This window comes from Zootoca vivipara, chromosome 11 (genome assembly GCF_965207765.1).
Source record: "Zootoca vivipara chromosome 11, rZooViv2.hap1.1, whole genome shotgun sequence".
NCBI lineage: Eukaryota > Metazoa > Chordata > Lepidosauria > Squamata > Lacertidae > Zootoca > Zootoca vivipara.
The window spans coordinates 14,617,640-14,750,307 of NC_142594.1; the positions used below are offsets into that span (position 1 = coordinate 14,617,640).

A 132,668-nucleotide genomic window follows, 5' to 3' on the forward strand; every position below is an offset into this window, starting at 1 on the left:
CTGAAACCTCTTCATAAGTTAATACCTTGGTTCTTTACCGTCTGTGCTCTGAAACACACCTTACCTTTACTTAACCTGCTCTATCCATTAAAAAAATACATTTGCTCTGGGTCAGTATGTGGTGGAAACTGTGAATTTCAAGCAATAAATGTACAGTACTGGAGTGGGGAATTCTGAAGCGTGGGGCTTCTTGAACACAAGCCCACACAAGCCACACCCCTTCTAAGCCTTTTTTTAAAACCAAAAGACCTATAATGGCCTCAATACAAAAAGCCAGCCTTTTTCTCTTTCCCCCCCACTTCTCCCTTTGCTTAACATCCAGTCTGATGAAGAATTCAGAGGGAATAAAAAAACAAACAAACCGTGCTCCCTATTTTGTGGCAGCGGGGCTTTGCAGTTTTATGTTAATAATGCAACTTAGTTGGCGGATTCGTCTCTTAAGAGGGGGCGGGGAGCCTATTTATTCGGCATGTAGGGAGGGCTAGCCAACGGCAAGAGGGCGGCGCTTGGAGCCTGCTCTCCAATGCTTCTGGGCAATAAATGAACAAGGTGAAACGGCGTGAGGTGAATTTGGCCGCCGCCGGGTCTGAGGCAAAAGCCCCATTTCTCCTGACAGGCGACTGATTCACCTCTTTCCGCGGGAGGAGAGAGGAAAAAAGGCGGGGAAATTTCGACGGCCCTCCTCCTCCTTCCTCGAGGCCTTGGCGCCCGGCCCTCTCTGGGGACAACTCCTCCTGAAGCTGTAGTGGTGGCCGCCTTTCCCTTTCGTTTTCCTCGCAGGGCCTACTCCCTTCGCGGCCATGGAGAACGGGGCGCCGGTCTACGCCGACACCACCGTCCCCGCCGAGCAGCCGCCGGGGAAGGGCCCCCGCTGCACTGGCTGCACCGCCGACAACTTGGGAGCGAGGCGGCTGGCGCTGAAGGCCTCGCAGCTGGTGAGTCGGCGTGAGGGAGGGCGGGATGGCGGCCCTCCTCCTCCTCATACCTTTCCCCTCAGCCAGGGCTTCTTTCCCGCCTAGCCGAGGCTGAGGGAGGGCGGGGATTAAACACACACACACAGAGCACTGGGGAAAGGGAGGGAGCCAAGCACGGCCAGGCCCACAGCAGCCTCCCTACGGGGCTTCGGGACTACGGTACTAGCCGGCCTCTCGGCCCGCCTCCCAAGCTCGGATCTTGTGGCGGAGCCGAGAGGAGAGTCCGCCCGGCCTCATGGCGGCGCTGCAGCAGCAGCAGGTGCCGCTTTCTTCGCCTCGGACGAGGAAGGGAGAGCGGCCCTGGCGCTTGGCGTCCTCCGAGCTCCGCCCTTGGCTCGCTCACTGCCGGAGTTTTAGGGTTATGGGGCGTGCTTGGAAAAGGGGGACCCGCAAACGCTCAGGCCATTGTTTCTCAGCGTTGGGGCGCCGGCTGTCGTTGGACTACAACTCCCATCTTCCATGGCCGCTGGGCCTGCTAGCTAGGGATGATGGAAGTTGTAGTGCAACAAGAAGTGTTTTTTCAAATGGGGGGGTGGTCTTCTGCCGTTGTTGGACTACAACTCCCATCATCCCTGGCCGCTGGATCAACTAGGTAGGGATGATGAGAGTTGTAGTGCAACAAGAAGGGTTTTTCAAATGGGGGTGTCTTCTGCCATTGTTGGACTACAACTCCCATCATCCCTGACCGCTGGGCGCTAGCTAGGGATGATGAGAGTTGTAGTCCAACAACAAGTTTGCCTGGTGTTTCTCAAATGGGGGGGGGGTCTCCCACCATCATTGGACTACATCTCTCATCATCTCGGGCTGCTGGACCTGCTAGCTAGGGATGATTGGAATTGTAGTCCAACAACATCCAGGTTTGAGAAACACTGGGCAAAGTCTCCTATTGGGGCTGGGGGCAGGATGCATGGGCACAGCCTGGATTTATGTTAGGGGGAGCAGAACGGAGCTATCTGTGATGCGATTGGTCAGTTAGTTAAGTATTTTTATTTACTGATTTGGGGAGGGGCAGTTGCCCCCTGGTTATGCCGGGGGGGGGGGGGAGTGTGGCACCTTTCATACAAACACACATCTATAGGGTCATAGAATAGTAGTGTTGGTAGGGACCCCAAGGGCCATCTCACCCAACCTCCTTCAATGCAGGAATCTTGCCCAACGTGGGGCTTGAACTCACATCTCTTAGGTTAAGAGTCTCATGCTCTACCAACTTCAGCAGCAGTAGAATCACAGAGTCATAGAATTGTAGGGTTGGAAGGAACCCTGAAGATTATCTAGTCCAATCGCCTGCAATGCAGGAATATGTAGCTGTTCCATACAGGAATCAAACCTGCAACCTTGGCTTTATCAGCACTATGGTCTAACCAACTGAACTAGCCTGGGCACCTGTCATATAGGGTTCCAGTGTACGTGTGTTGTTGATTTGATACTGAGGGAAACATGGCTGTACGAGCAGAAGTTATATTTGTCACCTAAACACAGGTGGCTTAATTTGGGGCTTCTTAAGAGCAGAAGAAACTGCCTTGGGCCCATTGCTCTGGCTTGGTATGTCTCTCATTGTTCTTTACTAATTGGTAGTGGCTCTGAAGGGATTCAGAAGTGTTTTGTCTAGCCCCACTTGGAAATACCAGGGATTGAACCAGGGTCGGCTCTAGGTAGAGCCCCGGTGGCGCAGTGTGCCAGGGGGCTGGTAGGTGGGGCGCTGCGCAGCAAAGCCGCGCGGAAACCATGCTGCGCCTTGCGAGGGTGGGGGCGCCAGAGCAATTTCCGCCCCTCAGCGCCAGGGCGCCCCGACCTGCTCGAGACTGCCCTGGATTGAACCTGGGGTCTTTCTGCGCGCAAAGCAGGTCTTCTAACATAGAGATACAGCATGTTCTTTCCTCACCAGAAGCCCTTAGTCCCCCCTCATGTTCCTTGGTGTGCAAATGTGAATATCTATAACACAGTTTAAAATGTGTGGGAACTGAGGCTTATATCCTTCTAGACAGATGGATTCAAAATTGCATTTTGACTTAACTTCCCTTTGTTTGCACTGCATTTGTGATTGAATGCACGTACAGTAGAATCACAGCAACACACACACACCCCCAAATATGGGAGTATTATGTCCAATGTGTGTGTGTGTGTTGTTTCTAGAAATAGCTTACATATAAAAAAACCAATACTATTACAGAGCACTACTCTAATTGGCTAACCAGAGGTAGGTCCCACTGAGCTGAGTTGGACATACTCTTACAGAAGCTTATGTGGGGTTGCAGCCTTGCAGAGGAATTGTAACCCCCATATATGGTGGCTGGAGAGGTTAGGATATGGTGCCTGTCCGTTTCCCCCTGCCCTGGCCGAGCTGACCTCAATAATAAATGACTTACCATAATAAATGACTTACTTATACTGGGTGAGAGGAAGTTAAACCAGTGGAAGTTATGTTGTGTGTAGAGAGCAATAAGGTGTGTGTCAAGAGCCAGGGAATTGGCATATTGTGGGCAGGGAGAGGGATAAGCAAAGTTCCGCTGCATCCTATCCCATTTCATTTACTGGTCCTCCACACAGAGCTCAGGAATGCAGGTATTCGCCCCAAAGGATTCAGTGGAAAGGCAGGAAATAAAGGTTTACACTGCCCCCTCTTCAATGAATACACCCTCACCAGAAGCAGTTAGGCTGCAGCTTAATTTACACAGGAGATACGGGGGGCAAAGCACCCCCCTGACATATTTGGCTGCTTAGGATTGCTTGCGCCATCCCTAGCTGAATCTCAAGAGAGTGGTATGCCGTTCAAAGCACAGCATGGAAAGCTGGGAGATTTTTACAGCCCTCCCCACTAGCATGCATTTTCCCACCTGAAATGTCTGGTAGACATATAGCGTGGTCTGTATGAAAGCCACAATGGAATTTGTTTTGTTCCCGCAGTAGTGCTTGACTTCTTAATTGCTACTCTTCCTATGTGCAGCATAGCCTTGTGGCATAGCCTTGAAGGCTCATTTATGATGGCATAAGCTTTTGTGGACTAGAGTGAGTCCATCCACTTCATCAGTTGCAGGAACTGTTTTCATCAGATGGCAAGTTTAACACACACATATACAGCCATGCCTTGGTTCTTGAACAGAATGCGTTTCGGGAGTGTTTGGATTCTGAAAATCGTTTGAAAAGCGGAACACTCACTTCCTGTTTTCGATCATTTGGGAGCCGAAATGTATGAGTTCTGGGGCGTTCGACAACCAAGGTACATTGTCTGTCTGTACCCAAAGCCATGTTGGTGCATATTATATATGCACACAAGCATGTCTAATGCACCTGCTAGTTGCCTCTTGCATCTAATGAAGTCCTCTCTATTCCACAGACTTTTATGCTATAATGAATCCATTAGCCTTTAAATTGCCACAAATCTCTACATTGTTTTCATGGCTACTGACTAATATGGCTACACCCTTTGGAAGTTGCTACTTAGTACAGTTTTAAGTTGATGTTTCTTTTCAAGGCAGCACTTCTGATACAAGCAAAACAGTTTTCCTCATCACTTGATACACTTTTTGTCACAGGGGAAATGCATTCTGCTTCAACTCCAGGCCAGCACAGTAATTTCTACTGTATACTGTACAGTATTTTACATAGATATAGCTCAGTCAGTAGAGCATGAGACTATTAATCACTGGGTCGTGGCTTCGAGCCCCATGTTGGGCAAAAGATTACTGCATTTCAGGACGTTGAACTAGATGACCCTTGAAATCTAGAATAAGAATAAGAATCTATTATTTATACCCCGCCCACCTGGCTGGGTTTTCCCCAGCCACTCTGGGCGGCTTCCAACACAATATTAAAATACAATAGTCCGTCAAACATTAAAAGCTTCCCTAAACAGGGCTGCCTTCAGATGTCTTCTAAAAGTCTGGTAGTTGTTTTTCTCTTTGACATCTGGTGGGAGGGTATTCCACAGGGCGGGTGCCACTACCGAGAAGGCCCTCTGCCTGGTTCCCTGTAACTTGGCTTCTCACAGCAAGGGAACCACCAGAAGGTTCTAAGATTCTACAAATTTAAAACATTTTGATATCAGCCTTAATTGAACCACTGCAATCTACAGCAGACCACCTAGATACTACACAACCCAATTATTAACATAGCCTGCAAATACCTGGGTGAACAGAAGGGTCTTTGGCAATCATCAAAAGCATATCAAAATGCTTTTCTTTTAGAGGGGAGGTGATCCAACAGGCTGGGTGCACCAAATTGGAACAGCTCCTCCCCAGGGTTTTCAATACAAATGCCAGCAGACTGAGACACAACCAAGAGGGCCTCATGCAGAGATCTTAGCATATTTGTGTGAAATGTCTTCTGCATTCATCTTTAAATATTTAATGAAAACTTTTTAATGCCACCATCAATTAAGGAAATAATAATAATTCTGTAATACCTGTAGCTCAGGCATGTCAAACATGCGGCCCTCCAGATGTTTTGGCCTACAACTCCCATGATCCCTAGCTAGCAGGACCAGTTGTTGGGGAAGATGGGAATTGTAGTCCAAAACATCTGGAGGGCCGCATGTTTGACATGCCTGCTGTAGCTGGTAATCTGCAACAATAGTTTTATGTGGTTTTTATTGTATATATAATTGTTGTAAACTGCTCTAATATTCTCCCCACCCCGAAATTGTGATATGTTAAGTATGTTTTGTAAATCAATAAGGACAGGTCTACTATATAGGAGAAGTTGTCCTTTCAAATATCCAGCTCCCAAATTGTTTACAGCTTTAAACAAAAGAACCTCATACTTTGGCTTGGTAATAAATTGGCAGCTGGTGCAGTTCTTTCAGAAGTGATAATGCATGCTTGCATTAAGATTGCCCTCCTCATCCACTGCGTTTTGCAGTTCCTGCTGCTTCCAAACCTACTTTTAAGGGCAGCCCCACACAGGGTATGTTACAGTAATCTAGTCTTCATAGAATTCTAGTGTTGGAAGGGAAAATGAGGGTAATCTGGTCCAGCCCCGTGCAATGCAGGATTAAGAGACGCATGCTCTACTGACTGAACAATCCCAACTGGTAACCAGTGCTTAGGCCACTGTTGCCAGGTTATCCTACCAGCTGAAGCTGATAGAAGACACTTTTAGTCACCATGGCCACTTGAGCCTCCAGTCACAGTGATAGATCTAGAACAGGCATAGGCAAACTCTGGCCCTCCAGATATTTGGGACTACAATGCCCATCATCCCTAGCTAACAGGACCAATGGTCAGGGACGATGGGAATTGTAGCCCCAAACATCTGGAGGGCCGGAGTTTGCCTATGCCTGATATAGAAGCTGGTTCAGTAAGATACCAGGGTCAATGGTATCAAAAGCCCCTGGAAGATAAAGAAGTGTTGCACTCCCCTCCCCACCAGCCACCTTCTAATAAGGGTAATCTGGCAGGTCAACCAAGACTGATCCAGTTCTGAAACCAGGCTAGATTAGAAGGCTTCCATAAGTGAATATCGGAAATAATAGGAAGGCTATTACTCTACCACATGATGATGTTCCTGTGCAGCAAGACCCCACCCTCGAGATCATAGCTGGGAGGGTAGGGATTGGATACCATCTGGGAAGTTCGCAGTTGTCGTGAAGCACTAGGCTACACAGTGCAGCACAAATGACAGTGTATCCAGCTCTGGGGATTTCAGATGTGTCTCAAAGGACACTTCTTTTAAACTTCAAAACAACAAGCTCCCATGCACCCCAAAGCCAGGGAAATCAAAAGGCAAATCCAACCCCACATATTCCAGGAATATTCCTCCAAGTGACTTGTTCCCCAGGCCAGACGTGTCTCCTGAGTTTGTAGCTCTCAAGTGATAAGTGGGCTTGTTTGACACAATAGTAGAGTTTTTGGTTGAGTCCTGGTTGCTTTTGTGATGAAGAAGCTAGTTGTTTTACCTGTGTGAAGCAACTTAATACCATATGTTAACATTTCAGGAGCTCTGAAGAAAGTTATGACCCTAAATATATTAACATAAACCCTTTTATGTACAGGGAAAATGCAGCCCATCCTTGTCCCCCAGTGTAGAAATATGCTAAGTGCCTGACCTACTTGCCTCCTAAAAATGTGGTTCTGGTGCCTAAAAGTTTGAACTGCTTCTTCAGCTCTGTGCAGCGTTCATAACTTGAATTTGGTTTGTTGGCTTCTGAACAATTTGTTGGTGGTGACTCTTTGCTGTCCTGTTTTGTCCACCAGCAATTGTTTGTAGATAAATAGCGTTGGCATGTGGTTCATTTTGCAATGTGGTTATTGGGCAATTTAAGAGACCAGTTCATTCTAGTGTTTTCTAACTAATCAGCTTACACAATGCACCTCTTTTCTCACACCCCACACCTCTGCTTCCTGGTCTTGCTTAGTGTATTTGCCACCACATTGTCTTGGTGTTTCTGCTTGCCCCTCTTTTTGTGGCTTAAATTTTAAATAAACTTGCATGGTCTCAATATAGCTGCCTTTTTGAGGAAATTGGTAGATGGAGGTCATTTCCCAAGTGTGAGGACAAGGTAAATAAATGAAAGCCAACAACCCACTTTGAAAGGGGGAACCCATCTGTCAGATTTTGTGTTTTTTAACAAAATCACATTTGAGAGAATGGAATGTTTCCCATTACAGTAAGATACTAGAATCAAAATGACTTAACAAACCAATAATCCTGCAATACTGTGGTGGTTTCAGATTTAAACTTTGTGTTCATTTTGATTTTTTTATTTAGTGCTAGAAGGAAAGCCACAGTCATTTAATACAAAATATTTGCTACCTTTAGACACAGACTGTAAGGAAAAGCCTTCTTTGTTTTTCATGACATATACACTGTATAAAGCAGTGACATTTCTTTTGAAATGTCTACCTTCCAGGGTACTTACAGCCTCTCTGGTCACCCTTACTTCCAAGCAACCAAACAACATAACTCCTCCCATGAGTGCACAATGCTCTGAGCAGACCATACTCCATCTAGCAGTAATAGAGCAAGCATTAAAAAATAAACAAGCACCTAACCAGCCTAATCTCCTGGCTCCTAAAGGTGTTAAGAACACCTTCCTAACTAGCAGCAACTCAGCCAATTAGTTGCACTGGGCAGTTTGTCACTCAAGGTCTCCTAGGTGCAAACTTCCTAAGTATGGAATATTGTCCCCAGATTTCTTTGTCCCTACAGGATGCTGCATCAAGATTTTTAAGCAGAGGTTGGATGGTTGTCCACCATGGATGCTTTAGCTGAGATTCCTGCATTGCAGGGGGGCTGGACAAGATGGGGTCCTTTCCAATTCTACGATTCTGTGATTCTATGTTGATTCTATATTGGGTGACACTACCGGTACCTGTCAACAGGACTATCTTCCAACAATCTTTGGTTGTTTATGACTTCTTGGGTTTTTGCTTTGCTTTTGCAAGCAGAAATTGTGTTCTAAATTGCAATATTGAATACTACCAGGGAAGAAAAGCCATTGACACTGTACAGTGGGACCTCGACTTACAAATTTTTAGATGCGGTTTCCTCGACTTACGAATTTTTCCGTTTCCAATGCATTCCTATGGGAAACCGCTTTTCCTATGGGAAACTCAACTTACGAAGTTTTCGACCTACGAGTGTGCATTCGGAACGGATTAAATTCGTAAGTCGAGGTCCCACTGCAATCACTTCTTATCTGGTGGTATGAAAGTGTTCTTGGTTTTGCACATGGTATCACTAACCATGGTACATGCAAATGCATTTCCGTAACCAATACTGTTTGCATATCACCAGGAAATAAATTTACTGCACCATACACATGGTGTATGATGATGTGTGACCGTATCAGTGCTTCCTAGCAGGAATTAGTAGGTATTGTACTTCTCACTAGCCCTTCCAAAGCCAAAACTTGACTACAGAGAACTGTACATCAAGCATGGGCTTGGCATACTGGAGAGGAATATAGGAAGCTGTGCCATATGAGGTCAAGCCACTGGTCTGTCTAGCATCATATTATTCACATGGACTGGCAACAGCTCACCAGGGTACGGCCAGCATCTCTCCCAGCCCTACATACCAGGGATTGAAGCTCTGACCTTTTGCATTTCAAGCTTGTACTTTACAACCGAGCCCTGACTCTTTGTGAGGCAGTGCTCAGCTGGTAGGTGGATAATATACATGACAGCTGAGTTTTTAGCTGGAAGAGCCTAGTAGGGAGCACCTGTGCTTTTCACAAGCTTAATTGAGCTTACAGTTGGCAGGTAGTTTTGGCAGCCTCCAAGTATACTGCTGGATGGAGGATCTGTATTGATGCATACTCAGACAGCTCTGATAACTTGTCAAGAGTTGGAACCAATAAAATTGGTCGTGTGCATGAGGCTTCTTCATCAGTTCCATTTCTATCTACATGGACAAAGGTGTAATAATTATGTCACTGCTGCTGCTAATTTTAAGCCACATTTATGAGCAAGGAATTGGAAGCTTGCATTCTAGGAAGAACAGTTGAGAGCAATCATCCATGTGCATTGATTTCTTGAGAATATCTGCTGTTGCTTCAGTCATAGCATCACTAATCAGGGCTGGGAAAATTTCAGTCCTATGCTTTAGTATCTTACTTTGATACTATAAGCTTGATGCTTAGTAGTAATTGGATATTTATGCCCTCTTCTGTGCCATTGAAATATGTGTCTAGTAGAAAGAATTGATCCATTCTAGAATTTAACCAGATTCCAGATTACTTTGCACATTTATTGTGCAAGGCCAATTGACGTTATTTCTATGTAGGCTTGGATTTAATCACCTACAGCAGTGGTTCCCAACAGGTGGTCCGTGGACCCCAAGGGGTCCGCGAGCTATGCCAGAGGGGTCTGCAAGATGCTATTAGAATAAAAAATATATTAAATATATTTCGTATGATAACAGATTTTTTGTTTTGGCCGCTTCCTGCATGAGCAGAGTCTAGCGCAAAACTAGAATTAGATAGAGGCAGTAGTTCTGCTGTATGCCGTTAGGTGGCGCTTTACAAACACTACTGTTTTGCAAAGAGGCAGTGCGCGCATTCTACTAACACCTCCCCAAGATGCTTTGCGCGTGTCTGCTTCATTTGTGCGCTACTGCGCAGGTACCCTGTCTTCTCCATTCCCCTCCCTCCTCCCTGGCGCGCGCTGCCTCTTTGCAAAACAGTAGTGTTTGTAAACAAAGCGTTGTTTTTCGCGGAAGCTACAGTTCGCGTAGTTAAAAATGGACCGTTGGTTAAAAAGTGGTTCGTTAAAACGACAAAGGCCTACAGATGAAGAGGAAGATAATGCATTTGATGTTCAAGCAAGTAAGTCAGTGACTCTCGAACCGATCTTGTCAGTGTCCATTGAACCTAAATCGTCGGCGTCCCTTGAACCTAACCCTTCCAAGATCAGTGTTAAGCTTACTGGAAAAAATAGATTAGGAATTAGGAATTAGATTTAGGATTAGGAATTAATGGGGGTCCTTGTCACAATAGCGGCTCGATGAGGGGTCCTCGAGAAAATTTTGTTGGGAACCCCTGACCTACAGTAAGTCTGTTTTGAGACAGAGCTGTTGGACAATTTATACCTGCTTCTTTTTGTTGTTGTGCAGCAGTGATTGCTAGCATTTAAACCAGGCGTGTCAAACCTGCGGCCCTCCAGATGTTTTGGACTACAATTCCCATCTTCCCCAACCACTGGTCCTGCTAGCTAGGGATCATGGGAGTTGTAGGCCAAAACATCTGGAGGGCCGCAGGTTTGACATGCCTGAACAGAGGGCAAAAACTGAAAGTAAAACAAAGCAGGAGTCATATTGTCCCCTGTTCCCTCTGCAATCGAGAGAGGAAGGCAAGAGGCAGTCAGGAAATGGGCTGCAGTGAGATAGACAGTAAGTGGAAGAATTCATATGTAGCTGACTTCTGGAAATGATGAGAATCTGGAGCAGTGTGGCAGTACCCAAATGTTCTTGGAAAGTCACGTGAACGTCATTTTGCTTTGTTTTCAGATAAAGCAAGGAATCTTAGAAACTCTCCTGTGACTTATAAATATTGTCAAAATAGTATTCAGACCAAGAATTGCCTGCAGTGGAGCTTCTTATTCCCAAGAACATGCATTGCAAAACTGGCCGGCAATCGCATGCCATCATATTTAGTTTTCTGCACCTTTGAGGTACTTTGCAGTTTGCCCCTACAGTTGCCGGGGAAATGGACGGCTTAATGCAGGGGTCAGCAACCTTTTTCAGCCATGGGCCGGTCCACCATCTCTCAGACCATGTGGTGGGCCGGACTATATTTTGAAAATAATAATAAATGAATGAATTCCTATGCCCCACAAATAACCCAGAGATGCATTTTAAATAAAAGGACACATTCTACTCGTGTAAAAACACGCTGATTCCCAGACCGTCCGCAGGCCGGATCTGGCCCCCGGGCCTTAGGTTGCCTACCCCTGGTTTAATGCAAACTAGTAGCATGTGTGGCTCAAATGTCTCTGGTTCAGCTAAAGTCCTGTGAAATGGGAACTTTTAAAGAACATTTCTCACAAGGTTGCAGGAGATAAGATTGTAAAGCATTCTATATCTTAAAAGTGCTTTCATAAACATAGTGCTTGAGTCGTGGTAACACCATGCAATCTGCTAAGTGTCCTCCTGCTGAAGGGATGTTCTAACAGCCTGTGGTTTTTCTTCTCCTCCTCCAACAGGCCCTGTCCTTCCTAGCCTTCTTGTGTGAAGAAATCGTGCAACATTGCAGCAGTTGCGGTGGCCTTTACTTCTTTGAATTTGTCAGCTGCAGTGCCTTCCTCTTGAACATCCCGATCCTGGTTACATATTGCACTTCTTTGTACGAGAGGACAGGGAAGGAGAAAGTAGCAACTGTGGTAAAGGGAGCTGCTTTTTATATTTCTTATGAATATCATAATTTTTAATAGCCATAGGCATGCTCAGGATTAGTCAACATGGCCTTGTTTCAGCGCTTGGAGGAGCCTGGAAAAGTTGCAGTTAGGAGAGTCCAAACTTGTATTGGCAACTTAAACATGTCATGCTAATTTGCTGAGAATGTCAGCTGGTGGGCAGGGCATAGACCCTGTCCGACAAGGAACAGTGATGGCAGCTTATGTTTACAGGGTCTATTGCCACCACCCCAGGCGGTTGCCTGTGGAACAATGACGCCGCTAGGACGACTAGGCGAGATGTGTAAAGGTAAAGGATCCCTGGCAGTTAAGTCCAGTTGCGGACGACTCTGGGGTTGTGGCGCTCATCTCACTTTACTGGCCGAGGGAGCCAACGTTTGTCCGCAGACAGTTTTTCTGGTTCATGTGACCAGCATGACTAAGCCGCATCTGGCAAAACCAGAGCAGCACACGGAAACGCTGTTTACCTTCCCACCGGGGCGGTACCTATTTATCTACTAGCACTTTGACATTCTTTCGAACTGCTAGGTGGGCAGGAGCTGGGACCGAGCAACGGGAGCTCACCCCGTCGTGGGGATTTGAACCGCTGACCTTTCGAATGGCAAGCCCTAGGCTCAGTGGTTTAGACTGCAGTGCCACCCGTGTCCCAGGCAAGATGTGTAGCAGTGCCTATATTAAGGGTGGGGATCCTTTTTCAACTCAAGGACCGCTTCGCTTTCTGGGTTAATCTTCCAGGAGCTACAAGTTAGCTGATGGCATGGCTAGAGGGAAATGTGGGTGGAGCAATAGATAGATGTGGCCTTTGCACAGTAGGCAACATTCCAGGGACTTCTGACGTACACATCACCACCCTTCATTCATTCAGGCAAGCAAGCAAGCAAGAAGCATTATCGTTACAGTTCAAAGACACATTCCAACCAGGCAAAAGCCCCGAAGGCAGGCAGGAAAACTAGAGAGGATGGGGAATATGGTCTGGAAAGTAGGCATTTCATTTCGCAACCCGTACCTAAGGTTCTCCAGTCTCTGCTTTACAAAGCCAAGCATGTGTCATGTTCCTGTGTTTGCATGGGTTTACAAAAGCCCTTTTTTATCTCCAGAGGTTACCAGTTAAGATGCATTTAAAGCATCTTGGTATGCTTTACTACCATGCATCACTAGTACAGTATATTCCTGCATATAAGACTACTTTTTAACCCAGGAAAATCTTCTCAAAAGTCGGGGGTCGTCTTATACACTGGGTCGTATCTCTTATATGTCGAGTATATCCCAAACTCTATATTTTAACTGGAAAAGTTGGGAGTCGTCTTATACACCCAGTCGTCTTATACGCCGGAATATACGGGTACACATTTTTCACATCCAAGCTTCCTTTTGACATTTTCCTAATGAATACCACCAGCACTGAAGTTTTTGCTTTCCAATTTTCTCCACTTGCTTTTGGTGTCTATATTTACCTTTGCAGTTGGTGGAAGAGATTCTGTTGAGCATTTACAGTTAAAATATTTGGAGGGCAAGAGGGGCTTTACTTTGAAAGCAAGCATGGCGAACTGATCACAGTGGCATACCTTGAGGAGGGTGAATGCAGTTTCAAATTCCACTCAGCCACAAATGTACTGAGTTGCCAAGAGTAAGTCATTAGCTCCCGACTTCACTTTCCATCTGTAAAATGGGAGTATTAGTGATCTCCCTTGGCAGGTTTATTTGAGGGACAACAAGGTAAAAGTTGAGGCATTCTGGGCATCAAAAGTGCAGTAGTACTAGATTATAGAAATATTTATATGCATAATTTTTATTGTGTGCTAGGAATGAGGAGCAAAATAAACAAAGAACAAATTATTGTTCTGAAGCTACCTTTCACTTTCCCCCCCTTTTGTAGGATTTCTTGATTGTTTCAATAGTGGCAGTCTTTTTCCTACTAGCTTCAATTGTGTTTGCTGCAACCAACGATAAAACACCCCCCGAAAGTGCTGCTATTGTAAGTACATGGCCCTTTTCTCCTCATTATTTGTGTTTGATATCTCATGGGTGGGATCAGTTTTGCATTTCCAGGCCTTCCCTTCTGCATGTACAGGAAGATGTGGCACAGGTGATGCAAAAAGAACGCAGTAGGATGCTGCTGCCACCTGGGCTGTTAAGACCTAGTGAAAAAGTTGCTGTGGAATAAGAGTCAATTGAAAATTGCTTCATTCCTTGCATGTGGCTTCCCCTCTGCCCAAAGCCTCCAATTATTGGCCCATTTGGGAAGAAAAACTCTTGTGCATCTTGTCCATATGGATAGTCTTGGTGTTACTTTTAAATTTGGTGTTCACTGCATACTTGTCTTTTGATAAAGACCAGTTATTCTTGCTCTCTGCACCCTTTCTTTCTACAGGGGATCTAGTAAGAAAAGAAAAATATCAGTGCCTCAGGTCATTTTATGAGTTATGCTATCCAGGACAATGATTTCTTCAGACATCCTAAAGTCTAGATTGGGGCTTGTTGATGCTAGGGGAAAATTCACCCCACCTTGATTTTGTGTGTGAAAGGAGGAATACCACTGGTTGTTTTGTACAGCCTGCACCACAACATCATGTCGGTTCCCAGTTGTTTTCTTGTGCTAAAATGAGGACCTCTGAGAATGGTTCTTACTATTGCCATGCTGTCCCTTCAGTGCTACTGATGGTTCCCATTTGAACAAAGGTTGTGCTAGTTATAAATTTTCTGCTAGGTCATTCCCTCCTAGTTCCTCTTGCCATTTAAATAAAATGTTTAGCCTTGATGTTCTTATGCACTTTCCTTTTAATGGCTGTTCCCCTTTCTTCTTCTTAATAATTTTCCACAACACACCCATCTGGATGTGTGCCAAACTGCTGCACCACGCTTTTAAATCTAAGCTTGCCCCCAAAGTGCATATCATTATCATAGCCAAGTATTCACGAGAAGATGATAATGCAGACAGTATGCATGGAGCTTTTGACAGGTGCTGCACTGTGAAAAACTAGGAAATAAACCAAATGAAATAATGTGTTGAAGGGAGGTGCACTGGCAGAAGCACAGAATGCACTTGAGGAAATGAATACAAGTGGAAATGCAGCACTGCAGTAGCAAAAAAAACCCGAAACCCCAATACTTTCAGACTAGCTCAACATATGCCAGATGCACTGTGCTGGTGAGTTGGAGGCTGCGATGTTGGTACCCTGCTTTAGGAAGTTAGTGTTTGCATTTGGAAAAGAGCTTCTAAATGGCACGATGTCATTACAGCAGCGTAGAGCCACACACTTTTCTGCAGCTCACACTTCATCAGACGGTGCAACATATGGCTGTGTAGGGATTTGCCAAAGCTGGGGCTGCCACAAAACTCTGACTTTAGTAGGCCTAATAAATTTCATTGAGCTCGGGCAAGCATGTAGTCTCTGAACCTAAGGGGAGAAACCTGTACTGTACTTGGGGCTCACTGTGTGGGAGATTTACCTTCATTGCAGGTGTCTTGCAAAAAAAAAAAATCCCGTTAAAATGTCACCAATCCTTTTATTAGGGATTGGAGATATATGGACTAGCCGGTTTCCTCTTGTTTTGTTCCTGGATGTCTTACCAGGCCTCCTACTCTCATCTCATCTATTAGTTTGCACTGCCTAAGTGCCTATTGACAGTAGTTCCAAACACTTTCGTTTTCCAAAACCCGCAAAGTGCCTTTCAGCATTCATCACCGGCAAATTTTATAGCAGGGATGGGGAAAGGGCTACAGCCTTTTCTGGGCGACGTTTTGGTGGCCCATGTGTCCGTGGTGTGTGGAGCTAGAGCCAAAGTGGGTGGAGCAATGAATGCTTTTATGTTTTGCACAGGGGACTGGTAGAAACTCGCACATCCCTCTCTATCCTTCATCTAGGCAAGCGTTATTAGAATTGAAGGACACAGTCCAGCCAGGCAAAAGCACTTAAGGACGGTGCAAAGGAGGGCCAGGGAGGGGTGTGGCTGAGCAGGGGAAGAGTAATCAGGGCCAGAATCCCACCCCTTTTTTATAGAGACCAACAGGAAAATGTACCTGGAGATAATCAGACTATTCTTGTATACTTTTGAATCTCAGTTGAAGTTATATATATATACTCTTCTCATACTTTGTTTAACAGGTATTTGGCTTTCTTGCAACGATAACGTTTTGTGTGGACGCTGTTCTGATGTATCTGAAGAGACGTAAGGCAGAAGAAGAGAGAAAGACAGAAAACCCAGCCAATACACTGAATCCAACAGAGAATCAGCCACTGAATAACTAGAAAGTCTGAGGTCTAAACCACCCCTTATTGTTATTATCCAATCCCGAGTGAAGCTGAAATGATTCTGCCTTTTAAAGAGTGCCCAGATAGTTAAATTTTGTTTCAGTTTTCAACTCGCTGTCCTAATCCTGCGTCTTTGCACAGTTCCCACACATAAACAGTTCAAGAATTGTGGGCTTCTTTTCCCCACACACACTCCCAATAAGCACTCGATTTTGTGCAATTGCACACTCATTTGTATGTGACTGTACATCACCAGTATGCAAAGGAAACTTGTGATAGGATCGTGAAATAATTGGGTTTTGCTTCTTCCAGAAGAAATTTTTTGACAAGTGAAAAATGGTTCAAGTTCAGAAGAAAATTAGTTTCATAAGGAAAAGGCCCCAATAATGAAGGGAATGGGATGAGCTAATAGCGGAAGAGAAAGGGACAGTGGGAAGTTTCCGCCCAGATTAATTGCAAAAGGGATACATGTCATGATTTTATATGGGGAAAACTAGAAAATGGAGAAATAAAAACAAAGACAGGAAAATAGATATTGTGTGGCCTGTGGAGTATCCTCATGTGAAAATCAGTAGGAAATCGATCAATAGCTCTCTCGCTCTCTCTCACACACAAAAACCAGGATGTGGTCCCAATTCTTTACCTAGGAGATTGTTTTCCCACTTAAATCATGTTCATCTCCCTGCCCATAAACTTGGGATTTTTACTGGCATTTTGAGAATAAGGTTTTTATAATGTAGCCAGGGGCCTGCAACGTAGTCTTGCAGCATAGTGTGTCCTCTATTCAGGATTACAGCTGTTTGATTTGACTCCCACCCCCCAATAGTTAATCAGCATTCTGACCCCATTGGGGAGTGGCATTCTCTACTGAAGGTTTTTCCCCTCTAAATATTTTTTAATACATGTGAAAATCTTGGGATTCCTTCATGTTTGCTGGTGCCCTGGCATGTGTGGGTGGTGTATATGATTTTTCATGATAGTAATAATTGATACTGTCCATATGGTCTTATACCATTTTGTAACATAGCAGTACATACAACTTATTTTATTTCTGTGTGTTTGTGTGTCTTCTAAGTCCAGGTTTAAATTATGTACAATGCAGTATGTAGACACCTGCATTTGCTGTATGTTCAGGACTCTGAAAGAGCTGTTACAATTTTAAGAAGTAGACAAAGGGAAGCACTCAGCCAAGAGGAAACAACTTTAAAACTGTAACAATCTGCCTGAAAGGAGATTGTATTAATATAAAAAGGGCTTGGCTGATGTGTTGAGGAAGTATAAAGAGCAACACTTGTCGCCTCCAATCTTATTCATAAAACATTTAATAGTGCGATGCTTTGGGGCTATTTATTTTGTGTAGTCAATTGCATGTGCAGCTTCTCCTGCTTATGAATGAAATGTTGTAGGCTGTGGAAGACTTTGGGGTGGGGCGGGTGTGCTGTGGGTGACAGGAAGTTAACCTCAGCCTGAAAGCGAGATGAGCGCTGCATCCCATAGTCACATGACAGGACTTAACCGTCCAGGGGTCCTTTACCTTTTTACCAATGAGAAGCCCACAAGCAGGATCTGTGCATAACAGAGCTCCTCTTCTGCTATTTCCAGCAACTGGTATACAGATGCATAATGCTTCTGACAGTGGAGGGAGAACATAACGGTCAGGGTTGGTAGCCATTGATAGCTCTATCCTCCACAATCTCTCATGTGTTAATTGGAATTGTCTTTGAGCAAACAGTTACAGGCAACTGACCTCAAGCTTCATTTGTCAAATATTCCCTTTCCCTTTCCCTTGAGGGGCTGGGATGCAATAATGCAGTTTCCCTTGTATAGTTCCCGGGTGCCCGAAACTATGGGGTTTTTTTTGGGAAGAATTGTGAAAGCTGTTATAGGCTGCTTGTTTCTACTAAGCATATAAAGGGAGGCCAGGGCTGCAATTCTGTACCCAGTTACCTGGGAGTAAACCCTACTGAACGCAGTGGAGCCTGCTTATGAGTAAATTTGCATAGGATTATGCTGTGAATTTCTGTTTGCTATCATGGTAGGTTTCTGCAAAACAGTGAAACATGAGATGCCCTAATTGGCACCACCTCAAGCAAGCCATACTGGTAATCTTTCCACATAGCTGGGCGATGCCAGAAAATGTGACAGCTTAGAGCCTCCTGCTTGTTCAGGCTGAATTCGCATAGAAGAAAAGGTACACAGCAGCGATTGCTTAACAATGTAGGTTTAGAAATACTCACTTGCCTGGTTTTCCATGGAGAGTAATGATCGCCTCAAAGTGATCTGGCAGGAAAGCTCTTGTAGATGGGAAGCTAGTTAGTGTCATCCCCACCCCGCCCCCCAGCTTCAAGTTGTGAGTGTTAGAACTTTAAAATATCTGTGGATAGATGAACTGCTTAAAGAATCCAGATACTATATCAGACTTGCTGAAATCTTGCTCATGTGAAGGGATCCAGTGGGTCTTAATTTCAAGTAAATCTGTTCAAGGTTGCACCGCCAGGCAACTTACTGTGGAGTCTCTGAAAATACACTAGCTTATTTCCAGTGTGTGTAAAGCTGTTTTGGGATTAAATAGGAATTGCCAGGGGTTTTTTATTACTGCACTTTCTGTTTCAAAATCTCATGCAGATTTTGATCGTACGGCCTCCTAAGTTTCCGTCCTTAATGTGCCATGTGCACACAAACACACTCCTTGGTGGCTCAAAGCAATCATACATAACCCCCCCCCTCAATTCAATAATCTCATTTTTATACCAATAGTTCAGCGCCATAAGACCAAAGCCTTTGAACATAGGTAGTGAGTAACTTGTTGCATAGATTTCTGTAGGACTAAAGCAGAGGTAGCTAACTCATGGGCTGTTTCCAGCCTCCCAAGCTGTCCTTTGTGATCCCCCAGGATCCACCAAATTAATCCTTTTAAATTAATTATTTAAAAATAATAAATAAAAATTGAATTCTCCTATGGACCCACGTCTATGACGCCATGATGTCAAAAGGTTTTTAAATGGCCTCTAGACCCCTCCAAAACATTTTCATTAAAAAAATTAATCTTGGATCAATGCAGCCACCAGCTCCCCCCAAATGTCAGCTGCCCCTCCCCTAAAGGAAGGCTGACTGTTTGGCTCCAACCCATTGTATTTGCAGTGTCCTACAGTAGAAGGGGCACAGGCTGAGATCCAAACAACTACTTGTGGCACCGCCAAGAGCTTGAGCACACTTGGTGGGATTTTTTTTTTTTACTTTCCCTGTTTCATACAGCAGATCCCCATCATTTCCCCAGGAGATAATGTCAGAAAGCCCCCTCAGTTTCAGAAGTGGTTTCCCACATGCCATGGAGATCCACTCTTTGGATAAGCTTAAAGGTGCCTAGGGCACCCAGAAAGGTGCTGTTCTTTGGATCTCAGCCCCTGTATAATCACATGCATTCCATCCATAATACAGGAAAGGTTTTGAAGAATGGCCCACTGTGAAGATGGGAAGATACTCAGCGGTTTTGAAAAATCATTTATAATGGGTGTGTTTTTTAAAAAAAATGTAGGCTAGGCGCAAACTTTTCTAATAGCATATGCTTCGTGAAAAAGGTTTGGGTGATTTTGAACTGTGAAATATAGCATTGTCTTAACTTTGGAAATGTGTAATGACAAACCACTGTTTGCCTAAACCAGGCATCCCCAAACTTCGGCCCTCCAGATGTTTTGGACTACAATTCCCATCTTCCCCGACCACCGGTCCTGTTAGCTAGGGATCATGGGAATTGTAGGCCAAAACATCTGGAGGGCCGGAGTTTGGGGATGCCTGGCCTAAACTGTTACGTACTGTATAAACTCCTATTGTAAACTGTATGCTATGTCAACTTTTTTACATTCTCTATTGTAGCCTGGCCTTTTTACTACCTATTTTTTATCTTCATTGGAATCACTTGATTACGAAATAATTATGTTTTTATTAAAAGTTGTAGAAAGCATGTTGCTTTGGAGTATTTCTCTTTTCTGCTGTTGGTAACTGGGCAGCAAGAACCCACTTATTCTTGAAGAAACAGTAATGTTCTTTCCCGCCCCGAGGGCTAAATCATTGACCTGTATTACAAGGGAGCCCTTTGGAGTACCTGCCTTCCTTTTCCGGTGTGTTTTTTCAGGGAAATCTCTCATGAAACCATCCTGAAAATATCCCATGGTGCACTACACTCTTCCTGATGCAACTCTTTCTACAGATCACAACTCAAGACTTGTTTCGCTATATACAGGTGAAACTCGGAAAATTAGAATATCGTCGAAAAGTGCATTTATTTCAGTAATGCAACTTATTATTTTTTATTTTTCTTATAATTTTTACAAATGCTTTCTTTTGGAAATTCCACAGTAATAAAACAAAGTTACAATAATACAAAAATGTTATTACATTTCATTAATTACATTCCATTTATAATTGACCCGCCTAACGGCAAATAATTACAATTACAACAAATAAAGGCTTGACATATCTTGCTTTGCATGTCATGCATCTATCTCATATATTGGTTTCACCTTTTAAGTTGCCTTACTGAAATAAATGCACTTTTCGATGATATTCTAATTTTCCAAGTTTCACCTGTATTATATTTTTTTCTTTAGGGCCACAAAAAGTGTTATCGAGCAGGACTGGAAGCTTCAAGGTTGTATTTCTGGTGGATCATATCCAAAGAAAAATGTGGGTGATTTCTAAGCGAGCAGAGCAAAAAAGTGTGCTTGACAGAAACAAGTCGTCATTAAAACTTCCAGGCACACATGATGTAATCTGTTTTCTAGGTATGCTCCACCAGCCGTCGTGCAGCCCACATTTTGATGAGATCCCTGCATAGTGCTTCGTACGCTGCTTGTTGTTCTTGCTCTATGCATTTCCCCCCCTTTCAACCAAGCATGTCCCAGATACATTCCTGCTGTTGATACATTTTATTTTTAATGAAAAAAATTGCTAATCACATTCTGTTTCTCCAAGGCTAATTACATTCTGTTTCTCCAGGGTTCTGCCACCCCTGTCTTATCCTCACAACTCCTCTGAGGTAGGTTAGATAGGAGGGTTGGCCCAAGTTCATCATGGTTGAACTTGGATTTCCACCTGGCTCTTCCTGGTCTTAAGTCAGACATTCTACTACATTGGCTCAATTTATTTTTCTAATGTATTCTGCTGCTGTTTAAAGTGGTTAGACAGTCTTCATGTGAATTGTTGTGTTACATTGGTATCTTTGTAAGCCACCTTAACTCGGGTAAAACAGGAAAGGTATAAAGTGCCGGTTTAATTTATAACCATTTGTGTTCTTCGTTCAGTATTAATTTGCTTAGGCACTGCACTTTTGTCCATTTCTAAGTTTGATGTAAGGTTTGGAAGCCTGTTGGGATTATTCCATCTTGGAAGCAAGACCACCTGTTCACACTGCTGTGAACCCAATGCCAATTTGGCTCATGATATTTTTGGGATGCTGCACAATTAGATAATTTGGGTGAGGTGTGGGAGCTAGGATTAATCTTGACTTCCCTACTGAACCAGTACTTTAAACTCTGGAATAGTAATCAATTCTTTGGCCATTCCCTAAATATGTCATATGGATTCAGAGCTGCTTTGGCAGCCATACTCAGAAGTCTCATGTTCCCCACCTTAGTAGAGCCCAGAGTTAGCTATATGCTGCGTCTTTGTGCTAAAGCAGGGACGCAATTATTTGCAGGATATTCCCGACACCTTTACTGGAATACAGCAAACGGGCGTAGCTAGGGGTGGTGAGGTGGGCCCCCGCCAGGGGCGCAGGCATTTGGGGGGGCGGCAAAATCTGCTAAAAAAACAAGTCTATAAATGTAAATATTGATTATTGCCTCATAAGAAATAAGTTTAAATAGAGGGTGAATTGAACTGGGGATGGGGGTGGAGGAGAGGCAAAAAGAACTAATTTGTCCATGGCTAGGGGGCGTAATCTGGATGGTTCTGCCAGGGGCGCAAGATCACCTAGCTATGGGTTTGACTGCAAGGCTCCCAGAGACTAGTGATTCCACGTATTCTCCAAGTTCAACAGCTGTTGAATTTCCCCTTTACTTTTCTCTGCCTTGTTTTGTTTTTTCTCCGTTAACCAGCTTTTTCTTGCCACATCCTATTATCTGGCTTGCATGCTCTGTTTCGCTTAGGCACCTGAGCAACTGCTTCTTTTAAAGTAATTTTTAATTTAAAAGATGGAGATAACGATGATAAGTTTAAACCCTTGCTTTGAGGGGAAACGGGGTTGTTTTTGCTTACAGTTTGTGTAGCCTGAGCCTGCCAAGGGCATAATTACTTTGATGTCATGCATGGTAAACTGCTGTGCATGCAGTATTAATGACGGTTTTCCGTGAGCCTGTAGCACTAATGGCCAGTCTTCTGCACCCTTGCTCTGGCCTCTGATCATGCAAAAGCAAGTCTCCAACAGAAAGCATATCACATGAACCATCTCTGGTTACCTAAGCCTTTTTTGAAAGGCGTACTTCTATTCATGCATTGTCCTTTTTTTTCTCACTAATAGTGCTAGTGTGTTATTGGCAACTTAAAAAGATAAATTACTTGACTGATCTTTAATTAAACATTACGGAATCCCCCCACCCACCCTGTTATCCTGAAACAGCAATGAGATATGCTGCCAGGCTGTGAAATGAAAGCACTGGATTAAATGCTTACTTACTTCCAAGTAAGCAGGCATAAGATTTTGCTGCAAGCCCCACTGAGTTATACAGGACTTGCTCTCAGCTAAGCAGTTTTAGATTATCTTGTGGAAAGGTTCCAATCCTTTTGCAGATTTGTTTATTCAAATGTTTCCACTCCGCTGTTTCCTGTAGATTTGCAAAGTGGCTAAAAACATTAAAAGCACAATGAAACAAAATAAAACCACACAATTTCACATAAACACACCAGAGACCTGCAGAACAGCCTGCAATGATAATGTTAAGACCATCTAGGACTCAAAAGTGCTCTGGAAGTGAATTTTCCTAAATTGGTACCTGAAGGTCATGAAGTTAATCCTCACTGAAGGCGTTCTATTAGCTTGCTGCTACCATAGAAAGAAGACACTGTCCAATGTATTGCAGTCAGACAACGGGAATACAAAACAAACCATCAGCAATAGAATCCCTATAAATCGAAATAGCATATTGAACACTGAAATAATGAAACAAGAAAACTTGCTTCTTCTTTTTTTTACATAGCTGCCGTAAGGAATCCCCATGAACTGCTCATTTGCAACACAAAATAAGATTTGATTGCATTCAACTGGGGCCTTCCAGCTAAAAGAGCTGATCTTCACAGACCAAAGGCTACTGTATTAATAATGCCAAGCAACATACTATCAAAACTGAAAACTTAGGGGAGTTGGTTTTGTCAATGGATATGGAAGTGAGTGATGTTTTTGAGGTATAAAATTTATTTAAAACTATTTTGTCGAGAATAAAAATACTTAAAAAAACAGAAGAAACACTAGGACACAAAGGAAACTCTTTCACTTCTGAAGAAATATTCACAGTAAGCCAGTCAAAACATAAATTATCAAATGCCTTTTCTCACACTGGGAGCCAAGCCAGGAAAGGCAGAGGTAAGCAACAGACTTTGCATGTATAACTTAATATAAAGCAGCTGCTGGTCCATGGTGAAATGTAGCATTTTCAAGCTGCAGAAGAAAGAGAAAACAGTACATTTCCCACCTTCAACCTTTATATGCAGGTCCCAGTTCGGATCACTCAGGTAGCTTGAGTTATATCAACGTGAAGAGAGGGAAGCTCACTCCTACCAAATTGTGGCATAGAATAATCATTTTTACATTTACACCCCACTTTTCCTTCAAGGAGCTCAAAGTGGAATATACGGTTACCCATCACCCTCCCCATTTTATCCTCACAACAATCCTGTGAGGTAGGTTAGGCTGAGGGAAAACATTTGGTCACCTAGTTAACTTCATGGCTAAGTAAGAATTTCAATCCTGGTTTCCCTTTGTTTGCAGAAAGAAAAAACAGATTCCCTAATACTTAAGCAATACAAGAATACTGGTATTAAGACAATGCAGTATAGAGGCTGCTGGTACATATTAACAATCTGGACAAATGAATACGAGGAGTGTAAGACCAGAGCCCTCTGGTGGTCAGTCAGCTCACTTAGTAAGAGGTTTCAGGAGTCATTACAAAAGCAAGCCCTCAAGAAGATCACCAGAACAAAATTCCATCTTACATACATTTGCTGTCTGTTAGCCCAGTGTTTCTCAACCTTTTTTGGGCCACGGCATACTTGTTCCGTGAAAAAAATCACGAGGCACACCACCATTAAAAAAGTTTAAAAAATTAACTCTGTGCCGCCCTATATTATAATTATGACTGTAAGAAACACTTGCCAAATATTGCTTTCCGGCGGGTCAGCGCTGCCGAGTTCTTAAAAGATCCGGGTTTCTGATCCACCCCACCCGACCCCGCCGTCCCGTATCTTACCCTGTGCGTGTTCTCGGACTTGTGAGAGGACGATTTGGTCTTCATGCCTCCGTGAATTAGCAACAAACTACCTTTTGAATGATGGAGATTGAATATTTTAAAAGTAGCTACTTGAGGTCCGCTCGATTTTCCAAAAAAGAGACACACGTGCGGCACTATTAGCTGGGGGCTGCCATCTTGGCTAAAGGATTCTGGGATGATCCTGTCACGTGAGGCATGGGGAAAATGGAAATAATGAAAGCTGATTGGTCTGTGGAAACTAGAAGGGGCAAAGAAATAGGACGCCCAGGGAGGTGGAGTTTGCAGCTGCAAAATCGCCCTTCTCGTCGCCGCACGTCGCGGCACACCAGCCAGCGTCTCGCGGCACACTAGTGTGCCGTGGAACAGCAGTTGAGAAACGCTGTGTTAGCCTATGAGATCCTCAGTTTGGTGTGTGCATCATGAGTGCCAAAAGACTCACACAGCAGCATCTGAAAAAGAAACAAAGAGAATGACTAGAATAAACTTGTCAAGCAAATTACAGACACAATTTATATAACTGCTCCATAACATGAATTTTCTAGGCAAGCTCACAAAACAATTTCATCTGATGAAAGAGGAGAGCTTTGTAAATGTTTGGGACATGAAGATGTAATGGTAGATTTGTCACATACTTAAAAGAGCAAGGGGCGACTTGGAACCACCCAATATCCATTCTGTCTGCATTGCCTCTACAGCAAGACCCCATCTCTCAATGTAGATGTGATATCATCCTATATACATAAAAATGTAAGGCTGTCATCACACTGCAGTTTGTGTAATCACTGGAAGGCAACTGCCAAGTCCAGGGTGGCAACAGAAGAGCAGGCAGGCAGATGAGTGCAGAAGCATCGCAAGTGGTGAGAGGACCAGTCAAGCTGTTTAAACAGAAGGTGGGAGATGCTTCAGAGAGCAGTTGGCCAAACCATACTCTGAAGTGCTTCTCCCCTCCTTTAAAAGAGGAAGGGTGTTTGGGCGACCTACAAGGAAATGGGTATGTTTGGGTGAGCTGTGAGGAAATAGGTGAAGGGGTACATTGATGTGGAAAGGGAGGTGGGGTTGGTCAGGGGTAAACTAAGGAGTTGATGCATAGATGGTATTGGTGTGGGGGGGAAAGAGGTTGGCAAAGGGATTTGCAGGTAGACAGGGTTGGTACATGGAGCAAGCAGGTGTAGGAGCTTCTAGTAAATATTTTTAAATGCTGAACTATATACAAACAGTACCAAACCAGAAGATTTTTGTCTTATTTTTTAAAAAATATAGACATGAACAGGAAGAGATTAATACAGAATGAGAATGCAAATGTTCAGGCATGAGTAAAAAATTTTTTTGAATGTAAACAAGTGTGTTCAAATGCTTTTAGCCCTGATAAAGGTCACCAGCTATAGTTAACTGTGAGTATTTGTTTAAAATATTTTATTCCATCTGCTCAAAGCAGCTAATGAGCAGGTACACTTTTTTTAAAATCCACTCCTTTATATAATGAGTCATTTATTGAAGGGATGGCATGAATAAAATCAGAGGTGTCTGCACATGAGATGGAATTTTATAGGTACCAAGCTTATGCTTAGCAGGCCAAGAATATCTTACAATGAAGGGAGCCAATAGAGGAAGCTCTAGTGGTGTCAGTCTGCAGTATAATTTAAATGTGAGCTGGCTTGGGTCAAACATATTGCTGAGTTATTTGTTGAACCTTGCCACTACAACAGGAATGGAGTATCTAGGTCCCTCCAGCTTTGTAACAGAGGTTACAATCTAGGTTGCAAGAGTCAGAGAACACAAGTGAACAAGACGATCCATGATGCCGCTGACAGGTTGGTGAAGGACAATGTCTTGGGTAGAATCACTTTATCTTTCTTGTCTAAGGGGCTCTTGCTTGTCATCCTCACCTACACTCAGACAGTTTTGCTGATGGACCACCAAATGGTCATTCCATGTTCAAATAAGGCATGTTAGCTATGGTTGGTGCAATTTAATTTGACAAGATGCTTACCTGTTGACTGAGTGACACAAGAGACTTTGTAGGATAGCCATATACTTAAGATACACAGAAATGAAGCCAAGAAGCCAAATACCTGTTGAAAAACAAAACAAAAAGAGACGTGTGATAACTAAACCTTCTAGTATAGAGAATCCAATATACCCACATTTAAGATTTATCCACTAAGGATTCTGTTCACCTGCATGCATCCAATTGACAGATCCTACTCAGGATAAATTAGGCTTCAACATGCTGTTTCATGAACACTGCTGGACTAACATACTCCATGTTGCCAGCTTATTATGCAGCCCAAAGAGTGGCCATTAGCAGCTACAACCCAGAAACTCTGAAATCTGCATGACCCCATGATGTAGCCATGGAATCTGGCTGGAGAGGCAGAGTTGTAGAGAACCTAATTATAATTTAAAATGGGCAAAGCTTACACAGCCCTTGTTATTGCATAGAAATGTCTAGTACAGTGGTACCTTGGTTGTTGAACTTAATCCATTCCGGGAGTCCATTTGACTCCCGGAACTGTTCAAAAACCAAGCCGTGGCTTCTGATTGGCTACAGGAGCTTCCTGCACTCAATCAAAAGCTGTGTCAGACGTTCGGCTTCTGAAAAACGTTTGTAAACCAGAACACTTGGGAGCCGATTTGTTCAGGAGCCAAGCCATTTGATTCCATTGACTTCTAGGAGAAGTCCATCTTTAGTTTTGATGGACGAGCCTAGCTTTTAATCACGGTCAATTTGTTTTCCCAGTGTACTCCAGTCACAGTGATTTAGAGAAGGGATGTTGCAGTAAACTTCTGAGCTGTATGTCTCTGAGTTTCGACTGTGATAGCAAGATGTAAGCAGCAGAATTAGACTGCTGAGGTGACCTGCTTCTTTCCTAGTTGCTCCTCCTAACAATTACAAATCCTAGTTCTTTTTTTTTTCCGGGGGAGGGGGGTACTTCCAGGAAGTGTGGGAAGGGAAAATATAATATGACTATGACTTAAATAATGGAAGGTAAAAGGGCCTAGCATGACAGCCCCTGAACCTAGTAGTCTGAAATTAGGGAGACCCCAGAAGGAGTGGCCATACCTGCAACTTGCAACCAATTTTGGCAGATAATAATAATAATAATAATAATAATAATAATAATAATAATAATTTATTATTTATACCCCGCCCATCTGGCTGGGTTTCCCCAGCCACTCTGGGCGGCTTCCAGAAGGATATTAAAATACAATAATCTATTAAACATTAAAAGCTTCCCTAAACAGGGCTGCCTTCAGATGTCTTCTAAAAGTCTTGTAGTTGTTTTTCTCTTTGATATCTGGTGAGAGGGCGTTCCACAGGGCGGGCGCCACTACCAAGAAGGCCCACTGCCTGGTTCCCTGTAACTTGGCTTCTCGCAGCGAGGGAACCGCCAGAAGGCCCTCAGCACTGGACCTCAGTGACCTCAGTGTCTGGGCAGTTAGAGTTAAAATAAAGTTAGAGGCTTCGTTAACAATCCCCCCCCTTTTTGTTAATGTGGCAGGCTCAATCCACTGGAGGAGCTCCTTTGTCTGCACATTTCATCCACTTTAGTGAAAATGAGGGGGGGAGATAGCCATTTTTAGATTTCCCATTGAAGTCAATGGGACTGAAACTGAGCTTCAAATTTAACAGTTCTGATTTGCATGTGAATAACAAAATTGTAACGGCACAGAGCGGATACAAAACAGATCGGGCTGCTTCCAAACGATACAGATACAGGGCAAATCTTGTGGTTGCCGCACACCGCTAGTAAAAAAGTGAAGTAATAAGAAGAGCCAGTAATGGATGAGAACAGGTAAAATAGGATAAGGCAGACTTCAAGACTTGCATTGGCCGACGGTACAAAAATATTGTAGCTTTGTACAGTCGTACGTTGGAAGTCGAATGCCTTGCGAGTCGAACATTTTGGCTCCCGAACGCAGCAAACCCGGAAGTGAATGTTCTGGTTTGCGGATGTTCTTTGGAACCCAAATGTCTGATGCGGGTTCCACGGGTTCCGATTTTTTTTTCCGGGGGGGGGGAGAAAGCACCTTGGTTTCCGAACGTTTTGGAAGTTGAACAGAATTCCGGAACGGATTCCGTTTGACTTCTGAGGTGCCACTGTATGTGTACAAGGTTTTGTCAAAGTACCTCCAATACTCAACCCAACCAGGATACAGAGCACAAACAAGGGACAGATCCTGACTTGTGGTATAGACTGCAGCTCTACTTTACATGCAGCTCTACCTTACATGCATACAAAGAGTAATTATGCAGAAAAAACTTGGAATCTGCACTAAAATCAGATCCCAGCAGTAACAATGTAAAAGCAATTCCTTGTCGATAGTAAAAATAAAATAAAATAAAAGTAGCCTCACCGCTCCAGCTGTAAGACTTGCTGACCCAGAGCTCCTTGCTACCACCACCACAGATCCAATGAGAAGAAGGGTGGTGCCTATTAGGTAATGAAGAAACTCCTGAAAAGAAACAAGCACAGAACAGTTAGACAACACAATAAAAGGAGCATGTCAATGTGGCACAACACTGCCAGCCAATGAGATTATTTTGCTTTAAATCACATGTGAAAAAGGAAACATGGGACTGCCGTCTCTGACCCAAATCACATTTCCTGAAGGAAAGACAATGTTCTGCTGAAACAGATAAGGTTACTATCCCTTGCTCTTCCCACTCCCTGCCAAAACAAACAAACAAACAAACAAACAAACAAACAAACAAGTTCTTTTCAAGATTGCACAATGGGTAAGAACATGGGTAGGCAAACTAAGGCCTGGGGGCAGGATCTGGCCCAATTGCCTTCTAAATCCGGCCCGTGGACGGTCCAGGAATGAGTGTGGGAATTAGTCCGGCCCCACCACAAGGTCTGAGGGACAGTGGACTGGCCCTCTGCTGGAAAAGTTTGCTGACCCCCCTGGGTAAGAGAGATGCTGTAGACTTGCTGGTGCATGTTATTGATGAGGAGAGCGTAACTCCCAAACAGAAAGGCAAAGCCCTATTGATCTCTGAGGGTTCTGCTTGCTTCCCTTCTTCACTTTTAGTGTGCATCTGTGGCCAAATTGTCATTCTCTCTTCAGGCTTTGGAACAGACGGGGATCCTTTTTGGTCTTTAAACCATGGCGTATGCAGCATGATTTGCTGCCTGTTTATATTTGCAACTTTGCTTTCTGAAGCAGCATTCATATCCGCTATCACTTCCATTTCAAGAAATGAACCAACTTTTCTTTATTCCTCTGGTGTGAGCTTCTTGGGGCATAAGGTTAAATATATTCACAACAGATCCATGTTCTAACTCTCAGCTGAATATCGGGGCTGTGCATAGGAATACACTTGCATGTGGATTCAAACACATCCCCCACCTTGTAACAATGCCACTTTGAGCTCCTGCGAGGAAAAGTGGCATATAAAACTGTAATAATACGTACACCTGATTTTAAAGCCTTTAACAGAGATGCTGCAGCTACATTTCCGAATGTTTCGACACCAGGGCTAGAAATGCCCTATGTTAAGAGGCAGCTCTCAAAGGATGGCAGCCACTAAAAAGCAGATTACAGAATCACATGTCTGAAGGCTACTGCGGAAAGTTAGCACATCACAGAGGTGGGTCTAGTCTCCACACACCCATGCTGCTTTTTGACCTGCAAAGAGGAAGCATTTCAAAACTGGCAAGCATTTCCAAAGTGGTATAGTGGTGGTCCCAGGAGGTTTTAACTACAGTGGTGCCTCGCTAGACGAATTTAATTCGTTCCACAGGTATTTTCTTATAACGAAAAATTCGTCTAGCGAATCCCATAGGAATGCATTGAAAAAATTTCGAATTTTTTTTTTGCCCATAGGAACGCATTAATTGAATTTCAAGGCATTCCTATGGGAAACCGCGATTCGCTAGACGAATTTTTCATAAAACGAATTCGTCTAGCGAGGCAACCTCCGCTTGAAAAATCCTTTCGTTAAGCGGAAATTTAGTTAAGCAGGGCATCCGTTAAGCGAGGCACCACTGTATGTGATATTTCTGAAACTGGGACTTTACAATAGGAAAGTGATAAAATGTCACCAATACACCTCTTTCTTTCTTTCCCAGAAAGACCCGAACTGCATGAGATGTTTTTATTCTCTTGGGTACTAACACAGAGTTTGCGCAGCTACCTCCAGAGGGCCTGCAGTGGTTGACTCTTGCCCCTGAATAGGAAGTGAGAGAGACAGAGCAGACTCATCTCTCCAGTGGGTGCTGTATGCAGCAATAGCAGCAGAGAAGGTTGGGTCAAATCAGGAGGGGGGGAAATGCCATCGTCATGCATGTACTCTACAGTATAGTCTTTGACCATCTGCACAAACTGAAATATCGTGGCAGATGAGCAGCACAGCCGACACACATGCATCCCCTTCTAACTTGCTTGTTGCAAATGCAGATTGCAGAGCTCATCACATTTTAGGACAGCTGGGAATCACGGGAATCCTGCCGTTTCAAAAGGGCCTGAAAGTGTGCTGGGGGGAAACCTGAGGTTCCTCTTCATGTTCTGATAATGTAAATTTTCTTACTGTGAAAATTGATGACTGGGAACAGATCACTTACGATTTAATTCTCTTTACGTTTGGACTTTACCTAGATCTCACCATCACATTTTATGGCTTTTTGGCCCCACTGTCTTACTAACTTTTTTTTGTGGGGACAGGGGAAGCTTTTGTTTGTCTTTACAAGTGCCATGGGTCAATTTAATAAAAGCAACTTGTAGCTCCCCCCCCCCTGAAATTAAAAACAAAAGCTGTTTTAACTATGAGCAGGAACTTACTGCAAGTGGCCAGTTGATGCAAGTCAGCATCCGGTAAATTCTGAAGATATAGACGATGTAGAAAATGAAGATCATAACTAAGTCAAACATGGAGACAATTTTGAAGTAGGTATATGCACTGTGACTGGCCACCGGAGAAGCAATGATGCAGATAAATCCGATCAGGAGCAATAGCTGAAAGGCAAGAGATGAAAGAGGGTGAGTGAATTGGAATGCAAAAGAAACAAACTTCCAGGTTCCAACTCACAATAAAATGCTCATAATGAAAAAAAGAAAAGAAAAACCACTTTTTGAAGAGTCAAACAGAGGAAAACAATTCCAACTAAAGCAACAATAATAAAACTTAAAAGTTTAGATTACAAAAATATATTGGGGGAGGGAATATCACTGGGGTACAATCCTAAACAAACTTACAGCATGCAACTCAAGTTTGAAGTCACGAGTAAATGTTTGTTGGGTTCAAACTGCCAAGAAGGACTGGCAACAGTTACTACTGTTTTGCAAACAGAGATCCCGAACACAATGGCTGTATGCTAACACTATGTTTCATTCTAGACTAAATGAGGAAAACCTTGCATTTAAGAATAATTTACAGCTGTTTTTAAATATGAAAAACACCGCATGTAGTCCAGTATCCTCTCCCCACAAGAGCCAACTAGATGCCTATAAGAAGCCTGCAATGTTGACCAGAACTCAGTAGCACCTTCCCCTCCTCTTGTGCTACCCAGCAAATTATATTCAAAAACCCACGACCTTCAGTACTTAAGGAAGTACACATAAGAATCCTTAAGCTTCAAAATTCCAAGATCCTCCACATTTAGAGATGTCCAGCCTTATTTACACACTTCAGAGTCTGCCAATCTTTCTGGGCCTGTGAGTACATTTGCAAACCAGAGAAACTGTTCTGGGCACCATGTACATAATCAGAACACAGATGCAACACACAAATACACTTACCGGTAATTCTTCCCCTGCCAGAAATTCCATTTAACAGCTACAAAAAACTATGTCTTTCAAAACTAATCTCAGCTTGGCAGGTGGGGGAGGACAGGACCCCATAGGTGCTGGGGAAGGCATTTGCATTAGATACTGGGAAGGTTAGCAAACTCTACAACCAATGAATGTGCTTCTGATTTAGGTCGGCGGTTCGAATCCCTGCGACGGGATGAGCTCCCGTTGCTTGGTCCCAGCTCCTGCCAACCTAGCAGTTAGAAAGTACATCAAAGTAGATAAATAGGTACTGCTGCAGCGGGAAGGTAAACGTCGTTTCCGTGCACTGCTCTGGTTCGCCAGAAGCGGCTTAGTCATGCTGGCCACATGACCTGGAAGCTGTACGCCGGCACCCTCGGCCAATAATGCGAGATGAGCGCCGCAACCCCAGAGTCGGTCAAGACTGGACCTAATGGTCAGGGGTCCCTTTACCCTTTACCTTGCATTATACAACCCAACATTACATAGAATATGCAAACAGGGACGAGCATGATACCTCTGCCTCCATCACTGTACAAGAGTTAGAAGGCAGAGTGAAGGCATTGTGCTCCTATAGATTCCCCACAAGATGCAGAATACTGGAGAAATCCAGGCTCTACACCAGCCCTCCAGATGTTTTGGACTACAATTCCCATCATCTCTGACCACTGGTCCTGTTAGCTAGGGATCATGGGAGTTGTAGGCCAAAACATCTGGAGTGCCACAGTTTGGGGATGCTTGCTCTACACTGCCATAGGAAGCTTCCATTAAGTACCAGAGGTTCCTCACTGCAGACGGTTGTCCTCCAATTCATACAAGCTGATAGGGACAGGTGGAACAGAAGTGGCACTTTCCCCCCCATCCACATAGTCTACTAACTCATCCATATAATGCCTGAATTGAACTGCTCTTTCACACCAATTCAACAACCCCTCGTGGAGATAAACGATTCCACTGCAGAGCTGGTCCTCGACCGTAATAATAAATAAATGAAAAAATGAAATGAAATGAAATGAAATGATTCCACTGCACAGATGGAGATTTCAGAACCTTCACTTCCATGAAGGGTAGCTCTTCATGCAAAAAAGGAAACCCCAGCAAATGCAGCTGTATTCACTGAGGTGCATACAGAACCTTGATCTTCCAGTACACACCAGTCCACTAGTTCTTAATCAATATGCATTTTTGAAATAATGATCTGTAAAAAAAAAAGTCCTCCTTCTAGAGAAAAGTTAAGAGACCATATTTAATCCCCTCTCTCTATGTTTGGGGGGGGGGGGTAATGCAATTCCACTTGAGAAATCCTCAAAAAAATAATAATGAAAGGGATAGGGAAGAGATCCTGGAAAACTCATGCACCTTCTCTAGTGAAAGATGGATTCCAGTCCCCACTGAGCAATGCAACAAGTGCAAGATAATAAATTTGATAAAATAAGCCATAACGCATTTGAGCAGAATTCCCTTTTTAAATCTCCAGGTGTCGGGGTCACCATGTGCAATGCTTTCTCTAGCTTTGTTGTTCTTTTTCAAGGTTAGAGAAAGTAGTTGACAGTAAAACACCTCAATTCCCAGTGTCTTCTTTGAACAGGAAACACATTTTTGTGCCTTCCTGTTTTCACTCAGCTGAATCTTCTATTACTAGTTCTTTACAATACCACTCAAATCACAGCAAATCTTTCAATATTTATAGAGCCCTCCTTTTTTAAAAAAAACAAGCAAACAATAAAGCCATACTGAATTTGTTTTACATTTTGAAACCTCGGAGGAAATTCAGCTGCAGCTGAAATCGAGAGAGCCCTCACATGGGGAAAAGATTACAGCAAAAATGTTTCTCTTTCTAGCAAGTGATGATTTTTAATTCAGTCTTTCCAGAGCTAGCCTCCAAGCTAAAAAAGGCAAGGGGTTTAACAATCTTGAGCTTTAATTCTGTCATGTCCTAAAGAAATCTTAAATTGACATGTTTTCAATTCATATGCAGATGTAAAGCTTCCCCTTATTATTTTTTCTTCAGCTCTAGAAGAGAACCATGCACAACAAACACAAAACAAAGGGAAAGGACTGGATCCAAATGTGTCCTTCTTTCACGAGGAGGCTGTTTCTGGGGAAAACCCTAACAAGTGTAGCTCCCCTACCTGTGCCCCAAAGTACTTACAGTAATTTATCAAACAGTCGCGGCAAGCTTGTAGGTCTCTGTCCTTTGTGGTTCTTCCAGGGCATCTAAGCGGTGCTATTAGAAGTGTGAGATGCAGAGAGAAGGCGAGAGTTGAAAGACGAGGAAAACGGTAAGGAAGGAAGGAGGCTGAAGGAAAAGCAGTAAGTGGAGGGAGGAAGGCAGACAGACAGCTGGGCCGTCGGAAAGGCTGAGCAGAGCAGACCCGACCTCATGGCCGCGGAGGAAGTCGCTGGCGGAGCGCGAAAGACGACGGAAAGCAAACTTTTTCTGAGTTTCTGGTCCATGGTCTCTCCCGCCTTCGGAGGCGCAGATACAGCTCCTCGCCACGGACGCACTAGGGAGCCTAGGTACGCCTCTGCGTAAATATAGTAAGTCACAGTTGCTAGGCCATCAACTTTGAAACAAGCAGCCAGCTCAGCTTTCCCTCCCCGCCAAACAGGGTTGACCAAAGGCAGAGTGGAGCGATAACAGCGCGAAGAGCCGCGCTTCTCCTTCGCGCGCTCGACGGCGCAATGTGGCGCCCGCTATTCTTGCAGAGAGAGACGCGCTGGCGGGAGCAACACGTGCAGCAAACCCTCCGCCTCTCATTGGAGCGAGCGAGCGGCGCCAGATTTAGGCCACGTCGTACTTTCTTGAAAGGGAAAAAAAGGCGCTCAGCAAAACAAGCCAGGCGCGGAAACTTTCGAGAAGGAACTCGGACCCCCAGAATCCCTGGACCTCCCGCCTCGCCCCCTTACCATCTGGGCCACTTTGAGCAAGGCGGAGCAAGAGCCCGCGTAGCCTCTGTCCAGCAGCCCGGAGTCCGGCCCCGAGGCCGAAGGCGCCGCCGAGGATGTCGACGCGCCGCCGCCGCCGCTGCTGGCGTCGGTGCGGACGACCTGCAGCCCGCGAGACATCTTGGCGGGCGAGGAGACGGCGCGGCCGGCCCTTCCCTCGCGCGCTCGTCTTCTTCCTCCTGCTAGGACAGCTATGGGGCTCCGGAGGCGGGACAGGGCGGGGTTGGCTGGCTGGCTGGCTGGCTGCAGCGTCTCTTTGCACAGCTGGAGCGGGGCGGAGAGGACGAGCACGGCCCCGGCGCCCCTGAGTCTCTTCCACCAGGCGGCCTGGTGGAAATCTGTGGCGCGCATCCTGAAGAGGGAAGGTGGGCCTCAGCGGCGACCGCCTCAAGCAGAAGCAGTTTCCTAAAAGGGACGACGGTGGGGGTGTCAAGCAAGCCAGAGCTTCAGTCGGGAGACAGCGGGGCTCGGTTGCATGGGACGAGGAGGGGAAAGCAGGAACGAGGAGGGAACCCCCACCCTTGTTAAAGAACAAGAACTCTTAAAACTTGAGTTTACACGGTGCGAGAGTTCACACGGCCGAGGTCTCTCTCGCGAACGCTTTTGTTTGCCTATCCTGCCTGAGGCGGCGGGACCGACTCTCCTGTTTTGTTACTGAGGGAAACTCTTCCTAGAAAACTTAAGTCCACCACAATACATACCGGTATTTCAGTCGTCGAGGTGTCACAAGACTGCTGGGCTGTTCATTTCTAGAAGCTTTAAAAACAATGGCGGTGTCTCTCTCTCCCCTCCTTCCCCCCCCCTAATATCCAAAAGACTTTAGCTTTTAGCTTTGCAACTTCCTTTCCGAAAGGTCTCTCAGGGTTCACTCTTCTGCTTAATAAAAGTAGGTGGTTAATTACATGGAGGTGCAAGTGATGGATTTTCCATTCTGTGCTACCAACTTCTTCTCCAAAGGTTAAGCTCTGGACTGTTTTTTTGTTTTAATTAGATCTTAATAGGCAGCAAATAAAACTAGATTGTGAACAAAATATGCTAACAGGAGGTTCTGGTGGAAAAAAATAAAAACCCTTCCCTATTTATCTCCTGCTGCTTGTGCAAAAATAATGGCAAGTTGAGCCTTTTAGTCAACTTCTCCTTTTATAAGGCACTATGTGTGTGTTTTTTAAGACCGCTCAATTGTTTCAATTGAAGTTTTTACTCATTATCGCCAACTTTCCCCAACAAGGAATATAATTGAGGTGAGTAATAATGTAGGAAACAGTTTGGGAATGTCAACTTCCCTTTATCATTTCTACAGAGGGAGAGCCATGTTAGTCTGTTACAGCAAAATCAGCAGGGAGCCTTGCAGCACCTTACAAAACCAGCGAATTTTATTATGGCATAAGCTTTCATCAACGAATACTTACCACACAATTAATTTAAGGAGTTTGCTGTCACAGCCTACTTAGATGGGCTCAACACGCCATTAGGAAACAGGCACTGCCCTAAAGCTAGTCAGAACATTGTGGCTTGGTACTCCTATAGAACCAGAATTGTAGAGTTGGAAGGGACACCCCAAGGGTCATCTAGTCCAACCCCCTCCAATGCAGGAATCTCAACTAGAACATACGTAACAGATGGCCATCCAACCTCTGCTCTGAGGAAGGAAGAGTCTACCACAGGCATCCCCAAACTGCGGCCTTCCAGATGTTTTGGCCTACAGCTCCCATGATCCCTAGTTAACAAGACCAGTGGTCAGGGATGATGGGGATTGTAGTCCAAAACATTTGGAGGGCCGAAGTTTGGGGGTGCCTGGTCTACCACCTCCTGAGGGAGTCTGTTCCACTGTCCAACAGCTCTTTACTGTTGGAAAGTTTTTCCTGATGCTTACTTGGAATCTCCTTTTTTCTAGCTTGTATCTATTGGTTATGGTCCTAGCCTCCCGAACAGGAGAAAACAAGCTTGCTCCACCCTCCATGTGGCAGCCCTTTAGATATTTGAAGATGGCTATCGTATCTCCTCTCAAGTCTCATCTTTTCCAGGCTAAACATACCCAGTTCCTTCAACCGTTCCTCAAAAGGCTTAGTTTCCAGACCTTTGATGATCTTGGCCACCCTCTGACAACAATGATGAGCAGTGCCTCTCCAGGATTTCAGGCAGAGATCTTTGCAGCCATAGCCTTATATATCAGGAATTGAACTTCTATCCTTATTTTGCCCATACCCTGTGGGCCAGTTATAACAGGTTGGAACAGTGCCCACCTGTCAAAGTTCAAAGGGGCTTGCTGAGATCAGCAGAAATTTCAGCTTCATCCCAAATACACAGGAGGAATACGTAATACTTCTCCCTGCTAGTGTGAATAAAGGACCTTACTATGCATTTCTTCCTCTCTTCGTGGTGGAGTTTGTCTAATTTCTGGGGTGCCTTTCAGTGTGCAGGGGTGTATTATATAAACAGAGATAGTGCACATGGTCTCCACAGAAATCTTACCTTCACAGTAACATTCCAAGGGACCACAACGAAGGTTCATTTATCTCTCATTCAAATGTATGGGGGTGGGTGGGTGGGAGCATTATCATATCACAGCGACCCCAGAGACCAGACTGAGAAAGAGCATTAGCCCACCAGACCAATATACCATTTCCCCCCTTTAAATCAGGAGAGGAGAAGTATTTTGGCTTCATGGGCCAGGTCCTTATTAGGTCCATCAATCAGCTTCCTCCACCACCCATCCAGAAGACGACTTGGTTCTCCTGTCCAGGAGGGGTGATTGAAACCCCTGCTGAAATGGAGGAAAGGATTTGCCTTTTCTTCCCCCAAAGGTATCACGCGAGGCAGAGGGTATGGATTTTTCCTTAGGGTTTACTCCTGAAGCCTCTTTCTCACGAATGAGTATAATGGCATGCTAGAAATGTAAGAATGTGGAAGGAACCTTTTACCATATGTGGTGGATTGGCCCCAAAGTAAAAGACTTCTGGGAAAAGATTTATAATGAAATGAAAAAAGTGTTGAAAAACACCTTTATTAAAAAAAAAACCAGGAGCCTTTTTTATTGGGTATAGTCAAAGAGGAAATCCCTAAAAAAGACATTACGTTTTTTCTGTATGCCACAACAGCAGCAAGAAAATTGATAGCTAAGAATTGGAAGATGAAAAATGTACGAACAGTGGACGAATGGCAAATGAAGATGATTGAATTTATGGAATTGGCTGAGCTGACCAGGAAACTGCATGATCAGGGAGAAGAGTCAGTGGAAGAAGATTGGAAGAAATTTATACTAAAGATGATTTACAAGGAATCACAGTGAGGGGGGGCACAAGGAAGTCATAAACGTTAAAATATAAGAATTATAAATATGAATTTCTTCTTTTTCTTTTTGTATTTTTGTGTTTTATGTTCTCTTTTGTGTATTTTTGTATCTTGTATTTTTATAAAATGAATAAATATTATTTGAAAAACACACACAAATGAGCATAATGGCAAGGCATCATCTTTCCCTTCTAGAAGGGCAACCTTCCCAGGCTGACGAGCCCCATCTGCCCCTCCCTCCCTTCTATAGCACGTGTAGAAATCACTGCCTTGACCATTGGATCCTCTATTGGTCTCTTCCACTCAACCCACCAGAGCCTACTGTAACAAGTGACCAAAGTGGAGCACTGCCAATGTACGTGCAGCTGTAAGAGGCCTTCCCTGATACCCCTACAGTCCATGGCACCTGCTGAAATTAGGCATGAAAGGTTTCTGCTATAGTTAACGTAATATGTTGTGGTGCATGCTTGGTTGTAGTGTGTGTGCACTGCAGGGGGTGGCTCTTGGGGTCGCTTCCAACTCTACAATTCTACTGCAGATAACAGGATCACTCATTTGCAAGTGTGCCCAGAGACCCAAAAAGGTTGGTGACCCCATGTCTCACAGCAAAAGAGAGGAGAAGGGGTGGCTCTGCCTTGTTTGGGGCTCTCAGACTTGCCCAGCATGCTGGTCCTTGACAGATTGGTCCTGAAGAAATGAGACCTTTGACAGGAAGAAGGCCTGCTCACCAAGTCAAAGATCAAGGTATATACAGTGGTGTCTCGCAAGACGAAAGTAATTCGTTCCGCGAGTCGCTTTGTCTTGCGATGATTTCGTCTTACAAAGCGTGGTCTGCTGCGGCAAAAAAACAAAAAAACGCCGAAAAACTTCGTCTTGCAAAACGCTTTTGTCTTGCAAGTTTTTCGTTGCGCAAGGCATTCATCTTGTGAGGTACCACTGTATAATGCTCCTTGGATTGACATTCCATAATTTTTGAATTAGTAAGTGAAATAAAGAACACTGCAACAATTAATTTTTTTTTAAAAAAGCATTCATTTTTATGTACATTGAAATGGTTCGAGGGAATACAAATCCAATACTTTACAAAATGTGCAAAGGAGGAGGAGGAGATAGCCCGGCACTACACAGGTTGGAAGTGGTTTGCCGTTTTATATATATATATAAAATAGCTTGGTAATCGTAATACGCAGATTTAAAGATAAAAAGGAAATAATCGAATCATCTCCCAGCATAGATTCTGCTGTAATATCATAGCACCGATGTTGCTACTGGACAAATCCATAATCAAGGAAGGACTTGTTTGTCAACAATCAAATGAAAAAGAACTTATGTCTGAGATAAGAATGTATAAAATGTGAACATCCAGAGGATGTTTTTCTGTTTCTTCCACATAGCCACCCAAAATGAGCCACTTACTTAGAAAGTAATTTCTTTAAGGCTGCAATCCTAGACACATCTTCCTTGGGAGTAAGTCGTATTGAACTCAGTTGGACTTATTTCTGAGTAGACACATATAAAATTGTGCTGTGAATTTACAGTGTTCCTACTGCTTCTAACCATCTACCATCAATGAAAGCTGATTGGCCTACCCATATTAATTTGAAAAAGGATCCACTCTACAGTCTTGAAGATTTTCCATTCTAGTCATATGTTTACACTGTAGCAGCTTCAGAATAGTGCTGTACATTTAACTTTGGCCTTTGGCACTATTAGGTGGTTCCCTCTCATAAGCAATTGCCGAATTGTGTAACCAGAGGCAGAATATTTTCTTCCAGGCCAATCTAGAAACACTAGCGCTCCAAGGAGAATCTCATTTAGGTCTCTAAATCTTCAAGACTGTGTACAGTAGCATTTAAGCAGGAAAGTTTTCCTAAACACAGAAAGTTAACGTGTATAAAAATATGATACATTATTCTAATATATATCTCATCACCCCTTCTAAAGGTGCAGTCCTATGCGTATCTGAGTCAATATACACAGAATGGGACTGTGACAGTTATATTTACAAAGTAAAAAAATAAAGGGAGGCACATTTTGTTACAACAGAATACATGCACTGCCTTCTGAAACATATTAATTGATGTAAAATATTCACAATACTTCTTAGGCAGAGGACACTATTGCTCCTTGCTAAAAACGAGACACACTCACAGCGGCATTGGTGTGGGGACAGGAAGATAGGTTTGGTGCAGAAATTGGGCCCAGATCACACCCACGACTGGCCAGCACAGGCTAAGATTCTGAGCTGATGAGAAATCTTCAGGACTGATGAGAAATCAGTGGGTGGAACACTTTCAATGGGCAGAAGGGGGAAGGTCTGTGCTGGCAGAGTGGCATTAGTCAGCAGGAGATGAGATGAACCGGCAGAATGGGGAAAGAAATGTCTTCCCTCCCTCCAAAGTACCCCAGTCCAGCATAAGGGGTGGTGGAGGAGGATTCCAGTCTTAATCCCTTATATTTTCCATCTAATTGAGGCTTCTTTCTAATAATAATAATTTTATTATTTATATGCTGCCCATCTGACTGTCCCATCCACTCTGGGCGGCGCTCAACAAAATAGTAAAAACACAAAATAGTAAAAACATCAACCATTAAGAACTTCCCTGAACAGGGATGCCTTCAGGTGTCTTCTAAAAGTCAAATAGTTGTTCATTTGTTTGACGTCTGATGGGAGGGCGTTCCACAGGATGGGTGCCACTACCGAGAAGGCCCTCTGCCCGGTTCCCCGTAGCTTCATGTCTCACAGTGAGGGAAGTGCTCAAAGGCCCTCAGAGCTGGACCTCAGGCCGGGTGATGGAGGTGGAGACTTCAACTATACAGGGCTAAGGCCATTTAGGGCTTTATGGATATTTACTTGGAAGTAGGCACCATCAAACTCATTAGTCTCTGGTTCACACTAGAATAATAGAATTGTAGAGTTGGAAGAGATACCAATAGTTATCTAATCCAACTCCCTATGATGCAGGAATCTCAACTAGCTCATGAATGACAGATAAGTCACCCAACCTCTGCTTCAAAACCTCCAAAGAAGGAGAGTCCACCACCTCCTGAGGGAGTCTGTTCCACTTTCAAAACAGGTCTTGCTGTCAGAAAGTTATTCCTGATGTTTAGTCGTAATCTCCTTTCTTGTAAATTGAAGCCATTGGTTAGGGGCCTAGCCTCCAGAGCACGAGAAAACAAGCTTGCTACATCTTCCCTGTGACAGTCCTTTATATATTCGAAGATAGCTATCATAACTCCTCTCGGTACTTTACCAGGCTAAACATGCCAAATTCCTTCAACTGTTCCTCATAAGGCTTGGTTTCCGGATCATAGACTCCCCTTGGCCTCACATATTCTCATCTCTTCCTGCACGGCCAGGATGACTTCGGAAACCTCTGCTTCAGTTTCCCCTCAAACACAGCTTGTCACATTACACTAAAATTGGGGTTTGTAATTTATACCAACTATGGTTAGTTTAAACAAGACAGCTTCCTAACCCATGGTTTGAAGTTTGCTTGTTCTGAAATTGGCCAGAATTACTGTTATAGCATAAACCCTAATCCAGATGTTACAAGCCTTGCTTAAAGAAAATTAAGTAAAACTTTCTGATGTCCTCCTCCAGCTCACACAGGAGAAAGGCAGAGTGCATTGTACTACTGAATCTTGGTTCAGTATTAGATGCTAACATGATCACTGGTTGAGTTTAGGTATCATAGCCATACCATGAGTTTGGCCATTGAGAACATGCTATGAGCTTCCATGCTTTCTTCTCACCATCCCTCATGCTAATCCATAATCAGTTTCTTCATTTATGGTATTCTACGATTTGGAAGCCACAGGAAACAATGGTTACCACAAATCAGGAAGTAAGAGGATGGAATTAGCTTGCATGGGGGAGAGATAGGAAGGGGCATGCAACTCCACAGCATGCTCCTGACAGTCAACTATGGTTTGGCCATAATGTGAGCCATTGAAATTCTCTTGAGTAAAAATGCTTTGCCTGAGCATTAAGAATAACCACTGCAGGAATTGATAATTTAAAAATGATGCATTATACCCAAATGTGTTTTTTTTCCTTAATTTAAAGAGGACATTTATTGCAAGTTCCGCGATCTCCAAGATACAAAACTAAAGTAGGCATTTCCACCGTAGCAGGAAGTCACAACGAATGCAAAGAACTGTGAGGAAAAAAGAAAACAGCTGTTAGAAAATAATAAAAACCATTTAGCAGATTTATTTGTATCCCCAGATCATTCATGGGGTACAATACAAGGGTTTTAAAATAACCACTCATTGTTTTATTGTCCTTCAGGACCTTGTCTTGAGCACCCCTGTTCTGTTCAGCTTCACATGTGGTTAAAATGTGCTGGTAGTTCAGCATCCTTCACTGCTTTAATGGTCTCAGTTTAATGAAACCTCTTTGTTTCATATCCTGGTTTGTAAGCAGAGCTTAAACCACAATTTCCCCCTTTCGATGTGGCAAGAAAATTGGCACCTGTCTGTCTTGGGAGACAATGTAGGGGATGTCTTAAGGGGTGAATAAAAGTGTGTTTTAATAAACCCATGAGGTTTTGAATTCTAGTGTAGAAGAAAAATTACCATGCAGACATAAGGCTGAGTTCTGGCCTAATAAAGCATGGTTTATTAGACAGTGATAGTTATGTCTGAACCAGCCACTTGCAGTTTCTGTGGCTCAGTAGATTAGAGAACAATCAGTAGTACCGTGTTTCCCACATTATAAGACACCGTCTTATATTTATTTCACTCAAGAAAATAAGCCTATGGCTTATTTTCGGGGGGTGTCTTTTTTTAAATTTATTGTTACTGTAAGTACGGTACCTCCTTACTGGGTCCTGCTGGCTCAGGGCTCGGGACGCGCAGCAAGCCACCTCCTGCTGCTGCCGGATCCCGGAGGCGGCCTGCTGGGTCTGGTTGGCCTGCATGGCCCAAAGCTGAGTGGCGGCAGGAGGTCCGCGGGTCCTTCCCTGCTGCCAGGGCGACGGCGGAAGCGCTGCTGGCCCCTTCCGCGCCGCCGGAGCGTCGGGGGCTGCATGGCCCGAAGCTGAGCCCCGTGCTGAGGCTGAGTGGCGGCGGGAGGCCCGTGGGTCCTTCTGCACCGCGGGGGCGATGGACGCCAGCGAGAGCACTGCTGGCTCCTTCCGCGCCACCGGAGTGTCGTGGGCTGCATGGCCCAAAGCTGAGCGGTGGTGGTATGTCCGCGGGTCCATTCGCGCCGCCGGGATGACGGGGGGCGGGAGCACTGCTGGCCCCTTCCGCCGGATCAAGGAAGCGGCCTGCCGGGTCGGTGCCCAGCAGCGCCGCGCAGAGCACCAGATCGAGTAAGCGGCCTGCAGAGTCAGCGCCCAGCAGCCCCGTGCTGAATTGAGGAGGCGGTGCTCCGCGCGGCCGCTTACTCGATCTGGTGCTCCGCGCGGCGCTGCTGGGCACCGACCCGGCAGGCCGCTTCCTTGATCCGGCGGAAGGGGCCAGCAGTGCTCCCGCCGCCCGTCATCCCGGTGGCGCGAAAGGACCCGCGGACCTCCCAACACCGCTCAGCTTTGGGCCATGTAGCCCACGACACTCCGGCGGCGCGGAAGGAGCCAGCAGTGCTCTCGCCGGCGTCCGTCGCCCCGGCGGTGCAGAAGAACCCACGGGCCTCCCGCCGCCACTCAGCCTCAGGCCATGGAAACTGGCAGGGATGGGGAAGGGGGGAGTGCCTTCCCTCCTCCGCATCCCTCCGTGTAACTCTACCCTGCTCGGCGAGCGCTTGCACAATGCAGCCGCTGCTTCACCCGGGCCAAGTGCTGCTCGGCTCACACACAATAGCGCTCTCCTTTTCCCGCCGTGCCGGCCTGTGCAGTTGCAACGCGGCACAAGTTGCTCCCAGCGCGGCTTGCCTGGTGACACGCTCAATTCATGCACCCCCTCCCACCTGGTCTCAAGCCTCTCCGAGGCTCTAAAGGAACGCAACAAGGTATGGCTTATTTTCAGGGGGTGTCTTGTATTTCACAACTGCTTAAAAATCCTGCCCTGGCTTACTTTATGACTACGTATTAAAAAAGGGGAAACACGGTAGATAACCATTTTGAAAGCTGGATGTTCTGTGTAAAGCAAAGCTCTCTTCTTATGCTGACAGTATCCACATTTGCCATGAACATTCAATCATTTATTTCCAGTCATGAGGACTAGAAACATACTTTCTTTTCAAAATGAAAAAACAAACACTTCAACATGACTTTCCAGCGTGATGACTTGCAAACCCAGTACCAAAATCCTGCTGTGACTGAATGGGTCCAAAGAATATGAACAGTGCTGGTAGTAATCCTTGAAGGTATCAAGGAAGAAATACCTCAAGGTCATATGTAAGAAGGTTGTTCTAACCGGAATGGAGGCACCAAGCACCGCACCATTCATCCGTGTGCCAAGAGTGTAATAATTACACACAAGTAAGACCCATCAAGAGAAATACAAACTTAAACAACCTACTTGCTTTGTCTAATTCCACTGTCAAAACAAGCTACCTTTGTGCATAGTCATAAAAAGGGGGAACAGGATCGCACCTGCTAACCACATCCCTGGGCCCCTGCACTCAGAACCAAAGCTCTGTAGAACAGCACCCACTTATAGATGCATGTGCATCGAGCACCTGTATCATCAGGAAGGCAGAACGCATAGGATTCCTGATCACACAGAGAACCAATGCACATGCACCCTTCTTCAAACTTTTGTTGCATATGCAGAGCCGAGACAACAAAGCAACACTGGGAGAGCAGGCAGAGTCTTCCACCCTCCTGATGAGCTTTCTTTGTGCATGGAGGCACTTGTGAAATGGGCCTGCGGAGAGCTTTTTTTTTTAACCACCTATATTCATTTATTTTGAAAATTCAGAGACCATTTATGTATTATATAATTTGTGAAATTTACGCAAAGCTGCCCATGAGCACTTTTACAGGTGGAAAGGGAGGACGAAAAGGTTACTTAAAGAAATAAATAAAAATAAGGAAGATGCTGCGCCAGTCTCTTTATTATGGTATCAACAATACTTATGTACAGTGGCACCTTGACTTATGAAGACAATCCGTTCCGTGGCCGTCTTCGTAAGTCGAGGTTTTTGGATGGCGAAGCGCAGCTTTGGCACATGTGCGAAGTGCGATTTCGCGCCTCTGCGCATGGGCCGACCGCGCACGCGCGGCGAAAAAACTTCTGGAGGTTGCCGACTTCAGAAGTCGAAACCTTCAGAAGTCGAAGCGTTCGAATGTCGAGGTATGACTGTATCTAGGTTACCCCACTTTCAACCTGCACCAATTTAATACCTCGTTCCTGAATATTTGTTGGAACGCATAAACAACTTCCTCCGCCCACTTCCATATTTTGAGAACTATTCATGATTCAACGATTTAAAAACTAACTTACTGAAGAAGCTGCCCAGCTGTTGTAGTTGTGGCTGTCCAATTCCTTGGTGACGGCACACGCGTCTACAATGGCAGCAATGAAGTACAAAAGAAAGGCACTCCCGTTAAAACACAGGCCCTGTAGGGAGGGGAAAGAAAGACAAGAGGGTAGGTTTTTTTCTCCATATACAGTGTTCTATAGATGCTTCCTATCCAACTGGAAGCAATGCGAATAACATTGAGAGACACCCCTGACCACCGGTCCTGTTAGCTAGGGATGATGGGAGTTGTAGTCCCAAAACATTTGGAGGGCTGAGTTTGCCTATGCCTGATCTAGTCCAACCCCTGCAATGCAGAAGGCCATCCAACCTCTGCTTAAAAACCTACCAATGAAGGTTTTAAACCTCCAGTGGAGGTCCGCAACGCCAAAGAGTAACAAAGAATGTTCTGCAAGGAGAATGGACAAGGAGGAAGAATGTCACATTCCTCCTTAAAGTAAGTGTGACGGGAACAACTTATTACTGTACCTTCCAGAAAAATCAAATGTTTACAATTCACACGGGCTTCCCTGTTCACTTAGGTGAGAGGGGCAGTTTTACACCTACATCACTACCACTGTGTGCTGGTTGGGTTTCTCGAGTGTGGCCAACAGAACACAACTGTATCCATTCTTTCAAGGATGTCAGATCTCCCACTCTCAAGCAGCCCCTCTCTGGTATGCTTTGTGTTTGATTTTGTACGTCAGCTGTTCATCACTTGAATTCATAGGCATGTCAAGACATGGAGTTGTCCAATTCCCCAAAGGGCTTATCCCGTCTACTGCACTCTTCCAAGAACTCAAGGAAGATTTTGCAGTTAGAACTGGCTGTCCATGGGGTAACCCTCCTGCCCCTTCTTCTTCTTCTTCTTCATGCTTCAATCAGAGATTAATATTCCATCCACACAAGGACAGCTCAGGCTTCTTCCCCTTTTAAGTGGCTTGAAATCAAGAGGGCTTTTGAGACACACAAGTTCTGGGAGCCCTCCCTGCCACCCCATTTCTGCCAGACAGTAAAGGAAGAAATGTCCTCCCCAAATTCCAAACACTTTATACCTGTCTTCTTTTAAGGTCTTTGAGCTTGATTATCTCTGCTTATGTACACGCTTGGCTTCTGATTTGTGGGGAATTATTATTCTTTGTCATTTTCTCTCCTGCTGGTAACGTTTTCTGTTTAAATTATTTTGTGTGTTGCTATTAAAGCTTCCTTTTTTATTATGCATTTTGAAACTTTATTCTTTTTAATTCCCCCTCCCCCTTTGAGTTATTTATAGAGGGATATTACCACCTCTGTTTTCATTTGAAATAAACCCAAGGCTTTCTTTTAAAGCCAGAACTCACAGGAACTCAGTTCCAGCACCTCTCAGCTGGGCTCCATTGCCATTATAAGAGAACAAGGGAGCTCTGGCACCTCTTTTTCGAGAAAAATAGCACTGAATAAACCCATGTCATTTTTTCAGTGCAGGACTGCTCCTTTGTCTCTATCCTTTGTCTGTCCTCACCAAACTTGCTATTGCCTCGGCCCAATATACCTGAAGGAGCGTCTCCAGCCCCATCGTTCTGTCCGGACACTGAGGTCCAGCTGTGAGGGCCTTCTGGCAGTTCCCTCCCTGCGAGAAGTGAGGTTACAGGGAACCAGGCAGAGGGCCTTCTCGGCTGTAGTGCCCGCCCTGTGGAATGCCCTCCCATCAGATGTCAAGGAAATAAACAACTATCTGACTTTTAGAAGACATCTGAAAGCAGCCCTGTTTAGGAAAGTTTTTAATGTTTGATGTTTTACTGTATCCTGTTTTTAATATTCTGTTGGGAGCCACCTAGAGTGTCTGGGGAAACCCAGCCAGATGGGTGAGGTATACATATATTATTATTATTATTATTATTATTATTATTATTATTATTATTATTATTATTGTCCAATACTGAAAAATTGAGGGGATATTTGTTAAAAGAGAACTTCGCCGTGTGTATAGGGGCTCAAGCACCTATGTTGACTCTTTCTGGTTTTTGGACTTTTTAAAAGAAAGAGGTAGCGGTCAAGGTTGAGAAGCTGAGGAGAAAACCCTGCTTGGTCCTCAGTCTTGTGTAACAATAACCCCTCCAATGAAGTGAATGGAAGGTTTTCTTGAGGGTGGGGAGCTTGGTGCACCCACAGGAATTTCCTATATGCATAATGATATGCTGTTATCATGACATACCCGTGCTCCCTTTTCCAACATAGATGAAAGCTGATACTCACAACAGTGGTCCATGGCACTTGGGGGATCCGAGTGTACGTCATTGTCATGTAGATGATTAGGAAGAACAACGTAAGGACCCAGTAAAACACAGCCACAAACATTACCCAGCCGAAGACAGGATACAGGAAATATTCTGTTCCAGCAATCAGCGTCCATACCAACAACCCCAACACCTGCAAATATGCAAAGAAAACAGGATAGTGTTACCCAGATGGAAGGCATGACATGTACAAAATATTGTTCTGCTTCATGAAAATGGGTTACTGGAATAGAAGGCCAACTCTAAGCAATTATTTGCTGGCACAGAAATCACAGAACATGACCACAAGGACGGGATAGAGCTCCTATCCTGTTAATGGGAATTAGGTTTGACTTTGCGTAGTTAGGATTTTACCCCATTTAGGTCTATCGTAAGAGGCATTTCTATACAAAAAGGGTTCGTACAAATGTTAGCGTAGCAGATTTGTTTCCAAAGCAATTTAAATAATATTTCACAGCAAAAAAACCACATCCATAGTTAAACAAGAGGCAATTTCAGTAGACAGACTGCTTGTATCGTCTAAAATAATGAAAGCTAGACAAAACATCAGGTAAACAGCTCTATAGTAAGGTAGGATAACAAAAAAAAAAGTTTGGAATCCTTTAGTGAGAGCTTCGTTTTGTCAACTCAGCAGAGACTCTACATTCAAAGTAATGTATGGAATCGTCTACTCTCTTCCTGGCTATGACCTTGAGGAAAATGTAAGTCTGAATAGCTTTAATCTATCTTTCCGAATCAGTAGGATTATATCAGTTCCAAATGCCCATATTTAACAGGCCTTAAAACCAAAAATTACATACATTTTCATATTGTAGAAAGAGGGGAAGCTGTTTTACTTTGGCTTAATTAAGGACCTACTATTATATTATTATTTGAGCGTTGCTCTGGATATATCCAAATGCAATGCTAACTTACACTGCAATAATAGAATTTTAGGAATATTTCACATCCTACATACATGTTCATTTTTCTTAATTCTAATTAACGCTTAAGAGGAACAACAGAAAGGGGCTACTATACTTTCAGGCACGCTTATCCACACTCTTAAATCTTAGATTTGTTCATTTATATGTAGGAGTATTTTATGCAAATGAAAAGCCTTTTAAATAACTGACGGGTGATTCCTTTAATTTGATAACAGTCCATATTAATATTCATTGTTGTATTTTTATATAGGTTGCCATCAGTTGCCAACTATCATTTCTAGAACCATTCAGCTTCTTCTGCCACTGGAGGTCACCATTGTTCTACACAGAAATGTGTCTTCTGCAGTACAGTATTAAAGCAGTTTCTAAAAACAGATGATAGAATTTTTGGTTGTGATTTTTGCCTGGATCAAACTTCCAGTGGTAAACATTGAGTTATCCAATTCTTCACATCTTCCTTAATGATCCATAACTATAATTTCTAATTAATCTAGAATAGTACCTAGTTAAAGTAGTTCTAACTGCCACAGCCACATAAGGGTGCAACAGCTTTTCTTTTCTCTTGCATTAAAAACAGTTGTGAGCTTGACTGTAGCTTTTTCTTTCCCAAGATGCTAGCTTTGCTTTCACTGGTCTAGTTTTCTCATTGGTCCAGTTGCAGATTTTAACATTGGCTCCTGTCACAGAGGAGGCGTTGTGACTACTCTAGAGTAACGACTCTCCACGCCGTTGCCTTTTCATGCTTTTATTATGTGCAGGCTTTTTTTAGTGCTAGACCTGTACAGGATACATGTTTTCAGTCTGACCCAGAACCCTGGAATGGAGGTTCCCGCGTTTTCTTCCAACATAAGAGCCGGGGCACTCCAAATCTCCTCCCCCGTTTCCTCCGGCGTAATTCCGGAACCGGAGGGAAGAAGGCTCTCCTTTCCATGTTTTCCTTCTCCCCCTCTTCCCCCTCTCTCTCTTCCTGTCTCACGTGCAGCAGAGGCCCTGTCCCCTTCTTCCTCCTCCCTCGCTGGACTCTTCCCCCTCGCCGCTGACGCTGGTTCTGGTGGAGGAACTACTCCTCAGGATGGAAGGGGGGGTGTCTGTGTACCTTTTGTCCCTTACAGCTCCCTAAATGGAAAAAAATTAAAAATGATGCTTTGCCGGGACGCGGGTGGCGCTGTGGGTTAAACCACAGAGCCTAGGGCTTGCCGATCAGAAGGTCGGCGGTTCGAATTCCCGCCATGGGGTGAGCTCCCGTTGCTCGGTCCCAGCTCCTGCCAACCTAGCAGTTTGAAAGCACGTCAAAGTGCAAGTAGATAAATAGGTACCACTACAGCGGGAAGGTAAACGGTGTTTCCGTGTGCTGCTCTGGTTTGCCAGAAGCAGCTTTGTCATGCTGGCCACATGACCTGGAAGCTGTACATCGGCTGTCTTGGCCAATAACGTGAGATGAGCACCGCAACCCCAGAGTCGGTCACGACTGGACCTAATGGTCAGGGGTCCCTTTACCTTTACCTTTAAGTTGGCAGCCAGACTCCTATCTTGGTACACGTTTTGCTTTCCCTTCCTCTTTTAACTTAACCATTGCTTAGAGGTAACCTGTCTACATAGGTTAATAACTGCTCATTATTTATTTTTGGCTTGAGAATCCAGCAAGCAAGGCGACAAGAAGAAATCACAACATATTCTACAAACCACGAAAGGGGCAAAGGGCTTGTAACACAGAGGACAAGCAGGATATTATGAGGCAGGCTTGCCTAATAGTGGTAGTCAACTTTTTTGACATACCAAACTAGTAAATAATGAATGGGTTGTTCTGGTAAGTCCCCTAGATGTCTCTTGATCAGTGTGTGTGTGGTGTGTGTGTGTGTGTGTGTGTGTGTGTGTGTGTGTGTGTGTGTTACAGCCTCATATATTTTCTTAGCTGGCTGGGCCTGTGAATATTTAAATCAATTTGCCGGAGACATTTTTAACACTGTGGAAATGCTGTATTTCACACAAGTATACAGATATGGATTGAGCATAAGTCATCAGTCAACAGCCAGCCTGACCTTTTCGAAATTCTAATCAAGAAGTGTAATGTTGTTTTGGAGTTTTGTCAGGCTCAATAAAATACAGTGTTCAGCTTTCCTGAAACAGCTGAAAATGTCAAACACCCCTGAACCCATTATATCTCAAAGCTGAGACCAAAATTAATGAAGTGTGCCTCAAAGCTCACACGGAGCCTAGAAGAACATCTTGTTGGCCATCTTTATCAGGAAAAAAAAAGTTTTTGTCATGGATGAGGACTAGAAATATTCCTTCCTTATTTCAGAGAATCATAGAATGGTAGAGTTGGAAGGGACCTCTATGATCATCTAGTCCAACCCCCTGCAATGCAGGAATCTTTTGCCCAACATGGGGCTTGAACCCACAACCTTGAGATTAAGAGCCTCACATTCTACCAACTGAGCTATCCCAGAGCTTTTATGAATCTTTTCCCATAAGGCATCTCAAAGTGATTTGCAATGTAACTAAAAGAGCAGTCCTACATGGAAAGGGGATGGCATAGCCATGTCAGATGAAACATCAATCAAAAGCACTGCCAGCCTCACACGTGGGGAGGAATCTTTCCTTTCTTCTCCCTTTTAAAGAGACATTGGTCACCATTTGTAAGTATTGAAAGTAAGTATGTCAACTGGTGCCCTTGCTCTCTTTCATGGTGTGATGTCAGGCAAACAGAGGAGGGGTTTTGCATTCTGCATATCCAGAGCCCCTCCATAGATTTTTTGCCTGGTCCAAAAGAGAGTGTGGTCTCATTCACATAATGGCCTGGTACAGATTTCAATTTCCCCAGTTCAATAATTTTGGTTTGTTGGAATGGGAGTGAGTCATGAGATGAGGTGCTCCCCCTTCTCTCACACACCTGCCTTGAGAGGATACTTTCTGTTTGGTTAAACTACAGTTTCCCATGGTTCCTGCAAACCATGGTTTGCAGTCCTGGTTTTGGACGTCACCATTTGTTGGGCCAAGTAGGTTTCAGATGCACCAGGTCATTGCATCTATGAAACACCCTGTCTTCAGAAGCAACAAGATGCAACTTGCTATCTCTTGATCTAATCTGCTTCATAAAGCTACTACAATGATAAAATGGGAATACATCCTATAGGCTCCTCTGCATTTCTTAGGTGGAGGGTTCGTTTACTGAACGATCTCAGAAGTCATCACAATTACAAGTTGGAGAGAAAGTTAGTAACACAATAAAGAACTTTCATGTCCATAAACCTGCTATTCTTGAACCTCTGCCTAGATATTTCTTTATGAAGGAAAGAGCAAGTTTGTAACAGCATATAAAGGATATGATGCATACAAATCTATTGCTGGTGTGATAGTTTCTAATCCTTGATTTGTTATAGCAGTGTTGGATCCTGTTAACACATAACTCTCCCCCGCAAAAAAACCACCCCATAAACACCCCAAAAAGGTTTATGTTTTCGGACTTTATTCTAACATAGAACTTGGATAATCAAATACATGTGGACTATATTTCAGAGATCCATTGTGAAAAATAGCTGTGAGCGATCACTTGTTTAACCTTTGTTGCCAGCAACGCATACATTGATGAAATAGGAACATCTTTGTGCAACAGAATAAATGGACAAAAATCAGGCATTACATATGGCAAAGCTCAAAAACCTAGTGGTGCAGCAATAAAACTGCTTGCACATTTGCAGAGCTAAGCAGGGTTCAGTATGGATTCAAATTGGATGTGTTGAGATTCCAGCATTGCAGAGGTTTGGACTAGATGACCCCCGTGCCCTTTCCAACTCTACAATTCTATGACATGCTGTAGCAGACTTGAAAGCAGCTGTGCTTCAACACAAGGGTATTTAAGGAAGATAAGCTCCAAAGTTGGAATTCATGTGCACTGTTAGACTTGGGCTCAAGACAGGGAGCAGCTGGCTGACTACAGGAAGCAATTGTCTCAATCTAGACTTGTACACACAATATTCATCTGGCTTTGCAAATTCATCGCTGGTTGGATGGTGGGTTGCACCAACACGGTTTGGATCTTTTATTCATTTTGACTAATTCTCCTTATCATTTATGCCCTGCATAATAAAGTGACAGACACATGCACCTCATTGTCTTGCCGGGCCCCCTGGCTTCACTTTGTAATAATTTCTCCCCACTTTCTGCTCTGCTTTGCTTAGTACCAGTGTGGTGTAGTGGTTGAGAGCGGTAGACTTGTAATCTGGTGAACCGGGTTCCGTCTCCACTCCTCCACATGCAGCTGCTGGGTGACCTTGGGCTAGTCACACTTCTCTGAAGTCTCTCAGCCCCACCCACCTCACAGAGTGTTTGTTGTGGGGGAGGAAGGGAAAGGAGAATGTTAGCCGCTTTGAGACTCCTTCAGGTAGTGATAAAGCGGGATATCAAATCCAAACTCTTCTACTCATGACTATACTGTACCTAACCCGTCAGCTAAGGACATGTCATGTAACTGTCAAAGGGGGCACTGGCCCAGGATGGCATGTGCCACAATAAGACTGCTAAGTCTTTTAGATGTCATAGACTCATAGAGTAGGAAGGGACCCCAGGGGTCATCTAGTCCAACCCCCTGCAATGCAGGAATCTCAGCTAAAGCACCCACAACAGATGGCCATCCAACCTCTGCTTAAAAACCTCCAGGGAGGCTCTTTCTTCTCAAAGAAGACTTTTCATTGGTTTAACATGCACCCTTCTAAACTATAATAAACATATTCCTGTTTCTCAATGGAAAGCTGTGACACATTAGTGGGTTTTTTTTATATGTTCCAGTACTTTTCGTACCCAATTAAGAATGTTTGTTTCCTACAGTGGAGTACAATGCAAGATCACAGATCCACTGGGGAGAAAAGACTCTGGTTTTCCTTCTTCAAGCCTTGTCCCAGTTTGCTTCTGGCAGAATATCAGAAAGCCAAGGCCTCCATCCTTGCAAGGATCTCAGCTTGACCTTACACAAAAGGGACTGTCTGCTCCGTTCTCTTACAATTGTGACATAATCAGATCAAAGAAACACAGCTTTCCTCTCTCCCCACCCCCTTCCATCCTCCTTGCTGAAATGAATCTCCTTGAAATCTTCACTGGCACCAGTATTGTTCTTCAGCACACACCAAAGCATACTTAGGTTTCACGAGAACAAATGGGTCTGAATTTCACTGAACTGCAGATAAAATCTGGACTCCCTAAGTAGCAGCAGCTACCGGTAGTGCAAAATGCAAATAGATGGAAACTCACTTGGACAAAGGTACTCTGAGTATCTCCAGCTGTTACGTTGATGACACGTCCAAATACAACTGAGTTCAATAGCAGTTAAAGGTAAAGGGACCCCTGACCATTAGGTCCAGTCGTGACCGACTCTGGGGTTGCGTGCTCATCTCGCATTATTGGCCGAGGGAGCCGGCGTACAGCTTCCAGGTCATGTGGCCAGCATGACAAAGCCACTTCTGGCGAACCAGAGCAGTGCACGGAAACGCCGTTTACCTTCCCGCTGTAGCGGTTCCTATTTATCTACTTGCATTTTGACGTGCTTTCGAACTGCTAGGTTGGCAGGAGCTGGGACCAAGCAACGGGAGCTCACCCTGTCACAGGGATTCGAACCGCTGACCTTCTGATCAGCAAGCCCTAGGCTCAGTGGTTTAACCACAGCGCCACCTGGGTCACTAGCAGTTAATACAGCTAAAACTCTACTGCAGGATCAAGAAGTATTTTTTCTTGAGGGCTACATTCCCTCAAGAGCAGGGCCGGCTCTAGGCCCGTCTCCGGTGGCGTGGGGCGCCAGACCGCCAGTCCCCCAGGGGCGCTGCTGCGCCCGCTGAGAGGCGCGGCTGAGGCTGTCCCAGGTGCGCCTCCGCTGTTCAGCGGCTTCAGGCCGCTTTCCAGAGGCGCGTGGGCCTGGGGCCGCCTCCGCCGCACGCAGGGGCATCGCAACAGGGGGCAGGCAGCGCCCCCTGGCCCAGGGCCAGCCCTATGGCAGGCTAGGTGGCGCAGTGCAGCTACGCCGGGGGCTGCTGCGCTGCGCACGGCGCCCGCTGCACTGTGAAACGGGGCGGGGGGGCGCCGGAGGGATCCGTTGCACCACAGCGCCCAGCACTGGGCATGCTTAAGACGGCCCTGCTCAAGGGCAATATGTTAGGGGATGCATACTGGTGGTGGGAAGAACCAGAGACAAAGGTGTTGTGGATTAAACTAATTCAAAATAAAGGATGCGCTGCTTCAAACTTCATCATGACAACCTCAAATTAGAACTCCTAGGCTTATGCAAGTTTATTCAGAAGTAAGCCCCACCAGGTTTGGTAAATTTGCTCTCAAATGGGTAGAGAAAATATTATTTCAGTACCAGAGACCAACACAGCTATTGTTCTGGAAAGCAAGTGAAAGTAATTCTGCTCTGACTTTGATGTGTTTATATATCTACACACACACACACACACACACACACACACACACACACGGCAGGAACTTACAAGTCTGTTCTCAGAGAACTGGCAAAAGCCTCTCTTACCCAAACCATACAACCAGGGAAATGTTGTGGTTTTTTTAAAAAGAGCAATTATTATTTTTAAATGAAATACTGTCCCTTGTAATTGTTCTGAAACAAAAAAAGGCAGAAAAGACACTTTCATGAGCCAGATCTTTTAATAGGTAAGCTACCAAAATGTGGGTCACAGCTGTGGGAACTCTTATGGTATAAACCAGAGGTTTTCAACCTCTTTGAGTCCATGGCTCACTTGACCAACTACCATTCTTCCTGCAGCACCCATGTGGGGCTCAGGAGCCCAGTTATGTCACCCCTTGCCTGCAGAGCCAGTAACCTCTCTTTCACCCTTTTTCAAACACCTTCCTTTGCTGAGTGTTCCCTCAGCCTCCTCTCCCCTTTCCTTGGGAGTCCTTGGGCAGCGACTGCCGCAACAAATAGCTGTCCAAGCCTTTGGGAAGCAGAGACAGGAGAGGGCATCAGAAGAGGGATGGAAGGAAAGAAAGAGGCAGAGAGGCTAGTGTTGCCCGTGGCACCCCTGACCATCATTCAAGGCACCCCAGGGTGCTATGGCACACCGGTTGAAAAGCACTCCTATGGACCAACAACTCTGATGCCGCATTTCTTTCCTCAACCAAATCTAATTTTAAAATATGGAATAACTTTTCTCAGAAGCTGGCGCCAGGTTCATCCCCCTCGTCTTCCACACTAACAAAGGAGCTTGCAGAGAACTAGCCATATTCCACCATAAACTTATCAATTAAGGGGCTGTATCTTGTCAACTGGCTCAAAGCTGGGTACATAACTTCATAAAACCAGGGAGCAGTCTTACAAAAACAAATGAAGACCTTCACTGTTTCAACTTGCTTTTACGGTACTTTGTTTTCCAATGTACCGAATTTTTCTGTGTATAAGATGGTGGTTTTTATTATTTATTTATTTATTTATTATTGGGCAACACCCCCCCAAAAAAGCTCACAATTCTGGGCAATCTCCCCCCATTTCCTTAATTTGGTGTCCCCAAAAAATAGGGGTCGTCTTATACACAGGCGTGTGTGTCATATACACGAACAAATACGGTATTTCATATCAATAAAAGCAAATGGTGAACGCAATCAATAAAAGCAAATCCGCGAACAGGTTTTTATTCTGAAACTGGCCTAGAGAGACAAGTTTGAGAACTACTTTGCTAGAAAGATGTCTGGTCCTGCGGAAGCCTCTTTCTGATCTCACTTCCAAGTACATTTACATGGATGCACATCTCATCCTGTTTCTCAGTAGTTTGATTGTTTTCATTCCATTTCCCTTTTGCTTTGAAATGAGCTGCTTTAGGGACCCTTTGTAAGAGCCAAAAAGCAGTACAATATATTTTAAAAGTTTATAAATAAATGAATTCCAATTCCTGGGACTTACACTTTCAACTAAACAGGATGAGGGCCAGGCTGTCAACCTATGAGAGACTTAAAACATTTCATATGCCACATGAAAAAAACAATGTGTGGAATGTAAAATACTAAAGTATGTCCTTTGTGTTAGCAATTGCATAAAATATTCCATTTGAAAAAGAAACTGGGATTTGTTTTTTTTTACTTCAGTCCTAAAATTTGCCCTTTAATATTAAAAGGTTTTATTTACATTGCTATATTGTTTAAATGCAAATACACCGTTAATGAAGAGTTTTTTTAAATGGCTGCAGATTTAATATCCCATTGTATTACTGAGCCAGTGCTATGCCTAAATAATATCTGAGTGACATCCCCCCCTCCCCTGGCCCCGGTTTCTTTTCTGTTGAGGAATGTTTAACAGTGGCTGTTAATAACTCCTGACCAAAGATTTATTTACATTGGTTTGTTTGTTTAAAGAGTTTCTAACCATTGCAAAAGAACAATGCTGTATACATCTGCTTCATTAATAGTGGCAAGCTTTTTTGTTGTTTTTGAATCTCCACCTTCCTGCTACACCATCTATATATAGCTGGCACCATCATTGTTTTCTGTGAATCTGTTTTTACCATGAGAAAAAGCTTTTCCTAACACTTGTTAGAAACAAAATTTGCATTGACTCCTGTTGCAATAAAAGCTGAACATCTAAACAAGGCAGAGACAAAATGGAAACATGGTCCAACCAGACAACAGATGTATTAACATCTTCTCAAAGAAACCATTTAAGAACAATTCTAAATGTTTGTACTGTGCATCTTATTTATGACATTTGCATGCTGCATCACAAGTTTTCTTGGCAGCTTACAAGAAATAAGTATGAAAACAATTTGAATGCAAAATGAAACATGAATACATAAACTGAAAAGTGAGATAAATGCAACAAGAAAACAAAAGTCAATCCACAACCTCAAAGTTAAAAACAAAACAAAAAACAAATTCTAAATCCCTTCTGCAAGACTATTGATGCTTTTAAGTTAGAAGACTGGAACCTTCATTTATGCTTGTGAAGTAAAGTACTTTCAGCTACTCTGCATAATCCAACAGAAGCGTGAACATTCTCCTCTAGACAATTTGGAGCAAAACACATTCAGGGTAGACCAAGGCTCTCTTAACAGTTAAGCAGTATTTTCAAGCAGTGCAAACATTAACTTCTCAAACACCATAGAATCATAGAGTATGAAGGGACCCAAGGGTCATCTAGTCCAACCACCTGCAATGCAGGAATCTCAGCTAAAGCATCCCTGAAAGATGGCCATCCTACCTCTGTTTAAAAACCTCGATGGAAGGAGAGCCCACCACCTCTCGTGGGAGTCTGTTCCACTGCCAAACAGCTCTTACGGTCAGAAGGTTTTTCAAATGTTTAATTGGAATCTCCTTTCTTGTAACATGAAGCCACTGGTTCGAGTCCTACCCTCCAGAGCAGGAGAAAAGAAACATGCTGCCTCCTCCATGTGACAGCCCTTGAGATATTTGAAGGTGGCTATCATATCTCCTCTCAGTCTCCTCTTTTCCAGGCTAAACATACCCAGCTCCTTCAAGCACTCTTCATAAGGCTTAGTTTTCAGACCCTTGATCTTGCACACGTTCCAGCTTGTCAACATCCTTTTTAAATTATGGTGCCCAGAACTGGACACGGTATTCCAAGTGTGGTCTGACTAAGGCAGAATAGAGTGGTGCTATTACTTCCCTTGATCTGGACGCTATCCTTCTGTTGGTGCCGCCTAGAATAGTGTTAGCTTTTTTTTTGCTGCTGCATCAAAACTGTAACCCAATGGGCAAATTTGGAAACAAATTATTTTGCCTATGGAACAAGCAGCGTGAACTTGGGCACTGCCTGTCAGAGCAGAGCCCCAATCTATGTCCAGCTCTCCTGTTTTCCTCAACTCAAATTTCCAGCCAATTCTGATGAACCCTAAAAATTATGGACTTCATATTGCTCTAGGATACAGTGGTACCTCAGTTTAAGTACACAATTGGTTCCGGAAGTCTGTACTTAACCTGAAGCGTACTTAACCTGAAGCAAACTTTCCCATTGAAAGTAATGGAAAGTGGATTAATCCGTTCCAGACTGTCCATGGAGTACTTAACCTGAAGCGTACTTAACCTGAAGCGAACTTTCTCATTGAAAGTAATGGAAAGTGGATTAATCCATTCCAGATGGGTCCACAGAGTACTTAAACTTAAAGTACTCAAACCGAAGCGTACTTAAACCAAGGTATGACTGTACACATAAGAAAAGCCTGCTGGATCAGGCAAACCACATGCCTATGGGAAGCCCGCAAGCAGGACAGCATTATTCCCATCTACAATTCCCAGCAAATGGTATTCAAGGCCAACTGCCTCAGGCAGCAAAGAAGCCCCGATACACATACCTTTCATGAATTTGTCTAATCCTCTTCTAAACGCAGCCAAGATGGCGGACATCACTGGCTCCTCTGGGAGCAAATGCTATAGTTCAACTATGCCCTGAGCAAAGTAATTTCTTTCATCTGTCCAGAGTCTCCCAAAGTTTAGCTTTGTTTAATGCCACAGAGTTCTTGTATATTTTGAGAGGAACAAACACTTTTTCCCATCCGCTTTCCCAGCACTGTTTGTCGTTTTATTGCACAGTCCTTGGAGAGGTAAAACGCATTCCTTTCAGGTCAAAAGAGGAGCCATAATTGAGGCCTGTGCACAGAACTCTCTCTCTTGATACACACCCACACAGGATTCTCTGTTTCTTTTTTCAGTTTCAATCCCACCAGAGGGTGCTCAAGGTGGCTGACCACAGAAAAAGAGAGACCAAAATACCAAGCGAGAGTTAAACACCTAAAATCAGACAGGTAGAAAAATCCATAACAACAGCCATCAAGCAATCTGCTTGAACAAATGGCAACGTATTGACAGCGGCCAAAACACCATTCATTCATTCATTCATTCAGCTTTTTATAAGGTCAGGTGTCTGCCTGCCTCCATAAATACATATTTGCTTCGCAGAACAAGCGGTGGCTGCCAGGGCCGAATAATACCGGTCCTACATTGGTTCCCAGTATGCTTCCGAGCACAATTCAAAGTGTTGGTGCTGACCTTTACAGCCCTGAACAGCCTTGGCCCAGTGTCTCCACCCCCATCGTTCAGCCCGGACACTGAGGTCCAGGTCCAAGGGCCTTCTGGCGGTTCCCTCACTGCAAGAAGTGAGGTTGCAGGGACTCGGGCAGAGGGCCTTCATGGTAGTCATGCCCGCCCTGTGGAGCACCCTCCCATCAGATGTCAAAGAAATAAACAACTACCTGACTTTTAGAAGACATCTGAAGGCAGCCCTGTTTAGGGAAGTTTTAAATGTTTGATATTTTACTGTGCTTAATGTTTTAATTGCTGGAAGCTGCCCAGAATGGCTGGAGCAATCCTGTTAGATAGGTGGAATATTAATAATAACGCACCCACAAAAAGTTACGTTCTCCACAGCCTGCCCAAAAGCTGTTTGGTAAACTGGGGAAATGTAATTTTGTCAAGAGAGAATGGTGCACAAATGGGGAGGTGTGCCTATATGAATGTCTATGATATTACCCCCCCCCCAACACCAGTTCAAGCCCCACCCAGCACCACATATGGCTTCACAGAATGAAACGGTTGCCCACCCCTATTCCACTCCCATGAACAACATAACACTGGTGGATGAGCTTCTTAGAACTTTAATCGGCTAGACGCCCTGTTTCACTGGACATCCTGTTCAGCCAAGGAGATCTGCAAAGCAGCACATATCCTCCTTTGGTTTCCCTGTGTTACACTGTTCATGTGAGGAGTAAAATGCATAAGGGAGCTAGCGACAACACCCCAAACCAGCTCTTAAGCAGAATAACATCATAATTTAGTTCCAACCTGAACACGTCGTAAATTAGCATTGTTGTTTGTATGGAAATGCTTTGTAATTGCTTCCAGCGGACCTTGTGAAAACTTACGAGCTAAAGAAGTGCCACATCAGAGCAGGTTCCCAGTGCCGAGATACGGGAAATTGCCAAAGGAAAGCAAGGCAAGAGAATCTAAAGGCAATTCCATTGACTGCAGGACCTGCAGACCTTTTCTGGCATTTAAAAGCCACTATATGTCAAGACTGTCAAGTCCAATATTGTTCAGCACAGTACACTATGCAGAGCCTGAATTATTTCTTCTCTTATCCCACAGTTATTGTGAGTGTTGAGTGTGTGGAGGTTTTTTTTGGGGGGGGAGAGGGAGAGGCACTTGCTCAACCTGTACTTGCTCAAAATCAGTGCTCACCACCTCTGCATATAGTTTAGACCAGTGTTTCTCAACCTTGTGCCTCCAGCTGTTTTCGGACTACAATCCCCATCATTCCTGACCACTCGTCTTGCTAGCTAGGGATGATGGGAGTTGTAGTCCCAAAACATCTGGAGGCACAAGGTTGGGAAACACTGGTTTAGACAGCCAAGCTCACAAACCGTGGCATACAAATATTTTCTGTTGTGAAGTGGTGTTGGGAGGTGCAGTCTAAAATAAAGAAATAGCATTGCTGGAAAAGGGTGGGTTTTTTTATTGCCCAGCCCGTTTTCTTTCCACCAACAATCTCAGGTGCCAAAGATGCTTATACAGTATAACTGCTGGCGGAAATATCAACATGGTAGGGGGAGTGAAGATTTCTTTTTTTCACCGTGTTGCAGTTCCAAATCCAGAATAAGAAGTTTGAGTTCTTGTTACATTTAATCTCCCTGTAGTGCGGGACTGGGGAACATCTGACCCGTGGACTAAATGTAGCCTTGCCACACACACACACACACACACACACACACACACACACACACACACACCACCTGATGTCACAAAAGACACCAGGTGTGGGGAAGGCAAGGGTGGGATTTCAAAGCTCCCAGTTGCTCCACTGATCAAGAAAGGCATGCTGTTGCCTCCAACCTCACTTCCTGCTTCTTCTTTGAACTGTACAGGGGTTTTTATGACAAACAGACACAAGTCAACTCACAGGAGGTTTCCTCTAGCAATACAGTACAGCTCAGATGGTACATGAGGCAACATGGTGCCTCTTTGCTGGTCTCGGGCATTTCATCTGCCTCATCTGGATTGGGGCCTGAAAGACCAAGGAAAAGTTGTTGTTGCAGAAGGTTAAGTTGTAATTACCGTAAGCACAGTTTGTGATTACAGCGTTGCAAAATATATTTGCATTTGTGTTAAGGCATCAGCCTTCACTTCCCATTTCCTGACTATGTGGATCTTTGCCAGAGATGGTCCATCAGGGTTTTCTCTAATCATTGCACTGAAATTGCTATGCTGATCCAATAGGATTTAGTTATACCAACTATGACCAAAAACCCACCCCTTTTTTTTTAAAAAAAGTGTGCTTTTGCATTAACCACCATGCAAACGTCACCTGCCTTCCCAAGTCATGGCAGGAGGACAACCGCTATCTCCCCACTATTTCCAGTGAGCAGATGCAAGGATTTCCCCCATTTCCAACCTTTAAAGCTTTCAAAGGTAAACCAGGTTTTGGGGAACATTTGGAAGTCCACAAGGTGTGTTGGCCATAGTACCTCTGAAATATTTAGGGGAGCTTTAGAACACGGGGGTCTCTTTCCCTCATGACCCCATCTTTCCTGGAACTCAGACTCTACTGTACATTCCTGAGGAAGGTTTGGAACAGCCATGAGAAAGGGCACCTCCCCTATTTCATCTCTCCTCATTAAGTTTTTCTTATGTTCTGATGCAGCAAAGTAATGCTTATGTTACTATTTCAATTTGAAACCATGAAAATTTATCTGCTTGATTATTTTCTGATCTAGCTTCTGCACCAAAGAGGCCCAAAATTGTGAAAATAAGAACTGAATTCTACAAGTTTTAGAAACCAAGGACACAATTCATGCAAAGTTAAAAGCCCTTTTTTAAGCCTGTGGAAAATTGAAGGATGTGCTTAATGCTTTGCTGAAACCACAAGGTCTTAGAAGTGCTTAACTTTCCCTAGGTAAATTTTTCTAATTTATTTTGCCATTTTTACTGTTTTGCCTAATTTATCCTACTGCTAGGAAGACCCAATGCAGTGGTACCTCTGGTTAAGAACTAATTCGTTCCGGAGGTCCATTCTTAACCTGAAACTGTTCTTAACCTGAGGTTCATTCTTAACCTGAAACTGTTCTTAACCTTAACCTGTTCTTAACCGGAGGTCCATTCTTAACCTGAAACTGTTCTTAACCACTTTAGCTAATGGGGCTTCCTGCTGCTGCCCCGCTGCCGCCCCCACCCGATTTCTGCTCTCATCCTGAAGCAAAGTTCTTAACCTGAGGTACCATTTCTGGGTTAGCGGAGTCCGTAACCTGAAGCATTTGTAACCCGAGGTACCACTGTATGTTACATGAACACTGTGATCCTTTCAAACTGCTCAAAAACTGCTCCAGAAATTCCTATGGCTTCTGAGATCTTACCAAGCATTGAAACAGAAGACAGTACATAGTCATATCACCTCTGAAACTCTACTTCTTCACGTAATCTTATAAGGGGAACATAAATGCCAACATGTAACTAACTTAAAGAATTTGGCTTCATTAATCACTTGTGAGTGATGAAGTGAGTTTTGACTGGTCTCAACAATGGCACTTTCTAAAGCGGGGCCATTACCTCCCAGAGATTATCTTGCTCTGCAAATATTTGCCCCTACAGCCCTTTTCCGCCGGACAAAAAGACAGGCCAGTGGGTTTTGCACAATGCGTCTGGTCATGTCTGATGATAACCAGATTCTAGAAATAAATCCCCAACAAGCTCATTAAAGTATTGTGTGACCCACTGCATATTGTCTGGTTTGATCATTCCCAACAGGTGAAAGAATCAATGACTTCTTGCTCTTAGACATTTCTACTATTAAGAGAAAGGGAAAATAAGCTTTAGACATGCATCAATTGATATAATCTGTAATGGCAATTTGTCCTTATAAAAATGGGGATGGCAGTCGGAGGGCAGCCCCCTCTTTCTGCCGCCACCTTCTCTCTTCTTCTCTCTCAATCCCTATCTCACCATTTTCATCGCGCCTTGCCACCCCAGCAAAACTACCCCTCTACCCCTTTTATATAAAATATCATGGGGTTAACAGCTGATATTTTATAAACAGGAAGGCAAAGACTCAGCACACTGGGACCTTTACTCTTTTTGACTGATTCTCCGTGTCCTTAGTACTCTAAATACTTTGACACATCTGCTACTAACTCTAGGGTTGTTAGGCCCTCTGGTCTCGCTTTGTAATAGCATTTTGCTCCCTATCCCATCATTTTCCATGCAGACGATCTGCTGACTATGGGCAAGACTTTAGTGTTTTTAATGAAGTGGGCTCTGGCCCATGGAAGCCCATCCTACAAGATTTTTTTAAATATAAATTTCCAGGTGTCAAAAGACTTCCTGTGCTTTTGTTGCATATCATAATTGTTACCCACTGGAATAATGAATTTGTATCCAGTCGTTATTGTAGAACAACATTGCCTTAAAGGTAAAGGGACCCCTGACCATTAGGTCCAGTCGTGACTGACTCTGGGGTTGCAGCACTCATCTCGATTTATTGGCCGTGGGAGCCGGCGTACAGCTTCCAGGTCATGTGGCCAGCATGACAAAGCCGCTTCTGGCGAACCCGAACAGCACACGGAAATGCTGTTTACCTTCCCGCTGTACAAGTGCAAGTGTATCTACTTGAACTTTGACGTGCTTTCGAACTGCTAGGTTGGCAGGAGCAGGGACCAACCAATGGGAGCTCACCCCATCGCAGGGATTCGAACCGCCGATAGGTGAAAGAGTTAGGGCACACAGCTCATGATGCTATTTTGCATTTGTATGTACAAATTTATATGCATAGTTACCTCTGGTACCTATGCATTTACTGCACAGGTAGATAGCTGGAATCTCACAAACACTGTGCACTTTGAAGCAATTTGTAATAATAATAATAATAATAATAATAATAATAATAATAATAATTTGCATGTACAAAACAAAATTTTAAGTACAACTTTATATGCATAGGTACCTCTGGTACATTTAATGCATTTACTGCATTAAATCTAATCAACACTGTGCAGTTGCAGCAAATAATAATAATAATAATAATAATAATAATAATAATAATAATAATTACAAGAAGGCACAGAAAGGGCCAAGAGATCTAGCTACTTTATATGCCCCGTGCTTATGAGTATCTCTAAAGAGCTAGGTAGGTTTTACCTTTGGCTAAAATGTCTTGATTAATCAGCAGATAGGAATTCAGAAACGTCTTTCTCAGGGATCCAAGACAAGGAGCAACTTTGTGAGATTTGTAACCTTAACTGCTGTACAATTCACTTGACTGAGCAAGTTATGCACACAGTTATACAAGTACAGTTATACGTAGCAACATGTTTTGCGGTTATGTGTCCTTTAATAATTAAACTAGTCATTCACAATTATATGGCACCGATTGTTCAATAGACGGCTTGAGGAGGGGGCCCCTTCGCAAACAATCACAGGTGCCGATTCACAAAATGTATTAAGAACAACTGTTCATTTATTTCTGCTTTCTGTCTCTATGGTCTCAAGTCATGCGTATCGAAGGATGGATTATCCATCACACTGACATTTGCTAGTTTCAGATATAGCAACCTCTACCTGCATATGACTGAAGCCGAAAACTAAATAGGAAGAATACTTTAAGACTACACATTTACTTAGGAGCAGGGCTTAAATTTTCAGCCGAAACTCACTTGAACCGAGTCCCCGCACCTCTCAGGTGGGCGCCATTGCTATTTTAAGAGAACAAGGGAAGCATTCATGGTGAGTTCCAGCATGTCTTTTCCCAGAAAAAATAGCACTGCTTAGGAGTAAATCTCACTGAACACACTGGGGCTTACCTTTAAGTAAGCTTGCATAGGTTTGCGCTGCAAGTCAGGGGTTGTTCACACGCACTTTTTTTTTAAAGACCAGAGAATTTCCTCCATATGAGCACTGAGTACACATTGCTGGCTTGGTGTTTTTTGTTTCATTAGCTCTTCATTCAATCCAAATCAATCTCTCCATCATTTTCTTGATGTGTCATTCCATGTGTCACCTTTCATTTTTTCTGTCTTTGACACCACCAATCCCCTGCTTTTATCACACACACACACCCAAAAAAAACACCCCACAATAAAGCACAGCAAATTATATTTCTCAAGGAAACATACTGGACAGTTGTAGGTCTGTCAGGAGACAGAGTTTAAAATAATGGTACATTTTCAAAGCAACCTATCATGTATGGACACACGCAAACAAAAACACAACATGGAACACGCTCACGTAGAGTTCTGATTACTGTATTCATTATGAAGAAAAGATAATAACCATGTAACTTCTTTTAAAAGACCACCCAATAGCCACCTTGTTAAGAAAAGAAACAAACAACTCAGACAAAATTTACAGATCTGCTACCTTTTGAAATTTGACTACACAGGGAATTTTACCTGAACAGGAAGAGTAGGTGCTGAGTCAAATATTCACGGAGTACTTCGCTCCCCTCCCCACTTTTAGTGTATATAAAACAAAGGTTTCTAAAATGAAGTGACCTTAAGTGTATAGGACAGATGCAATCAGGAGATCGATGTCCTCAAGACTCTGTTGCTAGATCTTCTTGGGAAGTAAAATCTGCAGTTGACATTCAGCAATAAAACTGGTTTGGAGGTGAAAAACTAGTATGGCTGAAACACTAGTTTCACTGCTGGAAGGTAAAGGTAAAGGGACCCCTGACCATTAGGTCCAGTCGTGAGCAACTCTGTGCTTGCGGCGCTCATCTCGCGTTATTGGCCGAGGGAGCCAGCGTACAGCTTCCAGGTCATGTGGCCAGCATGACTAAGCCACTTCTGGCGAACCGGAGCAGCACACGCAAACGCCGTTTACCTACCCACCGGAGCGGTACCTACCGTGTTTCCCCTTTTTTAAGCCGTAGTCATAAAGTAAGCCATGGCAGGATTTTTAAGATTTTAAAAATATAAGACATACCCCGAAAATAAGACATAGGTCTACCTGCAGGGTCGGCGCCCAGCAGCGACGGTGGGAACGGGGCCCGAGGACGCCTCTGGCCAAAACTTTAAGGGGGGGGGGGTGTCGGGAAGTTCCATTTGGCGGGGGGGAGTTGGAGGGAGGGAGACGCCTCTGACCAGGCTTGTTGCCTCATTTTTCTTTTCACGTTGTCTGTAAAATGGCAACCCCCGGTCCAAAGCAATTGATCCTCGCCTCCGTCGCTTTCCAGGGTGGTGGGAGGGGGGAAAGAAAGAGGGGAAAGGTGTCGGTGGGGAGAGAAAACGGCTGTTCTGTCATTAGAGATGTCGGCGCGATTGCTTCGCCCTGCCCTCAAGCCAGCTAAGCAGGAAAGAAAGGGGAGAGGACTTGCGCATTTTCTCTCCCCACCCACACCTTTTCCCTCTTTCTTTCCCACCACCCTGGAAGCTTCCTCGATCCGGTGCTGGGCACCGACCCAGCAGGCTGCTTCCTTGATCCGGCGACCTGCCGGGTCGGCGCTGATCAGCGCTGCGCGGAGCACCGGATTGAGGTGCCTGTCTGCAGAGTCAGCGCCCAGCAGCACCGTGCTGGATTGAGGAGGCGATGCTCCGTGCGGTGCTGCTGGACGCTAACTCTGCAGACTGGCTCCTCGACCCGGTGTTCCACGCAGCGCAGCAGCAGCAACAGCTGAGCGCAGCGCGCCGAGCCGGCCAGCGCCACCGTCGCGGATACAGGCATGTCCCCCACCAGCGCCAACGTGATACAGGCATGTCCCCCACCAGCGCCAGCCTCAGCAGCAACGCCAGCAGCAACGCCCGCATGGTGCAACTCAGCCCCACGGCAGCCCCTGCACTCCCGCTCCAGCCACCTGCGTGAGCCATGCTCTACAGCCTCGGCCCCCCGCTCAGCACCGCCAGCAGGTCCACCACGGCGTTGGGGGAGGAGGGACTTTTCTGCCTGTGCCATCCGTTCTCGGCTTGGTTTGCTTAGGGTCGCCTTTGTCATATGCCACCATTGTCGATGATGTCCTCCGGTTTCACAGAATTGTGGAATTGGAAGGGACAACAAAGGCCCTGCAATGGAGGAATATTGTGCCTCCAACTCCCCCCCCCCCGCCAAATGGAACTTCCTGACACCCCCCCACCTAAACTTTTGGCCAGAGGCGTCCTCCTTGCTATGCGCCCTGAGCCAGCGGGACCCAGCAGCAGTAATGCTGGCCGCGGTAAGGAGGGGTACTTACAGTAATAATAATTTTTTTTAAAAAAAAGACACCCCCTGAAAATAAGCCATAGGCTTATTTTCTTGAGTAAAATAAATATAAGACGGTGTCTTAAAATGTGGGAAACACGCTATTTATCTACTTGCACTTTGAGGTGCTTTCGAACTGCTAGGTTGGCTGGAGCTGGGACCGAGCAACAGGAGCTCACCCTGTCATGGGGATTCAAACCGCTGACCTTCTGATCGACAAGCCCTAGGCTCTGTGGTTTAACCCACAGCGCCACCGAGTTGCAGCTATTTGCAGCTATTTGCCCTTTTGTGCCAAGTGAAATAGTTCAGTTGCCCTCATGCACCCCCCCTAGAGAGGTCCACAAAAACCAGACAGGCCAGGATTTGCAAAAGGCACATAATTTCACACAAAATGCCATTAAATATTTCCCCTTTTGAGATAAGAAAAATTTGTCTCAAAATTCCACATTAAAAAGTGTAGTACATGGAACTCCAATGCAATCATTGGCAAGAAATTAGTCAATCTGCAGCCTCAGCTTCTGCTTTTTCCTGTAACAATTCTACAGTCAGGTTCTGGTAGCCTCTGAACATTCAGCTTACTAGTAAAATGTGTGTCCTCTCAAACGTCCTGTCAAGAAAGTAAACACATGGACCACATCCTTGGCAACCTGAACATTCTGCAACAGGATCTGTAACAGCTTGGAAGTGTCTCATTATTTAATCATAAGATTACTGGAAAAACAAACATAATGCCTTATGAGGGCACCACCTGCATGACAGGAAAAAATAAACAAGGGAAGCTTTATGGGAACAGACAGAGGGATGGAGAGAGCTTGCCCTATGTATAGTATTCAAATCATTTACCCAAAAGGCCCCCAGAGTTTATTACAAAAATCAGGAGTAAAACAGTCCCTGCCCTCAGAATAATCCCTAGTTTGCGTTCAGTGGCAATGATCCAATTTTAAAATAAAACAAAATATTTTTACACTTAGCCAGTGTTAGAAACTCAGGTGTGTAAGCTAGGAGCCAAATGGCTCCATAAACCAGGGTTGCAGCCACCAAAACGGAATGCCTAGTTGCCATTTTGGGGCAAGGCTGCTCGAAAGCCATAGTGTCATAACCTCAGTTTAAGTATGCTTCAGTTTGAGTACTTTCAGTTTAGGTACTCCGCGGACCCATCTGGAATGGATTAATTCACTTTCCATTACTTTCAATGGGAAAGTTCGCTTCAGGTTAAGTACGCTTCAGGTTAAGTATGGCCTTCCTGAACCAATTACACTCATACTTCGGGTTAAGTACGCTTCAGGTTGAGTACTCCATGGACCCATCTGGAACGGATTAATGCACTTTTCATTACTTTCAATGGGAAAGTTTGCTTCAGGTTACGTACGCTTCAGTTTAAGTACTCCGCGGACCGTCTGGAACGGATTAATGCACTTTCCATTACTTTCAATCGGAAAGTTCGCTTCAGGTTAAGTACGCTTCAGGTTGAGTACAGACTTCTGGAACTAATTGTGTACTTAAACCGGCACTGTATTGAAAAACACGACTTTTGGGTTCCTGAAATTCATTCCAATTGTGCAGATAAAATATAACTGGTAGAATTCTACAGGATGGGGTATTAGTGTGTGAAAACAGTCCGGATCCAAGGATCCTCAGGTATGACACCTCCAGAAGGCAGGGATGCCCAGGCATCTTCACTTGGCCACGAGCGGCCAATAGCCAGGTGCAAAATGTAGCTGGCACCTGGCAAATTTCGAACACTGCTCTTAGCTCTATATTAACTTTCACTCTTTTAACAAAGAAGATAACAACATGTTTCTAAAGGTACAATAATGGCACCAAACAAAACACCACTCAAGGTCTTTTTTGGCACTCTCAGCAACATCTGATACCCCCCTTCCCCACCAACAGCCCTCCTGGGCTTTGAGAAGGTGGCATGAGGTCTCTAACAGGGTCCCAGAGTCGTCCTGTCTCTTTGCCAAAGTCTAGTTAGAACTTTTCCAGCTTTGGGAAGAAGGTAGGAGGGCTCTAGGCTCTCACACCTTCTTCCCTTTGGGCTTCACTCTCTTCCCCGTGCAATAAGGCACTATTTTAAAGGTGTACTTGACGAGGAAGAGGGACACGCACACACACACAGAGCCCCGGCTATGAATTCCATGTTGAAGTACTCTTGCAGCCCACTTGGTATGAAAAATTGGACCGGCAATGACCTAGAGGAATGGTGTTGCAGAAGGGAGCTTGGTGTATGGTTCCATCCTTTACAAGAGATAGGCAATAATTGCAAGAAAGAGCATAGTGAAGGTGACCATAAACACTGGCATGGAATCATAGAATTGTAGAGTTGGAAGGGACCACGAGGGCTATCTAGTCCAACCCCCTTCAATGCCAGATTCTTTTTTCCCAACTTGTGACTCGAACCCATGATCCTGAGTCACATGATCTATCAAATGAGCTATCTCAAAATTTCAGGGCAACTGTCCCTCTCATATGTCTGTAACTATTTTCTATTTTGCTGCAAGGAATCAAATGTGTGTTGTTGCTATTGTTATTATTTGTTGTTGTTGCCGTAATTATCATGGAGAATTTTTACCCATCCGTTTCCGATTATTTCCTTTGAAGCAGCTATGCGAAATAACCAAATCAGCGAAGATGGGACTCCTGCTCCAAAAGAATCCCACAGACTTAATCAAAATACTGCTAACAATTCCTATAGATTGCAGCCACTACGTGCTGCAAATATGAATAATAACTACCTGCAAACAACAACAACAACAGTTTTATGAAAGAAGAGGAAAGCAACTTTGAGAATTCAGCTGCAAGTTAGGAGAACGCTTTGAAGAAGACTGTTTTGGGGAATACAGTACAAAACAACAAAGCTTGGTATATGAACTATTTTAAAGGTGTACTTGATGAGGAAGAGGGACGGACACACACATGGACACACACACACAAACACACACAGCCCTGGCTATAAATACACCTTACAGCTAATAGCACATATTACAGTGCAATCCGGTTCATGGCTACTCAGAAGTAAATTCTATCAAGACTTGTTCCCTGGTTGCGTGGCATAAGAACTGCAGATTTAGTCAACATTTTGTAACAGAGTTCTTCACCCGCCCTATTCCCAAAGTTCTAAAATGCCTCTGTTTCCTATCAGACCGCTTTTGCTTGGAAGCCATGAGGAAGTGAGCTGAGCATTCCACCAATCCATTGTTTTATCTGCAAAGCCAACAGCAGCTTTCCACTCCCATGGCGTCAAGGTATATGTGATCAAGCAAACAGCCTATTTACATCATCAAAGCCAAACAGTCAAGTAGAACAATTCATAAAATGTATAAAGGAGGACTTGCAAAGAGAGAGGAGCAGAACAAAGGGTTTTTGGTCCCCTAATCATTAACCACTTAAAATTAATTTGTGCTAGGGGTGGGCACCCAAAACACACACACAGCACTCTTTCTAATGAGCTGAAGCACCAACGGTCAAGAACATAGCAGGAATGTTTCCGACTTTATATTTACATAGCCTGACTTAACTAGCTTATGGATCGCTGTTTGCAAATAACAGCATTTTCTGCTGTTTTGAATGTTTCTGTTTTGCGTAGCGAGGTGTCGGAAGTATTTGTTGAAAACATTCAAACAAAAAGCACCCTGGTCTCTCTAATAATTTTCAGGAACTTTGGCAGAACACAGCACTGAAGGCGTGGCAGCTAATAAGTGTGGCAAGAGAGAGAGCACTGCCTCTTGAGTACACTATGGAACAGGCTTTAGAAGAGAGGTTCTGGATGTGTAAATAAACAAAGGCCCAGGACAAAAACAGAACAGAACAGTTACTCCTTGATCTATGTGGGCAGATCTTCAGACTCACATGGCGTTCCCATGCAGTAACATTTCCCCCGCAGGAGCATTCTTGATACCATTGCAGATAAAATGCATTTATTTATTCTAAAGAAATAAAATATTGGGCTTTAAGCAGCCCTTTCAGGCATGCTGAAACCAAACCAAAAGTTATGCTGCCTTCAACGTGGTCCTCAAAAAAGATACTGTGCTTCAACCTTTTGCACCAACTAGGTAAAGGTAAAGGGACCCCTGACCATTAGGTCCAGTCGTGACCAATTCTGGGGTTGCGGCGCTCATCTCGTGTTATTGGCCAGCATGACAAAGCCGCTTCTGGAGAACCAGAGCAGCACACGGAAACGCCGTTTACCTTCCCGCTGTAGCGGCACCTATTTATCTACGTGCACTTTGACATGCTTTTGAACTGCTAGGTTGGCAGGAGCTGGGACTGAGCAATGGGAGCTCACCCCATTGCGGGGATTCGAACCGCCAACCTTCTGATTGGCAAGCCCTAGGCTCTGTGGTTTAACCCACAGCGCCACCCGCGTCACCAACTGCTTTAGTGCAAAACAAAGCCAGAGTTTCAAACACCTTCCCAGCAGCGAAGGTAATTAGCACTTGAAAAAGATGAAAAATCAGCAATAATAAAATTAGAGTTACCTGCAAATCCCATGAACCTTTCAAGAAGAATTATTTTATTTCAGGATGCATTTTTTTTTAGTTTGTGTATCAGATGATGTGCTTTGGTTGCTGCTATTTTTATCAATGTGTTTTCAGGATATTTATCAATGCAATCTGAGGGCTGTTTCATTTTGTTTCAGTTGCTTAAACCATGTATGCCATCTTGGGTATATCTGTACAGTGCTAGAACTGAGAATGAGACTGACTCGATCCAGAAAAGAAAGAAATGCCCTTGAGTAATAGGATTGCTGATCTTTGGATAGGAACAGAATCCATTCTGGTGCAATGGGACATCGTGATGGAAACCAGGGTGCATGGAAACACCATTTATCTTTCCGCCGCAGTGGTACCTATTTATTATTTGCACTGGTGTGCTTTCGAACTGCTAGATTGGCAGGATTTGGGACAGAGCAACAGGAGCTCACCCCGTCGTGGGGATTTGAACCGCCAACCTCCAAGCCCAAGAGGCTCAGTGGATTAGATCACAGTACTATATAATATTATACGACACTACTATAAAAATACAGGATGGACGTATAGACACAACCTTATACCGAAAACCAACTGACCGACAAACATATCTACATGCTTCTAGCTAACATACCAAACAATCCATCGTATACAGCCAGGCCCTACGCTACAACCGCATCCTTTCCAACTCTACAGACAGAGAATCTCACCTAAGAGATCTACAGCAAACCTTTTTAGAACTAAAATATCCACCTGATGAAGTTAAACAACAGATCAACAGAGCCAGACTGATACCTAGAGAGAACCTGCTGCAAGACAGACCTCAAAAAAGAAAATAACAGAACACCACTAGTTATCACATACAGCTCCCAAGTTAAAACAGTACAATGAATCATCAGAGATCTACAACCTCTCCTGGACAATGACAGCTCTCTTTCTCAAGCTCTGGGAGGAAGACCTTTCATTGCCTACAGACAACCACCCAATCTTAAACAACTCCTCACCCACAATAATACAACCACCAGACTTAACATGGACACTGGTACCAGAGCCTGCAATAAACCCAGATGTCAACTTTGCTGCCACATACACCCGGACAACACCATTACAGGCCCCAACAACATCCAACATACCATCTCAGGACTATTTAATTGCTCATCTTCTAACATTGTGTATGCCATCAAATGCCAACAGTGCCCTTCAGCTCTCTATATTGGACAAACAGGCCAAACCCTACGCCAAAGGATAAATGGACACAAATCTGACATCAGGAACCACAAGACAGAGAAACCAGTAGGAGAACACTTAAATCTCCCAGGACATTCTATACAAGATCTCAAAGCAGCTGTTTTATTACAGAAAAATTTCAGAAACAGACTGGAAAGAGAAGTTGCTGAATTGCAACTTATCACCAAGCTTAAAACCATGGAGCCACCTGGAATGAACAAAGACATAGGATTCTTATCCCATTATACATGATCAAGCTTTCCTTAGCACCTCAGCCCTTGCCCCCCCCCCCGCAAGACCAATTGCAGTCATTAACAGTCGTTAACAGTCATCAGCAGGTTTACCACTCCTATCAGCCCATCACCCATTCCCATCACCCCACCCTCTGAATATACATAAGGGTCTGGTGACTTCTGTTTCAGTGTATCTGAAGAAGTGTGCATGCACACGAAAGCTCATACCAAAATAAAAACTTAGTTGGTCTTTAAGGTGCTACTGAAGGAATTTTTTTATCTTGATAATGGGAGTTGTTCAAGACACCTCTGGGCTCCCATCTCTGGGCTCCCCTACAGCACACATTCTTGGGAGTGGATATCTAGGCTGTTAGGCACATTCCTGAGCAGCTTTCTTCCTCTTCACTACAAAGGCTTAACAGAATGCCATTCTGACCATCGGTACTGAAGTGCTTACAGGAGATAAAACTGTTGTGAATGTGCCCAGCCAGCCCAGCTTGAGTTATTCAGGATTCACCTGACTCCAGGATTCTAATCTTGCCTCAGGTGACCTATTAAGGGAAACAATAACCTGCCCAGCCTACAACCACTTTAGCACCTCCATTTCAGCAACAACAAAAAAACAACCAGAGGAAATGGCCTGAAGAAGCTTCCGAAAAAGCCTATTATTCAGATAGCTGGGGAAAATGAGCCCCCTCCCCTTACTCCAGGGCATAGGTTCTTTGTATAACTCTCTGCTGCCCAAGTGATCTGTCAGGCTCGAATGAATTTGCAACAAGTTGGGAAAGATGTGTTAAGAACCTTCAGTGGAGAACAAGCACAGAGCAAAAGCTCAGGTAAGAAACAGAAATGGGGAGACGAAACTGTTCTTTGGTAGATTTGAAAGCAACCGTCTGTATTACTCCTGTATCTTCCAGATATCTCATAACAAAATTAAGGAATTGAGGTCCCTTAGTAGTTAAAATGATCCTGCTCCTTCTCCCACCCCTGCATTCTTCTAGTTCTTCCCTTTAGGAGGTTGCTCACAACAAAAAGTTACAATGAATAAACACCCAGGGAGTCGTATCCTATTTCCACATCGCAAATGGTATCTCCAAACAAGCGTTACACCTGTTCAGTTATATCTAAATCAGTTCTTATTAATTGGTGCAGGGTTTTTTGACTAGCTAGCTTACAATGCTGAAGTCTTGGCACTCTTAAAGCAATGGGCGTGCCTCTGAGCATGTATAAAGTCATCTTCTTCTCTCTTCCCCATCCACTAAAAGCCACACACCTCGATAACTCAGTCGGCAGAGCATGAAACTCTTAATCTCAGGGTTATGGATTCGAGCCCCACATTGGGCGAAAATATTCCTGCGTTGCAGGGGGTTGGACTAGGATTCACACTTGGACTAGGATTCACACCTTCGCACTTGGATTCTATGAACTATTCCAAAGGAAGTGATGGATCTCTCTCCCTTGCACCCCAGCTTTATTTTATAAACACATCCCGTTCCAAAACACTCCTGGGACGGAGCCAATTCCATGCGAGAGAGGCTTCAGATATTTGATTTTATTGCATTTTCTACTTTACACCTGCCCTGGGGGCGGGAGGGAGGGAAGAGTTCTGCATTGGCGCTAGAAGAATGAAGTGGCAACATCAGGAAGCATTTGGACACATGTTTGTAACAGGAGCGGAAACCTAATTATAATAATTATTTTTTAATTGTATTAAATTTAATAATTTGGATATATTTGTTTTAATTTGGGAAACTAATAAAAATATTTTTTTTTTAAAGAGAGAGAGATGCACTGGCGAAGGGGATGTGGACAAAAAGAAGAGCGGAAATCGCAACCGTGTCTACTCGGAAGTAAGCGCTATTGAATTCAATGGGGCTCCCTCCCGGATAAACGGGGAGCTCCGGGTTGTGCAGCCAAAGATCGGCCCCAGCGAGTGCGGGCTGTGGCGGCAGCAGCTCCTCCTGCGCGGCGCACGTTTCCTCGGGAGCAAGCGAGACGCGCTGCGCTGCTGCTGCTGCTCCTCCGCTTGGGCTACTTACAATCTCGGCCACCATGAGGATCCCGGGCAGCGTCCTCAGGAACTCGCGGTCGTAGGCGAGCGTGCTGGAAGCGGACGACCAGTTGGCCGTGAAGGAGCTGCTGGCGGTGGTGGTGACGGTGTGCGAGCGCGAGCGCTCCTGCGCCGGGTGGCGGTGCGGCTCGTGGTTCGGCTGCTGCTGATCCATCGTCGCCTCGGCTCCCGGAGGAGGGCCGCTGCCCGAGCCAGGGCGCCGCCGCCGCTGCTCCCCGCAAAGTCAGGCCAGCCCGCTCCGGACTCGGTGCCGCCCGCTTTGCCCGCCTGAGGGGAATTGCGCGAGGCGGCGGCGGCGGCACTGCTCGGCAACAGCCCCGGGACGAAGCGCCTGAGGGGGAAGCGGCGGTTTTTGTGCGGCGCCTGTGAGGAAGCGCGTCGTCGGGACTCCAGGGGGCAGAGCTAAGGAGCTGGGCGCGCGGGGAGGGGGCGAGGCCTGAGGCAGCCAGGTCCCTGGAGGGGGGGCGTGGGGCGCGGGCTGGCTGGAAGGGAAGGAGACACCCGGTAGCGCGCGCGCGCCAAGCCCTGAACTGGCGTCCTCTGTTCGCCTCAAAGTTTTTGCCCCGACTTCTACGGGGCGAGCTCCCTTATGGAATATTTGAATCCACCCCCACCCCACCCCCCCAAAAAAGTTGATAAGCATTGCCATTCAAATTGTGTGTGTTGTGTGAGCCACATCTTTTGGGGCAGGGCTTACCTGGGGATAGTACCGGATTAAACCCTGTGGAGGCCCCCCTAGGTAGTCGAAATATTGTGGGCCCCGCCTGCAAATGGTCTCCTTTTTAAAATAAATTTATTTATTTGATTTTTCAGATTAAGATTTTACAGTCACATATCCAGCATACCACATAAAAACAAGTTACCAAATAATCTCATGGACCTCCCTCTTCCTCTTTGTGGAAGAGTTAATAGTTAATCATTTCCTCCTGCATCTTTTATGATAATCCAAAATCTTTTACCACTTCATTGTGTCCAAAATTCGCCATTAAACTACAAGTGACATTCCAATCCTACGATTGGATACAGTAAGTTATTTTTAGATACAGTAAGTTATAATTTTTATAACTTAAAATACAGTAAGTTTTTAAGATACAGTAAGTTATAATTCCCCCCTTCCTTATTAAAATTTTAAGCTTTCTGATTTCTGATTCTTCTGGTCATTTCTGCCATTTTGGCAAAGTCCATCAATTGATCTGCCTTTCTTCTCTGGTAGGGAGAAGAAAGATCTCTGGGCCAATAACATCCGCACAGCCGTGGTCACATACATAAATAATCTTTTCTGCTCCCTTGGGATTTTGGCACCCAGAATTCCTAAAAGAAGGGTTTCGGGTTGTTTTTTTAAAAAGAATATGTTATTTTAAACATTTTTTCCAGCTCATTATATATCATTTCCCAAAATTATTTTACTACCTTACATTCCCACCACATATGATAAAAGGTGCCTTCTTTTTCCTTGCATTTCCAGCATACATTTGACCCCGTTTTATCAATTTTTGCTAATTTACTAGGAGTTAAATATCAACGGTACATAATTTTCATATAATTTTCTTTCAACGTGTAATTTAAAATGCACAGCATGTTACCCGCAAATGATCTCCTAATACGTTTTTTATTTTTACCAAGCAACCATTTTAACTCACCAATTTTATTACACAATATTATTTTGATCCGTTTCGAGGGGCCCCTGAAAGGCATGGGGCCCATAGGCTGAAGCCTACTCTGCCTATTTGGTAATCTGGCACTGTCTGCCACCCCCCCACACCCGCCATATTTTATTCAAGTTGGCACCCCTGGCCTGACGTGGCAGGAAATGTTGCCCTTAGCCTGTCTGTTATTACCCTGTAACAAGAGCGGTTTAGGCCAGATCTTGACTGAGGGCCATTCAGTTCAATGGGACTTGCTTTTGAGGGGCTATGAAGGCCGCAGTCCTATGTGCATGCCACCCAACAATAAGTCCCACTGAAGCCACTTGGAGTTACAGTACTTCAAAGTAAAACGAAGAAATATTAAATTGTATAGATTTGGGGCTCGAACTTACAACCCCGAAACTGGGAGCCTCGTGCTCTACCGACTGAGCTTATAGAACCTCCCTGTAATGAGCAAAACCTAGCTAATATAAACATTATTTTTAAAGGGGCTTTCTCTCCCCCCCCAGATGGAGCTCAGCTCCAGCACCTCTTAGGTGGGCGTCATTGCCATTCTAAGAGAACAAGAGAGATGAGCTCCAAGACCTATTTTTCAAGAAAAATAGCACTGGTTAAAAAGCAGCGTAAACGGACTGTGCATTTCAGATGTGCACAAGCCATGCAGGAGTTTGCGCAGTTTAGCATGTGCTAGGGAAAGCAGAATGTCTAGAGATGCACTTGCAAAGTGCCTATTTTTGGTGACAGGATTAAAAGAATAACACAGCTGCTTCTTAGTGCCGTGTTTAAGTTTCACTTGGTTAATACTGTAGTACAATTCTGTATGCCCCACTGACTTCAATGGGATTTGTTTCTTGGTGCAAAGGTAGCTAACTCCTCATTTGGGGTATTGATGTGCTCTATGCCACTCTAGTGATTTTGGCAGCGGCAACCTTTAAAAAAAAAAAGTGCACACAATTCTGGGGTGGGCAAAGCACATCATCCTGATCTAGATACATGCATAATTTTAATTTACGCCGCCTTCCCATAGTTAAAACTATTCTCAAGGCAGATTACAACATGGTTTTTTTTCCATAATTACAAACTTACCTAAAGTAAAGGTAAAGGTAAAGGGACCCCTGACCATTAGGTCCAGTCGTGACCGACTCTGGGGTTGCGCGCTCATCTCGCATTATTGGCCGAGGGAGCCGGCGTATAGCTTCCAGGTCATGTGGCCAGCATGACAAAGCCGCTTCTGGCAAACCAGAGCAGCACATGGAAACGCTGTTTACCTTCCCGCTGTAGCGGTTCCTATTTATCTACTTGCATTTTGACGTGCTTTCGAACTGCTAGGTTGGCAGGAGCTGGGACCAAGCAACGGGAGCTCACCCCATCACAGGGATTCGAACCGCCGACCTTCTGATCAGCAAGCCCTAGGCTCTGTGGTTTAACCCACAGCGCCACCTGCGTCCCCTACACCTAAAGTAGTCATAAGCAATAAATAAAACAGCCAAAAGTACACAACCACATCAAACAATTTCCACATGAATCATAATCTAAAGATCTGAACAATATAAAAATGGGAACAACCCTGCTCTCCCAAAAACACCCCAACCCAAGAATCTGTTCAGCAACCTCAGCTTTTGTAGCTGGAGTCAGTCAGAGCCCAACCCTCCCGGGCCAGGTGAAAAAAGGCCTGCAAGGCAGGGAGCAGTTCTTCCAGGAAGACCACCTCTTCCTGGTCATAAGATTGAGCATTTGATTAGCTCAGAGGTGGCAATTATCCCCCACCCCTCCTCGCTCTCTGCCTGTGTGCTGATGACATCTGGTGTGCGCATGTGAGAGTGTGCGCATGATTGTAGAACAACCCAATCCACTTCTGGGTTGGCCAAGGGTTAATGCAGCACTTGCTTGGTAAACACTAACCACTTTTTAGGAACTGTCTGCAGCCTTTTTTTAAAAAAATCAGATTGTATTATTTTAAAAGAATCTGAACCATTTAGAACCTACTGTATTTAGTTTCTTTCTTTTGAAAGGTAGGTAGCACATTTCAGTATAAGAAACTGGAGCATGTTACAGGTAGGTAGCCGTGTTGGTCTGAGTCAAAGCATATCACTGGATCATATCACTGGCTTTTGAATATGCAAGTTTGAATGGTAGGGAGCACCCACATGCAAAACGACAACTGCGGACGTCATCATGTTTTGCATGAAAAACACACTTCCAAAGCCAGCAAAATAAGAGTATGTGCATGGCACACATGGTGGGAGAGAGTAAATGTCAAGGACTGACTATCCAGAAGGATTTCTGGTCGTAAGATTGCCCTGGCAAAGTTAATATGAATAACTAAGGCTTCTTTCTGATGTGGCAAATGCATTTTATAATTGTGGCAATTTTCACATGGGGATGCTGTAAGGCAAATGTGAAACATAAGGCAGCATGGAGCCTGCATAAAAGCGTTGATCCACAATTACATCTCAGGGCTAATCTACATTAAGTAACAAGCACACACACACACACAGTTGCAGTCCTTCATGGATTTACATTTTTGGAATACAGATAGAGGTCTGCATGGCTGTCAGTTTCATCACACCATGTCCCCTTTGCTTATTGGGGGCTAGCATATGATTGGGGAGGGTTAACACCTACCGTAGCTTTATCCCTGCCCATACTAATTGTGTGCATGGAGTCTTTAATGTGTGGACGGGTGGGCTGAACATGATTTTTCCTTGCCAGCATTCTGAAGTGGTACAGTGCCCCCAGGAGAGCTATGCCACATGCTTTTTCTAAATGTGTAGAGCCTGGCCTCAGTTTTGAAACCATTGGCAGGTGCAGACTGTTTTATTCCGATAGGCTTTTGGGAACTGACTGGTTTGCTTGTTTTTTAAGGAAAGGGCTTTTCATAGTGTGTGTGTGTGTTGTTGTTTTTTAACGGATTTGTTTTATGTTTTATTCCTATTACCGTTTAATTCCTTTTTAACAGTTTGTTTCTGTATGTTTTTAGTTTTATGCATTTTATCTACCTACATTGTTTTGCGTAAGCCGCCTTGAGTCTGGGGAAAAGGTGGGCTATAATAACAATAACAATTATATTAATTATCAATTATCAATTATATTAAACCCAGGTGGCGCTGTGGTTAAACCACTGAGCCTAGGGCTTGCTGATCAGAAGGTCGGCGGTTCGAATCCCTGTGACGGGGTGAGCTCCCGTTGCTTGGTCCCAGCTCCTGCCAACCTAGCAGTTCGAAAGCACATCAAAATGCAAGTAGATAAATAGGAACCGCTACAGCGGGAAGGTAAACGGCGTTTCCATGTGCTGCTCTGGTTCGCCAGAAGCAGCTTTGTCATGCTGGCCACATGACCTGGAAGCTATACGCCGGCTCCCTCGGCCAATAATGCGAGATGAGCGCGCAACCCCAGAGTCGGTCACGACTGGACCTAATGGTCAGGGGTCCCTTTACCTTTACCTTTACTGTTGTAAGAAGGGGGTTATGCTTCTTTGTGGCTGCTTGTTTTACATCTTCACCATACCAGACTTACTTTCTGGACCTTTAAATCAACATAGGAATCTGTGTTGCATAGGCCAACTATGCTTAAAGTTGGATCATTGCAACATTGGAAGGCATAGATCAGGGGTCAGCAAACATTTTCAGCAGGGGGCCAATCCACTGTCCCTCGGACCTTGTGGGGGGCCGTACTATATATACTTTTGGGGGGTGAACAAATTCCTATGCCCCACAAATAGCCCAGAGATGCATTTTAAATAAATGGACACATTCTACTCATGTAAAAACACCCTGATTCACGGACCGTCCACGGGCCAGATTTAGAAGGCGATTGGGCCAGATCTGGCCCTTGGGCCTTAGTTTGCCTACCCATGGCATAGATGATGCAGCGCGGACCTATTCATAGGCCTGTGCTCAGAGGCTTGGGCATCAACATGGCATGTGGATGTTGTCGATGCCAAGGGCCTAAGGCTGATAGGTGTGATCCTTCTCCTTGCATATGTAAGCACAGAAGTTAAGATTCTGTAAAAAGCCTCTGGACCATCTATTGCTTGCCGTCTATTCTGCATCTGTCCCCCTTAATGTCTAGGCATGCAATGCCGCACTCAGTATTTAAGATGAAGGAGCTAGGACCCGCACGTCCGATAACGAAGGGTTGGCTAACCAAAGATGTTGGAGAGCAATGCTCAGGGATCCTGGGAGCTGGCAGATGGAGCATTATGCAAGGTGGCATATAATCCCATTTTCAAAGTGTAGCTCAACCTCCTTGAGGTTTTTCCCGCCCCCTCTCGAGAATTTCATTGCAGAAGTAATGTGCTTCCCACAGTCTGTGCTTTGTGATTCGAGTGCCAAGGGCTCTTTACTTTTAGACAACAACAAATAAATTGCTTTGGGGTGTGTGGGGAGGGTCAGTACAGTAGTGGGAAAGAGCTACCCTGTGTTTTCTTCCCAGTAGGACATTTCAGACATTATTTGTATAGCCATCACTTTCCTCAAGTTGACGAGGCTTAATGTGGCTTTCTTTAAACAATTATTCCAGCAGGAAACGTTTCGCTGTGTTGCATTTCAGTTTGCTGAAATTCAACACAAGAACTATAGCTCTCTTGCAGTTCTTTTAAAATTGTACCTCTAGGTAGCCATCTGGCATTCTTAAATTGTTCTTTCCTCCAGCAGCAATTATTTCAAAAAAAATAATTTTGAAAAATGCAGCAGATGGAATCACCCTTTTATAGCTGTGCAGTCAGAATGAAAGAAGGGGCCCATTTACCTTATTCTTTTTTTATATATAATGAGCCTTTCAAGTAAGAGTGCAAACCAGGTCACTATGATACTTCAGTCCACACTTGGAACCTGAGATAGGCAGCTGTGCTTCATCATGCACCCTATTTACAGATTCATCTATAATTTACAGATTCATCACCTGGGACCCAGGTGGCGCTGTGGGCTAAACCACTGAGCCTAGGGCTTGCTGATCAGAAGGTTGGCGGTCCGAATCCCTGTGATGGGGTGAGCTCCCGTTGCTTGGTCCCAGCTCCTGCCAACCTAGCAGTTCGAAAGCACGTCAAAATGCAAGTAGATAAATAGGAACCGCTATAGCGGGAAGGTAAATGGCGTTTCCATGTGCTGCTCTGGTGCGCCAGAAGTGGCTTTGTCATGCTGGCCACATGACCTGGAAGCTATACGCCGGCTCCCTCGGCCAATAATGCGAGATGAGCGCGCAACCCCAGAGTCGGTCACGACTGGACCTAATGGTCAGGGGTCCCTTTACCTTTACCTAATGTGCTACACCAGCGTGCCCCTCAAGCTAATTTGGGGAAATAAAGCAAAATGGATGGCCCTGAAAGCTGCAGCTGACAGAGACGTAGATGGTTATGAGCTCTAATCCATCACATGGTTTTAATAAATAATATGGAGTGCAGGTGAATAGCTCTGAACCCTGAAGGATGCAATCCATATTAAGAACAGTGGTACCTTGGTTTACAACCGTAATCCGTTCCAGAGGTCCGGTTGTAAACCAAAACAGGTTGTAACCCAAGGCGCGCTTTCGCCAATGGGGCCTCCCCCCCAAAAAATTTTTTGGTTGTAATTAAAAAAAACGGGTTGTAATCCCCCCCCCCAAAGGGACACGCACTTCTGGGTTTGACGTAGTTGTAATCCAAAACGGTTGCAAACCAAGGTACCACTGTACTCTGGAATCACTTATAGAGAATTTGCTATCTGTAGACAAGAAATGTTTACCGATAGATTAACGCATGAGAACAGGTTCCCAGAGCACAGGAGATAAGAGAGGCAGTATCTGAACAATGCAATGTTAGTATGATTAGTGCACAAAGTGCTCTGCAGTCATTTCCTAAACCATACTATTTTTCCTTTGTACAAATGGGGGCAAGTGGTTCAATCAGGATATGACTTGGGGGCAGCACTCTAGGGCTCTATTCAGCAGGAGAGCAGAGCAAGTGCAGCACAGATTGCCACCTTTTGTGAGAAGTGAAGCAATGGATACCTATTGCTATCTAAAGAGGCAGGTCCCCATTAGAATTTTCAGTCCTCTGTCTAAAATCACCTAATTGCAGCATTGAGCTGAGCCTCAGCGATATATCCCATGCCATGGTAGGATTTGTCCCAGTTGGAATCTTAACAACAACAATATTATCATACTGACTCTGATGAGCAGTACACTTTAGCATTATTTCCAGATGATTACCAATACATAATGTACACCTGAAGTATAGGATAATATTTACGCCCCCCCCCCAAAATCGCATCAAGAGTTCTATGGCTGCCGGTACATCACCTGGTTATGTGTCTGTTGCTTCATCTTTACCTGAAACAGAGGCTTGACTGGTCCTCCCCCCACCAGTTACCCTATTTTAGCAAAACCCTGGATGTAATGTTCACTTCCAGTGCATCATGAAACGGCTGGATGGAAGAGAAAAATCAGCATATATCTGCCTATATTTTAGGTGTAACAGAGGCTGCTGAAGAGTATACAGTAAGAAACTTGGCAGCTTCTAATAGTTCTGTGATAGAATAAGCACAGAAGGAGAGTATAGTGAAGGTAAAAAAAAGGGGGGGGTAAAGGACCCCTGGACGGTTAAGTCCAGTCAAAGGCAACTATGGGGTTGTGGCACTCATCTCGCTTTCAGGCTGAGGGAGCCGGCGTTTGTCCACAGACAGCTTTCTGGGACATGTGGCCAGCAGGACTAAACCGCTTCTGGCACAATGGAACACTGTGACTGAAGCCAGAGTGTGCACGGAAACACCGTTTACCTACCCGCCACAGCACTACTTATTTATCTACTTGCACTGGCGTGCTTTCGAACCGCTAGGTTGTCAGGAGCTGGGACAGAGCAATGGGAGCTCACTCCATCGGGGATTCAAACCGCTGACCTTCCAATTGCCAAGCCCAAGAGGCTCAGTGGTTTAGACCACAGCGCCACCCACGTCCTTGCATTGTGAAGACAATGTGTGCAAGACACTATTTCCAATTAGCCAGTGCTTTACAAACTACACAGCAAAATGCTTATCCCATTCTAAGGTCCAAAATGCTAGCAAGCAACGGAATTTATTGAGTTTACCTATGACTCTACTACATACCTCCTCTCTCTCTCTCTCTCTCTCTCTCTCTGTGTGTGTGTGTGTGTGTGTGTGTGTACACAAACACTCACAGAGTTTACATTAATTGTATGCTCCTGTTGATGTGAAAGCATGAAATACAGCACTTAAACAAAGCAAGTAATTTAATATGACACACTGATTACTAGCAAAGCCTTAAAACAGACTACAGCAGTACAATGCAAAGACTTATATTTGTTAATGTGAGCCTGATCTGGGCTTTGATAACTCTCTAACAACAAACAAGCTGATGTGGTCTTTTGATAAAAAACCAGCCTCAGCTGGTGGGAACAAAGGTTATGCAAAGAATCATCTACTAAGGCTAAAAAAAAACCCCGATAATGTGTCCCTCCAAACCTCTGGTGCGTGTTCTGTTTTGAAATAATGAGGTAGAAATAAATTGTGGAATAGAAGCCTGACAACAGCTTTTGACAAAACCAAAACAATGATAATGAAATCCCTTTCTTGGTATGGGGGAGAACAGCCGAAAAAGCATGCCAAATAGATAGCTCTAAACCCCCAAATGTCTTTATTTACCAGGTTTGAGAACCTACCTTGGTTCTCAAACAGAATGCATTCCGGGAGTCTGTTTGACTTCTGGAACTGTTCGAAAACCAAGACGCAGCTTCTGATGGACTGCAGGAAGTCACGCCAGATGTTCAGCTTCCAAAAATCGTTTGGAAACTGGAACACTCACTTGTGGTTTTCGATTATTTGGGAGTTGAAACGGCGTTCGGCAACTAGGGTACGACTGTATAGTCTTACTTATCCCATCCTTGTCCCTGATCCCTGTCAATGGAAGTCACATCAATGTCATGTGCTTATATTACATGGCTTCCCTCAATAGAATCCTGGGAAAAGTATGGTAATTTGTATTTGCTAGTTACCAGGAAGTCAATAGCTTTAAACAACAGTTGTTTTCTAATATGTGGGATTTAGGTAGGGTGAAGTAGTGCTTTCAGCCCTACTGAGTAAGAAATCTGGTTAATTAATTGATACACTTGCAGTCGGGGCCTTATTAAACTTATACCTGCGTTGTCAGTAATAAATAGCCACATTTTTAGTTGCAAAACCTAAATGTTTCAAACACTGGTGAAAGTCCAGCTCGAAGACGACAGCTGCGAAAGTCTGCCCGGATGCTGAAAACAAGACAATTATGATGCAATGCAATGCAATGCAATGCAATGCAAGCTTAATTGAAAGTAAGGCCCACTGTATTCAATGAGGCTTACTCCTTAATACGTATGTTTAGGCAGCCTTTGTATATTACAGATCTAACTACTTTCTGCCTTGCAGTTGATGTGGACAGAGCAATTGATCTTGTCTTTTTCACAGTATATAGATATTGTTATGTGCCACCCATATCTCCAAGTGGTGTGAGATTCCAGGGGTCCCAGGAACTTATCCAGAATTTCCTTCAGAAATTAGGGACGGCAGAGACTGTGGTGTCTTTGATATAAGGTTTTATTTTACACATATATGCAACCTGCACCTAGGTAGAGGAATTGCACAGCATTCACATCCTATGAGGGCCTGGCTTCCCCCTTAAGGCCAGCATTGCATTCAAAGGACAGCAATAAGGCGTCCCCTTGTGTCTCTCTGTTCCAGCCTGTCATCTCCAGCTAACTTGGAGTTTACTTGGAGTTATGCCCTCCTTCTCCTCCTTGCTGCTAACCAACCCCAAGGACACTCTCCCCCAGCTTACATAATTCAAAGTTGAAACCCTAGTTAGCATAGCTAAATCCAGGGGATTCCATGTTTGGCAATGTTTAATCAAACCTTTTTTTTGAGCAATTTCGCCCCCGGGACGCTCGACCCGAGGTTCTACGGGGTGCAGCGTCGCTCTCGCTGCCCTCCCCCCTCTAGCGAAGACGGGCTGTCTCGGAACGAGACAAAAACCCCGCCGATCGGCGCTGGCGCTGGACCGGAAGCCTGTTTAATCAAACCTTGATCAATTCCAACTTTTACTAAATCCAGGAATTATGGGGAGGATCTGGCATCTTGGAATTTAGGGAAATCTGACACCCACCCACAAACCATCATGTATAGTGTTTGGGTATAGAGACGCACGTGGCGCTGTGGGTTAAATCACAGTGCCTAGGGCTTGCCGATCAGAAGGTCAGCGGTTCAAATCCCCACGACGGGGTGAGCTCCCGTTGCTCGGTCCCTGCTCCTGCTAACCTAGCAGTTCGAAAACACGAAGTGCAAATAGATAAATAGGTACCGCTCTGGCAGGAAGATAAACGGTGTTTCCATGCGCTGCTGTGGTTTGCCAGAAGCGGCTTAGTCATGCTGGCCACATGACCGGGAAGCTGTATACCGGCTCCCTTGGCCAGTAAAGCGAGATGAGCGCCGCAATCCCAGAATCGTCCGTGACTGGACCTAATGGTCAGGGGTCCCTTTACCTTTACCTTTATAGTGTTTGGGTATAGAAACATCCAATTCCTTTATTTTCTTATGCAGACTCTCTCTCTCTCTCTCTCTCTCTCTCTCTCTCTCTCTCTCTCTCTCTCTCTCTCTCTCACTCTCTCTCACACACACACACACACACACTATAACTATATATAAACAGGTCATTTTTAATGTTTAGCATACAGTGGTTGGTTGGGTGCTTGTCAAGCAGCTGTGTGGTTGTGGGGGTGGAGAATCTATTTTCAGCAGCTGAAAAATGCATATTTGTTTGTAGGTAAATACTGCAAGATCAGAGGGGTTTCAACCCATTGATCTCATCATATCGCACCGAGTGCTATTTCCAGTTATCTTCAGAATTGTGCAGCCTACTCAAGACAAATCCCAATGGCAAACACAAAACATTGTGGGGGAGGGCACTGTGTTACTCTGTTGCTGCTAAAACAAAGAGCCTTGGGGCACATCAGCTCAGCTTAGACTAGCAGACTTTGCAAAAATTCTGCATTATCAGTGTCTCCTTTCTATGGCATTCTACAGCTGCTGTACTTCCTGCTTGTAGGTAATTTCAGCTAATGCCTCTAAATCAGGCTTCCTCAACCCTGGCCCTCCAGATGTTTTTTGCCTACACCTCCCATGATCCCTAGCTAGCAGGACCAGTGGTCAGGGATGATGGGAATTGTAGTCTCAAAGCATCTGGAGGGCCAAGGCTGAGGAAGCCTGCTCTAAATGGAACTTTACGGGGCAACCCCAATACACCTGGAACTTCCTTAGATGGACAACTTGTATAAATCAGAGCTTTAAAAGCTTTGTAGGAAAAAAAAACCCTTTACATCGAATCTTTGCTGGAAACCCCATAGTTTCAGTGCCCATATAGATTGTTATTGACACAGGTTATTCCATTGTTTTATTTCATGGTTTTCTTCCTATTATTATCAAGCCCCTTTGCATTCACTTGGAATTCATTGGGCTGCTGTTGTTGTTTAGTCGTTTAGTCGTGTCCGACTCTTCATGACTCCATGGACCATAGCACGCCAGGCACTCCTGTCTTCCACTGCCTCCCGCAGTTTGGTCAAACTTATGTTGGTGGCTTCGAGAACACTGTCCAACCATCTCGTCCTCTGTCGTCCCCTTCTCCTAGTGCCCTCAATCTTTCCCAACATCAGGGTCTTTTCCAGGGAGTCTTCTCTTCTCATGAGGTGGTCAAAGTATTGGAGCCTCAGCTTCACGATCTGTCCTTCCAGTGAGCACTCAGGGCTGATTTCCTTCAGAATGGATAGGTTTGATCTTCTTGCAGTCCATGGGACTCTCAAGAGTCTCCTCCAGCACCATAATTCAAAAGCATCAATTCATCGGCGATCAGCCTTCTTTATGGTCCAGCTCTCACTTCCATACATCACTACTGGGAAAACCATAGCTTTAACTATACGGACCTTTGTCGGCAAGGTGATGTCTCTGCTTTTTAAGATGCTGTCTAGGTTTGTCACTGCTTTTCTCCCAAGAAGCAGGCGTTTTTTAATTTCGTGACTGCTGTCATCATCTGCAGTGGTCAAGGAGCCCAAGAAAGTAAAATCTCTCACTGCCTCCATTTCTTCCCCTTCTATTTGCCAGGAGGTGATGGGACCAGTGGACATGATCTTGGTTTTTTTGATGTTGAGCTTCAGACCATATTTTGCGCTCTCCTCTTTACCCCTCATTAAAAGGTTCTTTAATTCCTCCTCACTTTCTGCCATCAAGGTTGTGTCATCTGCATATCTGAGGTTGTTGATATTTCTTCCGGCAAGCTTAATTCTGGGTTGGGATTCATCTAGTCCAGCCTTTCGCATGATGAATTCTGCATATGTTAAATAAGCAGGGAGACAATATACAACCTTGTCGTACTCCTTTCCCAATTTTGAACCAATCAGTTGTTCCATATCCAGTTCTAACTGTAGCTTCTTGTCCCACATAGAGATTTCTCAGGAGACAGATGAGGTGATCAGGCACTCCCATTTCTTTAAGAACTTGCCATAGTTTGCTGTGGTCGACACAGTCAAAGGCTTTTGCATCATCATTGGCCTTGCTATCATCAAATATCTACTGGCATGTCAGCTGTTCTTGTTACCCAACTGTTTTAAAGGCAACAAATTGCAGGTAGCACAGAGGTGGATTCCTCAAATTTACACTTGCCTATAAGAACCCTGCAAACACTCACACTATTATGAAGTTGCACTGCAGTATATACCTGCTCCTAATTCTCACTATTGCTGCTTTTTAGAACAGGAACGAGAGACCTGTGTCAGAATGACAGTTTGCCCAGAGATGCTTCATCTTAGCAATTATCTTATTAACCTAATCGAGACCAGGTTAGAGAGAAAAAACATGGGTTTCTTGGGGTGTGTGGAATAATTAAAGTAAATAGATGTGCAATGGTTGTTCACAGTTTGAAAACAGCTGTGTTCATTAGCACTGTGTTCTTTATGTCACTTGGAATGATTAAAAAAGGGACGCCTTAAAATTTATCTTTCCGAATCTCTTTTTCTTTAAACTCTTTATAGAAATGCTGATTTGTTCCTACAGAGTTCTCTTTTAAATGTTTCTATGGAGGGACCATAAAGTGAGAGCTGGACCATAAAGAAGGCTGATCGCCGAAGAATTGATGCTTTTGAATTATGGTGCTGGAGGAGACTCTTGAGAGTCCCATGGACTGCAAGAAGATCAAACCTATCCATTCTGAAATCAGCCCTGAGTGCTCCCTGGAAGGACAGATCCTGAAGCTGAGGCTCCAATACTTTGGCCACCTCATGAGAAGAGAAGACTCCCTGGAAAAGACCCTGATGTTGGGAAAGATTGAGGGCACTAGGAGAAGGGGACGACAGAGGACAAGATGGTTGGACAGTGTTCCCGAAGCTACGAACATGAGTCTGACCAAACTGCGGGAGGCAGTGGAAGACAGGAGTGCCTGGCGTGCTCTGGTCCATGGGGTCACAAAGAGTCGGACACGACTAAACAACAACAACGTGGAGGGACCCTTAATCAGCAAGATAGCCTAATTTAAAGCTTTGTGGGCGAAGGAGAAGGGAAGGGATATTTGGAGGGGAGAGAGTTATTTCCCCTGCAGGAATCCAGTGAATTTTCTTAACCTATACTGTGCCCACCAACCTGGGAGCAACCCAGTGGGGCTTACTTCTCTTTCGGGGAAAAAACACCACCTTAATATTTTTCATATATAATGGCAACATATTAAAAATGCAATATGTAACAGTCCTATTTGGTTCGATTGGTCTGGTATACACCCCTACCGTTGTGTCATTATTCTTATTTACATATTAAAAAGGTAAAGGGACCCCTGACCATTAGGTCCAGTCGTGACCGACTCTGGGGTTGCGCGCTCATCTCGCATTATTGGCCGAGGGAGCCGGCGTATAGCTTCCAGGTCATGTGGCCAGCATGACAAAGCCGCTTCTGGCAAACCAGAGCAGCACATGGAAACGCCGTTTACCTTCCCGCTGTAGCGGTTCCTATTTATCTACTTGCATTTTGACGTGCTTTCGAACTGCTAGGTTGGCAGGAGCTGGAACCAAGCAACGGGAGCTCACCCTGTCACAGGGATTCGAACCGCTGACCTTCTGATCAGCAAGCCCTAGGCTCAGTGGTTTAACCACAGCGCCACCTGGGTCCCCTATTTACATATTACAAAAGGAGAAATTGAAGAGCAATGCATTATTCCATTTCAGCCTTTCCAGTCTCTCCATGAAACTTCTAGGTGGGGCTTACTTCTGATTAGATGCGCACAAGATTGCACCGTTAAGACACTATTTCACTCCTCAGTTCCTAATCTGCTAGGTACTTCTTACCTCCACCCTGTGCAGGTATTTATTTACAATAGATTAGCCTGTCCATCATGTTATTGCTTCACGTGTTTGAATTCCGGGGCGACATACAGACGGCAGGTACGGGTATAGGAAGGGGGGAATTTGCCTGAAGCAAATACTAATCCACTTGTAATATTATCAGTGAGAAGAATAGCTTCGACTGTGTAATGTAAACTTTGACCAAACCAACATTGTATAAAAGCTCTTGGCAACAGGACTAATATGAAGAGCTAGGTGCTATGCAGGAACTCAAGTAAATCACCATGTCAAGTGCACATGTGACTTCTGATGGCATGTTTGAGGCCTGAGCTATAGCAACAGGAGAGGTACAATTTGAGGAATGATTTATTAGCGTTTACACCAGTTTTCCCACAAGTCTGTGCCTCTAGGTCAATACAAGAAAGGTGTAACATCTGGTGTGTAAGCAAAGAGGCGGCAGGTTAAATTCCCCTTTTAGCATGATGAGGACTAGTCGCTTATTATCCAAATGGTCAGAAGCAAAAACAAATTGGCTATTTCTAGTAAATCTCTGTTAAGCCTTGCTTAGGAAGTCTCTATTATGCCTTGCCTATTTACATTGTAGATGCCCTGGCTGTATTGTTTTAGACGCCTGTTGAAAACTTTTGCTTGTTTTAAAAGCTTTGTTGATTTTATCTTTACATAAGATCATAAGAAGAGCCTGCTGGATCAGGCCAGTGGCCCCATCTAGTCCACTGTCCTTTTCTCACAGCGGACAACCAGATACCTATGGGAAGCCCCAAAACATTTATAATCATGTTTCTAATGATAGTTTGTTGTGTACATGCCCTCCAACATTTCTCCAATGGAAATAGGAGCGTCCTAAGGAAAAGCGGGACATTCTAGGTTGAAATCAGAAACCAGGACAGCTTCTGTAAATCCAGGACTGTCCCTGGAAAATAGGGGCACGTGGAGGGTCTGAGAAAGTAGACTTCAGAACACAATCATATGTTTAAAACAGTGGAATAGTAATAATAATAATATTATTATTTATACCCCACACCTCTGGCTGAGTTTCCCCAGCAACTCTGGGTGACTCCCAATCAAGTGTTAAAAACAATACAGCATTAAATATTAAAAACTTCCCTAAACAGGGCTGCCTTCAGATGTCTTTTAAAAATAGGATAGTTGTTTATTTCCTTGACATCTGATGGCAGGGCGTTCCACAGGGCGGGTGCCACCACTGAGAAAGCCCTCTGCCTGGTTCCCTGTAACCTCACTTCTCACAGGGAGGGAACCGCCAGAAGGCCCTTGGTGCTGGATCTCAGTGTCTGGGCTGAACGATGGGGGTGGAGATGCTCCTTCAGGTATACAGGACTGAGGCCGTTTAGGGCTTTAAAGGTCAGCACCAACATTTTGAATTGTGCTCAGAATTGTACTGGGAGCCAATGTAGATCTCTCAGGACCGTGTTATATGGTCCCAGCGGCCACTCCCAGTCACCAGTCTAGCTGCAGCTGCCGCATTCTGGAATAATTGCAGTTTCCGGGTCACCTTCAAAGGTAGCCCCATGTAGAGCGCATTGCAGTAGTCCAAGCAGGAAATAACTAGAGCATGCACCATTCTGGTGAGACTTTGTTCGAACAGTGACAGAGACAGTCTGCGGGCAGGTAGGGTCTCAGCCTGCGTACCAGATGGAGCTGGTAGACAGCCGCCCTGGACACAGAATTAACCTGAGCCTCCATGGACAGCTGTGAGTCCAAAATGACTCTCAGGCTGTGCACCTGGTTCTTCAGGGGCACAGTTACCCCATTCAGGACAAGGGATTCTCCCACACCCGCCTGCCCCCTGTCCCCCCAAAAACAGTACTTCTGTTGTGTCAGGATTCAACCTCAGTCTGTTAGCTGCCATCCATCCTCCAACCGCCTCCAGGCACTCACACAGGACATTAACCGCCTTCACTGTTCTGATTTAAAAGAGAGGTAGAGCTGGATGTCATCTGTATACTGATGAACACCCAGCCCAAACCCCCTGATGATCTCTCCCAGCAGCTGCATGTAGATGTTAAAAAGCATGGGGGAGGGGACAGAACCCTGAGGCATCCCACAAGTGAGAGCCCAGGGGTCTGAACACTCATCCCCCACCACCACTTTCTGGACATGGCCCAGGAGGAAGGAGCGGAACCACTGTATGACAGTGCTCCCAGCCCCTCTAGACAGTCCAGAAGGATGTTATGGTCGATGGTGTCAAAAGCCGCTGAGAGATCCAGCAGAACTAGGAAACAGCTCTCACCTTTGTCCCTAGCCTGCCGGAGATCATCAACCAGTACGACCAAGGCAGTTTCAGTCCCATGGTGATGCCTGAATCCCGACCGGAAGGGATCCAAACAGTCTGCATCCTCCAGGCATGCTTGGAGTTGTTCAGCAACCACCAGCTCAATCACCTTGCCCAAGAATGGTAGATTTGAGACTGGGTGATAGTTGGCCATATTGGCCGGGTCTATTAATTTGATTTTCAACAGCTTTAGATGTTGTGTCAGGCTGAAAGGCAGCATCTACAGTATTTTAAAGAATGAAATTCAGGTGAATGAGGTGTAGTCATGTTTTAGCTTGAACCAGACTAGAACAAAAATGAAGATAAAATTGTTCAGGTGATACTCGGCCACTTTAATTAGATACTATTTCTCTCTCTGCCAAAAACTCGGTGGCAGCCCTGAACTATATGTGCTTGCTTGAATAATTTGTCTATCCTAAAGTAGCTCTGGGCTACCTGAAATCTCCTTTGGGGGAATATTTGCTAGAACTGGCAGCCCCATTTGTCTGCAATGAGAATATAGGAAACTGAATCAACTATATGGAATGGCTTATTATATACTTTCTGCTTTAGCTTGATTACTTTCTGAGTAAAAGGGGGACGGAAATTCTCAGATATCTCTCCTCGGAACCAAGTATATGGCTACTCCTGAGTTTCATGCAGGAATGACTTCAGCTACCTTCCCCCCGCCCCCTCCAGCTCCATGAACATCAAATAACAAAATGAGTAAGAACCAGTTATAGCATGAAAGAGAACTTGTGTTTCCCCCTGTACTTGAAAAACTGCTGGCTTTCAGTGTTTGCATTGCATTGTTTATATTCCAGGGTTCTCGACTTACCGTATTTTCCCGTGTATAAGGCGCCCCCCATGTATAAGACGCCCCCTACTTTTGGGGACCCCAAATTTAGAAAATGGGCATATGCATATTCCGTCTTATACACGGAAAAGTACGTTACTTGTAGCTTGTTCCTACTGGTTTAAGAAACTATACGGAGGTTTGCATGCATGCCCAAACTCACCTGTTCGTGTATGTGATGTGGGAGTGGGAATGCACTTACTAATGGCCCTTCCCCCGAGCACCAACATGCACATCAGCCGTGCACATGATGGCCTCGGTCTAGTAAACCTGAAGGAGCGTCTCCACCCCCATCGTTCTGCCTGGACACTGAGGTCCAGCCCCGAGGGTCTTCTGGCGGTTCCCTCGCTACGAGAAGCCAAGTTACAGGGAACCAGGCAGAGGGCCTTCTCGGTAGTGGCACCCACCCTGTGGAATGCCCTCCCACCAGAGGTCAAAGAGAACAACAATTACCAGACCTTTAGAAGGCATCTCAAGGCAGCCGTTTAGGGAAGCTTTTAATGTTTGATGGATTTCTGTATTTTAATGTTTTGTTGGAAGCTGCCCAGAGTGGCTGGGGGAACCCGGCCAGATGGGCGGGGTATAAATAATAAATTATTTATTATTATTATTATTATTATTATTATTATTATTATTATTATTATTGGCACCTGTGTGAAAGGGCCATGCAAGTGTACAGATGCACACAGAAGGAATCATTGACATGAGTGGGAATCCTAGGAGAGTTCAGGATCAATCATCATGCAGACCTGACCCCTTCACATGGGCATCAAACATGCCGGCTGCAGGTGCAATTCTGTTCATCCCATGCACATGTGAGGAGGTTGTGTGAACCACTCTAATGTAAACTCCTTGTACGCTGGGATAAGGGGAGATACTGCTGAAGGTTAAGTTGATGAGGGTTGCATTTGAAGAGCCTGTTTTGCACCATGCAGTATCAATCTCTCCAGGGCAGCAGAAGGTGGCAGCTTATGGGTTTTTTTTTTAAGAAGTCCTGGCAGCGTTCCCCAACACTGCCTTTTTTGTAACGTTTCTGCTGTTGCACTATTAGCATGAAATTATTGAGTAACTTTGTTTTGGAAAAGGAACCCTTGGCAAACTTCTGGTTTTATACATGCTTGTTGGATAATTTCTGCCTTTCTTTGTGTTGCTTGAATACCTTGGATTTTAAGGAGCTGCTTACAAAAGAGCAGCCTCAAAATCGCAAGTACAGCGTACACATACACACAAATACAGAGCTTAGAAGAGCTGAATTAAAAACTTAACAACTACGCTTTGTGGCACCTACAGGAAATCAATGCTTGCAGCTCCTTTTAGAATAAAGATGTCGTCTTGGGCTAACTGTAAAGAATTTAATAGAAGTTATAATTAACAAGGAACAGATGGAAACTGGGATTTAGTACTTCGAACATGAAAAGCTGTTCAACCATCACTATATATAATACATATAATAATGCTACAATATATGCAATTAGCTCCCCAATTGCATATATGTAACAAGCCTAGTTTTAAAAAAACAGGAGTTGTGGGCAGGACTTGCTGTTTCTCATCTATATAGAGTGGGCGCCCTTTAGACTTTCACTGAAAAAGCTAAAACTACAGTATGCTGTGTGTGTGTTTGTGTGTAACTAATATATAGCATTACAGTATGATATATATAAGGGACCCAGGTGGCGCTGTGGTTAAACCACTGAGCCTAGGGCTTGCTGATCAGAAGGTCGGCCATTCGAATCCCTGTGACGGGGTGAGCTCCTGTTGCTTGGTCCCAGCTCCTGCCAACCTAGCAGTTTGAAAGCATGTCAAAATGCAAGTAGATAAATAGGAACCGCTACAGCGGGAAGGTAAACGGTGTTTCCATGTGCTGCTCTGGTTTGCCAGAAGCGGCTTTGTCATGCTGGCCACATGACCTGGAAGCTATACGCCGGCTCCCTCGGCCAATAATGCGAGATGAGCGCGTAACCCCAGAGTCGGTCACGACTGGACCTAATGGTCAGGGGTCCTTTACCTTATGATATATATATATATATATATATATATATATATATATATATATATATATATGGAACTAATACTAATTACAAATTATTGAAGCCTAGCTTTCATTCTTCTGTGTTTTTAAATAAGCCACGTCCAAGTCTTTGGAATGGACAGAAAGTACCGTAGCAGAATTATATTTATTTTAATATAATATACTGGGTTCTAAGAATACCATTCACACCCACGCTATTCATTTAAAGTGCATAGAGCATCAACACTGCAAGATAATTAGGAGTCTCTTTAGCTTCTGAAAGCCTCTTATTTGGATTCTAGGGCAAGTGTATGGGAGGAACACCAACCTAGCCCATTTTCATTTTTTATTTTAAAAAGATTAGTGAATGACACTATGAGGAAGCAGGGTGTGGCCTGCCCATCTCTCCTAATTAACCATGCATGCACTCCACACTTCCATCGCAATGAGCTGCATGCAGTCATGCCACTGTGCACCAAGTAGACCAGGGGTCCTGTCATACATGCCCTATCAGTCAAGACACATCACCTGGTTGGGCTTTTGTTTGTAGGGAGTAATCCACTCCATATGAACAAGGATTGGCAAAAGCACCAGCAAATACTTGTCTCTTTGCCTTTAAGAGCAGAAAGTAGCAAAGGTGCCACATCAAGTCACAGAACAGCAGTGAGCATGAGAACTTGGAATAAGCTGAGAAGGGATGGCTCAGTCAGTAAAGCATGGAGACTCTTAACCACAGGGCTGTGGGTTCGAGCCCCGCCTTGGGCAAAAAGGTATCTGCATTGCAGGAATCCTTGTGTAGGGCTGCCATGTTTCAAAAAGTGAAAACCCGGACACAAAAAACTGTTGAGATTTTTTGGCCAAAGTTGTCCTAAAGCACTAGCAAAATCTCAAAAACAAGGAAAAGGAAAAATGGTTTTGAGTTATTTTTTAGGAACTTTGCCAAAATCAAGACTTCCGACATGGGTCCAGATTTAACCAGACATTCCAACTATTTCCACCCAGACACTGGTTCCGACTGCTGTATTCTGGCTATGTCTGGACGCATGGCAACCCTTACTGTGGTCCCTTCCAACTACTACCGGTAGTCTATAATTCTAACCCCAGCAACTATTGCAAAGAAAATACTAGGGTGACCACCCCAGCAATTTGCACAGCAATGCCCTCTAGTGGAGCTTCACATTATTGCAATGAAATGTGGTGGTGTACAATAATCTGTGCAATGGTTGAATAAACAGGAATAGAAACTGGATGGTATGCCACAGGTGAAAGTCTTAAGTTTCATAAAGATAATCGTAAGTGTACCTTTCCATTGCTCTGACTGGCTACCAATGTGTGATCTTGACCACTTGCACAGCGGCCCATTCATCTTGGCAGATGCTCATACACAACAATGCTTAGTGTACTTAGCATTCCAACCTTAGAGACACATTCCAATGCACTTCGTGGCAGGCATAGTGTTCCTTCAAACTGCAGGCTTCTGTGACTTTTAACACCATGCCAATTTTGTCTCCCCCACCCCCACCCCGCTGTTTTGCTTAATATGCCGCATAAAGGAGACTTCTGAAGAACTCAAATAATTGCTGCTTATTTTGTGACATTTTGGCTGACCTTAATAAAGGCATGCTGTACTTTGGATTTTGCGCTTCCCCTTCAGTCGACCAAGGCAGCCGCCTATTATTTTGCGTGTTCGTTGTGTAACTTTTAGAATTATGGAATTATAGAATTGTGGAGTTGGAAGGGTCCCCAAGGGTCACCTAGACCAACCCCCTGCAATGCAGGAATCCTGCTCACAGCTGTCCCTCGGTGGGCTCGAAACGCCAACCTTTTGGTTAACAGCCAGATGCACTGCCCCATTGTGCCACCTGTGGGCAATCCGAACTATGTCTACCTGGGAATTAAGTCCTATTGGATTCAATGGGGTTTACTCCAGAGTAAGAGGTGTAAGGACTGCAGCTTAATTTAGGAAATCCACGGGAAAGAAACGAGTCCTTTCCAGCCAACCTTCTGTCCTCCACCTCTAAGTCATGTTAAAGTGTAGCAGAAAACAGCAATGAAAGGACAGAGTCTTTGTAACACAGGAGTATTTAGCTGGGCAAATAAATGCCTACAGGAATAAACACAACACAAAGCAATAGATTATTACGTTTTACTGAAAAAACAATGACAATAATAATGAGTGGAGCTTGGAGAAATCATTCAATGTTGCTTCCATTGCATTTCAAAACCAACTGGCTTAACAGAAACAAAACAAATATTCATTTCATTAAACAGAGTTAATAGCTTTTTAAGTGATTCAACAGTACATGTAATTTGCTACATTCGGTTTACATAGCCCTTTATGTACTACACAAAACATAAATGGACATGCACATTGTATGTTAATAATAATAATAAAGGCAGATCCATTATTAAGCTAGATAATTAAAATTTAAAAAGAAATGTCATAATTTCCCATAAGACTCAATAGGGATTATGCCATCAGGGGAGTGTGTGCTTTCTGCCCAATATAGCCCACCAACAGCTGGATCACCCATTCTTTCAAACATGCTCTCCTGAGATTCTAAACAAATCTCACAGTACCACATTAAATTTGAGCTACTCAAGTCCTTACCATCTTTCCTAGTTAACAGAATAGCGGAATCAAGAAAATGGAGGCAAAATGCATCTCATAAAATTAGCAGCTGTACACCCGCAGTGTAGAGAGTTAACGAAACATCTTTACAAAATGATTTTTTTAAAAAAAAATTACTATAGCAAAGGCTGTTTCACATGTGCTTTTATTACATGGGGGGGGGAGGTGTGCAATTCACTTATGTGACTATGGGGAAGGGGCTGTAGCTCAGCAGTAGGGAATTTGGTTTGCTTGCAGAAGGTCAGAGGTTCAATCCCTAGAATCTAAAGGGTAGGGCTGGGAAAGACTCTCTCTTACCAGAAATCCTGGGCAACGTCTGCCAGTTAGTGTAGACCAGGAGTGAGGAACTCCAACCCACAGGTCAATCATGGCTCACCAGGGAGCCCAAGTTGGCCTGTGACATGATTTCCCCCAAACCACGGCCACCTGTCAGAGTTCTCCTGCAGAAGGAGGGAGAGATAAAGGTCTGGCCTACTGAGCAATAAAAGTTCCCTATCCCCTGGTGTAGGCAATTCTGACCATATGGGTGAAACTCGGAAAATTAGAATATCGTCGAAAAGTGCGTTTATTTCAGTAACGCAAATTTAAAGGTGAAACTAATATATGAGATCGATGCAAGACGTGCAAAGCAAGATATGTCAAGCCTTTATTTGTTGTAATTGTAATTATTTGTCGTTAGGTGGGTCAATTATAAATGGAATGTAATTAATGAAATTAATAGCGATTTTATTTTTGTATTATTGTAACTATTTGTTTTATTACTGCGGAATTTCCAAAAGAAAGCATTTGTAAAAATTAAAAGAAAAATTAAAAATAATAAGTTGCATTAGTGAAATAAACGCAGTTTTCGACAATATTCTGATTTTCCGAGTTTCACCTGTAGATTAATCCAGTGGTGTAGCATGGGTTGCCAGTGTTCAGGGCCACGCGGACAGGCTGGGTGGGAGGGAAACGGACGGAGTACACATGTGCATTCAATTGCCTAACGGCATCTGCATCACCCAGGAGATTGTAGCCACAGAGATTAGAAAAGAGGGGTCGTTCCATTGTCTGGAGAGGTCATTACCTCATTCTCATGGATAAGGCGTTTTCAACGGAGCCCAGTGACGGAAGTGCACAGCTGCAGTGAGGCAGCACCGCATGTTGAAATTTTGCGCCCCTACAATTTTGCGCCCCTGTGGCCTCCCCCCCCCACTACATCACTGGATGGATCAATGGTCTAACACAGTATAAAGACGCTCCCTATGTAGCAAATACATGCAAATCCAATTAGCACACACAAAGAACACCATGCTCTGCTTCCATCCTTTCCCCTGCATGGCGGGAGGGGCATGTGAAAGAATCTCCATTCTCAGGTTTTAAGCACTATCTCAGCTGTGTAAATAAATGTACGCGAGGCATTCATTCCCAGGCATCCATTTTGTCATAACACGTATAACCTCAAAAGGCTGCACAATAAAACTACTCAGGGCACTTCCGTAGTCTTTAAGACAGGACTATTCCGGGTCTTCTGAATCATATAGGAGTTGAACTTCCAACAAGAAAGACCATTATTACCACACCCAATCCCTTTGAGGGCTAGGAGGGTATGTAAAGGTAAAGGTAAAGGTACCCCTGACCATTAGGTCCAGTCGCGGATGACTCTGGGCGTTTGTCTGCAGACAGCTTCCGGGTCATGTGGCCAGCATGACAGTCGCTTCTGGCAAACCAGAGCAGTGCACGGAAACGCTGTTTACCTTCCTGCCGGAGTGGTACCTATTTATCTACTTGCACTTTGACGTGCTTTTGAACTGCTAGGTGGGCAGGAGCAGGGACCGAGCAACGGGAGCTCACCCCGTCGTGGGGATTCGAACCACCGACCTTCTGATTGGCAAGCCAAAGGCTCTGTGGTTTAGACCACAGCACCACCCGCGTCATGCGTAGAGGAGTCTAAAAAGCCCAGGACACAAAATTTCGCGTCCCTCTAGTAGCAATGGTGGCTCATGCATCAGAAGTAAAATATTTAGCATTAACTCCTCTTATGAGGGTATGTAAAGGTAGCTTAAAAGCCAGTGTGCTGGAGTGGCGAGAGCATGCTGGTCTACAACTGGGGAGACCCAAGTTCAAATCCTACCATGAAGCTTCACTGGGTGACCTTAGGCAAATCGCATCTCAGCCTAACCTATTTCACAGGGTTGTTAAACTTGAGGACCACACACACCACTTTCAATCCCTTTTAGGAAAAGTGGGGTATAAATGTATAATAATTTCCACTCTGAAAGTTCCATAATCAGCACAGGATTGTCTTCTAGTACTTGTCATACTTGCATTCATCTCCAGGTTATGAAATCATATTAATACACCTGACAACATCCCCCCCCCAAGTTTTTGGTATCTTTTCTTCCAACATAAATAGGCGAACTATTTAATGTCCAATTCTAACAAGGGAATTGAGGGATATATCAGATTCTTCAACAGCTCTAAATCACGATAAAGTAATTATTTCAGTCTTTAAGACCACGGTCCTATACACTCTAACTTGGGAGCAAGTCCCATTGCACTCAGTTGCACTCAATGGCACTTCTGATATAGGATTGCACTGTAATGCCTTTAAGACGCCAGGGAGGTCAAGGCAGTTTTGACGAGGAAGAATGCCCAGAAACATTTCTCATTTTAAAAGTCAGTGGGTTAATAGATTTCAACAGCTGGGCAGAGGAGTCATAACAGGCACTGAAATAAACCACAGTCATAACTGAACAGAATTCGCTGATTATACAGTCATGTGCTAATGAGAATTGCCATCACATTCCTCGGTGTATGGTATTCTGAGCAACCCCTGGTATATTACCTACACCAGGGATGGGGAGCCTGTGCACCTCTAGATGTTATGGACTACAACTCCCATCATCCCTTACCTTCAGCCATGCTGGCTAGGGCTGATGGAAAATGCAACATCTGGAGGGCCACAAGTTATCCACCTAGTCTGACCTACACTAAGCACAACATACTAAGTGCTGGGGAAGCAGGGCCTGTGAATCACAACCACACAAGTTGCTGTCAGATAACAGCATAACAGCACCAAGTTCCCTGTGTAGGAACCTTTCTGTGGGATACAGGAGAATTTGCTGTTTCTAATGTAACTTGAGGAGTGGACAAACAACTAAGACAATGAAACCGCAAGAGGTTTTTCCTCTCCGCGTACTGGCCATTTCCAACACATCAGAGCATGCCAGCAGATCAGAAGCAATATTGTGTCTTGAGTATCTTTTGGGAATGCCTTTGAATAGCTTTGCAAGCCAGTTTTGCATTCTCATGTTCCAAAACCACAGTTTTGTTTTGGTAATAAACGTGGGATGATGCTAAGCACCAAAGCCATATCTATAAAGCCCCTTGCTTGGTACACAGGCCCTGTCTACATTACTTCCCCTTTTTTAAAAGATGAAAGATATTGCAACTATTTAAAGACATTTGATTCCCCCCACCCCACCAATTTCTTAAAATCTCTTTTAAAATGTAAGTAAGTTAAAAGGTCAAAGTGCTCCTCCCTCGCCTAATAAATGCTATCAAATTGATTATCATCAAAACATTTGTTAAAGAAAAGAAACATTCTCAAGGAAAGGCATGTAACCCCGATTAAAAGCTGGGCATACACTACAGAAGCTCTTTTTAAAAAAATAGCAAAGAGCCTCAATGCAGAATGCATTTCAGGCCATCTCCGATGCCCATAAAAAAGAAAAAGGATCTGTCCCTGTGTCTCTCCCAGTAATCACTGGAGTGCTCCAGTTGGGTCCCTTTATAAAAAGAAAGCATCAGAATGAAGGCTACAAAAACATCAAGCATTTTCCATACTGCTAAGACACATACATGGAGTGTGAAAGCCATGCTTGGCGTTATTCTGAAATCTACCCAAAATGTTAGCCAGTAAAAAAAGACTGCTGACATTCTTGGCGTTGCACTATTACATCAAACTGAAAATTACCTACAAATTGACATTCATTTTGCTATGATTGCTTAATGGAATGAGCGCTTTGCAAAACTTCATTATATCCATTTGAACCCACATATTACTATGAAAAGGCAGGAACTGTGACAATGGCAAGGCATGCGTTATACATGCTGGGGGTGACTCTGGAGACAGGAAATCATATCCTGGACGGGTTTCCCTTCGTAGCAGATTTGGTAGACAGCAGCAAATAGTGGAAACCTAAAAAAAACAGACACAAGAGGAAGGCAAACATCTTACTAGATGGAGAGGAGAAAAGCTAAGAATGCCTAGCATTCATGATGCATTGATGGCAGAACAAAATTTGATACCAAAATATATCTATCTATCATCCATCTATCTATTTATCTACTGTATCTATTCTATCTATCTAGGGAAGAGGTTTGTTACTGAAACAGAGCTTGAGGAATGTATATGAATTAATGCAAGAGTTCTTTATGGGACATTTTAGACAACTGCCCATCTAACAAAAAAATTCATCTCCCCAGAAAAGTTAGTTGTAGATGCCAGGGTCGCCAACTCAGGGCTGAGCTTTCTTCCCTCACCCCACCCTATTTTCTAACCCTTCTAGAAAGTCAGGAAGCAAAATATGCATGTATCCTAAGCTATTTCGGTGAATTGAGCCAACCTGGCTGCTTCCACCTGTCAGTGTTTTCAGACAATGAGTGAAGTCCGAGTTGACAGGAATCTCCAGGGTCCTGAAGAGCTGCTATTGTCCCACCCCCTTTAAGCACACTTCTTTTCTCTGTAATTTGTCCTTTCCCCTAGCAAGCAGGGGGCGCATCTTCCCCGTGGTGGGTTTGTCTGAGATCAGGTAGATCCCCAGAAGTTATTTTGTGCAAACCCTATGACACAATAAGCATGGGTGGATGTTAAATAATCCCTCCTCCCCCTTCAAAGGAAAAGTGTGAAATCTTTGCAACAAGGCTTAGGCTGCTATTAAGAACGTGCTGCCATTCCTGGGAACCGGGTAACATTTTCGTTTGTGGCAATAAAAATGCTGCCTTGGACTCAGTAAGCAAGGTAAGAGTACCGTGTTGCTGGGTTGGATCTAGCAGAATCCTTCTGCAAACTGACGTAGTCCTTCCATTTGAGAAAGGAACTTCAGTTTGGCGGAGGCTTTTGTAAACAGAGCTGAGAAGTCAATCTTCCTCAATTCTACTGTACACCTGTAGCCACCTCTAATATCATCCCTCCACCCTCCAGAGCAGATTTTCTGATGCAGGGGGAACTGGCTAACACACCTTCTCTTTATGGTAGCCAAATGTGCCCTGTTCCACAAGCAGAGTTCTGCTCATGGATCTCCTTAATTCCTTCTAGGAACAAAACAAATCTTTTTTTTTAGGATTGAAATTGTCGAGCTTTTTTTTAGGATTTTACCCCAGGAAATAAACTGCCACAGGGGCTGGATTAAACCAAGCGGTGGGCAGAATTAAGCCTCCAAAACAGACTTTGGGACATGTCTGACGCATTTTTCTTCCTTGCTTCCTGCTGGGTGTTAAAAGGTGGGAGCAGATGAAAAAAAAAGAATACTGAGATCTGAGTTGGCATAAGTGGGAGGACCAAACATTTTTCAACTTTTTTTGGGGGGGGCCAGGGGGAGAACAAGAGCGGAAAACCAAATTCAGTGGGAGCTTCAAAGTTCCTCCAATAAGCTACTACATGCATCTTGTTCCTTGGTAAAACTACAACAGCAACCTGTAATATAGAAAAAGATGACAATTCAAGAGAATTGCTTTTAAAGCTGATGGATAGAAGCGGCACTCCTAAAAGGAACCACCAGTCAAACGCACCAATTATTTGGCAGACTAGACTGAAGAAAAAGAACAATGAAAAAGTGATTGAAGCGGGGGGAGGGGGACCACTCGATTTCTAAGGTCTTTTGGTAAAAGTCCCTGGGAATTTCTCATGATTATTCAAAAGACGATTCCATCTTTGGGAGCAGCCATCTATTAAATGCACGAGTACTTGAATACAATGAAACCAGTGCTCATCTTTTCCACCGAGACAGACATGAAGAGACAACTTATATTTTAACTTTACCTTTGCGATGAATCTTTCGTCAATACATTAACGCCAGTGGGTTCTGTAGAAATGTTTCTTTTATTTGCATATAAACCAGGCACAGGCAAACTCGGCCCTCCAGATGTTTCGGGACTACAACTCCCATCATCCCTGACCACTCACTGGTCCTGTTAGCTAGGGATGACGGGAGTTGTAGTCCCAAAACATCTGGAGGGCCGAGTTTGCCTATGCCGGATATAAACAGTGGATACAATTTAGTGAGAGGTACCAGCTGTTCGTTTGTAATAGAGGTGGCTAACCCTTTTTCTTTTTGCCTGAGGGCCGCATTCGTGCTTAGCCAACTACCTGAGGGCCACATGCTAGTCGTGAATGTGCTCACCCACACTTTCAGACACAGACACAGCACACACACACAGGCACATAACCCCCCAGCGGATCCATCCAGACTATTTCCCCCCCCACCCTGCTCATCCAATGTCCAAGCCCATGCCTTGGGCGGGTGGCCAAACTGCATCTTCATCAGGGTACTGGGGTATAATTTGCTCTGGAGATTATGTTAAAGAATAATTTGGGGTGGGAGGAAACAACCAACAATAAAGTTACCAGCAGCTAGTGCCAGCATATTTGAGAAGGAAAACATTTTAAACCATGGGTTGAACCCGATCTCACTTACTTCTCCACTAATCCTTTCTGTTGAAGAATGCGATACACCTCTGCAGACGTCAGCGGCCCTTGAAGCTTTTGTCCATTCAGCATCTCCTGCTCCAATTCTTCAATAGACTGAACAATTTTTTAAATAAAAAAGTGTATCTTTTAATGATTCATAAGATGTAGATAACCGATATATCTCTTTGTTGTTGTTGTTGGGGGGCGTACCACCTTGGCTACCCCAGATTTACATGTACCCAGGCTAACCCACAAAACACAGAAATTGCCTTCTTAGATCACACCACTTTGTCTTCAACTATGGGTGGTGGCTGCCGTAATCCAGAAAGATCTGGAGGGCTGGATATTCCCCATTCTGGATTTAGAGGGAAAACTTAACAACTCTCTGGACCAAGAGGAGAACCAGTGCAGACTGAACCTGAACAGAGCAGCCCATGACCCAAATCAGAAGAGTGGAGATGTGCTCCAAATTCAACAATCCACAGGATACAGAATCATAGTACTGTAGAGTTGGAAGGGACTCTCAGGATCATCTAGTCCAACCCCTGCAATGGAGGAATAGGCAGCTATCCCATCCGGGGATCAAACCTGCAACCTTGGCGTTATCAGAACCACAATCTAACTCTGAGTGTTTCCCAACCTTGGGTCTCCAGCTGTTTTGGGATTACAACTCCCATCACTCCTAGCTAGCAAGACCCATTGGTCAGGGATGATGGGAATTGTAGCCTCAAAACAACCGGAGACCCAAGTTTGGGAAACTCTGATAGTACAGTGCTAGATTTACTGAAGGGAGGGGAGAGGGAATCGTAGAGGACACCTTCAGAAAATTCCCATGCCTCAAACCCTGACTCTGTCCCCCCCACCCCAATTTTAAATAAGTAATATTGGCCCTCCTGTTCCCTTCTAAAATAAATTATCTAAGGAGCCCATCACACTGGGTAATGGAGTCAGGTCCGATCTGATACATCCTGCAATGGAACACTACTTAAGAGAATGAGATAAAGTGGTGCCTCGCTAGACGAATTTAATTCACTCCACGGGTCTTTTCTTATAACGAAAAATTCATCTAGCGAATCCCATAGGAATGCATTGAATTTTTTTTTGAATTTTTTTTGCCCATAGGAACGCATTAATTGAATTTCAATGCATTCCTATGGGAAACCGTGATTCACTAGACGAATTTTTCATAAAACGAATTCGTCTAGTGAGGCAACCTCCGCTCGAAAAATCCTTTAGTTAAGCAGAAATTTCGTTAAGCAGGGCATTCGTTAAGCGAGGCTCCACTGTACAAGGCTGTGGTTGCCATTATTGTCACCCCAAGACCCCAGCAAGTCACCACGAGACCCGCGTTGTACTTTTCCCGCATCGCAGACAATTCTTTTACTCTACGTGTCCACCTGTCGCAAGATCATTCCAAACAACGGACGAGATTCAAGAGTCAGTCACAGGAAAGCAAGCGAGTGAGAAGAAGAGCGAGTCCCAGGGACTGTACCTTTCCTGTTTTAACAAATGCTTCGGCCACTCTCCGATTGCGGCCCCCGTAGCACGTGGTGATCAGGTCTGCCACGCCACAGCTCTCCAGGAAAGTGGCAGTGGACACCTGCCCCTTGCAGAAGAACTTCGCGAAGGCAATCATTTCCATCAGCCCAAGCCTAATGACAGCTGCTTTGGTGTTGTCGCCGCAGCGGAGGCCATCGCAGAAGCCAGCTCCCACAGCCACAATGTTCTAATGGAGGATTGAGGAGGAGGAGGAAAAAAGGGAGGGGGGGAAAACTGTTTGAGAAATAGACTCTGAAGCGGCAAGGAAGGTGGAAGGGCTCTTGCTTAGTGACAGAGCTCACTGGGTGACCTCAGTCTAATCTACCTCACAGGGCTGTTGTGAGTGAATGTGCCTGAAGAACCATGTGTGTCATCCTTAGCTCCAAGAAAGCAGTAGGTAAATTTTAAAGCAATCTTAAATGCAAAAAGGGACCCAGGTGGCACTGTGGGTTAAACCACAGAGTCTAGGGCTTGCTGATCAGAAGGTCAGCGGTTCGAATCCCTGCAACGGGGTGAGCTCCCGTTGCTCGGTCCCAGCTCCTGCCCACCTAGCAGTTTGAAAGCACATCAAAGTGCAAGTAGGTAAATAGGGACCGCTCCGGCGGGAAGGTAAATGGCGTTTCCGTGCGCTGCTCTGGTTTGCCAGAAACAGCTTTGTCATGCTGGCCACATGACCTGGAAGCTGTCTACGGAAAAATGTCGGCTCCCTCGGCCTATAGAGCGAGATGAGCGCCGCAACCCCAGAGTCGGACACGACTGGACCTGATGGTCAGGGGGCCCTTTACCTTTACCTTAAATGCAAAAAAGATGTGCAATTCTTATTTATCCCTACTACACCTACTCTTAAGCCAAGCAACACTGACTTGCCCAAGAGAACTCAATGAGTTTGCAGTTCTGGACCAGGAAAATAAATCTTCATGCTAGAAATGCTGGCCATCTGGTCCAATCCCCTGCAATGCAAGAATCCAGCATGGGAATCGAACCCATGACCCTGAGATTAAGAGCCTTATGCTCTACCGACTGAACTATCTCAGCAGACACTGAGATGACAATGACAGCTATGCATGCAAAAAGGCCCAGGTTCAATCTGATATCTCCAGTTCAATCAAGTATTTTAGGTAGAAACCCTTTGCCTGAGATCTTGGAGTTCTACTGCAAGACCAATGGTCCGATTCTTCACAAAGTAGCATCATATGCTCATGATGTAAATACCGTGGATATATCTATAGCTGTCTGAGACTGGCTTTCCCGTTCAGACTGCACATAGCTCAGGGAGGCAGGCAATGGATCACAAGGTTGAGCTCAGATTCAACGAACCGCAGAGAACTTTGCCAGAAATGAAATAAATTCAGAATGGATGGCCAACGTGCGCCTTGCCAAGCTTAGCTGAGAGCTGTTGTGAATAATGGATTCCCTCATTTCCAGGGCATGGAACAGCCAGAAACAAAGCTCCTCAACAGCAGATGAAGCGCAGATATATATTTACATCACATAATTACTGCTGTTACCCAATTACCCTAAAAGAATCTGGCAGCATTTCACGTTAGTATGGAACAGCCGCAAATCTGCACCACGTGAGGGGACTCAAAAGGGGTGGCAAAACTGGGATTGTTCATCCTAATTGTCTCTCCAGCAGGTATTTTTTGGCAGTAAAGGGGAACTGGGACACAAAGACACCAATTCTTCTCTGTATATCCTTTCAGCAGGACCAAGTCCTTTCACATGGCAGTTGGAAATGTCCCAGGGGTCTCCTGTACTGCGACCCCTTGCATTGGCTGAGGCCAAATAATCTCATTGGCTACAAAGGAGAAGTGATCCGTTTTCGCTGTCAAAGAGTGTGCAGAGAGGGGGGGAACAGGAACTCACCGCGAAGGAATGAAATAATAAAGTACACTTGGACCTTCACCCTCCTTCTCTCCCTCTAACGATCTGCCATTCCCTACTTGCTTTTGCATATTGTGGAAGGAAGGGTTTAAATCACTGAAAGACCTACATCGGCTCCCAGTACGTTTCCGAGCACAATTCAAAGTGTTGGTGCTGACGTTTAAAGCATTAAACGGCCTCAACCCAGTATACTTGAAGGAGTGTCTCCACCCCCATCATTAAGCCCAGACACTGAGGTCCAGCGCCGAGGGCCTTCTGGCGGTTCCCTCACTGCAAGAAGTGAGGTTACAGGGAACCAGGCGGGGGGCCTTCTCGGTAGTGGCACCCACCCTGTGGCACGCCCTCCCATCAGATGTCAAGGAAATAAACAACTACCTGACTTTTAGAAGACATCTGCAGGCAACCTTGTTTAGGGAAGTTTTAAATGTTTGATCTTTTATTGTGTTTTTTAAAATCCTGTTGGAAGCCACCCAGAGTGGCTGGGGAGGCCTGGCACTGCATTTAGATGTGCTTTTAAGGAATGCCGTTAGCTAAAAATTATCATGATTGGCACATGAATCCCACCTGCAGAACTTTTTTTTTTGGTGCTTGGCGCCGGAGCGATCTCCGCCCCTCAGCGCCAGGGCGCGCAACCTGCTCGAGACTGCCCTGACCAAAATTCTTCTGCTTTGGCACAAAGGAAACAGTTGTTAGGACTACAAGTCCCATAATCCCTTTCCACTGGCCCAGCTGGGTGGAGTTGATGTGAGTTGAAGTCCAACAACTTCGGGAAGGCTGCAGGCTTCCCTATCCCTACTCTTGTGGTTTGTTTGGGGTTTCTTACTGCATAGGAAGAAAGGAAGATCTTGAGTATGGCATCACAGTACTTCCCCTCGGACACAAAATATGAGGAAGCCGTCTGAGAGAAGGCAAGTTGAGTGGAGTTTTGTCATCACGCTCTAACCGAGCTCTAGCATCAAGAGGAAGCAAGCATCAGGTGTTGGCCTAGTACCCAACTTCCCATAGCTCCCTGCTCTCTAGTTTTAGTGCATGTGATTTTGTTTAGCTTTTAATGTCACCCCTGCCCCAAAACAAAGATTACCTTAAGAGCACCACAAAGCTCAACAGTATCGGCATCGTCCACCACAGTTATTCGGAAGTTTGGAGTCTGGAGAAGTTCTTTGAAGAGGAAGCCGTTCTCCAAAATTTTGCAGCCTGTTTTTTTGGGGTGTGGAGGTGAAGAGCAGAAGGAGAACGGTCAGCTTTATTTTAGCTAGCATGCTGGCATTTAGAAACAGGACAGAACTGTTCAAAACAAGGTACTAGGCAAGTCTTTATGTCTACTTTTATATCCTTTAAAACCCTTGATCAGGCATATACTGCATTGGCCCAAATATAAGCCACACTTTCCCCTCCAAATTCAGACCATAAAAAGTTAAAGTGCAGCTTAAATTCGCGACCTTACAAAAATTATATTTTACGATATTGCTGCTGAAACAGACATATGGTAAAACGGAACAAAAAAAGTTTTATTGCCGATTTGTGAGCTTGAGACTGTTCATCTGCCATATACGGGTGCGAGTGGCTGCGGAATTGTAGCAGTTGAATAGTGATTTGTTATTTTAGCGACTGTGTAGTAACTTTTGTGGGCTTGCAAGATCAAAGGCTTAAATTGGCTCAGAGTTACAATTCTACCAACCGCAGCGATTTTCAGCCTGTAACCCGATTTTAAGGGAGAGGCTTATATTCGGTTATTGTCTCCCCTCCCCCGAATTTTAAAGGTGTGTCTTATTTGCAGGTGCGGTTTATATTTCGGCCAATACAGTACTTCTTTCTCACCTTTCTTCCATAGAATCCAAGTGGGCTTACAACCCTGCGAGGGATGACAGGCCTAGAGACAGCAACCTGGGCTCAAGGCCCATCCAGTACACCTCATGACTTGAACCCAAGTCCTCTCAACATGCTCCGTCCCCATCCAAGAGCCAGTTTAACTATCAAAAACTCTCAGCCTTCTCTGCACATCCTGGGATATGGGCTCTTAAAGCGAGAGGACCTGGATCCTTACGGGATTGCCTTACGGGATTCTGAAAACAAGCCTGATGGAGAAATCTAAGGGCCACAAGTTGCCTACCGTAATCTAGTAGGGCTTTATATAATTTGGCCCATCCCTGCTCTGTTTTAATAAAATTCCAGGTACAATCATGAATATATTAATGAAGCATGACTGTGTTTTTCAGTAGACTGTGCCTTCCACCCAAAATACTATCTTATATACATAGGTCCCTCATGAAAACAATTTTCAAAAACTCAGCCAGGAATATATAAATATAGATTATAAGCATGCCCCTTCTTCAAGCATGTCATTCACCCCTGCGCAAGACGTCACTGTTATTCCCCGGATCTCTACCATTCCTAAGGGTAATCCACAGAGGAATCAGATTCTAACGTTAGCGTCTTGGATGAAGGATGGGATAAAATAAGGTCATAATAAAATCTAAAGTCCTTAGAGGATTGGTACCAGATGACAGCAGGGAGATGACCCTATTTAAAGCATCCTTAAAAAAAAATACCTATCGTGGTTTCGCAGAACTTCTCTGCTGCTACTTCATTGGCAATATTTGCTCCCATCAGCACGCTGATGTCTATTCCCATTTTCTCTCGGATGATGTCAGATATGAGTTTGAGACCCTCTGGACCTTCGTCTATTCCCTGCAGTAAACATTAAAAGGTAACCACTAAAGTCAGTTGAGAGTCCCATGGACTGCAAGAAGATCAAAGCTATCCATTCTCAAGGAAATCAGCCCTAGGTGCTCACAGGAAGGACAGATCCTGAAGCTGAGGCTTCAAGACTTTGGCCACCTCATGAGAAGAGAAGACTCCCTGGAAAAGACCCTGATGTTGGGAAAGATTGAGGGCACTAGGAGAAGGGGGCGACAGAGGACGAGATGGTTGGACAGTGTTCTCAAAGCTAGCAACATGAGTCTGACCAAATTGTGGGAGGCAGTGGAAGACAGGAGTGCCTGGCATGCTCTGGGCCATGGGGTCACGAAGAGTCGGACACGACTAAACGACTAAACAGCAACATAGTCAGTTATCAACATCAGACAGAAGACTGATAATTATCCTCACCAAAGGGTGAAATTTTGTCTACATGCCATTTGGGTGGAATCTACACACACATAAAAAACGCTGTGAAAAGGCTTGATTTTAAAACCGTTTGAAAAATACATCAAATTTTTGCATAGCTCACTTTCGCCATCTAGTGTCACATTTGTATACTGCACTTAGGTAAAGGTAAAGGACCCCTGACAGTTAAGTCCAGTCGCAGATGACTCTGGGGTTGCGGTGCTCATCTCGCTTTACTGGCCGAGTGTTTGTCCGCAGACAGTTTTTCTGGGTCATGTGGCCAGCATGACTAAGCCGCTTCTGGCCCAACAGAACACCAAAACCAGAACAGTGCATGGAAACGCCATTTACCTTCCTGCCGGAGCGGTACCTATTTATCTACTTGCACTTTTGGGGCGTGCTTTCGAACTGCTAGGTTGGCAGGAGCTGGGACCGAGCAACGGGAGCTCATCCCGTCGTGGGGATTCGAACCGCCGACCTTCTGATCGGCGAGTCCAAGAGGCTCAGTGGTCTAACCACCCGCCTTAGCTGCCAAGTATCCCGTTTTTTCGTGGGAAACTCCCGGATTTTAATCCCCCGGATTTCCTACCTGCGACTTCCGGTGCCGCTCTGCCCAATTTCCGGTGCCCACACATGGGAAGAGCAGCCCCGGAAGTTGCTTCAACTTCCGATGCCGCGCCGCTGCTGATCCCACATTTTTCAGCGGGAGACATGGCGTCCCACCCCATATTGCACTTTACAACACATTTAAAACATTTCATTTGCAGATGTGTAGCTGAGTCCATAGATTAGGTTGAATCCGTAGAACTGCAATGACCATTTAAAAGCTGTGGTTTTTTTGTTTTTGTTTTTTAAAAAAATCAGAATTCATAAACTGCTTTGCAGAGAAGACCCAAGGGATGTGCGGAAATGAAAAACACAACAACACAAATCAAGGAGCAGTGTTAAAACATAAAAATCAACAATGAACAAATTCAGAAATAAAATAGGAGTACTGTAGTCTGAGAATGCTTGGGAGTGGGGGAATGTTTCCACCAACATCAAAAACAGAACAATGTAGAGCTTGCTTCACTTCTAATGGAAGAAAATTCAAGAGGGAGGGTGCCACAGCGCTACAATGATGAGCTCTAGTCACAGCATGTTTGCCACAGGGGTGTGTGGCATTATGCCACAGCATCACTGACTCGCCATGTTATCATCTTCACATAATTACATGATGCACAGTGCCTTTCAGAACTCAAAACTACTGATCCAAATGAGCTGGATCTATATTGCCGTAAGTCGAGGCATTTTACATCTCTTTGGCTCTTCAGAATTGTTTTTGCTCAACAGCCCATTGAACTACTCCAAAGGATTCCTTCACACCAAAGTAAGGCTTGTATCTGTTGTACCTTAATGAGAGTTATACCGACAGCTTTCTTGGCTACGCGCCCCGTGATCTCATCACAAATTTTATGAATGAACTGGTGGGGAATGACAAAAACCAGCAAGTCTGCGTCTTGTACGGCATCCTTCAGATTTGGGACAGCAACCTATGGAAATTTATTCAAGGGAGGAAGAAGGGGAGAGATGAGAAAGAGAGGAGAAAGAAGACATTTCTCTCAATGCGCCAATTTTATTTTGTTTGTAGAAGTGCTCTTTTTTATTATTATAATGGCCGTAAAATTTAAAGCTTTTAAACCAAGCACAGATTGGTTCTATTCCAAAAGTGACATTTCTGTTGGCTGGCTTCGACAATTGGCAAATGCATCCAGCTGGTATTGCGGAAAACTTATTTGCACAGCAAATATTTTATATTGCCAAGAAGCTAATACCTGGCGAGCCAACTGATAATAACAGCAAATTGCAAGTAGGAAGACTTGCTTATTGCGGATAGTAAACGGTTACTATTCTCTGTGGGTTGGAATCAGAGGTTTGTGAGCAGAATTCCACTCACAGAATGGAAACAAATTCTGTCCCCTCCTCCCTTAGTTAGCCCCCTCATGCCTCAATGAAAATGAGCTCCAGATTGTTGGTGCAACTTCCAGGAAAAAGAAGAAGTTTTGCGACGCAACACAGCAAAGAAACCATCTCTGCTCACTTCTGTTCATGGAAGCCCTGCCAGACCCAGGCCCCTTCCACAAATGGCAGAACTCCTGTTCACTGAGAGAGCACAGTGGGTTCCAATTTTTGCAAATGACTGACAGCTATTCTTTTGGAATTTAACAAAACGTAAATGTGAATAAGAGCTTTTGTTCTTTTACTTTAAGCCTATTATTTTTACTATGCGCCGTTCCACTCCTCACACAAAAACCAGCTTCTGAAGAAGTTTGTTAGTTGGGCGCAGTGGGGTTGGACCCACGCTAACTTTACATATGCACATCTGCATTTGAAGCTCTCTTATTACACTTCAACAGGCATAGCTTCCCCCAAAGAATCCTGGGAACTGTAGTTTGCTAAGGGTGCTGCGATTTGTTAGGAGACCCCATATTCCCCTCACAGAACTACAATTCCCAGTGGTTGAGCAGTCAATCCCTCTTCCCAGAGAACTCTGGGAAATGCAGCAGCGTGAGGGGAATAGTAAAACTTATAAAACAATACTTTCAGAATAGTAAAATGCTTAAAATAAACATAGATAACTAATATATATGTCTTACCACATTGTCTGGAAGCTTGTGTCCAGGGAGATATTTTACATTCTCGTGATCATTATTTATGATATCGGTTAATTTCCGTCCATCAACGTTTTCCTCAAAAACCCACATTTTCACTGTAGAAGCGAACTTTTGCAGCGTTTTTACATTGTTGCCTATTATTTTAGCCACAGCAGAACCCCTGTAATAAATAGAGAGAAGATGACACCTTATTACATATGCCACATTAAGACAGAGGAAGGAAGTTCATTTTTAGCATCAATCAGGAAGTCAGATTCCTTTAAAAAATGTTTTTAATAATCATTATAAAATAAGAATAAAATTGTGCACCCCAACACCGAGACCATTCCATTGTATCTATCCAACCTCCCAAAATTTCAACACCTCTTGTGATGGTTTGACCCCTTTCTGTTTTAATAGTACAAATTCTACAAACACCCTCCATATCTCCTCAAAATCATTTCCCCTGCATATCCCCTGCCTTACCTTAATGACACATATTAATTTATCATTAATAACCATATCCCACACCTCTTTATACCAGGGCAGTCTCGAGCAGGTCGGGCGCCCTGGCGCTGAGGGGCAGAGATCGCTCTGGCGCCCACGCCCTAGCAGGGCGCAGCATGGTTTCCGCACGGCTTTGCCGCGCGGCGCCCTGGCGCACCGCGCCACCGGGGCTCTACCTAGAGCCGGCTCTGCTTTATGCAATTATTCCATTTTATATTCTGCTTGCTCCTTCCTCTTCCAAGCTATAATAATTTGTGCAGCTGTCGATAACTGACAGCTGACATTGACAGGAAGTTGAATTCCTTTTTTTGAATTATCAGATTGAGGGATACCTAGTGAGAAAGAAATGCAATGGTGGCCATTTAGTTAAGCTGCTTCCTCTCATGTCACATGCTGTTTGTACGCCTGCCTAAACCATCGTATCAATAAAAATCACATTTACCCTTCTTCAAACTTACATTGGAAAGTCAACTCCTTATTTCCTTGATATTTACTAGCAGAACATTTGACACACACAAGGTCCACACTAAGAAGATTCTTGCATGGTTGGGGTTAGTGCAGGTGTCGGCAACCTAAGGCCCATAGGCCACAAGCAGCCCACAGGGGTCGTTTAACCGGCCCACGAGCCGCCCCCGAATCGAGCCGCTTGCTCGGTGAGTCCCCACACGCTGCACTAAACCGGCACAGCGCAGCACGGGGGCTCGCTTCCGCGGAATCAGAAATCTCATCTACGCAGATGCCGGAAATCGAGTTAGCAGACACCAGAAATCATGGGCACATGCGCTCCCACACGCGATCCAGCCCATGGAGGGATCTGCGCTGGAGTGAACCGGCCCAAGCGAGGTAAACCTTGCCAACCCCTGGTTAGTGTAGACAAAACTCTGTGCCTACAGCAGTCCAATTACATGGGCAAATTGCACAGCAAGGCATTTTGCATTAAGCACTAGTTTGGCACCTTTGGGTGAGGAGGTTAAACTTCTTTAACTAATAAGCAAGGTAATTTGAGAGGCATAAAACTCTGCCCCAGTTTAAATTTATGCCCTTTGAACAATGACAAGTGCCTCAAAGTCACTAACACTCATGCCTGAAGCTTTATATCATAAAGCAGAGCAGAGCAGTTTTATGTTCTCAACTTGCCTCCAGTCATTCTGTACTTGTCACATGTCTTTTATATGTTAAGGATAATAAGGACTGGTATTTAAACTGCATGTGCTTTCCTTGACGCAAGGCCCCACTGAGCCACGAGGCAACGGATAAATTTAAAAAATGCATCTGTTAAGAGACTTCTTCCGTCTTACATGTGCAACCGTCTCTTTCACACACAACTCTCTTTCATGACTTCTGCCTAGGAAGTGTCACATGGGCTACAATAAATTTAGAAATAGAAGAGGTCTGATATAATGAAGGCTTTTATAGATCACTAACACAATGCACTGAGGATACAGCTCTTTCTTCTTCTTAGCATCAGCTGCCTTAAAAGGGGGGGGGACCCCTGTGGAAACAGATGAAACATTGACGCTTAATACTGAGCTAAATGCTAGACTATCGAAGCCGCTAGTCTTTAATTAGGCACTCTCTTGGGTGCGGTAGGTAACTGACAAAATCCATTGCTAGGGAATCAATTCTTTCTTATCAGGAGGTATTTTTCCAGTGTTTTGCAGTGATCATAGACTTTCAAACTACCACTAGGTTCAAATATCTCAATTCATGAAGCTCACTTAGTGACTCTGGACTGACCATGTTGGCATGTCAATGACTTAGCTTGAACGCACTGTGTAAAACAATTACCGAAACAGCTATTAATATTCGTAGCTTAATATATTTAGATTAAACTGAATGATGCAAGGCAAGACAAATACCAGCAGTTCTTAAAATGAGGGTTATGTGCATGTACTTGTCAAATCCTTAACTGGAAGAATTAATGTTCAGGGTGTGCTGAGAGAGCTTCCAAGCCCCACCCCACCCCCAAATGGTTGATCTCTTTGGAAATACCGTACATAAACCTGTTGCATGCCAGGGAGCTGAATTTGTAACCATCTTGATTTTTTTTTTGTATTTACACAATTGGGAACTTCTTTTTGCTTGTCTGTCCCAACATATATTTGCTCTACCTCAAATAATTTTGCAAATTTAAGATTGAAACAAACGATTAAACAGGGCTTAAGACCTCAGTCTCACTCAAAAGTACACTTTCCCTCTTTAAATTCCTTGGGGACATCCAACAGAGGAGAAGCCCCGTGTAACTTTAAAATATTGCATCGTGCATTGTGAACATGAGTTTGCCCTCATAAAAGCTGTATGATAAATTTTGCTCCAACGGGCCAATATATAAAATAGGTCAACATTGCTAAGCTTTGACCAATATGCTACCTGTAAAAAATGTAATAACGTATTCATGTAGAGCTTTACGACGAAGGAAACAAAACAAACAGCTAAGGCATCCATGTTAAAAAGCAGTCGTGTTACTGAATATATTTACAGTGCTACCTCGGTTTATGAACTTAATCCGTTCCAGAAGTCCATTCTTAAACTGAAACCGTTCTTAAACCGAGGCACGCTTTCCCTAATGAGGCCTCCCGCCGTTGGGTCCCCTTCTACCGCTCGACTTCCGTTTGTAAACCGAGGTAAAGTTCACAAACCGGAACACTACTTCCAGTTTTGTGGAGTTTGTAAAGAGGACTGTTCGTAAACCGAGGTACCACTGTACTGCAGTATCACGATGGCAACTGATGAAAGCAGGTAACCAGCATAGGAACACAAAATTGCAAAATAGCAGACCACTTTCTCCCATTTCCTCATTCCCAGTGCTGAATAGTGTGTGCTGTGTAGTTTTGCAACTCTCTGCAAAATGCTTCTGACAGCTCCTACAAGTGACCACGAAATAAAGTTTTATCTCTGCAAGTTTGAAATGGGGCTCATGTAAAACTTATGTCCTTCAGGCAGTAAAGTCAGCACTAATCTCCTGCCAACATTCAGCAATTTGAACAGGCTCTGTCAGCTGACACTGCAGAAGATATCTCAGTGGGTGCAAGACAAAAAGAAAGTTAAAAATATCCCACTATTCCGCCTGGACATAAACACCCCAGCTTTTTTTATAAAAAAAATAAAGTAGTACTAAGCACCCTCATGGGAATGTTATTGAATTGTACAACTGACCCTGGTGATATACAATCATACCTCGACATCCGAACGATTCGACTTCCAAAGGTTTCAACTTCCGAAGTCGACAACCCAGGAAGTCTTTTCGCTGTGCGCGCGTTCAACACCTGCACAAAGCGGCGCATGCGCAAAAGCGGCGTTTCGACATCCGAAGACTTCGACTTACGAAGACGGCCGTGGAACGGATCGTCTTTGCAAGTCGAGGTACCACTATATATAGAAATGAACTATTGACCCAAACCCATCTTGTGATGAAGCATTCAGATGTGCTGATAACAAAGGTTTACCAAAGACACGTTTCAGAAATGTCACAAGCCATGGGTGTCCATATATTACCAGAAGCGAGAAACGCAATGAAACCAAAGGAAGATAACTCTTGCCAAAGATGACCAGTAGAACCAATGATGAGAAGGTTCATAATGGGATTGTGTTGCATTTTGTGTTTTCTTGATTTCTGTAAGCTACCTAGAAGACTCGGTTTATGGGCAGTCTAGAAATATAATTCCTCCTCTAGGGCTGGGCGATAGATATATGAGTATATCATCCAAATGAGTTTGAAGTCCATATTGTGATATCGGTTTCATAATTTTTGACCTGGCAATATATCATGAATCATGATGTGTGTGTGGTTGCTATGCAAAAATAACAATGCAGGAAAAACTGTGAAGCCAACCAATGCCTCTACATAGCTCCATCTTTTCTTCAGACATTGTGATATCAGTATATCACAATGTTTAGCTGGTGATATATCACAACGTTGAAAACCAGATATCGTCCAGCCCTATCCTCCTCCTCTATAGACAGACCAAAACATCATCCAGTCTCCTTAAATAGCAATCTGAACTGCTCCCCTCCCCGCAAAAAGCGGTCCCGTTCGAAGGGAGAAAAATGCTATCCCAGTAATATCTCTATTGGATTTGAACTTGTTTTTATATATGCAATTTTTCTAGGTTTTATTGTATTGTAGAATTGCTTTGAGGTGCTTCACAGGAAGCAATTTGCAAATAAATAAGTAAGTGCTTAGCCAAAGGCGATAAGAGAGTGTTGCTGTAAACCTTAGTCACATGTGTGAAGTCAATTTCAGTTGTATACACATGCAGCTTTATGCAGTTGACAACTTGCCTATTTTATTTTTATGTATAAAAATACTGCTGTTCATAAAAATATCAGTTATACATAAAGCCATACACTAAGCTTGATAATAATAATAATAATAATAATAATATTGTACCCCCCCCTGGCATACAAAAACGTTAAAATCAAAAATCAGCTAATAGAAAGGTGAAATGCCTGCATAAGCGCAGCAGGCATTTAAAAGCTGACACAGGAGGCGCCTGCTGAATTTCTATTGGCAGAGTATTCCACAAGGCTGGGCAGATGACACTAAAAGGCTTGTCTACTTGTTGCAGTCAGCCGCAGGAGCCTCACCCTCACCAAGGACGCACCTGCGGGTGAATGCCCAGAGGGCAAACTTTAGCTGAATGCACAGAGGGAGAGGCTGGCAGATCAGTAGCTGTGTGAGTGCCTGGAGGCGGTTGGAGGATGGATGGCGGCTAACAGATTGAGGTTGAATCCTGACAAGACAGAAGTACTGTTTGTGGGGGACAGGAGGCGGGCAGGTGTAGAGGACTCCCTGGTCCTGAATGGGGTAACTGTGCCCCTGAAGGACCAGCTGCGCAGCCTGGGAATCATTCTGGACTCACAGCTGTCCATGGAGGCGCAGGTCAATTCTGTGTCCAGGGCAGCTGTCTATCAGCTCCATCTGGTATGCAGGCTGAGACCCTACCTGCCTGCAGACTGTCTCGCCAGAGTGGTGCATGCTCTAGTTATCTCCCGCTTGGACTACTGCAATGCGCTCTATGTGGGGCTACCTTTGAAGGTGACCCGGAAACTACAATTAATCCAGAATGCGGCAGCTAGAGTGGTGACTGGGAGCGGCCGCCGAGACCACATAACACCGGTCTTGAAAGATCTACATTGGCTCCCAGTACGTTTCCGAGCACAGTTCAAAGTGTTGGTGCTGACCTTTAAAGCCCTAAATGGCCTCGGTCCAGTATACCTGAAGGAGCGTCTCCACCCCCATCGTTTTGCCCGGACACTGAGGTCCAGCACCGAGGGCCTTCTGGCGGTTCCCTCGTTGCGAGAAGCCAAGTTGCAGGGAACTAGGCAGAGGGCCTTCTTGGTAGTGGCGCCCGCCCTGTGGAACGCCCTCCCATCAAATGTCAAAGAGAAAAACAACTACCAGACTTTTAGAAGACATCTAAAGGCAGCCCTGTTTAGGGAGGCTTTTAATGTGTAATCCATTATTGTATTGTATTTTTCTGTTGGAAGCCGCCCAGAGTGGCTGGGGAAACCCAGCCAGATGGGCGGGGTATAAGTAATATATTATTATTATTATTATTATTATTATTATTATTATTATTATTATAGTGGACATGTTGGGGCTGGCTAGCATGTTCCCCTTCTCCTTCCACTTGTTCAGATAACAGGGAGAACAGGGCTATGTCTCCCAGTCCTGAATACAGACTCCATGCATGTGTACATAAATTGAGCATTTATCCATGTGCAGTCTCCCCTTTGTCCGTTCTGCGGAGGTGGGGGGGGGGAGTGGAACCAGCTAGTGTGATTCTCCCTCTCCCTCCATGTATATTCCGTGAAAGGATGAAGACAAAGGTGAGCAAAGGGAGTTCTACAGGTAATACTTTCTAGAAGAAAATGTATTCTTCTTAATGCAGCATGGGAAGTGGAAATATCTACCGTGTTTCTCCTAAAATAAGACACGTCTTATATTTATTTTTCTTGCAAAAAAACACACCACGGCTTATTTTCAGGGGATGTCTTATTTTTTATTTTTATTTTTTTTATTAAGCTCTGTCGGGGCTCGGCACAGCGCGCCGCTGGCTTTGCCGGCTCCCGCTCTGTCGGGGCTTGGCAGGGCGCGCGCGCTACTGCTTTTGCCGGCTCCCGCTCAGTTCAGTCGGCAGGGCTCGGCAGTTCAGGGGTCCGCAGTTCAGGGGTCGGCAGGGCGCGCGCGCCACTGGCTTTGCCGGCTCCCGCTCTGTCAGGGCTTGGCAGGGCGCGCGCGCGCGCGCTACTGCTTTTGCCGGCTCCCGCTCAGTTCAGTCGGCAGGGCTCGGCAGTTCAGGGGTCCGCAGGGCGCGCGCGCCGCCGGCTTTGCTGGCTCCCGCTCTGTCGGGGCTTGGCAGGGCGCGCGCGCTACTGCTTTTGCCGGCTCAGGGGTTGGCAGGACGCGCGCGCCGCTGGCTTTGCCGGCTCCCGCTCTGTCGGGGCTTGGCAGGGCGCGCGCGCTACTGCTTTTGCCGGCTGCCGCTCAGTTCAGTCGGCAGGGCTCGGCAGTTCAGGGCTCGGCAGGGCGCACGCGCTGCTGCCTTTGCCGGCTCCCACTGGGTCAGGGCTTGGCGCGGCGCGAGCTGCGGATCGCGCAGAGTCCTGCTGGGTCGAGGCTCTGCGCGGCGCATGCTGCAGCTTCTCCCGGCTCCCGGTCCGTCTGCGCTCCATGTGGCGCACGTTGCGCATCCGCTTCCTGACAGGAAAGCCATCTCCCTTTTCCTGTTCCTTACGGAAGCGCCATCCAGACCTGCTCCAGCACGGTAGGGTACCGGTACCCCAACATGTCTTATTTTGGGGGGATGTCTTATATTTTTTTGCCGTTTAAAAATCGTGCCATGTCTTATTTTTTAGGCCCGTCTTATTTTGGGAGAAACACGGTATATGCAACAGGCATCGTGCAAAAGGCATGACAGTCACTGTGGTTCAACAGTTGACTAGAATCCAGGAAAACCAGGTTCAGAGTGTTGTTATTATTATTAATAACCCTAACCCTTAATAATAATAATAATAATAATAATAATAATAATAATAATAATACCTGGCTGGGTTTTCACAGCTACTCTGGGCAGCTTCCAACAAAATATTAAAAATACATTAAAACATCAGTCATTAAAAATTTCCCTAAACAGGGCTGCCTTCAGATGTCTTCTCAAAGTCAGATAGTTGTTTATTTCCTTGACATCTGATGGAAGGGTGTTCCACAGGGCGGGTGCCACTACCGAGAAGGCCCTCTGCCTAGGTCCCTGTAACATCACTTCTTGCAGTGAGGGAACCGCCAGAAGGCCCTCAGAGCCGGACCTCAGTGTCAGGATTGAATAATGGGGGTGGAGACGCTCCTTCAGGTATACTGGGCCGAGGCTGTTTAGGGCTTCAAAGGTCAGCACCAACACTTTGAATTGTGCTCCAAAACAGATACTGGGAACCAATGTAGGTCTTTCAAGACCGGTGTTATGTGGTTTTAGCCACATTCAGGTGACAGACAAGAGGAACTTAGGACAAAGTTTGTTACTGACAGGGGGAAATAAGTAGCATTCTGAAACAGACACTTCTGGTTTGTAAGTGGGACACAGAAAGCAGGAACATGGTCATCTTGCTGCTCATCTGATAGCTTTAAGCACAACTGCTGGAAGGACTAGACACTGTCATGCAAAAGGAGCCATCGTGGCGCAATGGTTAGCATACTGGACCAGAACCCAGGAGAAGGAGGTTCAAATCCCCTCTCCAACATGAAGTTCACTGGGTGGCCACAAACCTTGGAGAGCTATTTCTTTCTTGCGCATGGATCTTTAATCTTAGGGTCCTGGGTTTGAGCTCCACGTTGGGCAAAGGATTCCTGCATTGCATGCGGTTGGGTAGATGTCCCTTCCAACTCTACAATCCTATTATTCTACAGGTGACAGCCTTTTGGCGTTGCATGGACCCGAGTTCACGTTGAGTACACGGGAGTTTTGTGGGCTTTTCTCTGGTGGCGTGCGTCCTGCCCACCTGCCTCGGGAAAACCCTCCCAAACTAGAGAAACGTCATCGGTGCCCTTAGAATGACGCCAGCATTTTTCCACTATCATAAACCAGGGCGGGGACAAGAAAGAGGGGGGAAATTAGCGGGTGATCAGGCCCAGCCCCCGAGGTATTAAAACGAAACGCAAACCTTACGCACGTGCGATTAACTATTGGGGGGCGGGGGATAGTTGCCATTCAGAAAAAAAAGAGAAACTGTGCGATTGGCAAAAGGGTGTCGACTATTCCCGCCCAACAAGGAAGTGGAACAAACATGACTGCCCATGACCGCTGCATATAATATTTTGCAGTAAATTCTTTGATAGGAAAAAACAGGCCTCGATCCAGAGCCAGAGGGATGGGAGACGCCTGATTCTCCGCCCCTGCCTGCGCCCCTAACCCGCACATCCTAAGCAACAAGGGCTGAGGACGAGGAAGCGCAGGTTCCTCTCGGTGCCCCGGTGGCCTCTGGGCGGGTCGCGCCCCCCACCTGCGCTCACCAGTTTCCTGAGCCCACGATGCTGACTTTCAAGGGCGACGCTGTAGCCATGGGGGCGCCGGCAGTGGCAAGAGAAGCAGCGCAAAGGTAACGGCGCCTGGAGACCTTCCAATGGCCGCGGCCAGCAGTCCTCCGTCTCCCATGCAGAATCGGCGCAGGAGACGATCCCGCCTCCCAGCAAGAGCCAGGAACCTCCTCCTCCTTCACCCGGAGCTTGCTGGGAATTATAGTCCTCTTCCGACTGACTAGGCTAGACGCGTGCCGGGTATTGCTTTTATTTTCATTTTTAAAATCTTGTTGAGGATGCAGCGCCGTTGCGCCGGATTTGCTTTGCGCTGCTCATTCTTTGCAAGCCCAAGGAAGCCCGCCCCCCATCGAGTTTAGGCAAGCGTTGTAGCTACCTGGGAAGGAGTCCCGTTGAACTCGATGGGGTTTACTTCTGAGTAGGCACGGTGAGGCTTGCAATCTTGGCAAATCAAATCCGTTTACGTATTTCTGTCTGTGCAGAGGATTGCTAGAAAATGAAAGCGCTGCATCTGTTTCCCTAGCAGGCACATTTGACTTACAGGAGAGAGAGAAATTCCACGTGGGAGTGGATCCTGCCCGTCTTGTGGATCAGAGACGCTGCTATTCATATTTATTTCCTCTCTAACACAGGATTAAACAAGGGCATCTTAAGGTTTTTACTGTAGCAGCAACTGTATATATTGTAGCAGAATAAATATAACTTGTATACGTGTGTGTGTGTGTGTGTTTTATCCTAAATATCTACATAAGGTAGGCTAAAGGTAAAGGGACCCTTGGCCATTAGGTCCAGTCGTGACCGACTCTGGGATTGTGGCGCTCATCTCGCGAGGGAACCGGCGTACAGCTTCCAGATCATGTGGCCAGCATGACAAAGCCGCTTCTGGCGAACCAGAGCAGCACATGGAAACTCCGTTTACCTTCCCGCTGGAGCGGTACCTATTTATCTACTTGCACTCTGACGGGCTTTTGAACTGCTAGGTGGGCAGGAGCTGGGACCGAGCAACAGGAGCTCACCCTGTTGTGGGGATTCGAACCGCCGACCTTCTGATCGGCAAGCCCTAGGCTCTGTGGTTTAACTCACAGCACCCTAAATACCTACATCCTTTCCCCAATATTTTCTGTGCATCAGAGACAAAGCCTAGCTAGCAGAACACCGTTGGGGAAAGTGTGCAAGAGGCATCATGTGACAGCAGAAAGTAGATTTTTCAGAAACACAAGTCACATGCCGTCTGATGCCTAGGCCTGCATGTGCAGGAGTCATAGACTCATAGAATGCCGGAATCGGGGACACCGAGGATTACCATATTTTTCTGTGTTTAAGACTAGGTTTTTCCCCTAAAAAATAATGTCAAAAATTTGGGGGCATCTTATACAAAGATACATGTCCCCCCATTTTCTTAAATCAGAGCCCCCAAAATAGTCTTATGGATGGAGAAATACGGTATCTATTCCAACCCCCTGCAATGCAGGAATATGCAGTTGTCCCATATGGGGATTGAACCTGCAACCTTGGCATTACCAGCACCACGCTCTAACCAACTGAGCCATAAAATGTCAATGGGGTTTATCACAAATAAGCATGCATATGATTGCAGCTGTGCAATGCAGCTCACCCCTAAGTAAGTCCTATTGAATTCAATTGTGCCTTACTCAAAAGTAAGCGTGTGCATAGTCTTGCAGAGAAAAGAGGAGAGCGGGCAAGGGCAATGTTGTTTAAGGGATTCTTGATTTAGCCTTTCCCAACCTAGGGGCCTAACTAATCGTTGGCCCTGTTGGCTGGGGATTATGTGAGTCTGACAACATCAGCCATAGTCAAAAGGACCTATTAGAAGTTGGGGAACAGATCTTGTCACATTTGTGTCTCTGAGCGACACGCTTATTCTCTTTCACATTTGGATGCATTAATATGGTGCCTTGAGAGAGGACAAAATGTGGTGCCTCCACTAAACGTTTCTTATTTTCACAATAATTCTTTTTTTTCATTTAGCACACACAAACGCAAATGTGCCTTTTTATTTATTATTAATTTGTGCAGGGGAACTGCCCATCCCACCTTAAATCCGGTCTTGCATAGTTGCATCCTTTCCTTTAGGGAGGCGCCCCCCCTCTCTTCCCCCTCTTTCCTTTTTTTGGCAAACTGTCACAAGTAAAATCAGATCAGATTGGAACCATCAATTCCTTTGAGAGGGCAATGCAAAGCTAGAAAAATACAGCCATACATGAAAGCTGGGAGATGCACGCATCATTGAAGGCTTAATGGAGTATGTCAAGAAGAGTAAGATATATTGGCTTGAAGGATTTACTCTCAAAGCACGAGAAAGTGCATTTAGAAGAATACAAGCCTTTTTGACGATAACAAGCTGTGGATGAGGCAGGATTTTAAACATTGCAGCTGACAGCTTGATGTCGTGTTGGCATACAGATATTTTAATTTCCATATGGGGGTGGGGAAGCATTTCATTTGCCAGAGTCCTCCCTTGTGTAGCATTAAGGTTGGTGCCTTAAAACTTTTGTCCGAAAGTTGGACGGGTGCACTAGTGCGGTAGCAATGAGGCAATATTATTGCTCCACTCGCAGCTGGCGTCTCTCTTGCTGCATGGCCTCACAAAGGCGTCCTAAGAGATAGAAACATGCAGAGAAAGGGATGTGGTTAGTCTGTGGGTAAAACTCAAGGCCTCTTGGACAGAGCCATTTAAATTGGCGGAAAAGGGAGAATTACATGTGTACAGGACATGACTTCTAGTCATGTGGAAGACTAGCCACGTACAGCTACATAAAGCTGGAATAAGAGATTATGAAGCCCCAAGCCATGCCCCTATTATTCTAACAGAAAGGACAATGAAAACATACAGTGGTACCTCTGGATACGTACCTGATCCATTCCAGGGTGCTATTCGCACCCCGAAAAGTATGCATCCAGAGCGGCACTTTTGAGCATGCACGAAGTGCCGCTAGAGCACATCTGCGCATGCACAAACTGTGCAGAATGCTTCTGTGCATGCTCAAAGTGCGCATAATGCTTTTGTGCATGTGCGCATGGTGAAACCCAGAAATAAACACTTCCGGGTCCGCCATGTTCTTAAGTTGAAAATACGCAACCCGCAGCTAACGCAACCCGAGGTATGAGCTCAGAAGCAAAGGGCCCTCAGTGCCACCCTTGGAAGGGATGACGAATGAGAAAGTGGGAGAAAAAGGGGATGGAGAGTCAATTGGGGAAACACCACTATTCCAAGAGGCTGCTTCCCCAAGCCTCTCTGTGAATAAAAAGCAGGTGGTAAGGGCTTTTCCTTGCCTTATCCGTTCCTGGCAACATGCCGTGGGGGTTGGTTCCTCTGGTGCCTGACAGCTGCATACACACCATAGATTTCAAGTACATGCTTTCCCTCAAGGAATCCTGGAAACTGTAGTTTATCCACTGCAGAACTACAATTCCCAGCACCCTTAACAAACTACTATTCCCACCCAGGATTTTTTTGAGGGGCTGGGAGCCATTTTCTTTAAACATATAGTGTATAAACAGCCATCGTCTCTAACCATGAGCCCCAAATATTTTTTGTCTTAAAGGGCAGCATCCTTAGACAAATCTGCAATATCCAAATCACTATTTATTTAAAAGAGGTTCTCCTTCTACTGGGGTAGGAGAGCTGGGGGGGTCATGTCTGGCAACCAATGCATTGTTTTGGTTTCAGATAGTACATGGGTAAAGGTAAAGGTAAAGGGACCCCTGACCATTAGGTCCAGTTGTGACCAACTCTGGGGTTGCGACGCTCATCTTGCATTATTGGCCGAGGGAGCCAGCGTACAGCTTCCAGGTCATGTGGCCAGCATAACAAAGCCACTTCTGGCGAACCAGAGCAGCACATGGAAACACCGTTTACCTTCCCGCTGGAGCGGTACCTATTTATTTACTTGCACTTTGATGTGCTTTCGAACTGCTAGGTTGGCAGGAGCTGTGACCGAGCAACGGGAGCTCACCCCGTCGCGGGGATTCGAACTGCCGACCTTCTGATTGGCAAGCCCTAGGCTCTATGGTTTAACCCACAGTGCCACCTGCGTCATGCGTAGAGGAGTCTGAAAAGCCCAGGACACAAAATTTCACGTCCCTCTAGTGGCAATGGTGGTTCATGCAGCAGAAGTAACATATTTAGCATTAACTCTGGAAGTGTATCCTTGATTCTGACAAAACTAAGCCTTCTAGAGTTCCAGAGTTAACACTAAATAACATTGCTTCTGCTAAATGAGCCACCATTGCCACTAGAGGGAAGTGAAAAATTGTGTCCTGGGCTTTTTAGATCCATGTACTATCTGAAACCCAAGGGCCACATTGGTTGCCAGGTGTGAAATATATTGGCATTATTTTCACTCTCCTGCCCCACTATTCACCACTTTACTTCAAACAGTTCCATATTACATGGACAGCTGTATCTTCCAGCCCACAAAGGCAGGTGCCTTGGAGCAAGATAGTTGGACTGGAAAGTCAACTTTGAGATTCTGCTCAAGCTCTTGGAGCAGAATGTGACCAGTTAAAGGGACCTACAGCCATTGGATTTTTCAAGGCAATTGGTTTTCAGGTTCCTAACAGTCTTGTTTACTGCAACCTGACCCATTGAGCCGAATGAGAGCCACGGAGAACTAGAAACCATTTTCCAGATGGTCCCTATTTACTGATCATGTAAGAGGACATGTTGTTGTTGTTGTTTAGTCGTTTAGTCGTGTCCGACTCTTCATGACCCCATGGACCATAGCATGCCAGGCACGCCTGTCTTCCACTGCCTCCCGCAGTTTGGTCAAACTCATGTTCGTAGCTTCGAGAACACTGTCCAACCATCTCGTCCTCTGTCGTCCCCTTCTCCTAGTGCCCTCCATCTTTCCCAACATCAAGGTCTTTTCCAAGGATTCTTCTCTTCTCATGAGGTGTCCAAAGTATTGGAGCCTCAGCTTCACGATCTGAAGCTGAAGAGGACATAAGTAAGAGGACATAAGTTGCCTCTATTTGCATGCACAACTGACATTAGTGAGATCCAGCAGCGGTGTCTTTAGACTTCAGCTCTGCACTCTAGAATTTAAAAGATTTAAAGAGCTCGAAATAAAAGGCACTGAAGGAACGATGCAAAACTACTCAGAATTCATTACAAGCGATCCAGCATTCTTAGACATATTAAATCACATTTAAGTTGATAACTGGGAATGTAGTAATTAACTCAGCACATGACATTACACTAGCCCTTATAATCTTTTAATGGCTCTTAACTCCTTTGTGATTCTATGCCTAATTGGATTAAATAACCCCAGCATACGTTTAACTTTTCTTTCAGAATCAAAACTCTAATTTATTGTGTCTCCTGGCATCAATGATGTAGTACATGTTCAGGAAATGGCAGCCTGACATTGAAGCATCTTCTGTTTACATTTACGAAACCCATCTTGATACTGAGATGATTGACAAGAGGGCCCTGCAGCCAAATATCGCAGTGGGGGCTGCTGCTGCTGCTCAGCCAGTCCATTCTATTCTGTCCATCCCCTGCCTGCTGCTCCTAACAAAGTCAGTCTGCGTTCTGTGGCCGCTGTACTATAAGACGATAAAACCCACACCAGCTGTTGGTACTAAAAGAATCCCCTTTAGAGCTCCTCCCCCCTTGAAAAAAAAGTTTGCATTTCTGTAAATCTTGGCATTTCCCTGAGATAGGGACGGGAACTATTTGCAATTAGAGGAAAGCAAAGGTAGGTTGAACAGAAGCCTGTGAAAAACTAGGAGCCCTGTTTAGGGAAGTTTTTAATATTTGAAGTTTTATTCTGTTTTTAGTCCTCTGTTGGGAGCCGCCCAGTGTGTCTGGGGAGGCCCAGCCAGATGGGCGGGGTATAATTAATAAAATTATTATTAGTAGTAGTAATTAAATAAAATAGCAAAATAAAATAGTGCCACCTACAGACCACAATGGCAACAAAACAGTCCAGTTGTGTGTAGCAAGGGAGATTCCTGGCTTTACTCAAGCTGGCTGGTACTCTTTTCTTATATTACCATGGGGCAGGGGCGCCCAGAATATTATTGGGGTGGGGGCTGAGGCACCCCATGTCCAAAAAGCGTGGAGGTGAAGTGCAGACTGTGGTGGGGGTCCAGTGGCCAGCTCTTCCTCCTCCCATGGAGGGGAAGGAGGGTTGAAACAGCCTCCTTCTGGTGGCAGCGCTAGGAGGAGATGGAGGAAGAGCCATTGGCCAATGAAGCCACATTCGGCTCTGCTCCCAGCTCCTCCTGACTTCTTAAAAAAAATATTTTTTAAAAAAATTGGTTTTCAAAAAAGAAAAGTGAGAAAGAAAAACAAAACAAAACAAACATACATTTTAAAAAAGTACAAAATTCAAATATCGAGACTGCTCTGAATCTCCTGACTTTTCCCCATCCCTTCCATGGGTCCTTTTGATTCTATTTTCAACTGCATATCAATACTACTCCAATTTTTCATCTTCCTAAGTACATTACAAGCGTATTTAAAATCCTGCTAATGTTTTGACCAGTTTGTATATACATTATAAACATTTCCCATTCTTTTTGAAACTTATTTTCTTCTTGATTTCTGAGCTTCTCGGTTAATTTTGGCATCATAGTCCATCAACTTGATTTGACATTCTTCTCTGGTCGGGGCTGTCTCTTCCTTCCATCTCTGGGCTAGCAACACCTGAGCAGCTGTTGTAGCAGACATGAACAGTTTCCTGTGATCTTTTGGAGTCTCAGTACCTATCATTCCTAATAAAAAAGCTTCTGTTTTTTTTTTATTCACAAAAATCGTTTTAACTCCCCCCCCCATTTCATTATATATCATTTCCCAGAATTTTCTTAGTTACATTGCAGTTCCACCACATATGATGAAAGGTACCTTCATTTTCTTTAATTTCCAGCATAAATTGGTACTTGGGCTCCTCCTGACTCCTGATGTCATATGCACTATGCCAGGACGTTGGTTGCAACAGCATATGCTTGTCCCCAGAGCCGTCGTAAAATTTAATTATTTTAAAGTTTCCTGCTGCGCTCTTTATCTTGGGCAGCCACTAATACCAGTAGCACTTAGAAAGGCAGGAACTCATTTCTTGCAGGGAAGCAGAGATATTATATGAGGCAGAATTAAGTACGCTAGGAGGAACAAACAATAGTTGTGTTGTTACAGAACAAACAGATTATGCAGTGCTAACCTGTAACTTCCATAATACGCTTCCTTGGTTTGCATATCAAGACTGAACGCTTGCTCTGTATGCAGTCCGCGTAGAACCTGCATGGACGGAGCCTACAAATCTCATTTCTGGATCAATAAGTGACACCATGAAATCATCTTTGTAATATTTCTTTGTTCTCTCATGAGGTTTCACTTGATTAAGCCCTTTCAACAGAGCAGTTTCCCCTCTGATCAATGAGGAGCCAAAAATATGCAACCGTGTAATAGTGTAGGTTTGTCTGGGGTTTTTACCTTTATGTTTTATATGTTAATAATTTTAGATTTCCTTTTGGGTTCTCAATAGATTGCAGCCTGGCCCTGAGTGATATTATTATTTTGATTCATTATCCTTAGCTCCCATGGCACCATACCCACCAACATTTCTCTGAGGAAAATAGGGATGTACTGTTTGATGATGATGATGAGATTTATACCCTGCCCATCTGACTGGGTTGCCCCAGCCACAATGGACAGATTCCCTATGCAGGGCTGCCTTCAGATGGCTCAGGGGTCGCATAACTCCATGCCCTCCAACATTTCTCTGATGAAAGAAGGGACGTCCTAAGGAAAAGAGGGACATTTCGGGATCAAGTCAGAAACTAGGGACGGTGTCTGTAAATCTGAGACTGTCCCTGGAAAATAGGGGCACTCAGAGGGTCTGCAGAAGGTCACAACAGTTTAAAACACAACATTAAACAGCAGCCTAAAACAAGCTACAATCACAATAAGAGGGTGGGTCCTAAATATATACATCTCAAGTGTCAAAGGGCAGGGGGAAGATAGAGGTGTGTATTAGAAATCTAAACAAGCAACCCAAGAGCAAATGCAATTAACATTTATGTAGATTTGTGTCCTCTTCTAGGGGTGCAGGAGGAAGACATTTCCTATTTGCATATTTACAGGTATGCCCTGTTAGCTAACATCAAGGCTAAAGCTCTTACAAGACAACCTCTACTTGGAGTGGGTTTATAAATGGCCATGTTGTGATCTTATTGCTGTATATCCATCTTCCTCAACATGGCGCCATCCAGATGTTTTGGCCTGAAACTCCCATCTACTCGACCCAGCATGACCAATGGCCTGGGATGGTGCAAGGTGTAGTCCAAAACATCTGGAGAACAATAGGTTGGGCAAGCCCGCTCTATATGAATATGTCTCCATCATTAGTATCTTGAGCATTTGCATATTTGCTCACTGAATGCAATGGGACTTACTCTCAAGTAAGTGTGCATTAGAAAGCAAGTTTCATTAGCCTAGTATTGACTCATTGCTAAACTCAGTATGTTAGTTCTAAGGATGTGATTCATTCAGCCCGAGTTCAGTGATGTTCGGTTTATTTTAAAAGTTAGTAATGTTGTTAAACTCCTCTCAAGTAAATCAGTGGTACTTGGCTGCACTCTTAAGCATACTCACCTGAAAGTAAGTTTTCAATAATAATAATAATAATAATAATAATAATAATAATAATAATAAATATGTGTGTTTCTCCCCTGTCA

The 132,668-nt window shown here is 44.6% G+C and overlaps 4 protein-coding genes across 6 annotated transcripts; 1 reads left to right on the forward strand and 3 right to left on the reverse strand.

Annotated features, from left to right (window-relative positions):
- The first annotated feature begins 720 nt into the window (after nucleotides 1–720).
- On the forward strand, nucleotides 721–20,038 carry CMTM6 (CKLF like MARVEL transmembrane domain containing 6). Of its 2 annotated transcripts, XM_035129558.3 has the most exons (4): nucleotides 721–935; nucleotides 11,615–11,791; nucleotides 13,701–13,799; nucleotides 15,931–20,038. In XM_035129558.3, the coding sequence occupies exons 1-4, from the start codon at nucleotides 801–803 to the stop codon at nucleotides 16,072–16,074; spliced, it is 555 nt and encodes a 184-aa protein (XP_034985449.1). In that variant the 5' UTR covers nucleotides 721–800; the 3' UTR covers nucleotides 16,075–20,038. The 2 variants fall into 2 exon arrangements, with proteins under 2 accessions (XP_034985449.1, XP_034985450.1); XM_035129559.3 differs by lacking the exon at nucleotides 13,701–13,799.
- Nucleotides 19,606–35,940, reverse strand: CMTM7 (CKLF like MARVEL transmembrane domain containing 7). 2 transcript variants are annotated; one of them, XM_088653880.1, is made up of 7 exons: nucleotides 35,223–35,940; nucleotides 31,344–31,517; nucleotides 28,917–29,015; nucleotides 26,548–26,629; nucleotides 24,940–25,006; nucleotides 24,287–24,296; nucleotides 19,606–23,728 (listed from the first exon to the last, which is right to left on the reverse strand). In XM_088653880.1, exons 1-5 carry the CDS (start codon nucleotides 35,610–35,612, stop codon nucleotides 24,993–24,995), a joined length of 759 nt encoding a protein of 252 aa, XP_088510006.1. In that variant the 5' UTR covers nucleotides 35,613–35,940; the 3' UTR covers nucleotides 19,606–23,728; nucleotides 24,287–24,296; nucleotides 24,940–24,992. The 2 variants fall into 2 exon arrangements, with proteins under 2 accessions (XP_088510006.1, XP_088510005.1); XM_088653879.1 differs by having other exon boundaries at nucleotides 19,606–24,296; nucleotides 35,223–35,938.
- A 6,660-nt stretch (nucleotides 35,941–42,600) lies between these two features.
- On the reverse strand, nucleotides 42,601–76,635 carry CMTM8 (CKLF like MARVEL transmembrane domain containing 8). The gene is made up of 4 exons (XM_035129927.3): nucleotides 76,295–76,635; nucleotides 48,199–48,372; nucleotides 45,948–46,064; nucleotides 42,601–42,712 (listed from the first exon to the last, which is right to left on the reverse strand). Exons 1-4 carry the CDS (start codon nucleotides 76,478–76,480, stop codon nucleotides 42,629–42,631), a joined length of 561 nt encoding a protein of 186 aa, XP_034985818.1. The 5' UTR covers nucleotides 76,481–76,635; the 3' UTR covers nucleotides 42,601–42,628.
- Nucleotides 76,636–98,594: 21,959 nt separating this feature from the next.
- Nucleotides 98,595–124,142, reverse strand: GPD1L (glycerol-3-phosphate dehydrogenase 1 like). The gene is made up of 8 exons (XM_035129661.3): nucleotides 123,942–124,142; nucleotides 114,932–115,109; nucleotides 113,687–113,827; nucleotides 111,740–111,878; nucleotides 110,272–110,384; nucleotides 107,260–107,493; nucleotides 105,775–105,881; nucleotides 98,595–103,277 (listed from the first exon to the last, which is right to left on the reverse strand). Exons 1-8 carry the CDS (start codon nucleotides 123,989–123,991, stop codon nucleotides 103,181–103,183), a joined length of 1,059 nt encoding a protein of 352 aa, XP_034985552.1. The 5' UTR covers nucleotides 123,992–124,142; the 3' UTR covers nucleotides 98,595–103,180.
- Nucleotides 124,143–132,668: the final 8,526 nt, after the last annotated feature.

What these genes read in the sequence shown, in the direction of transcription:
- CMTM6 (XM_035129558.3), top strand. Translation starts at nt 801, where the DNA reads ATGGAGAACGGGGCGCCGGTCTACGCCGACACCACCGTCCCCGCCGAG. An exon ending in CGCTGAAGGCCTCGCAGCTG is followed by an intron (nt 936 to 11,614) that starts GTGAGTCGGCGT and finishes CTCCTCCAACAG; the next exon opens with GCCCTGTCCTTCCTAGCCTT. An exon ending in AGGAGAAAGTAGCAACTGTG is followed by an intron (nt 11,792 to 13,700) that starts GTAAAGGGAGCT and finishes CCCCTTTTGTAG; the next exon opens with GATTTCTTGATTGTTTCAAT.
- GPD1L (XM_035129661.3), bottom strand. Translation starts at nt 123,991, where the DNA reads ATGGCTACAGCGTCGCCCTTGAAAGTCAGCATCGTGGGCTCAGGAAAC. An exon ending in AGCTTTGTGGTGCTCTTAAG is followed by an intron (nt 107,494 to 110,271) that starts GTAATCTTTGTT and finishes ATCCTCCATTAG; the next exon opens with AACATTGTGGCTGTGGGAGC. An exon ending in CAGAAAGGATTAGTGGAGAA is followed by an intron (nt 103,278 to 105,774) that starts GTAAGTGAGATC and finishes TGTTTTTTTTAG; the next exon opens with GTTTCCACTATTTGCTGCTG.
- CMTM7 (XM_088653880.1), bottom strand. Translation starts at nt 35,612, where the DNA reads ATGCGCGCCACAGATTTCCACCAGGCCGCCTGGTGGAAGAGACTCAGG. An exon ending in GCATCAACTGGCCACTTGCA is followed by an intron (nt 29,016 to 31,343) that starts GTAAGTTCCTGC and finishes GTTTCTTTTCAG; the next exon opens with GAGTTTCTTCATTACCTAAT. An exon ending in CAAGTCTTACAGCTGGAGCG is followed by an intron (nt 26,630 to 28,916) that starts GTGAGGCTACTT and finishes GTTTTTCAACAG; the next exon opens with GTATTTGGCTTCTTGGCTTC.
- CMTM8 (XM_035129927.3), bottom strand. Translation starts at nt 76,480, where the DNA reads ATGGATCAGCAGCAGCCGAACCACGAGCCGCACCGCCACCCGGCGCAG. An exon ending in TCCTCATGGTGGCCGAGATT is followed by an intron (nt 48,373 to 76,294) that starts GTAAGTAGCCCA and finishes GCATATTTGCAG; the next exon opens with GTGTTGGGGTTGTTGGTATG. An exon ending in AAGTGCCATGGACCACTGTT is followed by an intron (nt 46,065 to 48,198) that starts GTGAGTATCAGC and finishes CCCTCCCTACAG; the next exon opens with GGCCTGTGTTTTAACGGGAG.